Source organism: Adiantum capillus-veneris, chromosome 29 (assembly GCF_014529385.1).
Source record: "Adiantum capillus-veneris isolate H3 chromosome 29, ASM1452938v2, whole genome shotgun sequence".
Lineage (NCBI taxonomy): Eukaryota > Viridiplantae > Streptophyta > Polypodiopsida > Polypodiales > Pteridaceae > Adiantum > Adiantum capillus-veneris.
The window spans coordinates 70,410,466-70,554,644 of NC_140959.1; the positions used below are offsets into that span (position 1 = coordinate 70,410,466).

The 144,179-nt window shown below is 41.2% G+C and overlaps 3 protein-coding genes and 1 pseudogene across 3 annotated transcripts; 1 reads left to right on the forward strand and 3 right to left on the reverse strand.

Moving 5' to 3' along the window:
- Positions 1-12,947: 12,947 nt before the first annotated feature.
- Positions 12,948-16,309, reverse strand: LOC147419369 (uncharacterized). The gene is made up of 5 exons (XM_086505712.1): positions 15,423-16,309; positions 15,126-15,276; positions 13,716-15,014; positions 13,480-13,533; positions 12,948-13,344 (listed from the first exon to the last, which is right to left on the reverse strand). The coding sequence occupies exons 1-5, from the start codon at positions 16,307-16,309 to the stop codon at positions 13,186-13,188; spliced, it is 2,550 nt and encodes an 849-aa protein (XP_086361838.1). The 3' UTR covers positions 12,948-13,185.
- Positions 16,310-16,645: 336 nt separating this feature from the next.
- Positions 16,646-89,588, reverse strand: LOC147419370 (pentatricopeptide repeat-containing protein DOT4, chloroplastic-like; annotated as a pseudogene).
- Positions 89,589-99,687: 10,099 nt separating this feature from the next.
- On the forward strand, positions 99,688-101,097 carry LOC147419371 (uncharacterized). Its single transcript, XM_086505804.1, has one exon. The coding sequence runs from the start codon at positions 99,688-99,690 to the stop codon at positions 100,969-100,971; it is 1,284 nt and encodes a 427-aa protein (XP_086361930.1). The 3' UTR covers positions 100,972-101,097.
- A 2,702-nt stretch (positions 101,098-103,799) lies between these two features.
- Positions 103,800-105,369, reverse strand: LOC147419372 (uncharacterized). The gene is made up of 3 exons (XM_086505669.1): positions 105,001-105,369; positions 104,603-104,701; positions 103,800-104,051 (listed from the first exon to the last, which is right to left on the reverse strand). Exons 1-3 carry the CDS (start codon positions 105,367-105,369, stop codon positions 103,800-103,802), a joined length of 720 nt encoding a protein of 239 aa, XP_086361795.1.
- Between the last annotated feature and the right edge of the window lie 38,810 nt (positions 105,370-144,179).

Genomic DNA, 144,179 nt, shown 5'->3' on the forward strand with positions numbered 1-144,179 from the left:
ATGTGATGCCAGATTCCAGAGAGGATGCAAGAAAGATCTTGTGAAACTTGGGGATGGATTACAATTCGATTCACGCTTGTCCTAATGACTGCATTCTTTTCAGAGGGGAATATATAGACATGGAGAACTGTCTAAAATGTGATTCCGAGAGATATCGAGTAGATCTCCATGGACCAAAAATTCCACAAAAGGTTTTGCGACATTTTCCTTTGCTTCCTCGCATCAAACATTTCTTTGAATGTAAGTCCATGGCCGTCCTAGCATCATGGCATGAGAAGAGGCACCTGTGGCTATGCTTGATTGTGGCAGGGCGGTATAAAGTGAAGAATATGGATGTGTATCTTCATCCACTATTGGAAGAGCTACAACAATTGTGGATTGGCATAGAAGTGGTGGATATGAGCTGACACACAGGTCGACGCAATGCTTTGATCAGAGGCATTCTAACGTGGACCATGCATGACTATCCTAGACTAACAGAATGCTCAGGTGATTTACAATCAAAATCAAACACTGTAAATCTTGGTTTTTCTCAAGCTTATCTATTGTCATGTGTATACATGCAGGACTTCAAACAAGTGGATACAAAGCATGTGTCACATGTGGACCTAGACTGAATGCATGTCGGGCGCCCTCATTGAAGAAGCAAATCTATGAAGGTCATCAAGCGTTATCTTCCAAAGAATCATGTGTTACGCGATGGCTTTTTGGGAAGACATCCACCACCGAGGATGTCTGCACAAGCATGGTTAGAGCAGAAGGAGATGTGTGATGACGGTTTTCCCCCAGCGATGAAGAGACTCCCTCTATGGTACGAGTTACCATATTGGCCCCGACTCATGATCAATCACTTGCTCGATCCAATGCACATATTCAAGAATGTAGGTAATCTGCTATGGGACCATCTGACCGGCAAGAAAGATAATTTGGGAGCCAGGGTTGGCCTTGGAAATGTGGATCATATGGAGCAATATTGGCCGCAGACAGCATCCGATGGATCGATAAAACTCCCTAAAGCGCCATGGATTTTTACAGGAGCCCAAGAACGCAAACTAAAAGATACCATTCAATCTGTGCGGACCCCCACTGGCGTAATGCACTCGCTCCGAACGTGTTTTACTAAAGAAGGAAAGTTTACCGGTTTGAAGTCACACGACTGGCATAAAATGTGTCAAGTATGTTTGAAGTGGAATATATCATAGTGGGAATTGTGTAACAAATTTGTGTGTGGACTTTAAAATCATTGCTAGACGTGTTTTGCAGTTTATTTTATTGGTGGCCATTGAGGGATGTTTGTCTCTTGACGTCCGTAACACAATCTACAAACTTGCAAAGTTGGTGCAATGGATCTTACAAAAGGAGATCAATGTAGACTCCATACCATTTACCAAACTAAATGCCGCAGAGGTTGTGTGCATGTTTGAGAAACACTTTCCTACTACCATGCTAACCATTCAGGTGCATCTTCTTGTTCGCATAGTTGATGAGGTGGAAATAGCTGGCACAGTACATTCCAGATGGATGTTCTTTTTAGAACTTTTCATGAAAACACTTAAGGGATATGTGTGTTAGAAGGTACGTCCAGAGGGTAGCATGGAAGAAGGTTTGCTGATATCAGAGTCCCTAATTTACATTGGAGAGTGGCTAGACGGATTTGATAAAGCATGCTATGGCGAACCATAGATGATGAGCGCATATCTGGGATTGTCATCTGCAATCTCGGTGTCGAAAAGAAGATGATGGAAGATCTAGAGGCTAAAATCAATTGATTTTTCATGCTTTGCAATCCAGTGATGCAAAAGTGGATTTCGCAATACGAGGATGCAAAGCAAGAGTGACAAAGGGCACGGATCAAGTGGAGACAGGGAAGACAACCACCGATGTATTATCTGGCGGGTCTAGAGAGCATACCAACATTCATGAGCTTAATATGGTTGCACAACCAATTGAAAAGCGCACAACAGTGCGGTGAAGAAGTGACCGAGGAGGAGTGGGAGTACTCTCAGGGTTGCGCGACCAAGGTAAGTTTGTAATGTACGACTAGTGACTTTCTAGATGTTTGAACGGCCACTCAAATTTTTTGATGGTTGTAGTATAAGTCATACACAGCAGCATGGTGTAAAGGTCGATACTTTAGGGCGGAAAGGATCGACAAAAGCATTTTAATCAAGATTATGGAATCATGGAAAAATTTGAACAGTCTAGTCGACGACGGTCGTCTAATGCAGATCCTATGGTGGTGAAACTCACTTACTTCGGCACGCTATTTTTTGTCGACTTGTCGACGTGCAATGGTTCAAGATAATCATGGAGGGTCGCAACACTACTGTGCATAGAGGAGAGTCTGGTTTCCTTGAGGTGGATTCAACTAAGAAATGAACTGATCTAAGAGACAATTTTGTACAACCCGAGCATTGTGAACAAGTAAGTATGTAAATAGTTAACATCCAATTTTAGAAGTTATGTGCTTGGAAGCTCTCATGTAAGCTATGTGGCTCTGGCAGGTGATATTTCATCCTACAAACTTGCCGGGACACCCAGGTTCACGCATCACAGGCGAGAGGGCTTGCCGTACTCCGTCGACTTCAGCGACGGCATCATCTTGGATGATGATGGCAAGAAGGTGATCTCGCGCATGCACGGTCTTTGCTCTCAGGTGTTTAGACACTACATACTAAACACCTAGAGTGAAGTACCAAGTGAATTAAAAGACAAAGTCATCAGCATGCTGCATGGCGAGTTTCCTGTGTCAACACGGGATGAGCGCTTCAATGAAGACCTGATGAAGGTTCAAATGCGCGAATATTGCAAGCACAAGTGTTCTGAAGTGCAAAAAGCAATAAATCATGGGTGGAGCAGACCAGATTGGTTGGCCAAAGAATATTGGAATAAATGCAAAGCGAGCAGCGTACGAGAATCCTAGCAAGTGGAAGCAACAAAAGGAGGCAGCCAAAGCGCGAGTAGAGGCAGGGAGCTCACACCACTTAGGGAGCGACGGGGGGGAATCATTTGAGGTCGATTTTGTAAATGTTTTTGCATTGGTCTTTAGGTTTGGTAGTTACGTCTATTTGTACTTTTAAATTCTAACATAATGGATTCTTTGTATGTTTTGAACAGTGGTCGATGACAAGACGTTGTGAGCGGGATGAAAACACACACATCGCCTCTATAACGACTCGACACACACTCTTCGAATGATACACACACACACACACTATGGGGCACCACTCGGCTTACACAACACACCTGGCCGAGACAGGGAACACACCTCTAGAGTGAAAGGAGAGAGACTATCCACTTGCCCACTCCACACAGACACACAGACACACACACACCCCCCCCCAAAAAACTCAGCTCAAAAGAGGAGGATTTCTGATGTTTAGATACAATTGAGCTTGGGCCAACACCAATGGGGCAAATAGCTCACACAATATGGGTAAAAGATACCAGATACAATCACAAATTGGAGCAGAAGCTTCGCTCACAGGAGAAACTTACACAGCCAAAACAACAGAAAAAGAGTGAGGGATTTGGCAAAATGGAGAGTGCCATCGCGTTCGGAACGGCCCAAAACCCCAGTCTACAATGTCAAAGTGCTCAAATCCGACATCGGATGAGCAGTTTACGACCAAAACAGGCTCCAAAAACCCCAAAAACACACATGCGGCTGTTCCTCCTCTCTTCTCCACATTTTTTCTGGTCTTCTCTCAGTTTTTTCAGCTTCCACACTTAGCTTTATTACTTGGGCACCCTTGGCCTTTTAGATGACCTCAAACGGACCCCGAACAGGCCAAAAACTGACCTCGCAGTGCATAGTTGTCACCCTGTTGCATCCATACGCACACCTGGCACTCGATTTTTTTCAATAATGCCTCCCACCACCATGTGAAGTGGCCCCAACATATGGTCCTCATGATGACCTTTCTGCATAATTATCATAAGAAAACACCCACGTTGTGTCCGTCCTCATCCGCGTGCAAATATTGACCCTGTTCGCCCTCCTGACGCCACTAGATGCCATCTGACGCACCTGCTTACCTCATGTCGTCGGCCCGCGGATAGCTTCCTCGAGAAGTTTTACGTGCTACCAACTCCTCATTATTGTAGAAAAAACACATTGGTACTGGTAATAGTGAAAATCGATGCACTATGTACACCTTGTCCTACCTGTACACTTGTGGGCCCCACGTAACCACCTGGCTCTGGAAAATGGGCAATCCTTTATTCGATGCACCATGCATGTGTATGTACATATGGGCAATTCCTTGCTCCAAAAAACTCCTGACAACGTGACCCCACACCATACGAGCGCGAGTACGTAGGCAGAAAGGGCTTAAATGCCCTGATGGACATTTTGAGTTCTCACAGAGGCATGGTTAGTATCAGGGTTTACTCTTTTCTATTTGTTGTACTGTTTTGTAAATTATATGTTTATACTTACAGAAAGCTGTCTTATTGTTTTTTTCTACAAAATCTGACAGATACGTCACTTGGACGCGATGAGACGTCTGATTAAACGATGTCAGTCTACTAGTCGTAGCTAGATAGCATTAGTTTCCTTTTGTCATAGCATGTATAATGAGATGACGTGTATACATCTTTTTATAACTATTGGAAAACCATGTATATTTTCTCAATGGTGTTGTAACTATTACATTTGCAAAGCTTAACAATCAAGTAATTTTGCCTATGATGTGAACAATTGTCATTGATTTACTTTCATCAATTTACTTTTGTCAGTTTTGTATCTTTATTCTGCAAACAATACTATGGATGATGGAGTTAATGGTTATATTGTCTTGTGGGTGACTACTTTGGGTCTATACCTTGCACTTTCTTTCAAAGGTGAATCTGGGCTTATCTAAGATTCATTTAGGTTTACTCTATTATTGAAACATTCAATATGGTTGATGGGTGGCAGTTGAATGCCCTGCCACCCAAAATTTTTACTATTGGGTGTCGCTATAAGTGTCGCTATATAAGGCTCTGCAACATCGCTATAGGTATCCTGTAACCATCGTTATAAGCATCGCTATATAGAGACGAATATAGCGACGCTTATAGCGACGTTTCCATAGCGATGCTGTTAGCGACGGTCTTAGCGATGTCGGGGAGTATAAAAACCCAATGTATTTCCGTCGCTAAAAACGTCACAAGTGCACACAACCTCTTGTAGTGCTAGTGTGTGAACACCTTGTAAATGGATTTTTAAGGCTCATGAAAAACTAATGCTGTCATGCCAAGGGTAGGACCGGGCAGGACCAAGGGCCACGACAGACATGAAGTCAAGGGGGTCCCTATGTTTAGTAGGCCAAGGGCTTATATAGAGAATGGCTGGGTGGTGATAAGCATGCTCCAGTCCCCTCTGTCTTACATTGGTATTAGAGCTCAGGGGAGGGGAGAGCTATGGAAGAGGGGGGAAAGCCTTGCAATCTTGCATGAGCCTTGCACGAATATCTCTCTCTCTCTCTCTCTCTCTCTCTCTCTCTCTCTCTCTCTCTCTCTCTCTCTCTCTCTCTCTCTCTCTCTCTCTCTCTCTCGTTCATGGAGGGCTTGAAGCCATGAGCAAGAGGTACTAGTAGGCCCGTCGGGTGATCACCCTTCCATAGGGAAGAAGGTGAAGGGGCTATACCTAACGGCATGGCGGAAACCGCCACTTGGAAGGGAGAAGAGCCGGTAGTTGAGCTACACCAAATTAGGTGGGGATGGGCTTGGATTGATTGCAGGGCTGGAATCATCAAAATTCGTTGTTGATGCATCATGAGATGATGCCCATAGAGCACATGACAATCTCTTTTTTCCTCTTGCGCTGGCGTTCGTCGTCTACATCCATGGCTCCTTCTCAATTTTTTTTAAAGGCGGGCGCCCTAATTTTGGACACCCCCCAATTAAGGGCTTTGGCTTGCGGCTCCAGCCTTCAGATTTTAGCAATTTGGACATAGTTGCAACCCTCGAGTTGTTCAAGGAACATGGCCGCGCATAAGACCACGATCGAAGCGTTTTCACACATAGGTTGGAGTTGGAACTCAACAAGCAATAACATTTTTCATGCATGGCATGCACCTTCAAGCCATACAGCCATTCTCGTCGCTTCAAAAATGTGCATCTTACGAGGGTCCTTCGCCAACAAATCTCCATCTTTGTGATGCCGAGTCCATGTGTGAGGCACTTGCATGCTTCAATCCATGTTGAGGTGACCATGCCTTGAAATCCTGTGCATGCTGCAATTGTCAGATACAAGGTTGGAAATATTAATGGTTGCAATCCAGGTACACTTTGTTTATATGATTGCAGTAGATCTGGATTGTTGAAATTTTATACTTTCAATATGGCATCCTCATTGATAAGGTGGTGGATTGATGCGATCAAGTTTCTTTAAATTTTGTCTCGACCTTGAGCATGAACACAAGGTAGTATCTGGGTATATCGGCAATGCATTGATTTTTAGAGTGAAGCAGGCTCCGTATGACCAAGGTACATTGGTTATGTAAGCAAGTACAAGCAAGGCATGTGGCTTGTAGAGAAAAGGAATTTGGCAAGGCCAACAAGTGATGACCTATCATTGGTACTATGAGGGAGCAAGGCTCCATACATGGTGCTCATGTGGAAAGCTTGTGTAGCCAATGTCATCTGATTGGGCTACACAATCAAGGTTTATTCAACCCTTTGGCATGTAAAAGCAAGGAAGGCGTGGCTTGTGATTTGTGAGGTCAAGGTACTCGGCAAGGCTGATCGCTATTTATTATTTCAAGATGTTGGCAAGCAATGCTAGGAGAGGGCTCCTAGGCACATTCTTTGCCATCGATGCAGTCAACCAAGATTATGATCCTCATACAGAGAAGCAAGGCTCCGTAACTTACATTGGCCATATATTTTCTTTGCAACAACATGGCTTATAGGGGAATGGCTAAAGTAAAGCATGTTCACTTTAAGTTTCCATTTTGAACTTATTCATTTTGGTAGGAATTTCTACAATGCCACCTTGACAACCAAATGTTTCTTTGCTCAAGCGGTATTTGGCATTTAGATGATATTTGATAGCTAAGTTTTGCAGCTATCTTTCTCACTATTGAGAAATCGCATGATTCTCAATAAGATGCATTTCAGCCATTCCATTTTTCTATGCAAGCTCAACAAGGTCGACTCTCTTTGACATTTGTGTGTCAATTAAAGCATTTCTTTGCTATAAGCACTCAAGATAGTTATGTCTCATCTTTCTGATGGACTTCTAGGAAGCAATGCTTCATGTTAAGACATATTGCATAGTAGTTTTCAATGTTTGAAATATGCCATCAACATACAAACTTGGGGAAACTTTGCACCATGTTTGCATGTTTTTCAATAGAGATCAGAATGAACCACGCCAAGAGGGCATGCAAGAGACATCCGATAGCTTTAAATGTATCAGCATACATGGCTATGAGCCACATTCACACGATGACCACTCGTCTCAGAGAGGAGACAAGGTTAGTAAATTTCAAGTTATGATTGTTTTGTCTACAACTTACCTTCCATTCAAAAAGATTTCTTCATGGTGAACACAAAGTACTTTTCCAGACTTCATGTGCAGCCAGGCTTCTCTTATGTGACAAGGTATTATCAATTGATTTCAGATCAATGATAATGACACACATCTTTGAAACCACGTGGATATAAGCTCACAGTTTATGCAATGACTCATTGTGATGTATCCATGTCAGTGTGATTGTGTAAGGTATGCATACTAGAAACTCACATGGTTGAGACTTTCATTGAAGCATATGGCTTTTATTCTACTTTTTGCTATGTATGCATGGCATACTAGTACGATGGACATACGACACCCATCATTGCATACGCTTCCACTATAGCACTAGCTACGTTGTCAAGGACGAGCTCAATCATTCATGTTTTCAAACATTTTGTGTTTATGCTTACTCACAGCCAAAGTGCCATACATATGCACCCTGATACAGTCATGATCACATACAAACTAAGTGGGTCAAGATGTGACTTACCTCTCTCTATGAGAGTGTGGTACAAGTACACTTTTGTATGCTTATAGGATAAGCTACCACACAGCCATTGTTTGCACAAAGGCATACGTAGGGGGCATTCAATACAATAGTATACGGGATTTTCCTCATCCTAGGATTCTCTCTCTCTCTCCCCTTCCTAATTATTTGTGGGAAAGGTGAAATTAGGCATGATTTTACTAAAACATTTCTATGTTGAAGTGGTAACACGAAGGCCCGGGCTAAGAGTCATCCATTTTTGAAGGGCTAAGAGTCCCCTATTTTGGAATGGCTAAGAGCCATCTTTTGTAATCCATAAGTGATAGATTTCAAGATCAAACAATTCTATGCAGTTGAGTACCCATTGATTTTAATGGACAAGCAAGAGTCTTTCCATTACTAATTTGTTGGGTGGTATTTTAGCATATCATAGCATTTTGCATACATTTCCATAACGATCCCTTACAGACTCTTGTATCACATGTTCCCCATTTCGCATTCTAAAACATGTCTTTCGCTTGACCTTGCCCTTATGTGTATATTTTGGTATCGATACTTTTTATGTATGGAATTTGTTTTTGAGGTATTGGGCCATTTCGGATGCAACCATGTGACCAAAATTGTCAGATTCCATCTAAAAAGAGCGAGACCATTTTGGGAGTTTTCAAGATGATTTTTTAAGGTCCAAAATCCAATCTTAGATTGTCAAAATGAGACATATGGAGAGTTGTTTTTAGGGTCTTTGAGTAGGTGATATACTTTTGAAAATGAAAAGAAGAGGAGAATAACACAGATTCTCCTCATGCACGTAAAAAGTTCTCAGCTCTGGAACTCCAATTGGATGCTCACCCTAAGCGATGGATGGTTGTGCATGCAGATGCACATGCAAAATCCCATGACGAGCTGCAGCCCGGGCCTCTCTCTCTCTCTCTCTCTCTCTCTCTCTCTCTCTCTCTCTCTCTCTCTCTCTCTCTCTCTCTCTCTCTCTCTCAACTCTCGCAGGTGGGACTTAACGCAGTAGGGTAGGTAGAAGAGGCGGGTTAGAGCCTTGAGATGTGAGTGAAGAGGAGGGGGAGCCCCTGCTCTCTCTCTCTCTCTCTCTCTCTCTCTCTCTCTCTCTCTCTCTCTCTCTCTCTCTCTCTCTCTCTCTCTCTCTCAGGTCGCACACGCCAGGCTTGCTTGTGTTCTGCGCCTACAGGCAATCAGCCAAAGGAGACGTTTGCGTTGAAAGATTAGAAGGCATCTTCCAATTAATGAATTTATTTTAAGGAGAGCCAGCAGTATGCATTTGAGCATTGTGGATGCAACATCATGGTAAAAAATAATCAATTTTTTACAATTTTATAACTTTTGATTGGTCCAAAAACTTTTTGAAGTTTTTCTCATGACATATGAATATTTACTTTCAACATGTTTGTGGCATCTCAACACAATGGTCGTTTGTAAGAATTATGGGCATTTCAAAGGCAATCACTAAACCGTTTTAGGTCACATGCACATCTCTCTTGTTAAGTCTCAGAAGAAAGTGTATTTATATAATATAATAGTGAGATAAAAGTCATAATTTCTATTTTTAGTTTATATTTAACTAAAAATAGAGGTAAAACATCTTTATAAAAAACTTTATTGGAAATTGGATTTTATATCAAATGTATTTATTGCAGTGTACACTGTTTTGAGAGAGATGGATTCCTAGATCATTATGCAAGGGAATCTCTTCAATGTTAGCATGCACATTAGTTAGTACTAGTAATCTTTACTCTCCACAAAGTAAGCTAGATGATTGGGTTTCATGTCATGAATCCACAATATCTCTTCAAAGACAGTATGAGCATAAATTAAAGTTTTCATACTTCTTGAAAAACAAAAATCTATTAGAATTTTTGGACTTTCTCCTAGATTTATGGACTCAAAAAGTGCATATTATGGAACTATGGTTGGTTATGTCCTTGCCTCTTGTGGTGACATAGCTAAGCAATTACATGGTTACAAGAAGCAGGAGTACTTGAAGTGCAGGGAAAAAAATAAATAAAGACAACTCATCCGATTGTTTTATTCCCCATTTACTTCCCTGCCTCTCTCTAGTGGAAGCTATTGTAAAAGCCTTTCACTTGCTAATGACCTACTATATGTATCTTTCCTTTTTTGTATACTTCTCTGTAGTTGTAGCAATATCAAACTTGTCTAATGATTTTTTCTTCTTCTTGTGATCGTGTTATGTGTCACACTTGTTTATAATATCACTGGAATACTTCAAGCAAGATATTGGCTATTTGAGCTCCTCCACCATGTTCTATGTGTTTAAAAATCTTGGCTTTTGCTTGATAGTGGGACTTCTCCATATCTTGAGTAGACTAGATTGACAATCTTGCATATTTATTTATAAACCAAAAAGTGTGATCCTTGATAATAAGCTACACAAAAAGGAGAATTTCTTTAGCCACTCATACAAGTGTTGAAGCAAATTAATCTAATCATAATTCATAATTATTAACATATAGTGTGTGAAGTACTCCGAGCTCCATCAGATGACCTCAAGGTGTCAGTCAATCACCACATTCCTCTTATCAAGTTTAATATCAGACAATACCCTTTCAATACTTTTTTTGGAAGTTTCTCTGGCTGATAAAGATTATAGTTTCTATGCAAACCCTACATAAAGGTGTATAATCTTCTCAATGATTCTACACAATACATGCAATGTGCATGTGAATATTCGAGAGAAAAATATTTAAAACAACTTGAAAGTTTGAATCTTTAGAGTGTCTATCTAGGGCTTTGTTCCAATTAGCATGAATCGTCTCCTTTGTTGTACCCATGCGATAGATAGAAGGGCTTTTGGAATTGGCACTTTTAACACATTATACATACACTTTAGTCTCTTTAGATCTCTCTTCATGTGCCATTCCACCTTATACCTACCAAAACCCTTAACGTCTAACTCCTTCCTAGCCTGTTGAACCTTGATTATTTCAAGGATACTAACGTGGTGGAGCACCCAATTTAATACATTAAAATCCTCACTATCAACCTAAAAAATATCCAAGCACTAAATGTTCTTCTCCTTCCTAGCTCCTTCCTAGCCTGCTAAACCTTGATTATTTCAAAGATACTAATATGGTGGAGCACCCAATTTAATATATTAAAATCCTCACTATCAACCTCAAAGATATCCAAGCACTAAATGTTCTTCTCTGACTGCACATTAAATTTTTCTCTCTCTATGATATCAAGAGCTCTATTCATATTGACACACTCTCAAGTATTTTATCCTTCATAATTTCACTTTCACCTAATTTAATCACAAAAAAGGCATGCCCATTCACTCGAGTATAATGAAAATCATAGAATTCCATCATTGTCCTTTGCAAAGTTCTAAAGTCAAAGAACAAATTGTTGACACAGTTAAGTTGAGGTCTTTTCCTTACCAGGATATATGTCATTGATGTAGAAAAACTCTTCAGGATGAAAATAAAAATAAAACTTAGTGCAATCTTAACAAAATTTTCATAAATTGAGTGTTACTTCTCATCAAAATGACTTTTCTAAAGTAGATTTCAAGGTTTATAAAAACTTATATAACAAGAACTCGAGCTTCATAAATTAACTGTCAACATACCAATGTTTTATTATAATATGAAAAACCAAATTTTGAAACGCTGATGATAAAGAGAAAAATTTTGGTCTTTTAAAACCTCCTTCATTAATATATTGAGGTTATGGAAAAAAAAAAGGTCTATAATGTATCTATAAACCAACACCCAACAATTAAGCATTTTTCAAAATTTCAAAGTCACAAGAATCTTGTAATTTAAGCTCATTTAAAAGAATTCATAGTGCATAATTTCTTGAAAAATAACCATTGCTAAGAAAAACCAATGAAAATGTGCATAAAGATTTTTCAATTGTGACCATAAAATGTACTTATATAGAAATAAATGAAATGAACGAACGAAACCCAAAATAGACTTTATTTTAAGGCTAATGATAGATTAAAAAACAAGAATTTTAACATACACAAATTTTTAGGTATGACATAAATCACCAAATGTGGCTTGCATAACCATAAAAAAGTATCACCTTAAATAATGGAGTGGTAGAGCTAATATATATGCCGCACAATATAATGCAAATTCACATGAACTAAATGTTTTATGTGGTTGTTAATAGAATTCGCAAATGTTGCATATTTGACCCACCTGACTTTCTATATTTATTTCTAGTCATGAAGTTTGTTTTCCACATGAGAGTTGCAAAAATATCAAGTGTGTATACAATACCCTACTCATTGTTTTCTTAGACTAGGCTATGAGTTTTAGCAAAAAATCAAATGTTGTTTTGCCTAGGTGCTTTTCATGAGTGTAGTTACTATTGAGATTGTGTACAAAAGTAAGATATTATAATTTTGATGAGTACTCTAGTTAACATTTTACACGTTTGCAAAAGCATTTCTTGAGATATTTTATAGATTTCATGTACCATTTTATTTAAATTTGTGAGAAAAAGACAAGTAATTTCTTTTGTACCAAACTAGTGTTAATGTGCTGGAACGATCCATTGAAGCGATCCCAAAACTCTTGAGGCCCTGGCACATACTTTTCATATTGGCTTGTTCTTGATACGATTTCAAAGAATCTCCACAAAATCCCCCCTGCTTAGGCTTTGTGTCGCAAGATATGCATTTCAATTTGACAATCCCAAAAGATTGTGGGATTCGAACCCATGCACTACAACAACTACATTGTAAATATATGAGCTAATTGCTTAAAAAGCCACTCATGTTGCTTCAGAGGGCACCCATGCTAGCTAAAAATATAAACCTCAAACCGTTCTTTCCTAGATGCCCACACCCCCCACCCCGTTGCAATTCTGCAACACTGCAATTGGCATTAGCATACTCACAATGTACATTCCTTGTGTTGCAGCAAGTGCTTGCTTCGCATGAGGCACCTATGTGCATTGTGCACTCTTGATTCCTCAAACAAAATGTAGTTCCCCACTCCCAAGCAGGGATCTTTTGAGGATTCCCATTATTTCATTATAAATTTAAACAAAATCGTGTACCCCTAATAAAAAATCAAAGCATATTGAGCCTTGACTACCGGGTTAACACAGATAAGTTATGTTCATTTGTACAAGCACATAACAAAAACACAAGGACTTGGAAAGGCAAATCTAATCTATTTTGTCACTATGGAATTGGGTCATGGAGTAATCTCGTAAGCTGAGCATGGAAGTCACGAAGATCTCTGTCTAGCTCATCAGTTCCGAGTGCGCGATCAAACCTATTTGCAGAAACTCCTTTATCTGAATCGCTCATCATGCGATCTCCAACGAAAGACCTCCCAAACTGTATAGAACCCAATCATAGCATGTACAACATTTGAAGGGAGTGAAATTCGAGAGCTGTGCACAGATCTTGTAGAAAACAAATAAACATTAAAGCATTAGACTATATAGAGGGATTGCGCTTGCCAAAGCATACCTTGGTGAGGTTAGAGTTTTCACAGAGCATGATGGCCAAGGTTGCATCTGGAATCTGCAGAGAATAAGAAGAGAGAAGTAGCACAGCGATATATCAAAAATTACATAGAAGGCATAAACAACACCAAAGGTGCATGCATTAAACATGCACTTAAATTCTTTAATTTTGCATGGAAGTGTAAATGTAGCTAGATCAACGGAGCTTAAAGTTTATGGTCACATAAATCACACAGCTACCTCTTGAATTTCTGAGCGCAAGCATAGCTTTGCACAAGCTTCAGCAACCCTCAGCAAGCTTTCCAGAGTCGAGATTGATGCATCATCCATACACTCAGGTCTGCCATCACTGAACTCCTTGTTTCTTCTCAAAGCAAGGTAATAGGAGCAAAGAAGGTCATGAGCCTTTACACTGATGCTAACGGATGGTATGCTTGAAGCAGCCAAAAGATGCTGCTGCAAATCATTCGAGAAACTGCTGATGTTTGTACTTTTGTTAAAACCCATAACCAGAGTTTGCACCGAGTTAATGTTTGAGAGCACATCTGAAGGCTCTTCAAAAGCAATGTCAAATCCCCGCACCAAAGCTGGCGGAAGAGATCGAGTTCTTGAATCTGCAGTGCCCCGATTACTGCACTCCTGGGGACTCTCATGTGTGAAACCCCAAACTGTAGTGCTCTTAGAAATTTGCTCCAGCTTGTAATGCTGGGAATTTTCATACCGTCTGTCCATTGCGTCAGAAAGATGCTTTGTGTTTTTCACTGCAAGAAGTGAGAGGTCAAGAACAAGCACACCCCCTTTACTTAGAGCGATGCACCCAGCATGTAGCATCTGCTTGTCTTTGGAGGCATCATCCTGCTTGACCTTTCCTGCAAAAGTGCGGTTGCCCCCCGCATCATGCACGCTTCGTGATGCATACATAGATGCAGCTTGCAAAGATTGTAAGATACTTGCTGAAGAGAAACTTTTGGCAGTAACCAGAATATGGATTTGTTTTCTTGAGGTGATACCAAATTCCCCTTTGCAGGTTGTTGTATTAGGTGCCTCTAAAAGAGGATAATCTGAAGGAACTGGTATCTGCTGATGATCTTCAATTGTAGGGCTATTCATTGCTACTATGCTAAGCAGAAGTGCAATGGGTAACAGCTTTGGCCACAGCTGAGTACCAGGGCCATGGCGGCATAATGTGTTGCACAACCTTTCTAGTGAAACTTCCCCGTTGCTCTTACAGAAGGCTTGGCTTGTTTCTGGATTGACAAAAACCTTCAAAGTATTTAGATTAAATGGGGCAAAGATGTTATTAGCCTTGATTCGCACCTCTGCGAAGCGGTATTCGCTGGGAGGTAGGGCGCTGTTGACTGACATTGGTACACAGTACATGGAAGCGTGACCAATAAGGGCGACTGAATCGCCAATTTCAAGCCTTCCTGTTAGATCATCAAAGAGCGAAACTGAAACTAGAGTCGATGAGAATGCATTTGGAGCAGTAGCATGAATCCCTGCTGTCGCCATATTTGGCACTGGACCCAGCAAGATTTCCTGCCATGCAAAGGACCTTCCCCATGATTTCAAATTTTCATTAGGCTCTTTTCAACTTCATTCCAAAGAAACTGTGCATTGTGTTTTGGGAGGAAACAGCACATAGTGAACCTGGTGAGGAAGATAGTCGTGAGATTCGACATCTTCACAGATCCATGCCTGACAGCAGCCAGTGGGAAGCAACAGGTCACAACCATAGTATGCATCATATACATTTTTGCAGACTTTGCACCTAAATCTCTGCCGGAAAATTGTGATCTTTCTGTCAAGAAATGCATATCAACAAAATTACCATTTGACAGGCCTAAATACAAGGAAAATATTAAATGCTAGTATGAACAGGGGGCCTCTTTGAGACAAAACATAAACAAGCAAAGCAAGAGAATCTTCAAAGCAGAAGAGGTGTACTGTAGAAAACCAGAAAAGACTGGAGGATATGTTCTGGTGATGTTGGAGATGGCATACACAACACCATAGACATAGACCAGCTGCTTGGAGCTGGTCGGCACACAGCTGAAGGTAAGCTCAGAGGAGCGGCATTGCAAGGAACAAATCGGGAGAAGGGGCAAAGGCACAGATTTAAAGCGGATCCAGAGGCGAGAGCCACGTTCAGCGTAGGCATCGACAAGAGCAGGACGTCCGAGCAGGCAGCCCTTTCTGCTCCACAGCTCGCTAGAGGAAAGCAAGCAAAGAATGTGATCCATTAGCTCCGTAGCAAAAGCATCAGGATCTTGGAAAAGAGCTACAGCAAGCTCTTGGTCATGATCGAGAAGCTCCATTCCATCAAGCTCTAGAATGTCAAGTTGTGCTTCTGTGCTAGAAAGCTTCTCGGACACTACATCTACCCAGTGGTTGCCGTCTCCTCCGCAGGAAACCACCTGTTGCTCTATCCAAAGCTCCGCTAAGCTCTGCAAAATCACTCGCCAATTCTTGCTTGACGAGCTTTGCAGATGTCGCTTTGCGTTGGAGGAGGTGATGCTCTGCACTGATTGCCGATTCTTGCTAAGAAGATACAGGTCTTCGCTAGATGTGGTGCTGCATCCACTTGCGTTGCTATCGAAAGAAAGCCTTCTTCTGGAGCTTCTTTTTCCTCGCGAAGTTTCAAGATCGTCTTCGACATCGTCGATCACCTGGCTGTGGAAGCTTAGACTACTGAAGCTCCCGCTGCTAACGCGGCCTCTGCCTTCTTCGCTCAGAGACTGTTGGCTAGCGCATGGCACTCGTCTCGTCTTTGCTGCAGGTGGCGCCATTACCGTAAGGCAGCAAAGTTTGAACCGAAATGGCAGTCTTGCCATTTCGGTTCAAACTTTTTAAGAGCGAAGTATACTCTCTCTTTGTGTGTGTGTGTGTGTGTGTGTGTGTGTGTGTGAGTGAGAGAGAGAGAGAGAGAGAGAGAGAGAGAGTGTGATTTTAAAGGCAAAGTACTGTGTGTGTGTGTGTGTGTGTGTGTGTGTGAGAGAGAGAGAGAGAGAGAGAGAGAGAGAGAGAGATTTTAAAGGCAAAGTAATTTCCCAACATATCCCTACGTAACAGGCTAAGAGGGCTTACATTTACCATACATGTTCACAAGAGCAATGCTGATGAATACATAAGACTCCAAATTACTATGTGCAACAAGGTTATGTATGTGCTCACTTGCAACTTGCACATGCATCAAGAACACGAACAAATGTGATGCTATTTGGTTCAAATCTTGAGCGTTGCATTAAGGAAGTCCATGGGATAACATCATGCATATGTGAGTAGGAACACATGAGAGGCATCTTCTAAACTGCCACAATTTACATGGATGTGTGGAAGAGCATTGAAAATTTCAGCATCAGTCTCCAACCCATCGTGAACAATGCAGAAATGAATCATTCTACCTTCTACAAACATGGAGCTGCCTATACAAGCATCTAAAACACACATCTAGGTAACGTTGCTTTTGTCTACTTCTTGGAGCATTTTGCAAAACAATTGAACTGCTTCCTTATCATGATTGTGTTGTGCAGAAATCCCAATCATGGTAGTCCATGAAACCTCATCTTGCTACGACGTGTTCTGTAATGGAAATGGCCTATGAACTTTGAGGATAGCGGAATTAGGGGAATTAAAGAGAGCATTTTTGTGAGACTACTTTGAGAGCATAGAGGGTTGGCATGAACAATACTTTTGCAAGAGAGAGAGTTTAGAGAACTTGACAGTTGAGGAACTTTGAGGAAGCGGAATTAGGAGAATTAAAGAGAGCATTTTTGTGAGACTATGAGAACATAGAGGGTGGGTGAACTTAATTGATGGTAGCAACATAATCATAGTACTTAATTAACTTGGCATGAACAATACTTTTGCAAGAGAGAGAGTTTAGAGAACTTGACAGTTGAGGACCGTATGTATGTGGAGTTGCCCCTCTCAAATAGGCATTTGGAAATGCCCAGGAGGTCCTAGTGTGTTCACACACATCACTACCACATGTATATGGTAACAACTCCCCCCTGGGAGTGATGCGGTGAACGAGGGCTGGCACGAAGAGTAAAGGGAAGTGCCACCCTGAGGACAGGATCAGTCCACAAAGAGGAGCAAGCCCAAAGCTTTATGGAAAGCTTCAAACTTCTCAAGAGAGAATTCCTTTGTGAAAAGATCTGCAAGGTTGTCCTGTGTTGGCACATAAGCCAAGATGATCTCTCCTGCTCAGAGCCTCTCCCTGGCATAGTGGTAATGCACCTCAATGTGCTTTGTGCGAGCATGAAAAATTGGGTTCCTCGCAACTGCCAATGCGCTCTGACTGTCAATGTAGATGATGTTGGCAATGTCTTGTCCAACACCCAAATCAGCCATAAGGTGTCTGAGCCATACACACTCAACCATAGCTGTGAAGATTGCCCTTTACTTAGCCTCACAACTGGAAATGGCCATAGTAGGTTGCTTCTTGCTCAACCATGACTCTACATGAACTGCCAAGCATGAAACAAAAACCACTTATGGACACTCGTGTGTCATAACAACCAACCCAATATGAGTCCAAAAAAGCATGTAAAACTGGCGGCAATGATCTCCCCTTGGGATAAAACAAGCCAAGATGCAAAGTGCCACTAAAGTAGCAAAAAGTCCTCTTGACTGCCTGCCAATGCTTAGACCCTGAGCTAGGCATAAATCTGATGACTTGTGAGACTCCAAACTGAATATCCGGCCTCGTGTTGCATACATAAATGAGGTAGCCAATAGAAGTTTGGTAAAGAGTGACATCAGCAGGATCACCAACATCATGTAGACTCAACTTCAAACTTGTTTCCATGGGAGTGGCAATAGGTTTGCAGTCCTCACGGTCAAACTTACATAGCAATGTCTCTATGTAACTTTTCTAACACAAGGCAATACCACCATCACACTGCTTAAACTGTATGCCCAAGTAATGATGCAACAATCCCAAATCTTTCATTTGGAAAGTAGCATTCAAATAAGCCTTAAATTGAACAATATGTGCCTCATTGGGACCAGTGATCAACAAATCATCCACATAAAGAACAACAATGAGAAGTACATCGCTCTCACACTTGACATACAATGTGCTTTCTATTGGACTAGTACGAAAGCCTCGTTTGACCAAATGAGTGTCAGCTTTCTCATACCAAGCACGAGGAGATTGCTTCAACCCATACAAAGCCTTCTTACATCTAAACACTTTGTCCTCTTGTTCTTTCTTGACAAAACCGCGAGGCTGTGTTACATAGACTTTCTCAAATATTTCACCAATTCAAGAAAGCAGTAAAAATTTCGGATTGATGTACATCCCAACCAAAATGAGCTACCAAAGCACATAGAAAACAAAAAGTAGACAAGTGGGAGCAAAAGTTTCTTCATAATCTATGCCTTTCTACTGCGCATAGCCTTTTGCAACAAGTCGAGCCTTATGGCGATCAACCTCACCATCCGGCTTGTGTTTCAACTTGTAAACCCACTTTGTACCAATGGCCTTTGCCAGGAGGCAAATCACGTAAAGTCCATGTGTCATTTTCTATAAGTGCATCATATTTTGATTGCATGGCAACCATCCAATTTTTTGAATTCTGTGCTTCATAAAAAGATAGAGGTTCCTCTATATCACATAAGCTAGACACAGCCAAAGCATAACAATCTGACGCATAAGAGGCATGGTGAGAACCTGAACGAGTACGACTAGACAAAGGTGCATCCAGTCATGTGAGCTTACATTATTATCTCTAGTACATGACAACAAAGCATGAACATAATCTTCCACAAACACAACATCATGTGAGACCAAAATACACTTTATTTGTGGATGGTACAACCTGTAACCTTTGCTTTCAACACTATAACCAACAAAAATATATTTGACAACCTTATCATCCAATTTTCTGCGCTGCGGTTGTGGCACTAAACCATAAGCCAAACAGCCAAAAACACGCATGTGCTCAATAGATGGCTTTCTATCATGCCATGCTTCATATGGAGTCATCGACTGCAACACTTTCGTTGGACACCTGTTGAGTACATAAGTGGCACACATGATAGACTTGAGCCAAAACAAATGTGGTAAAGCTTGACTCTTGAGCATATATTGTGCCATTTCCGTAAGAGACCTATTTTTCCTCTCAACAACACCATTTTACTGAGGCGTGTACGCACTGTACATTTCATTATGGGCACCCTCCGTTTCGATCAAGGGGGGGAGTATATGTCTCATGAATTTAATGCATTTCTGGCTAGTGGTGGGATAAATTTGACCCATCTCAATGTTTTGCATAAGGCTAATACACCTTAAAGTGCATGAATCTGGAGAAAGTATTTCCCAAGGACGGAGTTTGCATAGGTCCACAAACATCACTATGCACAAGTTCCAATATGCATGGAGCATGAACTGACCCATCCTTTGGAAACTTAGCATGCTGCATTTTACCCAAAATACAGCCTTCATAAACATGTTTGACACGTGCTTCAAGAGGCGGCAAAGAAGCAACCATATCAGATTTTTGCAAACGTGCCCAAAATGTGCATGCCACAGTTTTTCATCTGAAACAACCCTTGAATCTGCAACAGCATTTGCAAAATTTTGTCCACACTTGTCATACAAAGTGAGATTATACAACCCACGACACAAAAGACCAGATGCAACAATTTCATCATCAAAACTGAGATCATGAATTGTACATCTGTCATCCATAAATTTGACTACAAGACCAAGTCTAGCAAGTGCAGATACAAACAAAAGGTACATTTTTGATCCTAGGTATATACAGTGCATCAACAATTGTGAAAGAACTACCATTTGCAGCAGTAAGAACAATCTTTCCAACTCCTTGAACATGATAAGAGGTATTGTTGGAACAAGGCACCGTATTTCCATGAGGGACAGACTCAATAGAGGTAAACAAATCACGATGTGAGGTATGTGCTTTGTAGCACCACTGTCAAAATAACACACATGTGATCTACAGCAATTGACATACATGCATCATGGACAATAGGATCATAAGTGTACTCTGCACTAAATGCCCATTCTGCATCAACATCAGCATCACAATCTCCTTTGACAGAAGACTCTACAATTGCTGCACTTCTATTGGACCCTGTAGTGGATCCAGCCTCTTTCTTCTTAGCCTCTTTTGCCTTCAATTTCGGACACTGCTTGATCAAGTGATCATTAGCTTCACAATAATGGCAACGCATCTTATTTTTGCCCTTATCACCAGAATTTCCAGACAAAGTGCTGCCAGCAGAAGCATTAGGAACAGAAGTTTTGCCACTCACAGAAGAACCATAAGAAGTGGCTACATTGTTGTTTCCACTTTTTCTTTGAGCTGCGATAAAAGCCTGTTCAATTGCACGCTACCTAGTGCCGTTTTTTTTGAAAATTGACTCTTGCAAAATAGCATTGTGCACAATGCATCAAACTTGACAGCTTCAAGATTTCCTTGGGTCATCAGTCTCCAAGTACTAGCAAAAGTCTGGTAAGAATTTGGCAAAGCATCAAGAACAGTCTGCACAAGTGAATTATCAAAAATGACTTCTTCTGTAGAAATTAGTTGCTCATTAACATCCTTGACACCAGCAAGGAAAGTGTCCATTTCATCTTCCTCATGCATAATCATCAATTCCAGCTCTTTACGTAGCAAAGCAATTTTAGCCTCATTACGGCTTGCATAAAGACCAGCCAGAATATCCCAAGCCTGTTCGACAGATTTTGTTGAACGAATGTGGGTAGTAATAGTGCGCTTCACAAAAAACGGAAACAATGCATGAGCTTGTGCATCTTTTACATCCCAACGAGCCTACTCAGCCGTAGGCAAAACAACTATGACAGTAGTAACCTTGGAAACAAAACCTAGAGCATCCTCAACATCGCCTGCATCCACAATACCAAAACGTACATCAATGCCTCGGACAATGTTCCAAACTCCCATCATGTAAGCCCACATAGGGTAATTGTCCCCATCCAATTTGTCCTTAATAGCAACAAACATCTTGAACATATTTGTGTTGTTGTCAGCCATGGAAAACGACTGCACCTGATGTGAAAATTGCCTGAAATGAGGAGAAACTGCGTGAGACTAGCATGTGCTATAAAGAACAAATGGCAGTAGACTGTATGGGACGTGTTATGCAGTAATTGGCATTGACAAAAACTGCATAAAATGACAAAATTGCATGCGTAGACCTGACAATAGTGGAAACAGAGGTCGAAATGAGCCCGAATCAAAAATCGAAGAAAGTGAGCAGGCATGTGTTGGAGTTGCTGGCGACTAAGCTTGAGAGGACGTAACCTGCTCTGGTACCAATTTTTGGAATTAGGGTTTTAGGGAAACACATATAGCTTGGAGAAGACGAAGGAAGCTCAAGGCACACAACAAAGAGTGTATTACTTAGTATGCAACAGAAAGATAGATAGCCCTAGAGTGATGGGTGTATATATAATGCACGGGGGGAAAAACCTCCTAAAGAGGGAAAAAATGCCCCGACGGTCCTAGTGTGTTCACACACATCACTACCACATGTATATGGTAACAATAGATGGTAAACTTAATTGATGGTAGCAACATAATCATAGTACTTAATTAACTTTTCATGAACAATACTTTTGCAAGAGAGAGAGTTTAGAGAACTTGACAGTTGAGGACCGTATTTATGTGGAGCCGGTCCCCCCTTCAATAGGAATTTTTATTATAGATTCTCCCATCAAGAGAGACTTGGTACAATACAATATTTGTGTTTCTTGTGAACTAGGTGATGTAATGAAGATGGAAAGCTTCATGCATCACAAGCATAACATAGAATTTGTAAAAAGCATTAACTATCCCAAGCCTCAGTCCCCAGGCCTCAATCACCTTCAAAGGTGGAGAGAGCTACTGGGGAATGAGGGTAGGGAAGAGGAAGAAGAAACATTCATAGGAGAAAGAATTAGTTATCACTTATCATCAATCTTCTTGCTAGCATACATAACAGCATGGTAATGAAGATGGAGAAGATGTCAAGCTTAAGCATTGAAGCATGGCTCTTGGTTGGATTTGCATTCCATAGCCAAGAGTGTTGATGTAGGCTCTCAACTTCTCTACTAGCTTGGAGAAGGAGATGGAGCTCTTGCACTTTTCACTTCCCACAATGAGAGAGTGTGTGGGAGAGTATACCCCCCGAGCAACCCCCCCGTCTTGCTTTGGTCAACCCCCTCTTCTAGCTCAACTTGGAAGCTCATTGGACCCCTGCAAGCCTGGCCAATCACATTCAAAACGCATATCAAGCACTAAGGGTATCTTGGGACAAGTGTCCCCCTTTCCCCTTTGAGAGAGAGGACTTGATAAATGCAAAAACAATTAGTTAAATCAATTAAATTTTCATTGGATCGATTGGGAGGCTAACCAATAGGCTTTAGGCACACCATGAGGGCAACATGGGTAGGGGCTTGACATGTGTTCTTGCTACCTCTTGAGGCTTGGGCTTACCTTGTGTGTGTGTGTGGGTGTTCTCTCTCATCCCCCTAGCTTTGGGGCTCGCCCCCTCCTTTGTAGGGATGCCTTTGACTTATGAGACAAAAGCACCTTAGTCAGCAAGCACGACAAAGCACATTAAGCTTGGGTAGTGTTCCCACAAGCACTTCAATCTCCTTAGTCGGCAAGCACGACAAGCACCTCAAGCATCTTAGTCAGCAAGCACGACAAGCACCTCAAGCATCTTAGTCAACAAGCATGACAAGCACCTCAAGCACCTTACTCATCAAGCACGACCAGCACCTCAAGCACCTTAGTCAACAAGGACGACAAGCACCTCAAGCTTGGGCCGGTGTCGTGCTGTGGCACGTACATAGTGTGAAATAAAAACATTCACCTCACTCTTGACACTTCTTGATGTATGCAAATAAAAGCAATCATGTACATATTGTGATATATGTTCAAGCGTCTACTGCGGTCATTATCATGTACATACCTATCCGGGGAGTCGTGCCCCTGGATGTGGCGCATTTGCGTGCTTTTCTACTTGTTAAGATGCTTAATTTGGTTTTACAATATATATATTCCAAGTGTTTCATGGTGGCACACTCATCTCGGCCTATAAAGACTGATGCGGGTAAAAACTACCAAAAATAGCAGCTAACAGGCGCCGTTGCAGAATTGCATGGAAAGTGACCCAAAATGGTATATTGATGGAAAATGATGCTTATATGATTTTTATGCTTATGCGGGTGATCCCACAAATTTAGGGATTTTTCTGACTTTGTTTGGGATTTTTCGCATAAAAAATGGCATTTTTTGGGTAAAAAATGAGCTAAAAATGACCTAGTTTTGGTCCAAAGTGGCAAAATGGCCCAAAAATTGACACTTCAGCTGAAAAATTCCGTGGGTAAGAGAGAGAAGGCTGATTTTTATAGAAAAAACCTGCAATTTATCACTACTTTGTAATGGCTTCCATGGTTGCTCAATCTATGTGTAGGGCAGTCCCGCCTCTTCGAAATCTTGTATCTGAGCTAGTGAGGGAGTGAATTAGGGTTTCCCCTTATCAAAATGGTATGTGGGCTTCACTTTAGAAGCTCTTAAATCTCTGTAAAATCAAAAAATTGTCGTCGCGAAGGTGGAAGCTCGAGCATTCCTTTCATTTGTTTGATGTTACGACTATGTAATTGGGGGCGAGGCTACATGAGACCATGAAAGAGGTCGGGTTTTGATTGAGAATTGTGCTTGTATGAGCATTGAGGTTTCATGGCTGAAACATTAGTGTTTTTCAATGGTCTTTCTAAGTGAAGTTGAATGTGATTTGGTGATCCTCTCATCATAATCCCGACTATGAGACAAGCAGACTCCAAGCACGATAGGAAAGAGGGTTTGTGACTTTGCTGTCACGAACGCTCTTAGATTTTCTATCACCCTTAGAAAGAGGGTTGGCGATTCTCCACAAATGCTTTCTCACAAAGTGTTTGTGACTCTCATCACGAACTCTCACAGCCAGAGGTTCTGCACCTTCCCAGCTAGACCGCACACATTCCAACATTTCTGGTGAACCCGACGCGAAGCAGCTGGGGTGGGGGTTCCAAAACTTGTTTTGAAAGGTTTAATTACAAATAATTAAAGCTATGGATCAACAAGAGCAACAAGGCATGCATTTTGATCAAGGCACAATGCAAATGTTTCAAGCATTCGCCATGTTTATGCAACAACAACAGGCTGCAGAAAGAAGGGAGGTGTCAACAACCAAAGTTCTTCAAGCTATTGTGAACAAAATGGACCAATTTGAAGGGAAAGATGTCACAAAGTTTCTTCGTGGTTATGTAAAGGAGATGGAGCTACAACGGGTTCCAGAGGTGGACATAATTCATAGTTTTGAGCTTGTTGTGGTCCCCGAGATTAGAGACCATGTAAGGGGAATTACGGAGGAGCATGGAGAAGGTTGGGAGCAAGTCAAATTAGCCCTAAAGGAGGAATAATTCATGGAGGACTCTGAAAGGGTTACAAAAAGAATCTTGTTGGAATGGGTTGCAAAGCCAAAAGAAAGACTTTCCATCACCGAACTGTTGAGAGAGTTTGAGCGGCGCTATGCTCAGCTATCAGGAACAGAGCAAGCCACTTTGGATAGTGAAAAGACTGAATTGTTCCTTCAAGCTGCAGGTTCTGAGCTCCAAGAAAAGCTAGAGCTACTCCTTGAAGACAAGAATATAGAACAGCGTCTTAACACTAGAATGGTAACAGGACACTTTTGTGTCCTGTTAAGTGACCATTTTGCTTGAATTATTTGAAGAGTATGAAAATGAATTTCTAGGTGCTATATATCCACAAAGTTGCCTTATGAGCTGAAAAAAACTTAGCATTTTTTTTTGAGTATCGATCTCACCATTAACCTTACTCTTGCACAACATTTTTGAACCTAAACTGTGTGAAAAAACTGGTCCTGTTTTTGGCTTTTTTTTTCAATTTTTGGCAACTACACCACTCTAAACTTCATGTTTGTGAGGTTTAGATGGCCAGAGTTTAGGCCTTCATAGTTCTCAACATGTTTTGATGCTTGTAGGGAGAGCTAAGTGTTAAAATTGAAAGTTATGACCGATTTATAAGAGTTGCATAATCCTGTTTTTTGGCAAAAATTAGCACTTTTATGATTTTTTTGGTGGCTTTCTTGATATCCAAATTCAATTTTGATTGTGTAAGTGTAATGTATAACATAAAGCTAATCTTCCTTGAGTTTTGGGGGACCTAATATGCTATATAGCATAGTATATGATGATGGTTGAGTTTTTTGATTGCTGAAGAATACGATACATTTTAGAGTAGCAAGTATAACTTTCTCAATATTGCTAGTTTTTTAGTCCAATTGTGTGTATTTTGTAGGTAGTGACCATATCTAATCATAGACTACAAACTTGGCTAGATATTGAGTAGTTTTTATGGGTTTCTAGAGGTCATAATGCTAAACCCAGTTTTTTCATGTTTGCTGTATTTAGCACTTTATCATTGCCCCCAAGGTTCCAATTGTAAGAGATCCATTATCTTTTTGACATGCTCCATGGATCCTTTTGAATCCAGAGGCCCAAATGGAACTAAGAAAACATGTATATAGTATTTGTATTGAGCGTGACTATAGAAACTTTGATGATAGGAGGCAGAATGGCAAAAATGCAACTTTTTGGTACCTATTTTTTTTGCCCAAAAAAACTTTAGTGAGGTAAAAGCAACCATATGTTTTGGTCACCGACCCATTGAAGTTAATGGGGCATTTTATCTCATGTCCTACAAAAATCTCCACTCTTATTTATATGCAATCAATCGTAAGAAATTGCTGTTTTGGGCAAAATGCACTGGTCCATCAACTTTGGAGGCTTGTAGTGACCAAGGGATGAGAAAAATTACAAGTTTCTCATTTTTTCCATATGTAGTAGTTATTGAACTATAAGCTCATGAAAGGATTTTTCAAAATGAGTGGATCTACTATGGTTTTGGAATTTTTTCCCAAAACCCTGAAAGGACACTTTTATGTCCTGTTAGGTTACCATTCTTGTGTTAAGGCTGACTGGAAAGAGGTTGAAGACGCAGTCCCATTGCTTGCTAAGAGGCAACGTCATAGGGACAAGATGGTGGTGAATGGTACTACCTCTCCTCCTAGCACGTCAGAGATTCCACAAAAGCCTATTGTTGTGAGTCCAAAAGGTGATAATTCAATGCTTGATGATCTTGTTAAGGGCATGCGAGAAATGAAGTTAAAGCTAACAAGGCTTGAAGAGAAAGGACAACCTACTGGCATGACAAAAATCCCAAAGCAAAGAAGGATTTGTGCACAGATGCATATGGTGTGATGGCACAGACCATGGCAGAAAGGATTGTGATAGCTTTAGTGAAGAGAAGCACATACGTGAGAATGGAGATGCAGGTCCTTCTACTTCAAAGAGGGTTACAAGAGCTGGTGGAAGAAAGGATCCAGGACCTTCTTATGAGGCTCCACCACATGTGCCTCCTCCTCGTGAGATTCCTATGGAGGAGGCATCTACAGGGAAGAAGAAAGAGCAAGGAAAAGCTAAAGCAAAAGGTCCTACATACAAGCTACAATCTGATATTGAAGCTGCCACAAACTTAAAGAAGGTAGTGGAGGAAAGGATTTTGAATAGCAAAGTTGAGTTTACCTTGGGTGAGTTCTTGGCATTGCTGAACGCGAGTTTCATGAAGAAATTATAGATATCATAAAAAGAAAGAGGCAAACTCTCACTGAGTATATTCCTCCACAGTTTGAGGGTGAAGGGGAGCCACTTAAGGCACATGGAATACATGTCCAAGAGAGTGATCGTGATGAAAGTGTGGTAGGATGCTACCAGTCTTCTTGATGAGATACACATGCTAGATTTGCAGATGATGATGATGATGATGAAGCCTCCTATAAAAGCCACTACTCCAAAAGTCATTGGGCAAGAGCTACAATAGAAACCTTAGTCAAGGTGGGTGATGTTGAGGAGCCATATGTTGCATTGATAGATCATGGCTCTGACATCAATCTTATGTCCAAGAGTCTTTACATGAAGGGTAAGTGGCCAATAGACACAGACCATGGGTGGATGATTAGAGCTACAAATAACTCATCAGGAGAGCTGTATGGGACTTGTCCAAATGTGAAAGTGACGATTGGTAATGTGAAGGATGAGCAAAATTTCTTTGTGTAGGAGATGTCTACCTATCCTCTTATCCTTGGGCAGCCATACATCACAACCGTTCGCATGGAAACAAAGGTCTTAGATGACGGTTCTGCTTATGCTAGGATAAAGAGCAGAGATGGGAAGCGAGCTGTGCAATTTTTGACTATGTGTGTGAATCACGAGAGGAACCGCAATAGTCTTCGTGAGTATCCTCTACCAAAAGCGAACAACGAGTTCAAAGAGTACAGGGAGACAAGGGGTTTTGGCCATGTACCATTGTGAAGCGGGATTGCAATGGTACAAGAAGAAAAAGATTCTTGCCTGACCCAAAGCGAGAAGAATCTTTTTCTACAGGTTTCCAGGGATTAACATAGCATGGGTCAATATGTTTTATGAAGCTTGAGGATATGAAAAGAAGTGCGCGACATTATGTATATAGTGTACAGAAATACATGAAAGAAAATGGTTTCATGGAGGATAGTGAAAACATTTCAGGTCTCTTTGAACAAGTTTCTCATGTAGATACTATGCTTGAGCTTGAAGCTATAATGGATTCTAACATGCAAGATGGAATCCACATTGTGGAAGTAGTGCTCTATGGAAATGTATGATGTGATCGAGGCTTTTGAAGATAAAAAAGATTTCAATGCTAATGAAGGACAAGAAGTGCGTGTGGAGACCAAGTACAAAACGATGGCAAAGAAAGTGAGACCAATGGCCTTATCTTTATCATCAGATTGTAAGAAAAAGCTAGAGCAAGCTTCTTTGCAGCCGAGTCTTAGGGATCCAAAAAGAACTGGACACAAGTTCACAATGGAATCCCTAAAAGAGATAAAAGTTGGCTGTGAGGAGTTTTTAACAGAAGAAGCGTTTTAAAGAAATGCTTTCAAGACATTGTAGGGCTTTTTCTTTCCAGCCACATGAGATAGGGTGTGTTGATCCTAATGTTGTTGCACCTATGGTGATCTTCACTATCCCTCATGTACCTTGGAATCTACACCCAATTTCGGTTCCGAAAGCACATTTGCCAAAGTTAATAGAACTACTCAATGAAAAGATTAGCATGGGTGTCTTGGAGCCTTCTTGTGCGCCATATTCAAACAGGCGGTTCACTGTGCCTAAGAAGAATGGATCTTTGTGGTTCATACAAGATATGCAACTTGTAAACAAGGTTACCATAAGGAATGTGGGTACAGGACCTATAGTGGATGAATTTACAGAGGCGTTTGCAGGAAGGTCAATTTACTAAATGGGAGATCTCTATTTAGGGTACGATCAATTTCAGCTAGATGTTGATAGTAGAGATCTGACAACTATGAAAACACCTTTGGGACTGGTAAGTATGTGTACCTTACCTCAAGGAGCAACAAATTCATTTGCACATATGATGAATGGGATGAACAAGGTTCTACGTGACTTCATACCTCAAATCACAATGCCATTTCTTGATGATGTGCCCATCAAAGGATGTGAAGAGAAAGATAAAGATGAAGCTATGGTTTCAAGGGGGTGCCGTAAGTTTATTGTAGACCATATCGAAGATTGTGAGAAGATTTTGTCAAAGCTGGAAGAAGTTAATTTTACCTTGTCAGGGAAAAAATCTGTATTTGGTATCAATGAAGTGTTGATTGTGGGGCATATGTGTGGTCCTTATGGTAGAAGGCCTTGTCCAAAAAAGATGGATGCAATTAAAAACATGAAAGAAACATATACAACTATAACTGAAGTTCAAAGATTTCTTGGTGCTTGCGTCTTCTATCTTATTTGGATACCACATTATGCACATGTAGCAGATCCCCTTTATAGGTTATTGAGAAAGAATCAAAAGTTTTGATGGGAAGAAGAGCACACAAAAGCCATGAGAAAGCTAAAGAAGCTACTTCTTTCATCGCCAACCTTGAGAAAGGTAGACTATGCATGTGAGAGACCTGTCATTGTGATAGTGGACACGAGTCCTACAGGGATAGGATGGGAAGTAGGGCAAGATGATGATGAAGGAAAAAGGTATGTAATGAGATTTGGAGCCAAGATTCTAAGTTCTCGCCAATGAGATTATGCACAAGTAAAAAGGGAACTATGGGGGGTGGTTACATCATTGAGGTGTGACAAGGAGTACTTGATAGGGGCACCAGTGGTTGTGGAAATTGATTGTTTGCCTCTTCTTGGAATGATCACAAACTGTCTGACACATCAGCTGAAAATGCCGTGGGCAAGAGAGAGAAGGCTGATTTTTACAGAAAAAACCTGCAATTTATCACTACTGTGTAATGGCTTCCATGGTTGCTCAATCTATGTGTAGGGCAGTCCAGCCTCTTCGAAATCTTGTATCTGAGTTAGTGAGGGAGTGAATTAGGATTTCTCCTTATCAAAATGGTGTGTGGGATTCACTTTAGAAGCTCTTAAATCTCTGCAAAATCAGAAAATTGTCGTCGCGAAGGTGGAAGCTCGAGCATTCCTTTCATTTGTTTGATGTTACGACTATGTAATTGGGGGCGAGGCTACATGAGACCATGAAAGAGGTCGGGTTTTGATTGAGAATTGTGCTTGTATGAGCATTGAGGTTTCATGGCTGAAACATTAGTGTTTTTCAATGTTTTTTTAAAGTGAAATTGAATGTGATTTGGTGATCCTCTCATCATAATCCCGACTACGAGAACAAGCAGACTCCAAGCACGATAGGAAAGAGGGTTTGTGACTTTGCTGTCACGAACGCTCTTAGATTTTCTGTCACCCTTAGCAAGAGGGTTGGTGATTCTCCACAAATGATTTCTCACAAGTGTTTGTGACTCTCATCACGAACTCTCATAGCCAGAGATTCTGCACCTTTCCAGCTAGACCGCACACATTCCGACACCGGGTTCCCACCTCAAGCACATCCCTAGCTTACCTAAGGTCAAAGGACTTTTAACACCAACCTTTGGAGGTCTTCAATGAAGATAACCCTAAGGCGTTTAAGCTCCATTGGCTAGCCTTGCTCTTTGAAAAATCATCTCTCATTTGGACTCCTTTACCATTGGCCCCGTGTTGAGATAGATCTGTAAGCACATGTCTATATTCTAACCATTGTTCCCGTTTATTCTCCCACATTAAATGATTAGTGTAATATGAGAAAATCAATTTGGTTGGTTAGATATTATATTTTATGACATGTTCTCAAAGACCTTACAAGCATCCTTTACATTACCATACCTGCCATGGCTACTTTTGAGAGAATTGCTAATGACAATGTTTGATTCACGCCCTAAATTTAGAATGTGAACATGCCTATACTTTACTTTTATTAGTGTTGACAAAGTAGCGCATGCATCTAGCATACATAAACAAGCAACCTCTCTAGCCTTATTCCTTTGTGTCGCACTTGACTAAAAAGGGAAAGCACTTTTGCAGATTTTCTTTGTTGAGCCAGTCTTGATTGCATGGTAGAGCATGAAGCTGAATTGTGATCTTTGATTATCTAAAAAACTCTTTGTGCATTCTGAAGTCTTCCACACTTAGCATACATATTCAAAAACTTTTTTCCCAGCAGCATGTCCTGAACCCCTGTTCACAATGAAACCATGAATTTCTCTTCTTTAAGGTTCCTCAACCCCACAAGCATCAGTTACGCCCTAAAAATGTCACCTTGTCAAGGCAAATTCCTGCTTGAAGAATCTGGTTCAAAACTTGGTATGCTTCTCTTGCTTGGGCTTGTCAAATCAAAGGGTTTGATGAAACCACATCTCTGGGCTACATACAATCATAAACATGATGTGCATCATCCAACATTTCATGTGCATTATAAAGCTTGATTCTCATGTTCCCTAGAAATTCCTTTTTATCTCATATTATTCCTAGGGTAAAAATACTTGGATACTAGGCTACCTGCCTTGCTTTTGATTTGGTTATTTGTAACCTATTTTGCACATAATATTGTATGGTAATGGTTCCTTCCTAAAACTCAAATGTATGAGCATATTTTTGGCTTGATACTAACCTCATATGGATGCTCTTAATACTGACATGTAGTTGAAGTAAACATAAGGCTGGAAGTTTTTCATAGCATATGGTTTTTGATTTAAAGCGAGATAACTTCAAAATCTAGGAACAATAACATCCAGTAGGCAGTTGAAGGAGATTACATTTAATTTATTGACCGTATATGCATGTATAATAGTCATATGCAGTAGTCTAAGAACTTGGACTTGGTTTTTAACTATCTGTCTTTGTATTACTTTAAGATATCACCTTCCAGTTGTCACCAATATCTCATAAATAGGTATGTATTTCAGTAAGAAGCTAAAAGCATGAAGTTCACTTACAATGTACTGCTAGAATGTGTGTTTGTACTGACCCAGCCACGATGGCAGTTATCAATGAGAAAATGATTTTAGAACGTACCAAGCAGGAACGAAACCCCTTTGTAGCTAGTCACAATACAAGTGAAATAACCATGTCTAGGATTAGACCATTTCTTGCCTGAAAAGCCAAGAATGTTGTACAATATCTTGAATAAATATCATTGTACTAACAATATAGTGTGCGGTGGGTTTTTTATGGGATTGACAACGATGACAAGCGGTTAATGTTGCCTTGTACCTGTCTTCCCACAATGTCAGGGTGTGTTTTAAACATATGTCTTGTTGGATGGTGGCATGTATAAACTTCAGTCTTGTTCCTTAGAGGATTCGTCTCCATAACCTTTGTATCAAAATAATGTATTTCGATCATTATTATAAATGAAAGTGATTTTGCATATATCAAAAGTGTTTTATTTTCTTGGTGTTTAGTATAATTTAATTATACTTATATATCAAAGGGGATTTTCATAATAAACACACACCATAGTGTCTCCTCGATTACTCTTGGTCGAGTAATCCTGTATAATTAAATTGTATAATATCCAAAAAATGACCTATTACTAATAAATATTTCTTCATAGCAGGTAGGATGGATTTCCTCCCTAACCAAACTAGGCTATGCAAACAAACAGAGGATACCAATTCCACCTACGACCACACAGTGTATTCTCTTGTTTTAAAGCGCCCGAGTTCCATAAACGGCTTCTAGATTTTGAATCTGAAGCTTTATCTAGTGGTTTCTTATCTGTTCTAAACATTGCTTCAGTTAATGATTGGATTTCTCTCCTTGAATCTTCTAGAAAATAGCCTTCTAGTCTTCTTTCTTTGTCTGTGAATTTCCTACTTAATGTTCCTTTTATTCATACTCAAGATAGTGCTGATTTGGACTTTTACTTTTCGTCTCTTCCTACTATTGTAAATAAACTCCTTTGATCTCCTTGATCCACAAGAGCAAGAATCCTTCTCACCCCTTGCAAGCACTCCGTCATTATCTAAGCCTGAAAAATCTATTTCACATATCTTCTATGGTGTAGTCCCTCTCATTCCCCCTAGACAAGTAAAGTTAGATTCTATTTGACTCGACAACAACTTTGGAATTTTGAGCTTATCAACCATTGTGCACCTTTTTCTATCAACTCTTTGGCCTTACTGTGCAGTATACCAATTGAACTTGTGGAACAGTCTTGGGGGGTGTACCTCTTTTAAAATTTCAACAAGATTATATTAACAGAAGGGGTTTTTAAATTTATTTTAGAGAAAAACCCGTAATTTTTAATTTGAAGAAAAAGGGGTCATTTTTTTATTTTAAGCATGTAAATAAAGGTGGTTTTTTAATACCCTTTGAATGCACGTATATGAATAGTGTCTCAAAGGTGCACCCCCTGAGGAAACAGTGTAGAACCACAACTTTACAAGCTAAACATCTTTTGTTTGTTGATATTTCTTTTGAGCTTCAACATATTTCTTTAGCGCACGTAGACTCTAACAAATGCTCTAACACATCTCTGGGGGCAAGAACAAAAGGTTTATCACTTGCAGATTGGGTTAAAAACACAAAGAAGTTTCTCAAAAATTGTTGGAATACATATAGACCTCTTGTCAAATGAGCATGCAGAAAACTTAACCCTAGTTCAACCTCTAATGCGTCTACACTATGGGTAGACCATCTATTATGGTATGTGTTTCAAAATCTACCTAAGTTTTCCTTCAAATCGGGACCAGCACAAGTGTATGCATTCATAGCATGGGAAGCTACTTTACCGCTGGAAATACGTCATGCTAGTTTAGTTTATTATCACTTTCATGAGCATATGCTTGAAGCTGCTCGTAAGCTAGTTCTATATTCCCCCAAAAAATCCTCTACTACCCAGATTTGCCAATTCATCCATAGCTAATACCATCAAAAATATCCTTAGACCTCTGAAAGGCAAAGAACCCATGAAGAAGATCATGCATACACCTAGCAGTGCATCATCTACTGTACATAAGAAATCTTGACAATTTTAACAATGCCACATAATACATAAAGAAATACACCGAATATGGTCCCACGTAAATTTGGCAACATATGGTTTTTTAGCAAACAAAAGATAACTGCACCAAATGCTCGACCAAATGACTTGTACACGGTTAAGTATCACTTTGGCAGTATATGGACTTTGGCAAACCAAAATTAAAGCACCAAATAGTGGTACATGTGATACAGAGTATAAAACGATTGCAATTTTCCTCTCTTCTCGTCTGCAAAAACTCGATATCTCTCTACGAAGGTTTTTGTATGCACTGATATCGCTACTAGTTTCATACACACAAACCTTTTTTTTTTCTCTCTCTCTCTCTCTCTCTGTCTCTCTCTCTCTCTCTCTCTCTCTCTCTCTCTCTCTCTCTCTCTCTCTCTCTCTCTCTCTCTCTCTCTCTCACACACACACACACACACACACACACACACACACAAAGCCAGCCGCATACACTCCACAAATTTGATTTCAGTTACAAAGTGGACGACCTTCCCTGACGTACTCCATTATATCTTTGAGTAGCTGCTTAACGCCTTCCCAACTGACGTATTCCCTACAACAATTTCGGGTATAGATTCTTGATCATCCCTGATTTCATTTACCACATGATTTTTTGGGTTTTTTCCTACGGGTTTTATATGTATGCTTGATCATGCTCAAGTAATTAAATGACTGGTTGGTCTCTCCCTCCTTGTTAGTCTATTTGTGTGTGTGAGCATTCCCAGATTATCTTAAGCTAGCACATAAGATTGGTTTTTAATAGCAGCATGTACATCTGACAATTAACGATCGAAATACGCAGTACACATGATCACAAACTCTACAAGCATCAACACTCATGGCAACCTCTTCCAACAGCCAGGTAAATTCACAAAATTTAATGAAATGTGTCTATATAGATTCTTCACAATATACAAAAAAGAGAAAAAAAAAGTTAATATATGGCTGAAAATGAGTTATGAATCCTACTTGAGTGAAAAAATCACACACACACAAACACACACAGTATAAATTTTCTTGGTTTCCCTAGTATAAATTTCCTGGGATTGTTGGCATGGGGTACTGATACTGGTACTTACTAAGACCACTGGACTGTACTAGTACTGGTATTGGTACACACATAATTGGTTATTGCATGTTGCCATTTCCTTGGTATAATTTGTTGGAACGGTTGGCCTAAAATACCTTTGGTACTGAATAAGCACTACTGGATTGTACTAGTACTGGTACTACTACACACACATAACTGGTTATTGCCTATTTCCATTTCCCTGGTATAATTTCTTGGAACGGTTGGCCTAAAATACCTTTGGTACTAAATAAGCACTACTGGTAATGGCACTATACACTACTGATGCTGATACTGCTATACTCGTACTGGTACTGACTGGTACTGGTATTGTATATACTGGTACTGGTACACACACATGGCTGAGTATTGCGTGTCTCCTTTTACTTAGTATAATTCATGAAATTTACTGAGAGGTGTATATATAGATTCTTCACAATGCACAAAAGGATCAAAATAGTTAATACATGAACGAAAATGAGTCATGGATGCGACTTGAGTAGAAATCACACACACGCACACACATGCACGTGCACACGTGCGCACACACACACACACACACACTCACACACCTTATAGACTAGACAATCACTCTACTTGCCCTTAGCCAACTATAGCTAAGCATTTTCCGCCTTCCTTTCAAAGGAAATCTATGATCCTTGTCCCACTCAAGGACACATTAATCTATGCAGTTTGCCTCCCTTTCCCAAGAATTCTTTGACATGTTTTTTGATCAGGTACTCTAATTTACCAACAACTCTGCAACCTCTGATCCTTGTCCCACCAAGGGATACATCATATTATGTCTCGTATCTGGAGTTGAGCAGGGTTCATAGCTCATATCTTGATACAGTCCCTCATCTTATAGGTCTCAATGACAATTAGTGGGCATTATCGGTCTTTGAATTTCTTTCGAGCCCCTTCTCTCTCCCCACACACATTCATGATCAATATAGAAAATAATAACAATGGTTATCATGATGAGCAATGGATATGTATCTACCTACTCAACACATGGATGTTGCTCAATAAATAGGAGCCTTCACATACCTACGGTAAACATCATAGAGCATATATATCTTTTAGTCGGGATTTTTTTTGAAAAGATTGATCCACATAGGGTTTCTTAACAAAGACATGTATGCAAGGGTTGCTTGTATCAACTTTTAGCCAATTATTGACATCGAGTTTAGTGGACAACAACTCCTGCCAGTTGGAAGTGGAGATATGTACACATGGCACACGAGTTAGGTTGGGGATTATGAGCAAGTACATAATCTGGTATGATCAACTTTATTTTTATACACCTTCTCCTGGGGTAGGTCCATCTTGTATTCTCACTATACATACATGCATGCTGGTGGATATTATTACTCTCTCCTCACCCTCAATATACAGATATTTCGATGCCTGTCTAATTCATTTTCTATCGCTTACGAGCTATGCCCTATTCCTCTACCCAATTGAAATGCAGATAAGAGGTAGGCCATCCTCATGCAAGGGTGGTTGCTCATGCATTATCCTTTACCTCGTTGTGCACATTGGAGAAGAATAAAACCACTCACACTGTACGTAGCTACCTCAAACCCTCAGGCTCGCATCCTGGCTTGCCCATAACCTATGAATGTCTCATGCAAATAGGGGTTGGAAAATTCCCTGTTCCTTACGCCTCCTCCAGTACCCGGAGCATCCTCTACACTCTACTATTGAGCATAACATCTCACTTCTTTGACTTGTCCCTTTCCAACATTCGGATGATATGCGTTAGCATTTTGTCACCAGGTCAATGGTCCCTGGTTACAAAAAGAACATCATACAATCCCCATTCGATAGTCTATGATGGAAGCATATCTTGAAAACAACATGAAGCTGCAACCAATGGCCATATTTCGACCGCATCATGCTTGGTTATGTTCAAACCAATAGGAGAAGTGGACACACATGTACGTGCATTTGCACCTACTTAGTAAATTTTGGTCTTTTTATAAATGGTTATTACTGAAATGGTATCTCCCCGAGCTAATCAGGCTTGTTATAAATGTGTGCAGTAAACCTTTAAGCTTGATATGTCAATAATTTATTATTATGAAAACATGATAAACATCATGCCTCGAAACCTAGATAAGGGTCTGTATGGAAATAACAAATGATAGAATTATGGAAAATCGGTTCAAAATATAGGCTGAATGCTGGTTTTTTATTATAATGATTGCACATATTGATACTTAGGACCCTGGTTGCTGTCAGACTTTGCAATGCAGACGGCTATACAAATAATGATGTTTTTTTAATTATTTGCTCTTATATGTTAAATATTGAGCAAGATGGCTGATACATGTCAGGAGCTTGGTGCTGGTCGATTTTGCAAACAACAATAGACTGAGAAGCTATAAACGAAATACTGTTGAAATTTGAGCAATATGGATGATACGTGTCAGGAGCTTGGTGCTGGTCAATAATCTAATTGCTGGCACCTATCTTTACTCTTTGACTTGCTAGCCTTCTAGCTGTTGGTGTTTTGACCTCTTAACTTACTAGCATTTCATGATGAAATAATCTGGATTGTAGGTATTCCTTGTGGATTTTTACTTTATGCTGTTGAGAATAAACATCGTTTGGTTTTTGGGTTGAGCATAAACATGTTTTTAGCTTTGGTATTCTCTTAAACTTTTACATGTTGACTGTAAAATGAGACTCAAACATCTACCTATTAGCATGGCTCTGGTAGACTAGGTTTGGGATCTCTTAAGCACACACATAAGAGACATATAACTTCCATTAGGTGATCCCCATGGATTGCAGCTCGACATCCAAACCTGGATTACATAGAGTGGGTTAATTTTGGTTTTTCACTTACTAGCTGGAGGTATTATTGATCTTTCGAGCTCAATGAATTGTATAGATATACTTATGCCTCTGGTAAGGATCTCGGAAGAAGTGGTAATGACTGGATCTTTTAAAAATACAATCTGTATATAAATAGCATGCTGGCCAACTTAAACATCCGCCTAGAAAAATAGTCCTATAGACATATACTTCTATCTTTGTATGCAAAAACTCACTTTCGATGAAGGTAAGTATATAGGGGTGAATTCACAATTAAAATTAATTTTTGATGCTATCTTTTCTTGGTCGATAAATGCATAATTTTTTGAAACAAATGTTTACTTTGAAATTAGTTCAATTAATGTTAAAAGAGCCTTAATCCTCAAGTGGGGGTCTTGAATGAGATGGCTGTAGACTGAAATTTTGAGAATTGATCCAATTTACAAAGGAGATGTTGTCCAGAGTTTTTTAGAATTTAATGATACATACATTTTCATAAATAAAATTGCTCATTCTTTAAACTTAATATATGATCTATGTTATGATGTTAGTTTTTGTTGTATTTTTTGACACCAATAACAAAGGGAGGGAGTCGTTTGACACCTGTCTTCCCAAGTAATGCCAGTTATGATGTGCTTGTGTTTCTTGAATGATGACAGGTAAGAGATTCTTTCCTTGGGATTACAACAACAACTGTAGCAATAATAGAAGATTGTCCACTGTTCGAGCATTTTTATTAGTGATAGACAACCCTTGTATATGATTCTTTGATAATAAGATGTAATATAGTATTTGTCCGTATTAGATCTACATGTCAATATAATCTTAACTTTATGTACTTGGTATCTAATGTATACATAATATGTGGTTATTTACACATTTACTAGTCTCTAGTCCCATTGTATGGTTCAATAGTTTGTGAAATCAAACTATTGTTAGTTTATTCATTTAAAAAAAAAAAAACACACACACACACACACACACTCTAGTATAGCTAGGAGAAGTACTATTTATCATGAACACATAACTTACACACACACAGCTACACGGGCCTTACTTTAATCTTGTAAAATATAAACCAAGCTTCTTCTTATCCATATATTGACAGTCAGATATACCCATATTACACACACACACACACACACACACACACACACACACACACACACACAATTTAGCAGTAGAACACATACACACACATACACGCACACATACATAATTTGGTATACTTATATCACTCCTTGCCAATCACACACACATGCACACATACATAAGTACATATAAAATATAGAGTACTAGTAACATATGCAGATAACAAATAAAGCTGGCCATGGTTTGAAGACACGTTACTAATCTGTTAATTTGACAACAGGCAATTACTGCATTGGTAGACGAATGACAAAGCAAGGATTGGAGGCTGAAGAGGACTCCAAATTGTTCATCAAGTTTTGTTTTAAAAAAGCCATATGGTTTTTTTTATAAAAAATAATGGATGGATGGGTGACATGAAAACAATGTTTTTTTTTTTAATAAAGCAAAATCCTTGAATCAAAGATATTGTTTTATTTGACTTGGATTTAATGTAATGGGAGTACCCTGATTGGCTAAAATGTTACTTTTAGCAAGCCGGTGAGTGGCTACACTTGCATTGAGGGAAGTAGGTGCACATGGCCAGTTAAGGCACCCTATTCAGAAGACTTATAAAAGATTGGAAGCGTTAACTGAGAGAGCACGCTGATGGTCGGTTTTTGAAACCGTGACCGTGAGAACCACGCCCTAACGAAGAGAAGGCTTATTACCAAAAGAGAAAAATAAAATAAAATCTCTTTACCATTCACCATACCCCCCCTAAGGTAACCTCCACCGGGACGCCGCTAGTTTGGCCACACACCCTCCATTATCGCTAGAAGACGGACTCACTCTCTCTCCTACTACTCGGCTCCGCCAATATTCTCTCTCTCTCCTACTCTTCCGCTGCATCACCCGGCCCGGTGGGCGCATGAGACACCTATGCCCCTGTCACACCCTCCGGCGGGCCGCCATAGATATTGTATATTCTCCCTCTCTCTATTTCAAATATTCTCCCTCTCTCTCTCTCTCTCTCTCTCTCTCTCTCTCTCTCTCTCTCTCTCTGCTCGTCCACACCCTAGCCCCGGCGGGCCGCCTATCCCCAATTCCCCCCCCCCCCCCCTCTCATCCACATTCCACTGGCCTTACTATACCCCCCCCTTGTTTCTTCCTAACCGTGGCGGACCACCTCATATTCCACCCCTTCCCTACCTTCACCTAGCTCAAAGTTTCTCTCTCTCTCTCTCTCTCTCTCTCTCTCTCTCTCTCTCTCTCTCTCTCTCTCTCTGGAGCGGCCCCGCGAGCCTTAGGGAAGCCACACTCTCTCTCCCTCTATCCACTCACTCTCTCTCTCTCTCTCTCTCTCTCTCTCTCTCTCTCTCTCTCTCTCTCTCTCTCTCTCTCTCTCTCTATTCTCTACCCTCCCTCCCTTATCCCCTCACCACCTCACCCCTTGCTCTCCCTCTATCTTACTCTTGTGGTGGGAACCCGCCCTAGGGGGGACCTCACACCCTCCCTCTTAATATATTCCACCCCCCCTCTCTCTCTCATTGACTATTCCCCCCCCCGTTCCCGGTGGCTCCGCTCTCTGTCACGCGCTCTCTTCCCGTCCCTCGCGGGCGTTGTGAACACCATCCCCCCCCCCCCCCCCCCCACATCCTCTCATACCCCCTCCCCCCCTCTCCAACACTCACCCCCTCTCTCCCTCGCGCTCTTTGCGTGCATGCCACAGGTAGGCCCCCCCCGCTCTCTGTCGCGCTCTCCCCTTCGCAGCCCAGAACGCGCACACACAACACACTCACACACAACACACACATACACACATACACCCACACACACAAACCCGAGCGCACACACCCCTCTCTCATCCCATTCACCCCCCCTCCGCCTCTGCGTCACCCACAGCACCGCCGAAAAAAAAAAGAAAAATAAATTTAAAAAAAATTAAAAAATATATATATATATACATACAATAACCATCACACACCCCCCCGTTCCCACGCACGCATACGCACACACACATATACATATAATTACACATATGTACACACATATACTCGCACACCTATACATACACACACATGCATAATGCACACACACAGAAAAAATACAAAAAAAACGAAGAATTATACGACTACGACGACAACAACAAAGGAGGACGAGCCGGATCACACGACATCGACAAAAAAAAGAACAAAGGCGCCGAAGGCATGCCCCGGCCGACCCCGAAGAGACGTACACGCTACACTGACGCACCGGCAAGTTGCCATTCATCGGCATCATGCAACCACGACACCATTTTTAGTAAACTGTAGGTCATTATCATCATTTTTTTCAGTTTCCACCCAAGCCTTGTAAATTCCCAATTTGTAATTTCCCTCTTTCTAGGTGATGGTCACAAAGGCCCACCTATAGGTTTTCATTTTTAATAACTCCCAAGACAAAGCAAGGGTCAACCACACCGGGCCCACCGCCTTGCTTTGTCTCCCCGATTAGCTTACCCTAATCAAGCCAGATTACCCTAATCCAAGCAGCCAACACCTATAAAAGGGCACTGAGAGGTCACTATCAGGGGGGGGGGGGGGGGGGGGGGGGGGGGGGGGGGGGGCAGTTCATCCGAGGTCAGCACTTGGTAGAGTTTTAGTGGGAGGAATCGACACTATTGGTATCACGGGGAGGGGACTTGTGTGATGGTCTGTTTTGGAAATTGCACCATGTGGAGGGAGCTACGTCCACCTCTCGACTCCAATGGTCGATGCACACACACATATACATTCTTGGTAGAAAGTTTCATATCATCGAGTCGTCTTTAGAGAACGCACTAAGTAGATGCACTATCTCTTCTCCCTATCTCTCTATCACCACGGTGTGTCACCTCGCCGAAAGGAAGGTCATTTGTAAATACTGCAAGAAATAATTCTCCCTCACATCCGTGAGGGTTTTCATTATTTGTCAATGCTCTCTCTCTATCTGTGTGTGTGTGTGTGTGTGTATGTGTGTGTGTGTGTGTGTGTGTAAGTTTACGGTGTTCACATCACCATTGTTTGCGTCCTAGCCGCTCAACGCTAAGTGGTGCCCCCTGTTCGCTTTACCGTGACCGGCTCGAGGCGTGCCATCGACTCCCAACGTTTTAGAGGCCGCCGGGGTCCGTGTCTCGCTTTGCTCTCATCATTTGGTGCCCCCACAGAGGAGGGCTTCTAAGAAACCTTTAGTTTACAATGCTGAAAGCAACGCACCTCATCAATCATGGACGAATGGCTGAAGGAATTTTCTAACTGGAGGACGGAAGAGGAGGAGACTAAGGAGGCACTAGCCGCCTTCATTGAAGTACTACTACCAAGCTGTAGTGTTGTCAGTATTCAAGAGATAAGCTCCCCATCTCATGTTGCTCGTTCTAACCACAAATTGAGAACACCAGGTGGGAGGTCTATGAAGTGCTATCACTGTTGTCAACCAAAACACACTGTTAAAGAGTGCCAGCAACGAAGGCAGCGAAGGGGATGAAATCGTCTACATCGACATTCACCGCGAAGAAGTCATCCACATCAAAGGAGGAAAGAAAACGGTGAGGCCTCTCTTCCCTAAGGAAGTTGCAGTCAAAGTTATAACCTCTACTCCAAAATGGCCTAAAGGGGCTGCCCTAGACAAAGGTAAGGAAAGGTTAAGCCAGTTTGGAAACACATGACCCCAAAGGGAGAAGCATCTGGCCAAGCAAGTGCTTCAAGCTCAAAGAGCCGGGTCGTACCCAGCTTGCCAAAGAGAAAGTCATCCGAAGCTAAGCGGCAGAAGGTTGCCTACCGATTCGAAAGGCACATGCGAGTACTACCAGTCCACTTCGACAATCCTGAAGAAGAAGTGGTAAGAAGGTTCCCATGTCCTAAGGAAGAGTGGTTCGGCTACTGCTCTCGCTATTTCGAAAGACGGTTAGAGGGTCTTCCTCCTCTCCCTATACAACTTATCCTGAAGAATCTCTCCACCACAGGTGAAACCCAGTGGGTTGGACACGAGTTGCAGCTGAATGGAGTGGAATTCAGGCAACATGCCGACTATGGTAATTATCTGCAGTTGCTGCTAGCCAAAAGGCTGGGAGTGGTCAGACGCGTCGCCATCACCCCGTATATGCTGAGCGATGAAGGAAAGGTAGAGACCATGGAAGGCAACGACCTCCTATGGATGTACCGACTCATCAACACTGGCACGGTAAGAGTATAAGTAAGTACTCCACCCTCTGTGCATGATGGAAAACGGGCCGACATCATTCCCGTTTAGATTCCTGCAGCATATGCATGTGAATATCTATGTAGATAGGAAAATCTTCTACCAACACAAGATTGTGTACTTATTCGGTGTGGCGGTGCTAGGAGAAATCCTTAATTCCCCAAACCCTATCGTTCTCCCCATATTGGATTACCACCATTCCTTTAATGTTTCTATCTTTATCTTGTTTTAATCTATCCATCCAACTCTGTAAAAAGCCGCTATGAGCCGCTACTGTTGTTAGTATAATATAAACGAAAAGAAAAAAAGTTTGTAATTTCTTGAGTCACTACTATGGCAAGTGTTTCTTTCCCCATGTTCAGTGGAAAGAAGGGAGAAGATCTCACCACCGACTTTCTGGATGATTTCGACATCGCTTGTGTGGTTTCCAACAAGGATGACGACGCTTCATGACTTCAAATTTTTCCTCTACTGATGAAAGTAGAGGCCAATTCATGGCACAATGCATTGCCCCAGGCTACCGAGAATTCATGGGATGTGTAACGGGCTGCCTTTGTAAAGAGGTTTGGTGGAGGCACAACCTCGGAGAAGCTATGGCAGCTACTGATGGAATTGAAGGAGGGAGGTCTGCTAGAGTATGCCACCTACGAGTCCAAGTTTGTGGACTTATGGGAGACATGGGTTGCCTCACTGGAGGAAGACGAAGGAGTGCCTAATTTCCTGAAGAAGGACCGTTTCATTGCTGGCCTGTGGTCGTCACTTAGAGAGAAGGTGAAGGGAAGGTTTCCTGCAACATATGAGTTGGCGGTAGAAGTAGCCTGCCTTAAAGACAAGAAGATGCACATGCAAGCAAGAGTAAACGAGTCAGAGGAAACAAGCTCGGTTCGACCAACCCCAGTGATTGCAACAGCCAGTCATAGAGCCCAGCCACAAGAGGCATCAGAGGAGCAGCAAGACCTGCTGAGTCGCATAACTACCCAACTAGAGAGTTTATCGTGCATCTGGTGCAGCAAGGGCATGCACCTGTCAGAAATTCAGAACAAGGAAGAGGACGAAGAAGGCAGAACCAAGAGTACCACTGCTATAATTGCGGGGAAGAGGGCCATGGTATGTACTAGTGCCCACATCCAAGGAGGCAGAATTTCAATAGAGGGGGGGGACAAAATCAGATCTCTCCGCCAAGGGCAAGACCACCACCACCCAGGCAACCAGGGCTGATCCCACTGGTCCAGATCCTTTGATCACCTGTACAACAACAACCACCACCACAACCTCTCATTCCGCCACTACCCCCACCACCTGTTGTAAACCAAGCAATGAGTGTTATTAGCTTGGAGGCTAAAGGGAAGGCAAAGGTAGAAGAGTCAGTTCGAGAGAAGCACAAAGGGAAAGCAAAATTAGAAGAAGTGGATGCTATGGGAGTGAAGCGTGCTAGGCACGAGGAAGCCTCTCAAAGAGAAGAGAAAATGAAAGGGAAGGCCGAGTCTAGAAAGCAAGCAGCTAAACCGCGACGGAAGATAGACATCGTGGATTTCCCACTAGGTGAGTATACAAAACCCTATGACTTAGTTCAGGATGTGTTGATGCAAGGCCTGAAGATAACTTGGCCCCAATTACTCCACCTTGCACCAAGAATGAGGAGGCAATGGACAAAAATGGTGAGTACCAAGAAATCAAGACCAAGGATAGCTGGGGCTATCTCTGGAAGGGATCCCGATGGGCCTACTAACTATGGATGCCCACATCAAGGGGCAAGGAATCTCAAACATCTACATAGATGGTGGCACGTAAATATGCGTCATGAGTGAAAAAATGATGGACCATCTAGGTGTAGAGGTGAGTAGGCTGGCACCCTGTCGAGCCAAAATGGAAAACAATGTAAGAGTGAAATGCGCACGGGCATTGTGAATGCGTTTAAAGTAAAAGCATTCAATACAAAAGTGGAGGTAGACATCTTTGTCATGCCACACAAAGGGGAGGGCTACCCTATCATTCTTGGGAGACCCTGGCTCATGGCTATGGAAGCTAAGCAAGACTGGAGCACCAGGATGATTAAGATGAGGGACGCTAAAGGGAAGTCCATATTCTATGATATGAGGACTGGGAAGCAACGCAACATGATCTTGGAGGCTTCAGAAGATGAGTCCACTAGCGACTATTCGTCTACCTCAGGAGAAGAGACAACCACCACTGACGGGAGTGACAATAGCATTGAAGTGATGGGGGTCATTCTTAAAGACCCAAAAAGATTGACACAGTCTTAATCAAATAGGTTGCATGAAACACGAAAACTTGTATGACCCATTTGTTCTCATTGCAAGGCAAAAGGCACATATTATTGTTAGACATAAATTACAATTTCAATGAGTAATTTGTAGAATTTTGGGCCCTCTCAGGTTGGCCAAAATAAACTCTTCAATCAATTCTTTATTTTGCCTCTCATTGTGTACGAACTTAGTTTGCACATATATACTTTTGTTTAATTTTAATAATTAGGCCATGCATAGACCATGGATAATGGTCCAAGAATAGAGATTTTTTCTTTTCACTTTACACCATGTATTATGATAAACATTGCAACTAGTAGAAAGATCCATTTTCAACAATGTATGGCATTCATGTTTGGTGCTCAAATAGTAGGAGAAATTCTTGCATCACCAAATCTTGTCTTCCTATCTCTTGTTGACTATCACATATCCTTTGACGTGCATGTCTTCGTTTTGTTCTAGAATAAATTACAACCTAGCAAAACATTGTGTGTGTAAATCTTTCTAAGAAAGAAAAAAAAGAATAAGAGAAGATGTGTTTTAGAATTGTTTCAATGGAGGCCCAATTCCAAATATCAGCATATCCTCTCTTTTCTGGAGAGCTTGGCGAGGATACCAAGTTATTTTTAGCAAATTTCAAAATGGTTTGCCGCATGAAAAGGGTGATAGGAGATGAGGAATGCTATAAAATGTTTGACATAGTTTTGAAAAAATATGCTAGTACTCGGTTTTCCTCTCTGCCTGAGGAAGTTAGAGAAAGATATAGGGAGGTTTTGGATCACTTCAAATGATACTTTTTCAAGCCCCAAAACACTCAAAAACTATGGCAATACATTATTGCCCACAAGCAAAAAGACCTAGATGACTACTACACCTACAAGCAGAAGTTTTTACGTCTTTGGGCGATATGGGTAAGGAGACTGTTGATTTCTTTGTTATGTCTACAAAAGGAAATAGCTACCCATTTATCCTAGAAAGACCATGGATAATGAAAATGCAAGATTTGCAAGTTTGGCAAAGTGGAAAGTTAATTTTTAAAAATGATAATCATAGGAAGGTTGTCTTTGATATGAAGGAGCAATGTCAAGAGGAGCTCCATGAAGGATCATCTCAAAGGACTGGACTGATAGCACCTCAAAAGAAGAAATGAGTGGCAACATTATTGAAGAGGATTCTTCCATCAAAGTCATGGGGGTAAGGTTTAAGAAAAACAACCGAGACTTCTTGTCAAGGTTTGGAGGAGGTAGGTCCCCAAGAGAACCAAGGTGTGCAAGATGAAGGGATGTTAGAAGGTATGTTGTTAACAACACTTACAAAGGAAGAAAGAGAGGAGTATAAATGTGTGCTAAGGAATTTTCCTAGGCTTTCTGCTAAAGACTACACAAACGTGCGTGGAGTAGATGTTGTTCAACACAAGATCAATTTAAGGCCTAAGGCCACACCCAAGGTTCAAGCAATTGAGGTACCAGGGAATGGAGTCATTGGATCCCATTATTGGCCACATTTTGGAAGGCAAGTTTCCAAAGGCTTCACAAAGGCTCATAAAAGGAGGCTTATAAATAGCTTCAATGCAATTGTGTATCTCTTCCTAGAAGGCTCCCTCTACCTAATAGGAACAAATCAAGTATGCAGAAGAGTACCAATGATCAAGGAAATTCCAACCATTCTAGAAGGATTGCATGAGAAAGCATGTGCTGGTCATTTTTCCCAAGAGTTAACTGTGAAGAAGATTTTTCTTGTGGGGTATGTTTGGCCAAGCTTGCATATGGATGTTCAACATTGGTGCAAAAGCTATCACAATTGTCATGTTAATGGAAACAAAAGGTTGGTGCATGGTCGAAGGCAAATAGTGCTTGCAAATAGACCTTTTGAAAAGTGGGGCATTGTTGCTATGGGTCCACTACCACAAGAACAAAAAATGGTAAAATTTACATTCTAGTGGTTGTAGATTACATGACTAGGTGTGTGGAAGCACAAAGTGTGGCAAAGGTAAATGAGAGGATGGTGAATAAGTTTGTATACACTCACAATTGTTATAGATTTGGTACACCTTTGGAGATTGTTTTTGATAATAGTCTAGGATTTAGGAAATGTTTGCTCAAAGAAGTTTGTGAAGAGCTTCACATTTTACATTGTCACAACACACCCTATCACCCCTAGTCAAGTGGTTTGATGGAAAAGGATAATGGTGTCATTGCACATGCATCATTAGAAAAATGGTGAAAAATAAGATAAAGTTGTGGGACGACTTCTTGGATGGGGCATTGTGCGCATATGGAGCCACATACAAGGAGGCCATAGAGTTCAAAACATTTCACTTGGTCTATAGTCAAGAGTCTTTGTAGCCTATTGAGCTCAGCATCCCAACAACACGGCTCCATGGCAAGGGGACACAAGATGATCAAGAAGCATGGATGGATTGACTTCTTACATTAGTGGAACTTAAGTGGAAGAGAGAAGAATCCTATGAGTGCTACAAGAGGAAAGCCACACAAAAAAAGGAGAAGCTTGACTAGAAGCTCAAGGACAAGGATATCAAAGAAGGTGGGATGGCACTAAGGAACGACAATTGACTTGACAATAGGTTTGATGCCAAATTCAACACTAGATGGCAAGGTCCATATGTAGTCATAATTTCTTTTAATTCAAGGCACTATCATCTCAGGATTTAGGAGGCAAGGAGGATTCTAAGAAGGTGAATGGGTACATACTAAAGACCTATTTGAGTTGCATTCTACCAAGGGACTTGCAAGAACGTCGTCAAAAAGCTACACCATCATGTAAGTCTTGTAGTTTGGTTCATGTCGATAGTTCAAGCCAAGGTGATGAAGAACTACAAACTAAAAATCTGGTTGAGACACAAAACATTGTAGAAGGCTTGAAATCACTCTCATATTGAAAAAGATTCCTTTTAATGGTACATAAATGTCTCAGGGAGGTCACCTAAGAAAAATGTAACATATTACGTGAGTTCAACAGAAGGGTATTTAAAGCTCTTGAAACTTACATAGATATATATATATATATATATATATATATATATATATATATATATATATATATATATATATATATATATATATATATATATATATATATATATAGATAAATACTATTTTTTCAAATTTGAAAAAAACTTACACTTTGTTTTCAAAAAATGGTACATTATATTCCTAAAAAAGTTCATAGATAAGGGGTTTTACAAACATGTTTTAAATACACATGATATGGTAGTTTTACACATGGTGAACCCCTGAGATAAATGTACTATCATCTTGGGGGAGGGCTAATGATAGCTGTTTCTTGGCTATTTAGATTTGTCATAGTGAGATACCTCACCTAATCAAAATCACCTAAACACTATGGATATCCTCACATTTTCATTGTACATAGACATGTGTGACATATGGAAACTTTCCCCATATCTCCTTGAAAATCCTCAGCTAGCTAGTCACTGAGCTAGTTGAGCCAAAACAAATAAAAAATACAAGAGAAATATATTATGGCCCATTTGTGTATATATATCTAATTGTATGGAGGGAAGATACATATTACTTTTTATTTATTTTGGTATGTATTTAAATATATATAGAGCTAGCTGTGTGTAATTCACCTAAGTATGCTATGTACACTAACTCACCGTTACCATAATTCTTCTTACCGATGTGAATATTCTTTATTCTATACATAAAACTTTTTGTCTAAGCCTTTTTAAATTTTGGTTTAAATCCACTCTAAGAAAAATCCACAAAATACCTTTCACCCAGTCATTCGTTTTCACTAATTAGTATTTTCTACATACATTTTCTCTTACCCCAAGTAAATAAATTACATCAATAAAAACAAACGAGGCCGCCCTCATTTTAATTTTCTATATTTTCATAAATTTTATTTTTATATTTATATACAAGTGAAATTATTTTAGATTCCATGAATTGTGGACTAAGTTGTTATTTTCCATCATATCCATGTATTATATTTGTGAATAATCATATTCCATACATGTTTTCAAACCCTTAAGAATATATTAAATCATTCTCTCATGCAATGAGGGGCTAATCTTGAAGCCTTATGTAAATTCAACAAAAGGGGGGCCATTGTAAGACTTTTGCAGTGTGGAAAAAACAGTGCTTTGGTGGAAATTTTGGTTTTGAAGAAGTGGTCAAAAATAAAACGTAGACCATAGGATGAATAATATTCTTAAATTTTTTCATATGTTTTGGAGGTACCACCGGTGAGATATCATTTTTTTGGTGGACCCGAGTCTGCTGCCCATACTCTCACACAGGAGTCATCTTAGACTTTTCTCACCTCTTCACACTTCTACACACACACACACACACACACACACACACACACACACACACACACACTCTCATTCCTCACTCAAACGTGCACCTTTCATGGCCTCAATCACCCTCTTCACCATTAACCTCCCCTCTCACCTCCAAAGCTCTCATATGAACTCTACATACATACATCATCTCTATGTCTCTTTCTACCACTTTCAAGTTACAATTATATCATATCTCTTCTATGTATACATAAAATTTAGCATGTAATCCATGCTTAACCTCTGCAAATTGGGAGATCTCATCAACCAAATCATCATTTTCATTGTTGGCAATCAACCTTGGCAGGCAACAACATAAGAAGAGAAGAAGAAGAAGAGGAGCGGTGGTCATTTTTGACAATCTGCAAAGGATAAGTCCAAAATTCTTCAAAGCTTCACGATTACAAGGATTCCCTCACTTCATTCACCCACCTTCCTTCAATTATTTAACTCATTTCTACCCATTGTAAAAATATCATTAACCTTAAAGTGATTACTAACACTAACTACTAACCTACTAACACAAATATCCATTGACATAACCCTAAAAGCACCTCACCTCAAGAAACATACATATAGTTAAAACTCTCTCTCTCTCTCTCTCTCTCTCTCTCTCTAACAATCTGATTTCCCCTTATCTACCGTCAACAATTATGTTTTCTTTTGAGGCCACATCCATGAATCAAGCATATAAAGAAGGTCCATAATATTTTGACATTCATAAAATCATAATCTTGATTCATTAGCTTGTAAAATGTGATTACCAATAACCTTAACGAGGAGTCTCCTACTGCGAATGGTTGCATGATGGACCTTCAAAACCCCAATAGGATAATAGACTACAAAAAATCCAACCAATAAACGACATACCTGATAAACCATGGTTGCACACGATCTCAACTAATCTCTCTCTCTCTCTCTCTCTCTCTCTCTCTCTCACACACACACACACACACACACACACACACACATATATATATATATATATATATATATATATATATATATATATATATATATATATATATATAGAGAGAGAGAGAGAGAGAGAGAGAACACAAGAAATGTGTGCAATCTCCCCCCATGCAAGAGTGAGCATGTCCCTCTTGCACGTATTTAATTTATAGAAGAGTTCATGCTAAAAAATGAGTTACAAGTGATCGCACTTGGGCATAAAATAGTCATGGCTTGTTAAGAGCTCCACCTAGCAAATAAAATGATTGTCTACATATAAAATTGTAAATAACCATAAAAATGCTACTGTGTTGCCACATAGTCTAATGGTGGGAGCTTTATTTTGATCCATGCTTTTGCTTACTGTCCTGCACGTACCCATTCACTGATCTGCTAACACAACACCAATAAGTGATCATATTTTCCCAAATCCGTACACATCACAATGCTCATATATAAAAATAATCAAATAATCCATAATATTTTATAAAAAATACCAATTTATTATAGACAATTGTCCTCAATTTTTACCAAGACTAAACTAGCAACAATGGTGGCCAACCACTAGTAGAGTGGTCCAGTAATTGGTGTTGCGCCTAAACTGGCAGATCTACACCAATGGGCGTGCTGTCTAAATTAGGGAATTTGCACCAATGCTACCTAAATCAACAATTTTGCATTTTAAGTTTGTGTTCCACCTTCCTTCAACTATTTAACTCATTTCTACCCATTGTAAATATATCATTAACCTTGAAGTCATTACTAACACTAACACCTAACCTACTAACACAAATATCCATTGACATAACCCTAAAAGCACCTCACCTCAAGAAACATACATATAGTTAAAACTCTCTCTCTCTCTCTCTCTCTCTCTCTCTCTCTCTCTCTCTATATATATATATATATATATATATATATATATATATATATAATATATATATATATATATATATATATATATATATATATATAGCAATCTAATTTCCCCTTATCTACCATCAATTATGCTTTCTCTTGAGCCCAAATCCATGAATCAAGTAGATAAAGAAGGTTCGTAATATTTTGACATTAAAAAAAAATCATAATCTTGATTCGTTAGCTTGTAAATATGATTGCCAACCTTAACGAGGAGCTGTGAACGGTTGCATGATGTGCCTACAAAACCCCAATAGGATAATAGACTACAAACAATCCAACCAATAAATGACATATCAGATAAACCATGGTTGCACATGATCTCAACTAATCACAATCACACACACATGCACACGCACACGCACACGCACACACACACACACACACACACACACACACACACACACACACACACACACACACACAGAGAGAGAGAGAGAGAGAGAGAGAGAGAGAGAGAGAGAGAGAGAGAGAGAGAGAGAGAACACAAGCAATGGGTGCAATCTCCCCCCGTGCAAAAGTGACCATGTACCTCTTGCACGTATTTAATTTATAGAAGAGTTCATGCTAAAAAATGAGTTACATCAGTTCGCACTTGGGCATAAAATAGTCATGGCTTGTTAAGAGCTCCACCTAGCAAATAAAGTGTTTGTCTACATATAAACTTAGCTTGTAAATAACCATAAAAATGCTACTGTGTTGCCACGTAGTCTAATGGTGGGAGCTTTATTTTGATCCATGCTTTTGCTTATTGTCCTGTACGTACCCATTCACTGATCTTCTAACACAACACCAATAAGTAATCATATTTTCTCAAATCAGTACACGTTGCAATGCTCATAAAATAAATCAAATATTCGATATTATTTTATCAAAAATACCAATTTCATTACATACCCCGGGTCGAAAGACAATTTTCCTCAATTGTTACCAAAACTAAACTAGCAACAATGGTGGCCAACCACTAGTAGTGTGGTCCAGTAATTGGGGTTGCGTAAACTGACAAATCTACACCAATGAGCGTGCTGTATAAATTGGTGAATCTGCACTAATGCTACCTAAATCAACAAATATGCATTTTAAGTTCGTGTTGCCTAAATTGCAAAATCTACACTGGTGGGTGTGCTACCTGAATCGATGAATCTGGACTAATGATGCCTAAATCGACAAATCTGCATTTTAAGTTTGTGTTGCCTAAATCTGCGAATCTACACTAGTGCTACCTAAACCGATGGATCTACACTTAAAAAAGAGGCATTGCCTAAATCGGTAAATTTATGTCTCTGAGGTGTTTGGTATGCAAGTATCAAGTGATGGTAGTGCGGACATAGCGATGCTTCAGAAATCCATTGACATTCTTTCAAGGAATGATTTTTATATTTTACAAAATATCTTTTGTAGTGGTTTCCTGTGTGGGTAGTGGTGAGGTCATGGTCTAAAATTATTTTGGGAGTCATAATTTTTTCATCGTCCTCGATTAAGGGGGGATCAACTATGGAAGGGGTATCAAGAATAGGTCCCTTATGTGGTCTCAACAAAGTAACATGGAAGGGGTTGTGTATTTTCCAGTGTGAGGGAATGCCCAAGGGGAATGCATTGTCATTGATCTTTCGAACGACTTTGAATGGGCCATAAAATATAGGGGCCAATTTTACTTTGGGATGTTTTTCTACGCTTTTCTAGCGTCATTTTTCTATTCTAAGCCAAACAAGGTCGTTCTCTTTAAAAAATGCCAGTCTTCATTTCTTGTCGACTTTTTTAATGTACCTTTGTTGTGCTCGTTTAGATATTGGGGATACATCAAAAGTTTTGGAATTCATCTCAAATAAGGAACGTGTTTGGACTATTCTTACTAAGACTAATTCACTTAAACAAATGATTAGAAACTATAAGTCCAAAGGAAGATTTGTACATTTAGTTTTTTGTAATAAATTTTTGGACTTTATAGAACCTTCTGTCTTTTACCAAGCAATCTTGAATTTGATTGGCATCTCATTGACATACCTAGAACCTTAGCATATTTCAACATCAAATTTGGTTGGAAGTACACTAGAAATTTAAACATCATTTTATATAAACTTTTTAATATTTTCTCTATCCCATTTGACTTATCACAATTGTAGTTGTATGACCCTTAATAGATTTGATAGGTTTCAAAAAAATGTTGAACCTTTTGGTATACATGTTCTTACAACCGACACTAACATTGGCACACATATCATGTTAAAAGATTTTTTTTGTAAAGGGCTTAACCATATTCCTATGGTCCCCTTAGACCCTATCAGAGTTGCAAAAGAGATAATAGTTGGTTGATCCAAAATATATAATATTTTAGGTATAGAAGATTGTGATATGCACCATAATATTATTTCTCAAAAAATTGATGAAACATTTAGAATCAAATTCCCATCACATAGGGTTGCTCAGTTACCTTCATTTAAGGACCCTTACTTGATAAATGAAATTGAATTTTTGCTTGAGCACCTATTTATTTGTGGCTTGGATAAGTCCTCCCAAACCCCCATATTCATTTGTAAAAAATTAGCGCATCTAGCGACTTATTCCATCTAGTGAATTTTAAATATCTCACATATCTGAGGATGAAATCATTGCGGATGTCCTACAATTCTCCTCCATGAATGAGTTGTTACTACCCTCTAAACATACTCTTCCCTAACTCATGGGTAATTACAAAAATTCACAAAGAGGAATTTGAATGGATAACTAATGCACGCGATTGTATATTTTCCCCACTGACTAACCTCATGGCAGTAAACTTTGACCTTAGTGAATACACTGAAGGATTTTATACTAAAAACATTCTCAAAGATTATTACTAATAGGTAGTGTATTATCACTAATCAATATGATTTTTTGATAAACATTCCAAATATAGTTTTGTTGACATATACAGTTGATATAAAATCCTGCTATGAGGCAATAACACATTATGGTAATAATGAGTAGGTCAACACATTGGAACATATAATAAAATTACTTAGCGGAATGGGTTATAAAGGGTTTAAAAAATCTCACAAAAATATTAATTTCACTAAAAAACTTAAAGAGATTTTATGGTATTTGAATTCTTTATCACTTTGAACCATTTCTTGTTAGATAACTATGTGTCCAAACTAGGAAATTACATTTTTAATTAGAAACAAGGGACCCCAATGGGGTATGCTTGTTCCCCATTATCGTGTAATCTCTATTTAGCATGGTTTGAGTTAGACTATATCCGCAAATTGTCAAGACTACAGAAAACGGACATGTTGCAGACAATTTTATACTCATGGAGATACATGGATGATCTCATTTTCATTAACAATAGGTATGTACTCGATTTCCTAAACAACAATAGACCTCTTTCAACTGAGGACCACTTTTCTATCTACCCACTTGATATTATCAACGTCATCAAGCCCACTTTTGACACCCATATTACTTCGTACTTGAGTACTACAATCAAACTCATTCGTCCATTTATTGGGGACTTTGATACTTTCACTTGTTGGAAAAAAAGACATATTACCAAGAGACCATGTAAATTTTATTCATGCACACTGTAACATACTTAAACAAATGGTTGAAAAATTATGCATATCTCAGGTGCTTCCTATCATTTACAATGCATCAAATACATCATTAGCATTTATTGATTTTTCATGACTCATCAGCCTATTTGATATAGATTTTTTTGTCCAAATAGGATCACTCGACATATAATTACACACTTTCTCAAGAGTAATTAATTCCCCAACATTAGAATTGATGTATCAGTACTTGTTAAGCTTTTGGTGGGGGATAGGTCTACTTGGTGGCTTGTCTCCCACCAAGTGAACCTCTCCTTTGGGATGGGGGAGGGCCACACACACACACACACACACACACACAGTATTAAGGTAACAGAAATTGACCGGATTATTGTATAAACTAGTGGGACCCTGTAAATATAGGGTGCCATGAAGTCCCCCTCAGAGTCTGCTAATAGATACACACACTCGTAACTTGAACACACAACACACATCTCCTTTGTATATTGGTCCAAAACATGCATGAACACTCACATAATTAATACTATCAGTTTGATGGTCTTTGCAAAACTTAAGTATCATAATCTCATCCAACACTATCTTGGTTTTCTTGGTTTTAACACTCGTATTTACTTAACATGATTTGATTTCTCTTTAATGATGGTAGTTGAGTCCCCACTGGTTGGTGCGCCTTCAACCAATTGCTACGCAGTCCTATATAGGTTCTCGAGCATCGAAATTATCATTATCCCAATAGACACATTGGCCAGCCTGTGAAATGATGGCGTCAGCAACCAACAAGGTAGTTCACACTCACTCACACACATACACACACACAAACACACACACACACACACACACACACACAAACTAGTATAATAACTAGCCCATGTGATCAGATGAACATACATAATAATAGTAGGTGCAATTACACCTAAAACTAGTGCACGCTGGGAGAAGTCTTAAAGTCTTTACCAAATTTCTCTCTGGCACCCTCTTTATACACGATTTTGCACCAATTTATAATGGCGTTCTTTGTAGCTCTGTATCCATTGATACCCGATCTTGTTTTGCTCGCTATACACTCACCAAGAAGGTGTTCTGTGCTACTACTCATGGATGGTATTCAACATGCATACACATACACGCTCGTACACCTGGTTGGTCACTTTGATCCTTCTTGACCCTGATGATTGTCCGCAAGAAACTCGACCATGAGCGTTTGCACCGAGTTGACCCTATCTTCTTGTGACATGGTATGCTCTCTCTCTCTCTCTCTCTCTCTCTCTCTCTCTCTCTCTCTCTCTCTCTCTCTCTCACACACACACACACACACACACACACACACACACACACACACACACACAGAGTGCGCATCAGGCTGAGACTACATGTTGGCCCTTTCTGTATGAGAATAGTTCTCTCTCTAATCTCCACACTTGTAAATCCTCTCGCTATCTCTATCTCTTTTACACACCCACATACCCACTGGCAGATTCTCGTAAGCTATCATCAATTTCATTGGGATATTTTCATGGTCATCTACATAACACTCACATGATACCATGACAATTCTCTCATAGGTACACACTAGATATGGGTCACTCTTGCACGGGGGGAGATTACACCCATTGCTCTTGTCATGCCAAGGGTAGGACTATAGGAGAGCACGGCCATGGCCAAGGGCCGATGGATACACATGCGGTACAGGGGCTATATATAGCTAAGAGACAGAGGGACAAGGGCCCATATATAGGTATGGTTGGGTAGTTATTGGCATGTCTATCTCCCTATGGCTTTACACTGGTATCAGAGCTCAAGGGAGGAGAGCTATGGATGGGGGAAGGAGAAGGGTATGAGTTTTTGCATGGATGCTCTCTCTCTCTCTCTCTCTCTCTCTCTCTCTCTCTCTCTCTCTCTCTCTCTCTCTCTCTCTCTCTCTCTCTCTCTCATGCAAGGGAATGGTAGGTCTATGGAGATGAAGAGGATGAAGTTGAGATCCAAAAAAAGTCAAATGTGTCGAGCATGGGAGTGGCTACTTGCAAGAACAAACAAGCCAATGAGCCGAGATGCATGCAGGCGGGCTTATCTGGGTAGGGTGCAAATCGACCAGCACTGAATCAGGAGGTCTTGAGCTCAATGAGCTCGCACTGGGCAGGGGTATGTTTTCCCTTTCTTCATCTCTCTCCCTTGCAGCCTATAGCGACCTGTGTTGTCTTCCACATTGTCGCCATCACCATTTGCTGCTGTTGAGCATCTCGTTTCTCATTGGAACACCCAAGGCCAAGGGCCTTAGGGAAATTAAAGGTGCTAAGGGGAGGTGCCCAAGGGAGAAAATCCCTTCTCCTATTCTTCTTCCACTTGCCTTGGGACATCGAAGCCAGGCATATAGGAGGGTAACATCGATCAACAGTTATGGCATCATATTTCTCCGATATTTCCAAAATTACTGAAATTTTGATTCAATTTGATTCTCTTTGGCAGTTTGAGTTGCATGTGAGTATCGACTGATTCAAACAAGCAATGAGCCGCATACACGGACCGTCTTGTCACCAGCAGTTGTCATCGAGACGGCTACCAATGGGGATTTTTTGCAACGTTTCCACAATTATTATGCATTCACCATCGAGGAGTATGCATTCACCGCCGCGGAGTAATCCAAGTATATGGATATTGTGAGAAATCATGCAAGATGCACGCGGATTAAATGTGAATCAAGGCTTCATAATCGAAACTACAACAATATGCAATCCCCGTTACTGCATATTTCAATAACAGGCCTTGAGGTAGGGCAAGGCCTGGTGCATGCAAATACAGGCAAGGCCTGTGACATGTAGAGCAAAGATTCTCGGCATGGCTGACTAGTTGTTTTCATTCAGCTCCATATCGGCATGCTGCATTCAAGCATTTCCAAGGAGAATTGTAGCAAGTACAGGTATGCTTTATTCCTAAACTTACACTAGTTTGTCAAAAATTGTCCTTCTCAAAACGGTTGGGGAACGATACACACACTTTTCTGTCAATCCCGTCTCGACTTTGAGTTTGGACACAAGGTACATAAAGCATGTTTTGCCTATGGAGTAGGACTCTATATGCGGCTACCCACAAGCATGGCTTATGTTAATCTATAGCAAGGCTTGTTACCTTTATTACAAGCATGATAAGTTTGTTTTTGCAAACACGATGTGCAACAACCATTCACAGTCAAGCAAGGCTTGCGTGAGAAATGGGCTCGTTTACACGCAAAGATTCTTCCCTGCATGGATAGAAGTCAGGGCATCGTAGTGCTTGCGAATCTCATGGAGATTGGCACGACCTGTTGCTCGCCTTGATGATGGAGGCACAGGTACCTCGGCAAGGCCGGCCATTACTTACAATTTGACGAGGTCGATTACATGTGAATTCTTGACAAGGCCGACTTCCTTTTGTTCTACCATTGTAAATTGGCAAGAGTATGTGATAGCTAAGAGCACCAGAATTGCATGAGGACTTATGTGAAGCACGGCTTCCCTTTCCACATTTGGCATAGCAATTTCCAACGTTCAAAATCTACTAATAGCATACAAACTTGGGAGTGTTTGCAACCTATATATCTGCATGTTTTCTCCCTAGAGGTCAGATTACCAAGCCAAGATGGCAGGTGTGAGACATGCTCCTGCTCTCAAGTTATTTGCATATATGTCTATGAGTCAGATTCAAGCGCACTACCAAAAACCTGCCCCCAAGTGGGCGACAGGGTTAGTCAATTTCACGTTATGTTTGTTTCTGTCTATGTTTTACTTTTCATTTTGGAAAGGATCTCTCTGCTCCGCAAAGCAAAGTGCTTGGACAAACTCCATAAGATGCCATTGTACAATGCCAAGTGCTTTGCCTATCTTCATGTGAAGCACGGTTTCTCTTAAGTGCCAAGGTACTATCGATTGAATTCAGATTAATGATAATGGCACACATCTTTGGCAATATATGGATATAAGCTCACAGTTTAAGCAACAGCACACTGATGTATATTTGCCAGTGTAATCGTGCACGGCATACTAGTCTGCCAGACGTATGACACTCCATCATTATATACGCCTTCATTATAACACTAAATACTCTGTTAAGGACAAGGTAAGTAACTAATGTCTTAAAACATTTTTTATGTTATTCACAGGCAACGTGCCATATTTAAAGTTGCCCTTATACAGTCACAATCACATCCAAGGTAAGTGGGTCACAATGTGACTTCTGGTACCTCTCTCTATGAGGGCGTGGTACAATTACACAGTTGTACGCTTATAGGATAAGCTAAGCCTCTCTCTACGAGGGCGTGTAGTTGTACGCTTATAGGATCAGCTAAGACACAGACATGGTCTGTACGGGATCATATGCAAGGGGAATACAACATATTTGAATAAGGGGTTTTCCTCATCCCAGCATGCTCTCTCTCTCTCTCTCTCCCTCTTTCCAACTTCTACGTGGGAAAGGTGAAACTAGGCATGCTTTTATTGATATCTTTCTATGTCAATACGGTAATAGGAAAGGCTAAAAGCCAACATGAAGGGCTAAGAGCCATCTATTTCCGCCTATTTTGGAAGGGCTGAGAGACATCTTTTTGTAATCCATCAGTGATAGCTTTCAAGATCACCAACTCTATTCAGTTGAGTACCCATTGATTTTAATGGACAAGCACGAGTCTTGCCATTACTGATTTTTTGGGTATTATTTTTGCACTCAATACCTTCAGTGTGAAGATCAAGTTGAGTTTTTGAGTGACTTAAACTCGTAAAGGCTTTTTTCTACTAAGGTGTATTGATGGAGCAAGAATTTTGAACAGCATGATTGTTCACAAAAACCCAAGATTCTAGATTTTTGGGTCTAGAGCAAGTCCAATGGTGAATACAATTCTCACTTGAGTGGATCTTCTATTTTATCTATAGCACTAAGAGTGTCTATACGAATATAGTTTTGGGGTAGTAAAGTGTTGATGGTTCCAAGGAACGAAATCCATAAGCTCCCAAGGGGTGGTGAATAATTTCAACTTCCAAAGTTGAATTCAGATACTGTTGGCTGCTAGTTGAGTAGTTTCCATACAAAAGTCTAACCAAGGGGTTTGACAATGTTGATGTTAACCAAGGGGTCTGGATTGCAAAGGCAACACCAAGATTTCATGTGTAATACTACTTTTCAATTAGTGTTCCTAGGCCTTTGGAAGTGGGAAATTCGGGCAGGTGCCTTTTCATTACAGATTAGTGAGTACTAAGTTCAATCTTCAAGTATGCATCTGGTTTGGTTTCTTTTTTCTTTTTCCATGTAGGATGCACAACCTCTGTTATCCTCCATTTTTGCTCTTACGAGAAATGACAAGGTCATGTAAGAGCCAAGGAATTCGGGCTATTGTGTCCAATATAAGTTTTTGCATTATGCAGTTATAGACCCACTTGTAGGGTTTTTTTGGCACATGTTGTCACATGGGATGCAACATGGTCTAGGAACTCAAGGAGTTCGGTTTAGCCAATGTGGAGCATGGATAATGAGGGTCTCTCTCATGCACATCGCATGCCTGTTTACAATTACCTCCACACCCAACACATCTCGTACTTGAAGAACGTTTTTTCACACATCCTTACATGAGACATATTCCACATGTGGAGAATATGAGTTTCTGGGACAGACACTAGCGCTGCTACTTCAATTATGTGTCGCAACGATGTCCCTAGGTGCTGGTCATATATGTTTTCTAGACCATTTTTAGCACGATGTATCAAGAGAAATTTTAGTGGCCAAAAACTGTTGGGTATATAGAATGACTTGTTAAGGTACAAATGATGCTAAACAACATTACAGATGGTTGTTTCCACATATAGTAAGGCTATGAATTGTTAATGAAAAAGTTCCAGTGTTTGTACCTAGAAGTGAATTGTGTTTCACCTTCTATTATGGTTCAACCGTTCAAGGCTTGCAAATGATGGAGATAAAAAGTATTTAGTTTCTTTTTGCAATTATTTACACTCCTTCAATGTGTGCTAGGAGCATCACATTCGCCATAAGTATTGGCAAGGACAATTATGGATATACAGGTTCAAATCTGTTTCTTGCTAAATGCATGCACACTAGGTGTTATGGGCCCTAGTAAGTTAGCAAAAGCTAATTTGGAACGGCATGCGTATTCATCAAGTTGTTGCTTATGAAGAATTTTGCACTCTATGTGTAGTATCTCTATGAGATTACTTTTTGGTCTACCAATCACCAATAGAGGTCATGGCTCCGTTTGGGTGCTTGTGGATCTTTCAAGTTAACCACGATGGTTCTTCACGATATTGTTGATTCCTCATCAATGTTGTACGATATTGTGATCCCCGTTTACCAGTCATCTGGGAAGAATGTATGTAAACGGTGGGGGAAACACACCTCAGTACTGTCAGTTATCCAAGGGGATAGGCAGATTACAAAGTGTAATCTTGTGCTAAAGGATATGAAAAGTGCGTACATTAGCACCAAGCAATCCAATTAATAAGCATTTATTGCTCTACTTGGAGTTTGCTTACCATCAGTTAAAGCATGTTTGCGACTAGGTTTAGTCTCTTCATGTATAAGTTAGGTTCTCAACCCCTTGAACACTAGTTATGGTGGGGTTGTTTATTACCGATGAAATTTGAGAACAAGTCAAGGACTTACACTCGGCTGATGAGTTATGTCAGCAAGTGAAAAGCGGTACTCTTTCAGGTACATCTTTGTTGTGATAACTCGTTTAGCATGCTCATGTGCGTTCTAAATGGAGTCTACGAACTATGATTGGATTGGAACTGGTAACACAAGATGGCTGCAAATGGACAACAACAAGAGTGCACACACACACACACACACACACACACACACACACACACACACACTACGATGATGATGGTAATCTTGTACTCAAAACCCTCTCTCGGCCATCAATGATGACAACTACCATGCTTGGTTTGAAATACATCAAAATAATGGTCTTCTCTTTGAACACTATATCCTAGAAAATGGTTATCTTTATTTAAAAAAAAACTACATATCACAATACCCTTTAAGGAAATAACCATGAATAAAATGCATGCACCACCATGTATGGGTCACCGAGAAATTCAATCCACACTCACTGCATGTCAAGATTTTTTTTTTTTGGCGTGAAATGAAGCACGATATCACAAAATTTATTTCAGAATGCTTAATCTGTCAAAGAGTTAAAAATCATTATGAAAAGTCTTATGGTCTTTTAATGTCTCTCCATTGCTGGCCCTTGTGAACAAATCTACATGGATTTTATCACAAGACTTCCCACCATGTCCTAACACAATGATATGATATGGACCATAGTTGACTGGCTTAGTAAATAAGTGTACTTTGTACCCTACAAAAAGACATTGTCCACACCACAGGCTGCAAAAATTTTCCTCAAAACCATCTTCCCCTATCATGGCTTCCCCAAGATCATTATCTCTGACCAAGATGGCCGATTTTGCAATCACTTTTGGGTCACCCTAGCCAAAAAATTAGTCTCTACAATGGATTCACGTCTGCATTTCACCTTGAAAGTAATGGTCAAACAAAAGCCACGAACAACACCATTATGGACCTTTTTAGGTCATACACTACTAAACACACTGCAAACTAGGACCAACATCTCCCTATGCTTCAATTTGCTTACAATAACACACCTCACTTGCCTCAAACCGTGCACCCGTTGAAATATTCTACGAGAAGAATCTCCTTGTCCCGGTCTCCACTATTAGCAGCACTGATGTTTTTGCAGCTGACACTTTAGCAAGATACCGCACATACATTTTACAATAAGCCACAACTTGCATTAGTAGAGAGAGAGAGAGAGAGAGAGAGAGAGAGAGAGAGAGAGAGAGAGAGAGAGAGAGAGAGAGAGAGAGAGAGAGAGAGACCCATAGAGACCCATATACAAATATTTTGTGAGAAATTTATGACATCGTCAAGACCATTATATTGAGGTATGGAGATAGAGAGAGAGAGAGAGAGAGAGAGAGAGAGAGTTTTTACTATATGTACGTTTCTTGAGGTGACGTGCTTTTAGGGTTATGTCAATGTATATTTTTGTTAGTAGGTTAGTAGTTAGTGTTAGTAGTCACTACAAGGTTAATGATATGTTTACAATGGGTAGAAATGAGTTGAATGGTTGAAGGAAGATGGGTGAAGGAAGTGAGGGAATCCTTGTGATGGTGAAGCTTTGACGAAGTTTGGACTTACCTTGTGTAGATTGTCAAAAATGATCGTCAATTCTCTTCTTCTTCTTCTCTTCTTACATCAACGCCACCAAGGTCGTTTACCAACAATGAAAATGATGATTTGGTTGATGAGATCCCCCAATTTGCAGAGGTTAAGCATGGATTACATGCTAAATTTTATGTATACAAAGAAGAGGTAAGATGGAAATGTAACTTGGAATTGATAGAAAGAGACATAGAGATCGTGTATGTATGTAGAGTTCATATGTGAGCTATGGAGGTGAGAGGAGAGGTTAATGGTGAAGAGGGTGAGAGAAGCCATGGAAGGTACTCGGGGGCGGGGGTGGGGGTCACTATATATAAAACGTATATATCACATGCGTTCAAGGACTATTTCTAAAACTCCTTATCTATAAATTTTTGACAAATAAAATACACCCTTTTCCTATGCAATCTGTATTTTTTTTTTCCAATTCCATTAATTTATGGTACCCTTTTGTATGTAAAAAAGTGAGAAAAAAGAAAATTTAATAACCCCTTCTATTGCACGCACGTGATAGTCACATAATTATTAAGTGACCCCAAGGGAAGGTACAGGTTTGACTAAGAGATGGAGAGGAATGAGTGTGTGTGTGTGTGTGTGTGTGTGTGTGTGTGTGTGTGTGTGTGTGTGTGTGTAGAAGTGTGAAGAGGTGAGAAAAGACTAAGGGAGGACTAAGGTGACTCTTGTGTGAGAGTATGGGTAGATTGGGGTCCACCAAAAAAATCATCTTGTGGTCTCCAAAAAATATGAAAAAAAAGAGAAGATTATTCAACTTGTGGTCTACATTTTTAATTTTGGGTGCTTTTTCAAATTGAAGTGGAAGTGGACGTCAAAAATTCCACCAAAACACCTTTTGTTCACTCTGCAAAAGTCTTTTAGTGCCACCGCCATGTTACAAGCTAAGTAGGGAGCAGCCCAAAAAGGTTTGCAATTAAAAAAAAAAACCATTCCATTATTGAACTGGAGGTTAGTCAATATTTTTAATTTTTTTTGGGTAAGTTTAAGCTTGCAAAATCAACACAGTGATTATTGTATCAACCGAGCCAAGATAAATTCCCGGTCAAACACTATCCAAGGGATTTCTGGTGGACATAGTACTTCTTGAAGCCGTTTTTTCTCTGCATAAAAGGAAATATGTAAATAATTAATCATGTTTTTAGAACAATACTCCTCTTGGAATCAATGTTAGCCTTAGTAGTTCAACATAATGTATTACAAATGCTTATTCGACATATATGATTTCAGGGTCACTCATGTGTCTGGGTATATATGGTAAGTGTGTAATTGAGTGTTATTCCTATAAGCAATCAGAATCAACCACTGTTGTGTGTGTGTGTGTGTGTGTGTGTGTGTGTGTGTGTTCTAGTAACCAATATAACATAAACACCAAAGAATTCTTTCAAATTAAAAAAGACACTGGATACTATGTCAATGAAAATGTGGTATAACTCCATTCATAGTACAGAACAGACTTTATATACAAGTCTAAGAGATTTAAGAGCCAGAAGAACGTTAAGTCCGCCATCTTCAAGCCAGGGAACTTTGAAAACCATAGTTGAGAAGGTAACCCTCACCTGCACCCATGGAAACCACACAACTTTTAGTTAGCATTGGCCCCGTATGCAGGTGATGATTGGGCATGCCACATGTTATAGATGTCACCCAAGTAAAATGCTTTCAAAGAAAATAATACAAATGTAAAGCTACTCAATTATTCAAAGATGGTATCATTGACAAGGCTAAACCCAATTGTAGCTCCTTTTACTTTGCAAGCTCTCATAAGATAAGGATGGAGATGAGTTTTATGAGGCAATTTAGCCCCGAAGTGTGCCACATATCCCTGTTTTTTTATTTTACAGAGTTTGGCATTAATTACTACTATTTTTTCAGGGTCAGTGACACTACTCATACGTGCAGTCAATCTATATTTTGGACTCACCTGTTACAAAACAAGATGTTAGTAAGTTCTACACATTCCAAGATAGTGTTGTAGCAAATATTCAGTAGTAGATATAAGAGATACAATCCTGAAGCAAGCAACATATAATAGAACATACGGTGGTACCAAATATCATCCCCAACTAGGAGACTAGTCACCAAGGCCCATACCCTTGATGTGGTGACCAAATACTTATAGTACCATGGGCAGCTAATTGCCATTATTATCCATAATCCATACCTTTACACAACTATACCCTCCACCATATTCAGCCAGGTTAATAAAACCCAGCCCCCCAACCAAATATTTAACCATGTACGCCCAAGTAGAGTAGTAATACACGAGATTACAAACCTAATCCAGTTTACGACCTTATTTGAGCAAGAAGGGACAACTCAGGGCTAGTAGTTCAAAATATATACGGCAAAAGGAGCACAGTCCTCAGGCATCAAGGTCCTAATAGAGCAAGACTATTATGCTCATAATCAACCACAAAGACAACCAAGAGTGGCCAAATTGAGAAATTTTTTCGAGTGACCACCATACTCACGAGAAATCGACTATATTAGAGCAAGCATAGTGAGCACAACATCCAATCCAGAACATATCAATAGTGGAATACCAGCTGCATCATTTATTTAGAACACGAAAACTAATAGGTAACAATATCCAACTCTCCAGAGGGTCAACCAAATCAAGTATTTTCCTTCTATATGTGTTAATGACATCACTCATCATATCTTAACTTAAACAAAGGCCCAAGGTAACAACTTCCAGTATTGCAAGAGGAAACCTTATTAAAAAATCAAGCCCATGGCTGGTGCCAAACTATGCCAGGACGAAGTTACACACCATACAAGTAGATCCACATTACCATATGGTTTCCATCACCAAGTGTTAAGAAGAACATCACCCCTATTATTAAGCTTTATAAGGCGCCAAACACCCAGCATAATAGGTTGCAATCCTCCCATTTATGTTAAAACTACCCAAGCCAAGGATAGGACCAAATATGTGTATCAATAGAAAACCCTGCACTTATGAAAGGGACACACAACCAAGGCCACAGATATAGCTTTGAACCTCAATTTTTTAACAAAAAACTGAAAGCCTTCTTACAAGAGCATAAACCGACCAAGCCATTTACATAAAAGGCTTAGCATAAGTGACATTACAAACTAAGTATGAGGAATAGAACCATAACTTTAAGTTAATCAAACCTTACCATCAGACAACAGTGAATACTTAAAAGAATTAGCATGAGTTGCCATACAAGTCCTCAATGTGCATGAGAAACAAATCAGATAAGAACACCATCATACTTCCCGACAGGAATCCATTTTAATGCCAACATTCACCTGAGATTGAGTCAAAGCGGCCAGCTCCACAATGGCATGCTTCTCCTTGCCCTTTGCCATAGATCCAATACTTAACATTACCACCTAGTAGACCAGGTCATAAATAGTGCAAATATGTAGATAAATACACCAAGAACACACACATACGCTATCAATGCTAAGTGAGCTAAAAAAGCTCACCTATTTAGGGTTTAGGAGCAGTTAACATCCTCTTCATGGTTGTAAAGTGGACCCGTCCTTAGTAGGTTACTGGAGCAGCAGTGTGTAAACGGGGGGAGAGTGAGAGAAAAAGAGGGGGGCTTTGGAGCAAGTGGCAACCAACCACCAGCACAGTACCCCTTCACTACAAGTGGAGTTAAACCATGCCAAGTGTACACAGAAGGGAGAGAGCACGAAAGAGAAAGGGGAATGAGATATTAGCACAGACCTTCTAGGAGGGAGCCACCGTGGTTCAAGCAAAAAAAGCCAGGTAATGCAGAGTCATGAAACCCGCCACACCCACATGAACTCAATTAACTACAAGGTTAGGTACCGGTATAGTCCCACCTTAGTAAATACAAGCCCTTATTTCAAAGCTTATCCTAGCAGGGCAAAAGGTCCACCCAATTTTACAAGGTATAGATACCATAAGGTCCTCAAAAAAAATTTATCTGAGCTGACAGTACATCCAAGGCACCCCCGGCTAATAGTCCCAGCAAAATAAAAATTAAGGAGATTTCAATCATGTCAAAACTAGCCATAAGAGTGTGTGTGTGTGTGTGTGTGTGTTTAAGTATGAAAATCCCTTCATAAATGAACCATACTTAGACAATTGTATTAAATAACAATATTTTAAAGAAACATGTCATAAAACTCAATTAACATTTTGTATATGCCAATACAACATTCTGTATCTAATGGATAACACAGTCATTTAGATAAAAAAATTAAACTTTGATCATTACAAATTTAATCTTTGATCATTAAAAATTGATATCTTAATGTTGTATCTCTGTGTGTCCACCCTTTGGGATGAGCTTCCACTACATCTACATGGAGAGGGATCCAGCTGTTACCTGCATCCATACAAAAACATTCAATTAGAACTAGCTACGTTTGTGTGTATTGCAGGTGTCGACATTGGATCCAGTTGTCATCCATGTCACACCTGTAGACCTAGTTTACATCCTACCGTTAGGATTGATCATTAAGTTGGGCTTTTAAGTAAGATAACCTTTAGTATCATAAACACCATGTAAGACTATGAATAAAATTTCTATACCGTAAATATAATTACTATCCCTTACCTCGGAAAAAATTACAATATTCTCAAGGCTATCTTTGATGCGCATTAAAATTAGTATTTCAAAAAATCTTAGTTAAAAGTTCATATTATACTTGGATTTGCAAAATTTTGGCAGCATCTCCTTTGTAATTGGATAAAATAAAAATAAAAAAACCAAAAAAATTGCCATCTCACGGAGAGACCCTCACAAGAGGATTAAGGTCAAAAAAACCTTGCAAGACATGAGCAATTACTTACAGCCCAGCATATCCTCATACTTAGAGGTCAACTTATATCCTTTGTTCCAATGCTCATGTTATATACTCAGTTTTATTTAACAAAGTGGTTAACACAACCTTCATGAATCCCAAAAACATACTTAACTTAGTCTAACTTGATTGTTTTAGGTCCAAAAGCATCATTTAGGTTTATACAAAGAACAAGGTATTGAGATTTGCAATAGTATCAGCATGTCAAGTTTATCAAAATGAGAAGTCTCCTATAAAATATTTTTCACGTAAGAAACTGACAGTGTGTGTGTGTGTGTCTGTGTGGCCCTCCCCCATCCTAGAGGAGAGATCCACCTGGTGGAGGATAGGCCACCAAGTGGACCTATCCCCCACCAATTGCATTAAATGCTTCTTGTAAAGATTCAATGTTTATCCATCACTCATATGTGTTGTGCTGAAAGGGGTTTGATATGTGAATATCAATTTTTTGTCCGAAAAAGGGATCATCCTAGGAGGAAGATATGGTAATATGAAATATACATACCTAGACTTCCATGTTTCTTGCCGATATATCATCTTGATGTGTTCACCATATGTCATCATATTGTAATATATTCTGATCTTGCAAGACAAAGATCAATTTCATGGACACCCCCATCCATATGGTTGGAATATCTGATGATTATCACTCTAGTCAAACAACCTGCAAGACAAAGATCAACTGCACAACCACTCCCATCCGTATGGTTAGAATAACTTATGATTATCATTCCTTTTTCTCGTGAAAAAAGGGGGATAACTCACTATTTTAGGTCTCTTATTAGTCAAGGGATAAGTAATCTAATTATATTCCTATTTTAGGGTTCTAAAACCCATATCCTTATAGAAATACTCTGATTAAAGTTTGAATAAATCATAATATCTAATTAGGAATATTTATACCAGAGAGAAAGCAATCCAATTCTTAGGGCATGAATATCCATATCCTGACAAAAACCGTGTGATTGAAGTCATGATAAATTGGAGTGGCTACATTATTATTTATTATATTATCTAATTCCAATTGTAAAGTATGGTTCAATTATGAAGGGATTTTCACACTCTCTTTCCCTCCTAGTCTTTGGTCGGACTAGTACCATACTTAGAAAATTGTATTAAATAATATATTAAATAACAATATTTTAAAGCAAGATGTCATAAAACTCAATTAACATTTCATATACACCAATATAACATTCTGTATCTAATGGATAACATAGTCATTTAGATCAAAATTTGATCTTTGATCATTACAAATTGATATCTTAATGTTGTATCTCTGTGTAGACGTAGATATAGCTTCCACTACATCTACATGGAGAGGGATCCAACTATTACCTGCATCCATACAAAAACATTTACCTAGAACTAGCTATGTTTGTGCGTATTGCAGGTGTCGACACTGGATCCAGCTCTCATCCATGTCACACCTATAGACCTAGTTTATAGACTACCCTTAGGATTGATCATTAAGTTGGGCTTTTAAGTAAGATAACCTTTGATTTTCAAATCATGTGTGTCCCAATATTCATTGAGTTTCCCCAAAGAATTGATGCTAATGAATACTATTATATATGATGCAGATACCTATGTATTTTGGTATTTTTGGTTCAAAGATCATTGTAGACTTCCTGACCAAAATCGGGCAGCATCTCCCTTGTAATTCGATTAGTATTTCAAATAATCAGTTTATGCCATCCCTCAACGAGACCCTCATCACAGAAGGTTTACGGCTTCATTAATGAAAAAAACAATGTACCTCATGTGTCAAAACCTAGTAATATATCCCATGTTACTAGCACATATAACCATCTTTATAAAAATGGTAGCATCTTGTTTGTATCTAAAAAAGGATTCCAAAAAAAAAACCTATCCTCAATTCCTTATCTGTCTATATGTTATGCAATAAAAACCAATCCGAAGAAAAACACAAACTTGTAGTATCATAAACACTCTGTAAGACTATGAATAAAATGTCTATACCGTAAAGATAATTACTCTCCCTTACCTTGGAAAAAAATACACTATTCTCAAGGCTATCTTTGACGAGCATTAAAATTAGTATTTCAAAAAATCTTAGTTAAAAGTTCATATTATACTTGGATTTGTAAAATTTCGGTAGCATCTCCTTTGTAATTGGATAGAATCTCAAAAACATTATGCCATCTTACGGAGAGACCCTCACAAGAGGAGTAAGGTCAAGAAAACCTTGCAAGACATAAGCAATTACTTTGCAGCCCAGCATATCCTCATACTCAGAGGTCAACTTATATCCTTTGTTCGGATGCTCCTGTTATATACTCAGTTTCATTTAACAGTGCGGGGATAACACAACCTTCATGAATCCCAAAAACATACTTAACTCAATCTAACTTGATTGTTTTAGGAGCATAGTATTAATTAGGTTTATACAAAGAACAAGGTATTGAGCGTGTCTCTCTTGCACGTATTTAATTTATAGAAGAGTTCATGCTAAAAAACGAGTTACATCAGTTCACACTTGGGCATAAAATAGTCACGGCTTGTTAAGAGCTCCACCTAGAAAATAAAATGATTGTCTACGTATATACTTGTGAATAACCATAAAAATGCTAGTGTGTTGCCACATAGTCTAATGGTGGCAGCTTTATTCTGATCCATGCTTTTGCTTATTGTCCTGCACATACCCATTCACTAATCTTCTGACACAATACCAACAAGTGATCATGTTTTCCCAAATCAATACACATTGCAATGCTCATAAAATAAATCAAATAATCGATAATACTTTATAAAAGATACCAATTTCATTAAATCTCCAACCTATAAATAGGTCCCTCTCCTTCTTGTAAATCATCTCCAATCTCTCACATAGCACCCCAATGCTCTATGTATGAGGATATACTTAGGTGTAGTCACCATTTTGTGAGATTCACGCTCGGTGTAAGAGAAGCTTTCATGCTACACATTGCAAGTGAGTGAGTTCACAATCTCAAAACCATTATTGTACATGCTATTCCATAGTAGTTGCTATGAACTAAAGGCTTGTCATACCAATTGCGATAGTTGATTAACACAATTTGTTGGTCAATTTGCCTATTAATTACTGGTTGAGCTTTGATTTGCAAATACAATGTTAATGATTCAAAGCTCCTCCTCATAATTTGAAATTGATTGTCGATTACATCGAATCAAAAGCTTTGATGCCAATTTTGAGAATCCGGGAGAATGGATGCTTAATCTATTCAATTTTCCTCACACAGACACTCCAGCCAACCTCTCACTAGCTCTCCCAAATTCCAAATACACACAAATAGACAAGTACACACACACACACACACACACACACACACACACACACACACACACACACACACACACACAATATAATTGATTGTGAAAGCATGTAAGAGAAGGAGATGTAGACACATTTTTTGCACACATAGCTTAACATAAGAGTTGAAAAAGAAGAATCTTGCAATGACTTAAAATTGTATCCCCCAAATTCCACAACACCTCTTGTGGAGTTGAGTATTTAATTTTAATTATTAAGTGCCAAGTATTTGAAGCCCCTCTTTACACTTTAGTACATGAGTAGTGGCTATCACTTACTGCATAACCCTTTAAGGGTGAGTTCTCACTAGATATATACAATGAAACCATATTTACTTATTGGAAAAACAAAACCGCATTATACACCATTAAAAGCATTTCTTTCTTTCCATAGCACATTACATATGTAGGAAAATGCTACAAGGGAGAGTTCACATGCTACATGCACATGCTACAATATGACTAGAGGACTCTCCCACGAGCAAATCAACACTTACCAGAGATAAAGACTAGATGGATAAAAGCAGTGATTGAGCAAATGCCAGCAATCTTACATGCTTTAATTGATGGCATTGCGACTGCTCACTCACCTGGTATAGTGCACAATGATCTTCATCCTTTCAACATATGTTGAAATTTATTCATGCAAATAAACCCCGCACTGGCATCATTGATTGGGGCATGATGCTTAGAATGCCAGCCAAGCGCGTATCAAATAATTTTTTGCATCCCAAAGTTCAATCAAACTTTGCAATTTTGGAGGCAAAGGAAGCAGGGGAAGGATAGATTACAAAGCGGCCGTGGATTGCTCCAAAATATATGATTCATAGTGCACAGATGCATACACAAAACTAAGCGAGATTTATATGCATTAGGTTTTCTATTCGACATGTTGGTAGACTTTTGAAGTGTAGCTAGGAAACTCTATTTCCCAAAATAAGTATTCTACCACCCAGGTCAAGATGTCATGAGGGCTACTCAGATAAAACACTACAAGAGGTACTTCACATTAGCGACGCTCGCAGTACGATGCTCAAAAGTGAAAATTCACTGCGTCACTATGGGCGTCGTTATATTCTTTATTACATAGCGACACTCATAGCGACGCAGACAGGGGTAAAAAATAAACCGAGAGTGCGAGAAACTTAGATCTCAAATCTGAGTTTCGGTGCTCAAGTGAAAGAGGTAACCCGCACTCTCCCCCCCCCCCCCCCGCCCCCCTCTCTCTCTCTTTCTCTCTTTCTTCTCCACACACACGCGCGCGTGCACGCACACACACACACACACACACACACACACACGAGGAGAGGAAGTATGATCCTTCCCTCTCCTCTCTCATGTTCCCTTCCCCTCTTTCTCTCTCTCTCTCTCTCTCCCTCTCTCTCCTTCTCTCTCTCTCTCTCTCACACACACACACAATTGTGTTTGAGAGAGAGAGAGAGAGAGAGAGAGAGAGAGAGAGAGAGAGAGAGAGAGTACACACATGCATAAACAGAAAACACATACACACACACACACATGCATAAGCATACACATACACATTGAGAGAGAGAGAGAGAAAGAGAGAGAGAGAGAGAGACCAAAGAGAAAGAGAGGGGCAGAAGACGGAAAGAGAGAGGTAAGGGGAAAAAACAAAGAGAGAGAGAGAGAGATAGATAAAAAAAGTAGAGAAAATATGAAATGAAATGTTATATTAAGATTTAGGGTTAGGTTAGATTTAAAATTACATTTAATTAAAATTAGGTTACATTAAGATCTAAGATTAAGTTAGATTATACATTTAACTTATATTTCTAAATTTAAATTTAGGTTAGACTTAAAATTAGGTTAAGATTTAAATTAGATTTAAGATTAGGCTAGATTATATTTAGGTTTAAGCTAGATTTATGTTTATGTTGAGTTTAAGATTAAGTTAGATTTAGATATACGTTGGATTTGAAATTAGGATAAGATTTAAGATTAGCTATGTTAGATTTAAGTTGGATTACATTTAGGTTTAGGTTTTAGATTTAGGTTTATGTTGAGTTTAAGATTAGATTAGATTTAGATTTAAGATTAGATTAGATTTAGATTTAAGTTAGACTACATTTAGGTTTATGTTAGATTTAAGATTATATTAGATTTAGGTTTATGTTGAGTTTAAGATCGATTAAATTAGATTTAGATTTATGTTGAGTTTAAGATCGATTAAATTAGATCTAGATTTATGTTAGATTTAAGATTAGATTAGATTAGATTAGATTTAGGTTAGATTTTAGGGCATGTCAATGAAGGCTTTGCCCAAAGAGAAAACACTAGTTACACAACAATATGTATATTCCCATCAAAATCTGACACGTATTAACTCACCCACTAACCATGTTCAATTAGCTCAGACTCTCACCATATGTTCAATTAGGTTAGATTTAAGATTAGATTTTGGATTTATTTTTTATATTAAAGTCTAACTTCGGGATTACAAAAAAAATTAGAGTTAGGCGAATAGTGATCCCTCTCTTCCTCTCTACTACGGATGCGACCTTAAGTTGGAAAGCTTTCAACGACATGATACTCAGATTGGAGGCCAACACGTAATGTGTGAAGTAACCCCTCGAACAAGGATCTGCTGTGAAGAGATGTTAAGATGTTGTAAATTGCTACAACTAGAGAAGAGGCAAAGGGGTTTTGTCCACTACATGCACTATCATGTAGACATGGGTGTTAGATTTCTCATACCCACAAATATAGGCATTGACCAATAAAGACGAGATTATAACCCGGTGGTTCTGATCTTCGTGCACCTCTAGACCATGGTGTGTAGGGATTAGACATGATAACTAGAGAATATGAAGTAGTGTACAGTGTGAACAAAGAGAGAGAGAGAGAGAGAGAGAGAGAGAGAGAGAGAGAATGCCAATAGAAAATTAAATTTATGTCCAGGTTATTTTACATTCATTATGAGTAGTGACAAGGATGTGGGGCCGTCCAACCAAAACACCTATCTCTCAACAAGGATCTTATATCCTTGTAATCAATGCAAGCATGATGTGCGACGGACAAGACGCGTTTCTTTGTAGCACGTTCGTAAAACTGGCGAGTTTGATCCATCTATTATAGATCGAGTTGTTGCCAATTATAACTCGTCGGACTCTGACGCTGGCCAATAGGCAGCAATCTTGTAACACAATGGACGTTTTCGTAGGCGCTTTGGTGAAGCAGCATACGTGAGGCCACAAGATGTAGCCTCTGACAGCTCGGAGGATGATCATGCAGACCACATTCCCAAAGAGGCAATGTTTGAGCCCGAGATTGATGAAATGATCGAGACGATCATGGATGTAGAAAGGCTTATCTATGATGATATGAAAAGTGAAGCCGATATGCCATTGCATGATGGAGCACATGTGTCTAGATTGAAGGCGCTCCTGGTTCTTCTCAACATGCAGGTAAAGTTTGGATGGAGTGACACTAGCGTCACAACGCTTTTCAGGTGATCTATTAAAATGTGTTTACTTCAATAAAAAACTCTAGATGTATAACGATATGATATATTACTTACACAAGTGTACCGCAATTTTTTTGATGTGTAGATTGCTCAAAGAGCATATACTGCCAGCTGATAATGTGATGCCAGATTCCAGAGAGAAAGCAAGAAAGATCTTGCGAAACTTGGGGATGGATTACAATTCAATTCATGCTTGTCGTAATTACGACTGCATTCTTTTCAGAGGGGAATACATAGACATGGAGAAGTGTGCAAAATGTGATTCCAAGAAATATAGAGTAGGTCTCCATGGAACAAAAATTCCACAAAAGGTTTTGCGACATTTTCCTCTACTTCCTCGCATTAAGAATTTCTTCGAATGTAAGTCCATGGCCGCCCTAGCATCATGGCACGAAGAGAATAGATCTTCGGATGGTGTGTTACGGGTTCCCATAGATTGCGCATCTTGGAAACATATAGACGATACATGGCTGGATTTTGCACCCAAGGGAGCTTGAAATTTGTGCATAGGCCTCTGGCTATGGATGGCCTAAATTCATTTGGTCAGAGATCAACATCTTACAATGTATGACCCGTTGTCATTGTAAACTACAACGTTCCCCCGTGGTTGACTACCAAGAAGGGGCACCTGTGGCTAAGCTTGATTGTGCCGAGGTGGTATAAAGTGGAGAATATGGATGTGTATCTTTGTCCACTATTGGAAGAGATACAATAATTGTGAATTGGCATAGAAGTGGTGGATATGAGCCGACACATAGGTCGACGGAATGCTTTGATGAGAGGCATTCTAATGTGGACCATGCATGACTATCCCGAACCAGCATAATGCTCAGGTGATTTACACTCAAACTCAAACACTATAAATCTTGGTTTTTCTTAAGCTTATCTATTGTCATGTGTATACGCGCACGGCTTCAAACAAGCGGATACAAAGCATGTGTCACATGTGGACCTAGAATTAATGCACGTTGGGTGCCCTCATTGAAGAAAATATGTGAATGTCATCAAGCATATCTTCCAAAGAATCATGAGTTACGTGATGTCTTTTTGGGAAGAGAGCCACTGAGGATGTCTGCACAAGCATGGTTAGAGCAGAAGGGGATGTGTGATGACGGTTTGCCCCAGGGATGAAGAGACTCTCTCTATGGTACGAGTTACCATATTGGCCCAGACTCATGATCAATCACTTCCTTGATCCAATGAACATATTCAAGAATGTGGGTAATCTGTTGTGGGACCATTTGACTAGCAAGAAAGATAATTTGGGAGCTAGGGTTGACCTTAGAAATGTGGATTGTCTGGAGCAATATTGGTCGCAAACAAAATTCGATGGATCAATAAACTCCGTAAATGGAGGATATCACAGAAGATGCTCAGTCAGAAGCTGCTGAGGTGGTGCCAGACGAGCATCAAGCTGCTACACTCTATGGGGTGCATGTAGAGGATCTACAAAATGAAAAGGCGGACATTTGCCTAAACAGAGAGCTCTATATAGACATAGGGAGTTATGCTGAGCTATGCGAGGATGAGAGAGAGACCTCTTAAAGCCATAAACACTATATTTGAACAACTTTGCTCCGTTTTATAATATATATTGTATTCACGTTGTCGTGCAGCTCCGCTCCCATGCTAAGAAAGATGCCACAAAAATGCACATAGGGTTTTTTTGAAGCTTACATGATTAATCAACAGTGATTAGGGCATGGTAATAGGCCGAGTTTAATGCTGAATGTATGTCAAATGCGGCTGTAAGGACCTGATACTAAAAAGTGCTATTCTTGAAGTGGGCACGGATGGGATATTATGACTTAGAACTGTAGTGCTTGAAGTGCTCTACTGGCCTGTCTTTACGGCTCGTCGATTGGAGCTACGGTGAAGAAGTTATGGCAGTTTGAAGTTCAAGTCGATTGCAGATCTGTACCGGATTGGGCAACTGTAGCTGAGGAGACAAAACTAAAGTGAATGCATCGGGCTGAAGTGCTCAATTTCTAGAGAGTGTCAGTCTTTTCAAATCAGTGATTGGATTTACGGTTGCCAAGTTATTGGTTGTTAAAGATTTATCGGGGGCCAGTTTCGCACCAATCCGGTCCACTCGGTTGGAGTGCCATCTCGGAGTTTTTGGCTCTCGACCGGATCTTGGAATGCAATGGTTGCGGGATATACTCAACAAGGTAGGACCAAGAAATTGGCTATTTGGAGCAGATGCAAAGAGAGGAAAACTCTCCGAATGCAATCACTTATACTTACATATTAAAGGCATATGGCACTGTCAAAATAGTAATCCGGGCATTAAAATTCTCAATAATATTGTGGTGCTTGGCGATGCTTTGGCCGAGATGTATGACATGAGTGGTGCCCAAAGCCCATAACTCAAATAAATTGGCCGTCCAAAGGCAACTAAAGGGAGCCAGCCGCCCAAAGTCAATTAATCTAATGGCCGCTCGGGAGCAAGGTGGCCGCCCAATAAACAAAGTTGTCATGCTTGGTGTTGCTTGGTCGATAATGTATGCCCAAATGTGATGCCTTACAAAGGCCGCCTGCCCAAAAGCCATTGGCCGCCCAAAATTTACCCTAAAAGGGGGCCACCCTATGTGTTGATGAGGTGTGAACAAAAGGAAAATAACAGAAGCATGGCATAGAGAAAGCAGGCAGCGACGAGATTCACAGGTAGGAGGAGATGGACTCGTAGTGTGCGCGGTAGCGCTCTGTTGAGGGTGGTAAAGAAACGTGAAGCGCACAGCTCGACGAGGCACTCGTGTTTGGTCCAAGAGTGGTGCCGTTTGGTGATGTCGGATGCCCGAACTGCCACGTCACAAAGGAGGTTTTTATGCCTCCCTAGCAATGACCGCGCCGTCGTTGCTAAGGGAGGGATAACCTATCAATAGGGAGAACGCCTTTTGCATGAGTCTATTGCAAGCAAATGAGAGAAAAAGGGGAGGGAAACCAAGGCATTGCAGGAAAACGAGGGAAGGAAGAGAAACGAAGGAGAGCTAAGGGGTTGTTGAATATGGAAACAAGAGGAAGGAGGAAACATGGGAGTTGAAGGGAGTCGAAAGGCGAGGAAGAGGTCGGAGCAAGGAGCAAAGCTCCCTCTCTCTCGCTCTCATGCTCGGCAAGGTAAAGGAGGCAAAGATCTCTCTTGGCAAAGGGATTCGAAGGAAAGCATGCAAGGAGATTCTCTCTCTCTCTCTCTCTCTCTCTCTCTCTCTCTCTCTCTCTCTCTCTCTCTCTCTCTCTCTCTCTCTCTCTCTCTCTCTCTCTCTCTCTCTCTCTCTCTCTCTCTCTCTCTCTCTCTCTCTCTTGAGAAGCAAAACCGGTCTCTCTCTCTCTCTCTCTCTCTCTCTCTCTCTCTCTCTCTCTCTCTCTCTCTCTCTCTCTCTCTCTCTCTCTCTCTCTCTCTCTCTCTCTCTCTCTCTCTCTCTCTCTCTCTCTCTCTCTCTCTCTCTCTCTCTCTCTCTCTCTCTCTCAAGGGAGGCAAAGCAAAGGGCTCGGAGAGTCGGCACAAGAGGCAAGCATTGAAGAAAGATCTCTCTCTCGCTCTCCAACCGAGGCATAAAGAAGTGGTAAGGGAGTTCCTTCTCTCGTTCTCAAATAAGCTTGAGAAGGGGCAAGAAGAAGGAGTCAAAGCCGAGCTAGATAAAGAGGCCGGCAAAGCAAGGGTAATCTCTCTCTCGGCCCTTGAGAAGAAAAGGGAGATGGAGAAGTGCATCGACTAAGGAGGGAAATTTAAGGTAAGCAAAAGCAAGCTTGAGAAGGAGAACTCGGTCAAAGTAGAAGAGGCACAGGACAAGCCTGGTCGAGGCAACCAAACAAGGGAATAAGTTTCAGCTAGCAATTGAAGAGCAGAAAGAAGTTAAAAGCTATGAGCGGCAGTCAAGCCAGCGCAAAGCATAAGGAGCAGGAAGCTGCAAAATAACTGACAAAGTTGAAGCTTGTTGAATCTAAGGGCAACCGAAGCAGATGAAGCAACATGAGGGAATTTTCATCACCGTCGTCCGTTAGAGATTGAATTAGCATTTTGTTAAGTCTGGTGTCGTTAACGGCCCGGTTAATCCTATAAATGGGAGCTTAAACTCTTAGTTAGCAGCAGTTGATCCAAGTGACGGTGCTGTTAACAGCCCGCCTTGGCTAAGCACTAAGTTGTACTCAAAGTGATATTCAATTAATTGATGATTGTGGTGTTTGCCAGAGCTATCATTTGTTCTTGTTCTCTCTGTTTTACACCTCCCACAGCCAGAGGCCGGGGCCGTCGTTGCTAGGGAGGGGTAACCTATTAATAGGGAGAACGCCTTTTGCATGAGTCTATTGCGAGCAAACAAGAGCAAAAGGGGAGGGAAACTAAGGCATTGTAGGAAAACGAGGGAAGGAAGAGAAACCAAGGAGAGCTAAGTGGTTGTTGAAGACGGAAACAAGAGGAAGGAGGAAACCTGGGAGTTGAAGGGAGTCGAAGGGCAAGGAAGAGGTCGGAGCAACGAGCAAAGCTCCCTCTCTCTCGCTCTCATGCTCGGCAAGGTAAAGGAGGCAAAGATCTCTCTTGGAAAAGGGATTCAAAGGAAAGCATGCGAGGAGCTTGGACAAGGCAAAGATTCTCTCTCTCTCTCTCTCTGAGCTTGAGGAGCAAAACGGGTCTCTCTCTCTCTCTCTCTCTCTCTCTCTCTCTCTCTCTCTCTCTCTCTCTCTCTCTCTCTCTCTCTCTCTCTCTCTCTCTCTCTCTCTCTCTCTCTCTCTCTCTCTCTCTCTCTCAGGGGAGGCAAAGCAAAGGGCTCGGAGAGTCGGCACAAGAGGCAAGCATTGAAGAAAGATCCAAGTGACGGTGCTGTTAACAGCCCGCCTTGGCTACGGACTAAGTTGTACCTAAAGTGATATTCAATTAATTGATGATTGCGGTGATTGCGAGAGCTATCGGTTGTTCTTGTTCTCTCTCTTTTACACCTCCCACAGCCAGAGGCCCGCCGCCTGCCCGGCTCACGTAGCAAACACATATCCCTCGACATCTTTGGTGAACCTGAAGCGAAACGAGCCGGGGTGGGAGGTAAAGATGGATAATTTAAAGCAGACGATGAAGATGATTGCAGAGTTAAGCGCAAAAGGTTTTGATGTTAAGTCAACAGTTCCAGATTTTTTGAAAATGCTTCATTTGGTTCAAGGATATCTGCTTGAAATAGAGACCGTAAAGAAGAAAAATCAAATGGATGAAGCTTTGGATGCAACTTTAGATGCAGTATACGACGAGAGACGACTCTTTGATGGATACGATCCAGAGTGCTATGAGCTGGAGACCAAGGTAAGAGGGATGCCAGAAGAGTTGATGATCAAATATTTTGAGCGGTTAGTGAGTTTGGATGTGAAGGAGCAGATTCAAGAGGTTACCAGAGCCTGCAACAACAACTGGGAATATTTCAAAGACGCTATTGTGCAAGTAAGATATGAGCAGTATGAAAGCTATCAAGAACAGAGTGCAAATCTACCTGACTACGCAGATATGCGAGGACAAGTACGATCAATGTTAGACGCTGTGATTGATGAGTTTATTGTGCAGGATGCTACTTTCTTACAGGCTAATGATGAAGACATAGTGAAAGCTGTGTATAAAAAGTTGGGGTTTGCAAATGCCTTGCATGAAGTAGAAGTCCTCGAGGGTGAGTCTCTACAGCCTCAAACTACACAGGGTGAATTTTTCAAAGAACATATATCTGTAGTACAGGAAGAAAAAGAAATCATGGGATCAAGACAATGAATTGGCTAAAGCTCAGGAAGATGTGCAGGTGAATGAGTGCAGTCATATTCAGGTAGACATGCGGGAAGATTCAGTTACAGCTAATACTTTTGCTATTGAACCAGAATTAGAGCAAAATTTTTCTGGTACAAATTTTACCATAGAGGTGATCGGTGATACTGGTACAGGTTTTTCCAAAGAGATGATTAATGATACAGATGTCATAGGTCAAAGCAAGGCTGTTGTTGAGAGCAGCAGGACCATGCATTTTGATATACCAGATTTACCAAATTTGGATGTACCAGATTTTGAGGACTTGGCTAAGCAAGAGTATGTGCTTGATTCAGAGGGGGTGCAGACTCCTTCATTGAAAAGTTTTTGTGAAGAACAACTACTAAATTGGAAAAGTGATCTTGAACGTGATTATGATGATTCAGAGGGGGTGCAGACTCCTTTGACACGCTTCTGTGACCTAGAGCTACCGATCTGGCAGACTGATCCTGAATTTGATGATGGTGATTTAGAGAGGGAGCAAACTTATTCTCCATCGACAATTTGTGACACAGGGCTCACACTATGGCAAGATTATCATGAACTTGATGATGCTGATTCAGAGGGGGTGCATAGTGAAGTGCAATCTCTTGATGTTGAATATGATTGGTTTCATTTTTCCTATGATACGGACAGGACAATAGATGAAATTTTCAATGTGCATGCTGAACTTTGTGCTACAGAAGTGCAAAGATATCTGGATAAGGGTGCTAGACTTAAAGAGCAGTTTACTGCAGATACGGTTAGTATGCATGTCATATGTGGAAATCTTGGTTTATTGCAAAAAACTGAGATGTACAAGATGGAGGAACCTTCTGAAGCAGTGGACCTAGACCTTATGTGCTTACTGGACGAAGCTTTGGAAGGGTTCTCAAACATAGATATTAAGGATATCAATCAATCCTGATTTATGCATGAGCCACTTTGTTCAGATTCAGCAGATGGTGAACTTATGCAGTTGTTAGATGATGCACTACTTGATTTTGAGCCTCTACGAGATAGAGAAATTGTTTTCAGATGCATCTTTTGAGCCTAATGAAGAGGATTTAACCAGAGACTTGATGTATTCAGATATGCATGATTGGGATTCCAATACTAGTGAGAGTGAAGGTGCACTACCAATGCTTTTACCTGTGATTGATGATCGACAATTGGATGAGCCAGTTGCACAGGGGATATGGCAGTATCTGGTGTTACCTGATGCTATATGGAATCTGATATTACCCTATGATGTAGGGGATATTGAGCTAGCTTTTGACCCAGGAGGTGACAGATATATGCATGGTCTGGGGCAATTGACTTATATTCCATATGATCCAGGCTATTTTTATGAAGATTTGTGGGTTAACGTATGTTTATGCTGTAATGATTGGAAATTCTTGTATATTCCCTATGATCCTGGAGGATGGTGCAAATTGTTTAAAGGAATGCTCACACTGGGACAGATGATTAGGTTCCCGTTTGATCCCGGGGGCTACTAAAGTGCCAGTTGCAGATTTGAAGAGTATCAGCTATCTGATGTAGCAGGTTGCATGGTACAAGGTTTTGTTTTCTAGATTATGCTAAGTCAGAAGAGTTTTTTGGTTATGCATTCAATAAGATTACATGGCTGGCTTCTAGCTGACTTCTTTGGACTATTGCTGAAGTATCTTTATATCTTTTGAGTTGGTTCTGCTACCACAACTTGAAGTAAAGGACTTGACGGCCATTCCGTGTGTAGACAGAGTAAGGCATACTTGAGCTTAACAGGGTTCCCTTAAGAGAGCTTAATGGTCAATCCGTGTGCATCATTAACTGGAGCACTTGAGTCTGGCAGGGTTCACTAAACAGGATATCCATAATTGAATGCTTTCAAGATATGACAGATACGGTTCAGAGATTTTTGATGGACAGCTACCTAATGATTAAGCTAGAAAATTGATGATAGGGTATAATCCTTATTTCATTTTGATATATTTACCAGTTATGTGAGTCTGATGATGGGAAAGAGCTTAAGGTACCTAAAGCAAATGAAGATTGAAGTGCAGTTGGCACAGACCGGAGGCTGTGCAGGTTCAGAGGGGGTGGATGTCGTGCAGCTCCGCTCCCATGCTAAGAAAGATGCTAGAAAAATGCACATCAAGCTTTTTTGAAGCTTACATGATTAATCAACAGTGATTAGGGCCTGGTAACAGGCCAAGTTTAATGCTGAATGTATGTCAAATGCCGTTGAAAGGGCCAAAATATGCCTTAATGATGCTAAAAAGTGCTATGCTTGAAGTGGGTATGGATGGGATATTATGACCTAGAACTGCAGTGCTTGAAGTGCTCTACCGGCTTGTCTTTATGGCTCGTCGATTGGAGCTACGGTGAAGAAGTTATGGCACTTTGAAGTTCAAGTCGATTGCAAATTTGTACCGAATTGGGCAACTGCAGCTGAGGAGACAAAACTAAAGTGAATGCATCGGGCTGAAGTGCTCAATTTCTCGAGCACGTCGGTCTTTTCAGATTAGTGATTGGATTTACGGCTGCCAAGTTATTGGCTGTTAAAGATTTACCGGGGGCCAATTCCGCACCAATCCGGTCCACTCGGTTGGAGTGCCATCTCAGAGTTTTTGGCTCTCGGCCGGATCTTGGAATGCAATGGTCGCATGATATACTCAACAAGGTTGGACTAGGAAACTGGCTATGACATGAGTGGTGCCCAAGTGTGGTGCCCAAAGCCCATAACTCAAATAAATTGGTCGTCCAAAGGCAACTAAAGGGAGTCGGCCACCCAAATTCAATTAATCTAGTGGCCGCTCGGGAGCAAGGTGGCCGCCCAATAAACAAATTTGTCCTACTTAGTGTTGCTTGGTCGATAATGTATGACCAAATGTGATGCCTTACAAAGGCCGCCTACCCAAAAGCCATTGGCCGCCCAAAATTTACCCTAAAAGGGGGCCACCCTATGTGTTAATGAGGTGTGAACGAAAGGAAAATAAGAGAAGCATGGCGTAGAGAAAGCAGGCAGCAACGAGATTTGCAGGCAGGAGGAGATGGACTCGTAGTGTGCGCGGTAGCGCTCTCTTGAGGGCGGTGAAGAAACATGAAGCGCACAGCTCGGCGAGGCAAAGGGATTCAAAGGAAAGCATGCGAGGAGCTTGGACAAGGCAAAGATTCTCTCTCTCTGAGCTTGAGGAGCAAAACGGGTCTCTCTCTCTCTCTCTCTCTCTCTCTCTCTCTCTCTCTCTCTCTCTCTCTCTCTCTCTCTCTCTCTCTCTCTCTCTCTCTCTCTCTCTCTCTCTCTCTCTCTCTCTCTCTCTCTCTCTCTCTCTCTCTCTCTCTCTCTCTCTCTCTCTCTCTCTCTCTCTCTCTCTCTCTCTCTCTCTCTCTGGGGAGGCAAAGCAAAGGGCTCGGAGAGTCGGCACAAGAGGCAAGCATTGAAGAAATATCTCTCTCTCGCTCTCCAAACGAGGCATAAAGAAGTGGTAAGGGGAGTTCTTTCTCTCGTTCTCAGATAAGCTTGAGAAGGGGCAAGAAAAAGGAGTCAAAGCCGAGCTAGATAAAGAGGCTGGCAAAGCAAGGGTAATCTCTCTCTGAGCCCTTGAGAAGAAAAGGGAGATGGAGAAGTGCATCGACTAAGGAGGGAAATTTAAGGTAAGCAAAAGCAAGCTTGAGAAGGAGAACTCGGTCAAAGTAGAAGAGGCACAGGACGAGCCTGGTCGAGGCAACCAAACAAGGGAATAAGTTTCGGCTAGAAATTGAAGAGCAGAAAGAAGTTAAAAGCTGTGAGCGGCAGTCAGGCCAGCGCAAAGCATAAGGAGCAGGAAGATGCAAAATAACTCTGACAGAGTTGAAGCTTGTTGAATCTAAGGGCAACCGAAGCAGATGAAGCAACATGAGGGAATTTCCATCACCGTCATCCGTTAGAGATTGAATTAGCATTTTGTTAAGTCTGGTGTCATTAACGGTCTGATTAATCTTGTAACAGGGAGCTTAAACTCCTAGTTAGCAGCTGATCCAAGTGACGGTGTTGTTAACAGCCCACCTTGGCTAAGGACTAAGTTGTACTCAAAGTGATATTCAATTAATTGATGATTGCGGTGATTTCCAGAGCTATCAGTTGTTCTTGTTCTCTCTCTTTTACACGTCCCACAACCAGAGGCCGGGGCCATCGTTGCTAGGGAGGGGTAACCTATTAATAGGGAGAACGCCTTTTGCATGAGGCTATTGCAAGAAAACGAGAGCAAAAGGGGAGGGAAACCAAGGCATTGCAGGAAAACGAGGGAAGGAAGAGAAACCAAGGAGAGCTAAGGGGTTGTTGAAGATCGAAACAAGAGGAAGGAGGAAACGTGGGAGTTGAAGGGAGTCGAAGGGCGAGGAAGAGGTCGGAGCAAGGAGCAAAGCTCCCTCTCTCTCGCTCTCATGCTCGGCAAGGTAAAGGAGGCAAAGATCTCTCTTGGCAAAGGGATTCGAAGGAAAGCATGCGAGGAGCTTGGACAAGGAAAAGCTTCTCTCTCTCTCTCTCTCTCTCTCTCTCTCTCTCTCTCTCTCTCTCTCTCTCTCTCTCTCTCTCTCTCTCTCTCTCTCTCTCTCTCTCTCTCTCTCTCTCTCTCTCTCTCTCTCTCTCTCTCTCTCTCTCTCTCTCTCTCTCTCTCTCTCAGGGGAGGCAAAGCAAAGGCCTCGGAGAGTCGGCACAAGAGGCAAACATTGAAGAAAGATCTCTCTCTTGCTCTCCATCCGAGTCATAAAGAAGTGGTAAGGGGAGTTCTTTCTCTCGTTCTCAGATAAGCTTGAGAAGGGGCAAGAAGAAGGAGTTGAAGCCGAGCTAGATAAAGAGGCCGGCAAAGCAAGGGTAATCTCTCTCTGAGCCCTTGATAAGAAAAGGGAGATGGAGAAGTGCATTGACTAAGGAGGGAAATTTAAGTTAAGAAAAAGCAAGCTTGAGAAGGAGAACTCGGTCAAAGTAGAAGAGGCACAGGACGAGCCTGGTCGAGGCAACCAAACAAGGGAATAAGTTTCGGCTAGCAATTGAAGAGCAGAAAGAAGTTGAAAGCTGTGAGCGGCAGTCAAGCCAGCGCAAAGCATAAGGAGCAGGAAGCTGCAAAATAACCCTGACAGAGTTGAAGCTTGTTGAATCTAAGGGCAACCGAAGCAGATGAATCAACATGAGGGAATTTTCATCACCGTCATCCGTTAGAGATTGAATTAGCATTTTGTTAAGTCTGGTGTCATTAACGACCCGATTAATCTTGTAATTGGGAGCTTAAACTCCTAGTTAGCAGCTGATCCAAGTGACGGTGCTGTTAACAGCCCACCTTGGCTAAGGACTAAGTTGTACTCAAAGTGATATTCAATTAATTGATGATTGCGGTGATTTCCAGAGCTATCAGTTGTTCTTGTTCTCTCTCTTTTACACCTCCCACAACCAGAGGCCGGGGCCGTCGTTGCTAGGGAGGGGTAACCTATTAATAGGGAGAACGCCTTTTGGATGAGGCTATTGCAAGCAAACGAGAGCAAAAGGGGAGGGAAACCAAGGCATTGCAGGAAAACGAGGGAAGGAAGAGAAACCAAGGAGAGCTAAGGGGTTGTTGAAGATCGAAACAAGAGGAAGGAGGAAACGTGGGAGTTGAAGGGAGTCGAAGGGCGAGGAAGAGGTCGGAGCAAGGAGCAAAGCTCCCTCTCTCTCGCTCTCATGCTCGGCAAGGTAAAGGAGGCAAAGATCTCTCTTGGCAAAGGGATTCGAAGGAAAGCATGTGAGGAGCTTGGACAAGGCAAAGCTTCTCTCTCTCTCTCTCTCTCTCTCTCTCTCTCTCTCTCTCTCTCTCTCTCTCTCTCTCTCTCTCTCTCTCTCTCTCTCTCTCTCTCTCTCTCTCAGGGGAGGCAAAGCAAAGGGCTCGGAGAGTCGGCACAAGAGGCAAGCATTGAAGAAAGATCTCTCTCTCGCTCTCCAACCGAGGCATAAAGAAGTGGTAAGGGGAGTTTTTTCTCACGTTCTCATCTTAGCTTGAGAAGTCAAAGGAGGAGAAGGCAGTCTCTCTCTCGTACATAAGCAAGTGACTCAAGCTAAAGAAGCAAGAGGTCAAGAGTAGGAGAACGACAATTAAGTGAGTGTAAAGCAAATAGAGTAAGAAGCTGCACAATATTTGGCAATAATCAAAGCTTGATGATCGAGGCAATGAGTGAATCGAAGCTTGCAGAATCCGCGAGGTATTTGAAGTAGATAAAGCAGCAGAGGAAAATTTCCATCACCGTCATCCTTAGAGATTGAATTAGCATTTTGTTAAGTCCGGTGCCCGGTTAATCCTGTAAACGGGAGCTTAAACTCCTAGTTAGCAGATGATCCAAGTGACGGCGCTGTTAACAGCCCGCCTTGGATAAAGATTAAGTTGTACTCAGATGTATTAATCGATTAATTGATCATTGCGGTGATTTCTAGAGTCAGTTGCATCAGTGTCTCTTGTTCTCTCTCTTTCACACCTCCCACAACCAGAGGCTCGGTGCCTGCCCGGCTCACGTAGAGAACACATATCCCCCAACAACGTGGCTTTTTGTCCATTCCTATCTATATGCTATACTTGAGAAATTTAAATTGTGTTTAATTGTCATTGCTACCACTCCAGGTATGCTCCACATATGTTCTCACAAGCAAGGACACTCCTCGGTATGTCATGAAAGTCTGATACGTCAATGTAGCACTGCGCTCCGAGTATGATGGAGACTGAGGCTGCAATCAGGAAGGAGGTGATCCATTTCTGATCATAGATGCTGCTCGTCCCTCCACGAGGGACGAGCAACATCTATGAGCAGGGATGAAGAACCTCTTTCGCGATTGCGGCCTTAGTCTCCATCGCAGTACGAGTTTCATCCTTTTACAAGATACATAGAATGCACTTGGAAGACAAATTCACTAGAACTTCACAGGAATCCCTCCCCCTTTATGAGTCCTCTCTCTCTCTCTCTCTCTCTCTCTCTCTCTCTCTCTCTCTCTCTCTCTCTCTCTCTCTCTCTCTCTCTCTCTCTCTCTCTCTACACAGGAATCCCTCTCCCTATTATCTATAGTGTTTTCTTCTCCATTCAATATTAAGATTAAATATTCATGTGTTTAATGCAGGTATGGATGATGATGAGTTTCTTTCTTCTTTGTCACCCCAGTAGAGGAGGTGGTACCCCAGCATAGGAGGTGGTACGAGGACCGTCATCGCTCTGGAGCACCATCACATCATTCCACTCCTTCAGCGTCTCCCTCTGTTTTGGAGCATTCACCACGCTCTGAAGATTTGGTGTTGATGAGACGATCTTCACACTCGTCTAGGCACCGACGCTCTAGTGGTGGCGGTGCCGGTTGCTGTGGGGATGCCGCCGCCAATGCCTCGACACCGCCTTATGTTCGACGAGGCTCCTTACCTTCCCCTTCTTTGCCCGCCCCCACATAAGCCACGGCATTGCCATCTACACCAGGTTTTGCACAGCTATCGGTCATTCCACGCTACATACCACTAGCTACTCCTCCGGGAGTCACCCTAGTCGACACTCCTTGCTTCGGGGCGTAGACTCCAGTGGAGATACCTGACATCCATACCCCCATCAAGACGCTGCTAGAGACCCCTGCCAAGACACCCAGGTTTATGCGTCACAGGCGAGAGGCTTGTCGTACTCGGTTGACATCAGCGGCGGCATCATCTTGGATGACGAAGGTTAGAAGATTATCTCATGCATGTGGGGTCTTTGCTCTGAGGTGTATAGACACTACATACTAAACACTTGGAGTGAAGTGCCAAGTTAACTAAAAGACAGAGTCACCAGCATGCTACATGACGAGTTTCTCGTGTCAAGTCGGGATGAGCGCTTCAATGAAGACCTGATGAAGGTTCGAATGCACGAATACTGCAAGCACAAGCATTGTGAAGTACAAAAAGCAATAAAGCATGGGTGGAACAGACCAGATTGGCTGGTCAAAGAAGATTGAAAGAATGCGAAGCGAGCAACCTGCGAGAATCTTGACAAGTGGAAGTAACAAAAGGAGGCAACCAAAGCGCGAGTAGAGGCAGGGAGCTTGCACCACTTCGGGAGCGGCACGTGGGCATCATTTGAGGCTGATTTTTATAAGTGTTTTTGCATTGCTCTTTAGGTTTGATAGTTATGTCTATTTGTACTTTTAAATTCTAACATAATGGATTCTTTGTATGTTTTGAACAGTGGTCGATGACAGGACCTGACCCACACCGTACGAGTGCGAGTATGCAGGCAGAGAGGGCTTAAACGCCCTGATGGACATTCTGAGTTCTCTCAGTGGCATGGTTAGTATTTCACTTTCCTCTTTTACATTTGTTGTATTTTAATGATAAGCTAAGAAAATAAATTATTTTGTAATTATATATTTATACTTACAAAAAGTAGGTCTTATTGTTTTTTTCCTGTAGAATCCGACAGATATGCTGCTTGGACGCGATGAGACGTCTGTTTAAACGACGTCAGTCTAGCCGTAGCCAGATAGCATTAGTTTCCTTTTGTCATAGATTAACTATTGGAAAACCATGTATTTTCTCAATAATGACAATTGTGTTAACACTACAAGAGGTCACTTGAATTCCGGCGCCACATTACCGGTGTCACTGGCGGGCGTTGGTATATGTGTGTATTTATGGAGGAAGCTAAGGTTTTTTTAAAATTTTGATTTTCAAATTTTTGACGTTTCTTCTAGCGTCTATTTCGACGACAGCGCGAATTGACATACCGACGGCTATTCCGACGACTGTATCAACAGCTGTACCGATGGCACTTGTAAAAATCAAAACCACGGGCTTTCTTTGCATATTTCTCTTGTTCTTGCGCATTTTCTCAAGCTCTCCTCTTCCCCATCTCTCATAGATCTGGTGCGAAACAAGCCGTCGGAAGTGCTGATCTTGCTTGTGGGTTAGCGCATAACACTAAGGTGACTTTGTTTTCATGTTTACTTGTAGATTTAGGGTTTAGGGTTTAACTTTGTGTCTGTGTGTGCGTTTTTGTAGGTTCCAGGACTTTTACAATAACTTCATTGCTCAAATAGGACGAATGTCAGTGCTCAAACCTTTAAATGTATATTAAATTTATTTAAATTACTTTGTATATTAAGAAAAGAAAATTCCATGCTTTAAACTTTGAATGCTTTAAAAGAAATTATGGTTTGTTATGTGAAATTTCATTTTAAATTATAAATTTTTTTTGTTTAAGTTTATAAAAAAATCTTGTTTTAAGAAATTTTGTATTGAATTATGTTGTTTTTCAAATTATGCAGTTGATGGGGTTTATGTTTTAGGTTAATTTTAAGTTATAGGTTAAGTTAGATTAGGTTAGGTTAGGTTATCTTATACGTTAGGTTACGTTAAGTTAAGCTACGTTGTTAGGTTAGGTTATACGTTAGGTTAGGTTAGGTTATCTTATACATTAGGTTAAATTAAGTTAAGCTATGTTAGGTTAAGTTATATTAGGTTAGGTTAGGTTAATCTACATAAAGTTAGGTTAGGTTATCTTATATGTCAGGTTAGGTTAAGTTAATCTACATTAGGTTAGCTATGTTAGGTTAGGTTAAGCTACATTAGGTTAAGTTAGGTTAAGCTACATTCGACAATACGGCAAGCCATAGAGTTTACCCACAGCGCATATTAAAAAAAACACAAAGCGGCCCTGAAAATAACACCATGGCGAGCTGTTTGGCAATACGGCAAGCCATAGATCTTGCTTACAATGCATATGCATTGTGGGAAAGATTTATGGCTTGCCGTATTGCCAAATGGCTTGCCATGGTGTTGTCTATATGTTTGCGAGCGATTTTCAAGCGCTAAAATTGCCTCATGTCCCTAAAAACAACACAATGGCGATCCATTTGGCAATACGGCAAGCCATAAAGTTTTCCCACAAGGCATATGAATTGTGGGCAAGCTCTATGGCTTGCCATATTGCCAGCGACTCGCCATTGTGTTGTCTATATGTCTGCGAACGACTTTCAGGCCATTAAATCGCTTCACAACTCTAAAAACAACACAATGGTGAGCCGTTTGCCAAATTGGCAAGCCATGGAGCTTGCCCACATCATATATGCATTGTGGGCAAGCTGTATGGCTTGTTTTTTTGCTAAACGGCTCACCATTGTGTTGTTTTTATGTTAGGTTAGGTTAGGTTAGGTTTAGGTTAAAGGTTAGGTTAAAGCTATCGACGGCATAATAGTCGAAAAAATACAAATGGACTTCAAAGATGACTCGTGTACTTCTAAAAACATAAACGGACTTCGATTAGGTTAGGTTATAGGTTAGGTTTAGGTTATAAGTTAGGTTACATTAAGTTAAGTTAGGTATAGGTTTTAGGTTACGTTAGATTATAGGTTAGGCATAACGATTATAGGTTAGGTTAGAGCTAGTGTCAAATTAATAGTACAATCGGACTTCAAAGATGACTCGTGTACTTCTAAAAACGCAAACGGACTTCGGTTAGGTTAGGTTTAGGTTATAAGTTAGGTTAGGTTTATGTTATAAGTTAGGTTAGATTATAGGTTAGGTTAGAGCTAGCGTCAAATTCATAGTACAAAAAACACAATCAGACTTCAAAAGTGCACACAAACTTCAAGAACCTTAATATATAGTCATTCACCAATAAAGACGAGATTATTACCCTGTGGTCCTAATCTCCGTGCACCTCTAGACCGAGGTGTGCGGGGATCGGACCTGGCTAGAGAATGTGAGGTTGTTAGAGCTAGCAAAAAATAGTTGAAAAAATGCAACCGAACTTCAAAAGTGCACACAAACTTCAAGAACTTTAATATATAGTCATTGAATAATAAAGACAAGATTATTACCCTGTGGTCCTAATCTCTGTGCACCTCTAGACCGAGGTGTGCGGGGATCAGGCCTGGCTAGAGAATGTGAGGTTGTTAAAGCTTGTCATGTACTTAGTAGTGTGTAGTTATAACAACTAGAGTGTTTTAATTATTTGTTGCATCATAGGTAGATAAAGTATGGACGATAGGATGACGTGTCCTTGTGCGCATTGCAAGCATCAGATCTTTCAAAAAAAAAAAAGTGACCAACACATACGCAATCATGGTCTCTTTCTGATAGAGTAAGTACAAGACCTGCGTTATCGATCTCATGGTCTAGAGATTGAAGGTCAAAGTCTGCAAGTAGATATTGCTCCAACTTCATCCTAGAGAAGATAATTTTTAAACGAGCAGCCATCGACTGAGTCCTCCCAACTAATACTTGAAGCGGCATTTCAAGCAATTGAGATGGAGCAGATGTTGGACGCGTTCTTTGACATGGATTCCAACATAGAAGGCGACAACATTGAACGCAGTACTGTGGACCAACGTCAGCCATCCCATTCATATTGACGGCATGATATCAATGATAAAGAGGTCAAAATGATGCAAAGTCTTGCACGCATGCCTCTTTACACTAGTGAAAAAATCTCAGTTCTCCGTACCGCATTGGTAATGCTTAATTTATAGTCTGTCTACGGTTGGTCTAACACCTCAGTTACAGAGCTTTTTAGGTAAACATATTTTATCCTAAGCATGGTAAAGTGCAAATTACAGTTCATATAAAGTGATCAAAGGTCTGACTTGTTCATGTAACGTCAGGTTGTTGAATGAGAAAATCTTGCCAGAAGGGAATCACATACCCTTTACCCATCCAGCCCCGCTAAAAAGCTTCTTACTAATTTGGGCTTAGATTACCAAAAAATACATGCATGTTCTTATGCTTGTATAATTTTTTGCAATGAGTATGCAAACCTGGAACAATGTCCCAATTGTGGATCAAACAGGTACAGGGAGGACACACAAGGAAAATTTATCCCTGCAAAAGTCCTTCGACACTTTCCTATCATTCCAAGAATAAAGAGCATGTTCAAGTGCAAGTCCACAGCCGCTTTGATGACATGGCACTCAAATACTAGATCGACAGATGATGTTATGTGGATACCTGCAGACTCTTGTGCATGGAAGCACATAGAGAAAAGTTGGCCTACATTTAAGAACGAGCCTCGATGTATCCGCTTTGGTCTGGCAATGGACAAAGTAAACCCATTCGAATTACGAAGTTTGTCATGGAGCACGTGGCCTATTTGTCTGGTTAATTATAATCTTCCACCATGGCTTGTTATCAAGAAGGGCTATCTGTTGTTGTCATTGATCGTCCCGGGAAAGTACAAAGAAAAGAACATGGACGTCTATATGGCACCACTTATAGAAGAGCTCCAAATCTTGTGGACAGGAATCGATATGGTTGGTATGTCCCAACCAATCGGACGGCGGAATGTACATGTACAAGGCATTCTCATGTGGACCATGCACTTCGGTGAGTGCTCAGGTAAGTGCCTTTAAAACCGTCACACACATTTGATTCATGGCTATGTCAACGCTTTTATATTTTAATTTTGTGATGTTTTAGGCTTGAGTTACTCGGGCAATCATGCATGTCCGAAATGTGGTCCTCGAATTGGCTTCCGCCGCTCTGAGCATTTGAGCAAGACAGTTTACGAGGAGCATGGTAGATTTTTGCCTGAAGGACATGAGCTACGTGGACCAAACATATGCAAACATGACATGCATCCACTGAAAGCGAGCGATTGGAAAAACATGTGGCTGGAGAGGGGAAATTGGATGCCACCTGGAATGAAAAGACTTTCTATTTTTCATGATCTCCCGTACTGGAGTGACTTGCTGATTAATCATTTGCTCGACCCAATGCACATCTTCAAGAATGTGGGGGAGATCATCTAAAATACCATCACTCGAAGAAGGGAGAGCAAGGCCAGAAGAGATGACCTGCAGGCTGTGGGTCGAATTCCAGAGATGTGGCCTCGACTTAAACACAATGGAAAGTGGTCTATACCAAAAGGTCCATGGGTTCTAAGTCGCGCAGAAGAGCAACAAGTGAAGAAGACTATATATTCATTCAAGACTCCCACAGGTTGATGCGATGTTTGAAAACCGCTTTTATGAAAGATGACAATCTCAGTGGTCTTAAGTCCCACAATTGGCACAAATTTTTACAGTTCATATTACCAATTTCTATAAAGGGTTGTTTGACAGATGAAATTAGAAGAACAATCTACAAAATCAGTGAGTTGGTACGCTGGATCAGTTCAAAAGAGATAAGAGAAGACAACATCGGTACAACATGCTTAAATGCTATTGAAGCAGTGTGTATGGTGGAGAAGTACTTCCCAACAAACATTCTTACCATCCAAATGCATGTACTTGTGCATGTGGTCGATAAAGTTGCAGTTTCTAGGATGGTCCATAGCAGGTGGATGCTCTTCTTGGAGAGATTTATGAAGACTTTAAAGGGATTTGTTTATCAAAGGTCTCGCCCCTAGGGTAGCATGGCCGAAGGATGGCTTGTACAAGAGTCTCTTGTCCTCATCAGTGAATTTTTTATCTCAATTGATCTAGAGATGCCCCGAATGTGGACTATTGAGGTCAACGTCAAAGTGACAGCGGACGAGCCGTAGGGACAAGGCATCCTTAGGAAGATGGACATCACAATGCGAGAAAAGGTTATGAGATTTTGCCTTCTCAACTCAGACATCATGCAAAAGTGGCTAGAGAGGTACGAAGGGGAAAAGCAACAATGTTTGATAGATTGCCTTCAATTCAAGTGCAACCGTGCAACTAGAAACCTTCCTTTTCCAGATCATCTTCAAAAATTGCCTGACTTTCCAACTGGGCGGTGGTTAGATGTGACACTCTCAGAGGCAAAGAGGAGTGGAGTGTTGATTACTGAAGAGGAAGAGGAGATGTCAAGGGGTTGCGATTGGCATGTATATTTCATAAGTTCCTTTTTGAGCTCCACATAAATATTAGTTTGATTTAATAACTATTAGTCTGTTTCAATTTTGTGGCTGTAGTATTATAAATATGGAGCTTTGTGGTCGCATGGGAAGCACTTCAGAGTGCAACAAATCGATGAACAAAGGGTCACTTTTGACAGTGGTTTTAGGGCAAGCTTCGTCCAAGAAAGTAGGAGTAGTGCCAGGGATGAGAATACAGAGACTAGCCAGCGTGAATACTTTGGCTACATCCAAGACATCTTGAAGATCACCTTTAGAAAGTTTGATATGTTAATCTTTGATGTCAAGTGGTTCAAAGTTATTACCAGCGGCCCTAATGCAATTGTGCGTAAAGACAAGAGTGGATTGATTCAAGTGAACTCTAGGCAGGTGTGGACAGATGTGCGGGATACATTCGTACTTCCACAACATTGTGAACAATTTGTGCTCATACACGATCCACTATGGACAGAAAATGATGAGAATAATCTGTCTAAACCCTGCTAGCTCTATGTCGTTCAAGTTGCTCCACGTAGCAAGCAAGTGTGTGAAGGATTGGATGTTGAGCTCGAATAGGTGCTTCATGAACAAAGCGTGGGACCGACTCCAACTTTAATTTTAGATTTGGAGGTGGATGTGAGCATTGAGCAATTGTCTGAACCTAGAGATGAGGTGTCAAATAGTGAAGCTGATGCGGAGAGCGGCGAAGAAGTAGAGTTCGATGACGAAGATGCAGAAGTACAGATTGAGATAGACATCTTTGGTGCATCAGATCTCGTAGAGGATGAGAGATTAACTAATGACTTTTGCTAGGAAACCTTTTGTAAAGCTCTTTTTATTAGTCTACAATACACTTTAGATGTTGTCGTTTGTGTAGCAGTTTCATTGATTTGTTATTTGTATTGATTAAGCATTTTTTACGTAAACTAACTTATTTTGTGGGTGTTGTTTGTGTATGATTAGCCATGGCCAATGACGATGAGCCATACTCTCCTAGTTTTAGTTCTCCTGTCACTTCGGCCGGCATGTCACCCGAGCATATGGGCTCGTTTTTGTCTTAGTTCACACCAGAGCAGATCGCGATGGCACAACACCTTTGGGGTGCAAGTCTCTCTAGACCTACTACAGCCGACCCTACGCCCGAGACTAGTGTGGTCTCTCAAACCAATGGACTGCCAGACCCGGTCCATCCGCCCATCCTCCCTTTTATAGGCTTCCAGCCTGCCTGAACCCGTTCCCACTGGTAACCGGCCCCTGGCCGAGTCCGTGACCCCATTGGTTTGGTCCTTGGCTCAGCACCTTTGGGGTGCAAGTCTCTCTAGACCTACTACGACCGACCCTACGCCCAGGACTAGTGTGGTCTCTCAAACCAATGGACTGCCAGACCCGGTCCATCCGCCCAACCTCCCTTTTATAGGCTTCCAGCCTGCCTAAAACCGTTCCCACTGGCAACCGGCCCCTGGCCGAGTCCGTGACCACGTTGGGTTGGCCCTTGGCTTGACATGGTCCCTGGCCGAGTCCGTGACCCCGTTGGTTTGGCCCTTGGCCTGACATACCATGTCAAGCCAAGGGCCAAACCAACGTGGTCACGGACTCGGCCAGGGGCCGGCTGCCAGTGGGAACGGTTTCAGACAGGCTGGAAGCCTATAAAAGGGAGGTTGGGCGGATGGACCGGGTCTGGCAGTCCATTGGTTTGGCCCTTGGCCTGACATGGTCCGTACACCGAGAGGCCCCACACCTCAGTCTAGTGTGCCCCCTACGCCTAGGACTCATGTGTCCCCAATTCCGACAGGTGGTTCATCCTCGAGATGATGTAGGCATTGTTCTGGAGGTGGTGGTTGCTGTGGTAGCGGTTCTACCGATGCGTCCACACCACTGAGAGAGCGTCCACCACTCTCTTCAGTAGATAGTTCACCGATGGACACACCAGATACACCTTGGGGATCACACGAGCATGATCCTAGCAAGGTGTACAAGAGCAGGGATAGGGCTGTTGTGGAAGATAGGGTCGAAAAGGCCATGCGATAGAGGATTCGATAGCTCTGTACGATTCAGTTTGGTCACTCTGTGATGGATATTTGGGATAACCTTGATACTGAGAGAAAGAATTACATCGCTAACGCCATTCAGAGAGAGTACAGACCGGTAGAGGGGTACGATCAAGTCTTGAACAACAGGACTTTGAGTGTGGCGAAGTCCACAATGTCACACCGTCGATCAGAGGCGAGAGATAGGTACAATGACGGTAGTCCTAAGATGGCATGGTTGGACGCAGAGGAGTGGATGGGGTTTGCATGAGAGACACAAGACAATCCTGATAGATTTCAGTAGCAGAGAGATGCCTCCAGAGAACGTTTGGAGTCTGCTGGAGCGTCACATCTTGGGAGTGGAGGCTATGATACGCTTCGCGATGAGTTTGTAAGTATTATACGTATGCTTTAAATTATTGATAATATATATGTTATTCGAAGATTTATCTAATGATTAAACCATAATTTTGCAAGAAGTTGCCGTGAAGCGCCTTTCGACACGCCAAGAAGAGAAGTATGGGTACAAGCATGGACTTGTGGCCCTTTCGACCCAGCTGCAGGAGGAGGGAGAGGACGTCGATTGAGAGGCATTACTATGAAGGTCTTCTCACTCAGTGATTGTTTGCATATGTACAGTTTTGTAATGCTTATGTTTATGGTTTATGGTTAAGGTTTGACAGTCAACTTAAGATTATGGTTTTGCTATGATGGTATGACAATCATCTGATGGTTATGGTTATGGTTGTGCAATGATGGTATGGCAATCAGGTGATGACTATGGTTTTGCTATGATGGTATATCAATCATGTGATGGTTATGGTTATGGTTGTGCAATGATGGTATGGCTGTTATGGTTATGGTATGACAAGCAAGTTATGGTAATGGTTATGGTATAGCAAATAGGTTATGTTTATGGTTTTATAGTTTTCGACTCACGTTTTAATTATGTTAATAGGTTGTGTTATTCTTACAATTTTGCTAATTGCCATACACTCGCTCTTTAGCGTCAGCTTGTAGGTGGAGTGCGATTGCTTGTGCACTCTTCCTTTGGGCAGAGAGGGATGTTTCTTTTGCTGCAGTACATGCAACATTAGTTCCCAACCCTCTCTGCCCAAAAAAAAAAATCAGGTTTGGTCGTCGGTACAGGTAACGATATGAGCGTCGGTAGGGGTAACGATATGAGCGTCGGAATACACTATACAAATACTAGTGTCTATTACGTTGTCTATTCCGACGATTATTTGAAGGTTTATTTTGACGTAAGATATACCGATGGTCATACCGACGCTACGATACCGGCGTCTCTTTCGAGGCCTATTTCAACGCTTTTTAGTTTAAAAAGTAACTTCATTTTTTCGGTACTTGCACCGATTTTTGCGCGACGTCTTGAGTGGTTGTAAATATTACATTTGCAAAGCTTAACAATCAAGTGATTTTGCCTATGATGTGTATAATTGTCATCAATTTACTTTCGTCCAATTACTTTTGTCAGTGTTGTATCTTTATTCTGCAAACAATACTATGCTTGTGGATGACTACTTTGGGTCTATACCTTGCACTTTCTTTCAAAGGTGAATCTGGGCTTATCTTGGATTCATTTAGGTTTACTCTATTATTGAAACATTCAATATGGTTGATGGTTGAATGCACTGCCGCCCAAAAATTTTACTCTCGGGCGTCGCTATAAGCGTCGCTATATAAGGCTCTACAACGTCGCTATGAGCGTCACTATAGGAAGCCTGCAACCATCGCTATTTACGTCGCTATATAGCGACGCATATAGCGACGTTTCCATAGAAATGCTGCTAGGGCGACGGTCTTAGCGACGTCGGAAACTATAAAAACCCAATGTATTTCCGTCGTTAAAAGCGTCACAAGTGCACATAACCTCTTGTAGTGCCTCTCTCATGCTTGGTCCACCCCCCGCTCTCTCTTTCTCTCTCTTGTATTATTTAATTATATCATTTGGACATGTAACCTCTTTTTCCTCTTTGAGAGAAAGAACTTAATTATTTATTTTTATACATCTAAGTTCTCATTAACCCCTTTAAAGCTTATCCAATAGGATTCAAGCACATCATGAGGACCAAATGGGAAGGATTTTGACATGTGTCTTTTATGCTTCTTAAGATATCATGTTTGATTTGAACACTTCAAGCACCTTAGTCATTTAAGCATGAAAATCGTTTATGCCTCTTGAGAGATCATGTTTGAATTGAACACTTCGATCAAGAACCTTATTCATTTAAGCATGAGAAGCACCTCAAGTTTGGGCAAGGTTCCCACAAACACCTTAGTTAACAAGCACGACAAGTATATCATGCTTGGGTAGGATTCCCATCTCAAGGTCAGCTTTAGTTTGCCTAAGGTCAAAGGACTTTTCAACACTAACTTTTGAAGGTCTTTAATGAAGCTAACCCTAAGGTCTTTAAACTCCATTAGATAGCATTGCTCTTTAAGAGACCATCTCTCATTTGGACCTCTTTAACCTTGGTTCCGTGTTGAGAGAGATCCATAAGAACATGTTTATATTCTAACCCTTATTCCCATTTATTCGCCCACATTAAATGATCAGTTTAATATGAAAAAATCCTTTGGGTTGGTTAGATATTAGATTTTTTGATAGCAGGGGTGGTAGACAGAGGAGCAGGGGAGATGAAGGAAGGGCGAGAGGAGATTTTGGCAATGGAGAGGTCCTATTGCTCCTCCGTGATGTCCCAATCCACTTTTTGGCATGCGGAGACAATGCTGCCTCCCTAGTCAAAGAAGACTTAAATACTACCATATCAACACTTGTAAATCTCAGCTCTGAACAACGTAGACAATGAAAAGAGTGAGAAATTACAATTCTTGAAAATTTACTTTAGCACAAGCTTCTACACAATCCCTTTCTCCCTCTCGCAACCTCGCTATCACCTACAGCACAAGAAAGCACACGAAAAAAGTGTGCCCTCCATTTGAAAAACACACCCTTGCTCCTCAACTCCCCATTGGCCTAAGTCCCTTACGGAAGTGCCAATAAAGCACTACAAATTGAAGGACTAACCCTTAGAAGTTGAAGGGTGAAGGATTGGGAAAGCGAAACTGAAAAGTCAAAATGATTATAAAACGATCAGAAACATTGGGAGAACTAGTACAGCGCAATATTATGGCCGCGCTATCATCGGCTCGAGATCAAAATCCTGCGGAACGTCATGCGGATACACCTGCTGATGAGCGACATGCAGAGATGACCGAGAATCAATGCGTGGTGGCCTGCACCGTGTTCCGCGACCTCAGCTTAGCCATATCCATCTTCACTACTACTACATCGGGCTCTGCAAGTGGCAGCACGCCACACGATCAGCTCCTGCTCGGCAGCTCACTCTTGAGGTCGGACGATCAAACCTGGATGCGAATGCGCAATACCCTTCGCCTGGTGCAGGGCAGCGGAGCGCTTACCAGCAATATAGCGGTGCTTGAGCAACGGCAAGATGGATCGGCAAGCTACCTGCACGTTTTCGACTTGCAGCAACAGAGGCAATGGCAATCGGCGAGGACTACAGTCTCCGGCAGGACGGGCAACCACTACATCAGCCATGAAACGCCGCTGGTTTTCGACGGCAGCAGCCAGTGCCTATATGCCGTTGGAGGAGTTGACAGAGCAATGACCAATGCGGGGGGGAGGCCGAGACCAGCAAAGAAGGCATGGCGCCTGCAAATTCGTTATTCTCGCAGCGGCGGCCGTTTTTCAGCTGATCAACCGCTCGCTTGGGAAGCGCTGCCAGCTGATATGCACAAGCCGCGAAGCGGGGCAGCGCTACTGGTTATACAGGGCTCCTTGTATGCGATCGGGGGCCATGCCTGCTCTGACCGGTTTGAAAACTCCGGGGAAGTGTGGAACCCTGACACTGGTCAATGGCGGATGGCGCCCCATCTCTTTCCCCAGGAAACCTTCGGAGAGAATGGCTCCATGCCTAAAATGGCAAGTGTGGACGGCTCCGTGCTTTTCGCCCTGCGCTCTACCGACCTCGCTCTCCTGCGGTTCGAAGCGGACTACCGGCAATGGCACGTCGTGGGACACGTCCCTAAAAATGCTCGTCACCGGAGAACCCCTTTAAGCTACTGCCGCGAATGCGGGCCCTTCTCCTGCCATGGCTTTCTTGAGGCGGGGCCCGACAAGCTGCTGGTGCGTCTCTTGGCACCCTGCCTTAACATACGCAACAATATGCACTATCTCGCTTACATGTGCCACAACATAGCATCTCCCCAAGTGCGTTGGCAGCTCCTACCCACTCCCATCTTCCCTAGCTCCATTGACTCTGATCAACAATCCGCAAGCAATCAGCCCAGCTACCTCGCCACCACTACATGCACCATGCGCCGGCTGGCTCATTTTTGACGTCTTCTTAAAACTAGTTTGCCTTGATTGCTTTACTGTGCACATGGTAAGAACTCAAAAAGTGATAATGGTGTGGCTCTTACCTCATGGCATAGCTTGTGCCGATGGCTCGTTAGCATATCTCTTCGAAGCTTTCACCAGAAGCTCTACGACCTCGCATCACAAATGAGATTTTGCATTAAAAGATGAATGAAGTTGAAAATTAACACAATATAATAAAGATGGAGAGGTGATTTTCGTGGATTGCGATGCTTGTGCCCATTAAAAAAAGAAAAAACCATATGTATGTATGGTGTGGAGTTGGCACCGTTCTCCACATTTATAATAAAACCGTAGGGAATGTGCCCTTCCCCCACCACTTTTATCCCCTCCAATGATGAAGGGGGGCCTATGCTTTTCCTCTAGTGTTGGAGGGACTTCTTTATTTATAAAAATACTCAATTGTACAAGGAAGAACTTGTTACCGATGTTTTATGAAGACATGTGTACTTCCACATTGCCATGTTGTAGTGTATCCCTCTGTTGGCAAAACAAAATTCTTCAAACCTTGTCATCTTCATGTACAAATGCAATCAACACATCCAAGTGACGACATTTCAAAGAAGAAGCCCATGAAGAACTTCCCGTCCTTTCATGACCACACCACATTTGGCGTACATATCAACCAAAGCACTAGCAAGCACATCTTTCTCCAATAGCCTCTGACGAACAATGCTATCATGAATTTTCTCAACCATGTCAACATCTTGCGTAAGGTCACAAGCCTTCAAGATGCAACCTGTCCTTCGACTTCGCGTGTTTAAGCCTTGTTCATGCTGCGTGGAGTCTTGTCCTCACCCTCACTGCTCAGCCGATTTCCTAATGGCTGTTGACATTCCTACTTCCCTTTGTAGCAACCACAACCAACACATTATAAGAGACCACTTTCTATGTACGAAGCTGATCCAAAACATTTTGAGCTTTTGTGAGAGTGCTAGATTCGGTATACATACCAACCAAAGCACCTCTGAGCACACATGTTTCATTAAAATCCCATGATTAGCGACCTCATCATGAATAAACTTTCCCAAGTTGATGTCTTGCACTGCATAGGAGATTATATATGGAGAGACGTCGTGTTCGATTCTCATATGATACAAATAGATAAAGGCCCACAAGGTGCATACATAGGTGATTCCATTTGCAGAGGGACCCTTTTCGCTTCGCATCTGGTGAAAACAGTCGAGAGCTTCCTTGCCACAGCCATGTTGGGCATATCCTACAATCAACACACTCCAAGAGACAACATCCCGGGCAGGGAGCTCATCTAGAACTTTCGATCATCCTGCGTAGAGCCACATGCCTTCAATATACATGCGTAGGTGATTGCATCTTGAGAGAGGCCCTTGCTTTGCAGCTTCCGCAAAAGACTAGAGCTTTCTAGTCCTATCCATGTGGGGAAAATCCTAGAATCAGGAGAGAGGCTCTTGTTTTGCATCTACTAAAAGCAGACTGGAGGTTTTTGGCCCTACCCTGTGGGAAAAATCCTACAATCAGTGCATTCCAAGAGTCCACACTCCCGATAGGAAGCTCCTCAAGAAGTTTTGGGGAGAGGCCCTCGCCTCGCATCTGCTGAAAACAGCCCAGAGCTTTTTGGTCCTGCCCAATGGAGCATACAATCGGGAGAGAGGCCATCGCTTAGCATCTGCTGAAAACAAACTAGAGCTTCTTGGCCCTGCCCTTGTGGGGCAAATGTTGCAATCAGTGCATTCCAAGAATCCACACTACGGCATTGCCAAGCACATCATCTTTTTGAACAACACCTGATCGGCAATATCAGCATGAATTTTTCTACCTTTCAGAGCCTCTCTAGCATTTCGAAGTCGGGGGCCCAAAAGACTAGGGCAACGACCCTAACCACCTCTTGCCGCAATTTGTGTCTTCTACAGGATTTTCCCAGCTCTTCACTGTGATTGCTAAGATTGTCGCACTGCACCGGCAATATCAACGTGAATTTTTCTGCCTTTCGGGAGCCTCTCCAGCATTTCGAAGTCGGGGGCCCAAAAAGACCAGGGTAACGACCCTAACCACCTCTTGCCGCAATTTGTGTCTTCTACAGGATTTGTCCAGCTCTTCACTGTGATTGCTAAGATTGTCTTGATTTTCTGACCAGCTCCTCCTTTCGACCATCGCACAACAAAGCCACCAATGCACTGCTTGCATAGATGTTGATTGCCGTCCCTATAGCACCTGCCTCACATCCTGCTACAATAGACTGCAACTTGCAGCATAGCTTCTGCAACCTGCTAAATCCTTGGTCTATCTCCAATGGCCCACCTCCACCCTCCATCCATGAAAGGATAACTTCCTCTCTGTACAACTGGTGACTGACCTCCGGGTGGTAGCAAAAGCCCTCATCTGGAGGAGCATCGGCGGCCGAATGGGGTCTGAGAGCAGGTCTACCAACGTATCCACCACACTGTTGCCCGTACCAGGATCTTTGACAAGAAAGGGATATGGCCATCTTAGGTGATTTGTCGAAGCTTTTCTTGCAGGTGCTCCGACTTCTCATACGAAACAAAGCCGCAACTGGCAGTCAGTCACCCTGCATGTTCTAGTATTACGAATTAACTCACAAAATTTCCATTGTACCATGTACATTAGTGTCTCTCTTGGAACAAAATTTCCAATGCGGTGTGTACACCACCATCGTCCCATCTTCCTGAGACTTCACATGCCTCCACCTTTTCGATAAAATAGCCGCAACCCTGACGTATAACAAAAATTTTGCTTTATTGCTTTGCTTGAATCCATGAGATTGCAGTAATAGCACAGCAATGGCGATGAAACTAAGGAGCCATTACTGCATTTATGGTATACGCGAGAGATTCTGCAGCTTTTGAAGAGTGCATCTTATTGAAATTAGGATCAAGCTTGCACTGCCAGCCTTCTAGAACCATCATGGTGACCATCACTGTGCAAACATCACCATCAATGTTAACTCTGTGTATTCTCACTTGCTCTAAAACATCTTGCATGCACTCTCCTAGACGAATAACCTTTGCCTCTTTAGAACCCCAAAACTTGAAAGATGTCTCCAGCTGCTTAATAAAAGCAGCCGGATTTGGACATGACTGTTTACTGGATTTGGTTATATTTCGGCCTGCTAGGCCGCGTGGCAAAGCAAGGGTCGCCGGTTGCCGGTCGAATGTAGCCGTTAGGTGACCGTTGACCAAAAAGTCAACACGTGCAGCTCACACGGAGTCTTGAACCCCCGACCTCACATCCCAGGAGCACTACTCTAACCACTACACTACGTGCGTGCATATGCACATGATGGGGCACATGCGCTACATATGTTGAAGATGTCTCCTGCCCCCCCAAAAAGCGACGTGACCGGTTGGGCCAGTCACGCCCACCTACACGCGGCCTAGCAGGCCGATATTTAACCAGAGCCCTGTTTACTAGAGAATCCAAGCGCACATTGAGCTGCTTTTCGGCCATCTCTCAACACCACCGCTTTGAAAAACTCTAAAAGGTTGCCACGATCCTTTTGAGAGAGCTCAGCTGTCAAACCCACATCTAACAAGACCAACTGAGGTCTAGACTTTTTTGGCCTTATCTTTTTCTCTGTTTCCTTTTTTGTACGCACCAGAATGTTGCCAGGGTGCACGTCTGCATGAATGAAGTTATCCACCAAAAGCATCTTCAGAATGGTATTTGTGCCAATGTATGCGAGCTTACGACTCACCTGATTGTTGTCAGAAAGCTCAATGTAATTTGAAACACTCTCTCCTTGCTCAAAGGACTCAACAAGAACTACCAGATGCACTAACGGATAAACTGGTCTTGGGAAAGATACATCTCTCCAACTCCTAAAATTATATGAAAACCTACTCAACTGTGGTGCTTCTCTGGCTAAATCAACTTGCATCAACATGAAAACCGCAAACTGGCGCACACTCTCGTCTAACCTTAGCCACCTCAGCCTGGTACTAAGGTTGACAAATTAGCAATCCAATTCATGATAATGAAGTCTCGCCGAATTACATCAGTAACACCCAGGTGTTGCACTTTGACAGCCACAGTCATAGGCCCCTTTTGCCTACCAAACGCGACCCCATCTTGGAGAGTTGCCTTGTAAACTTGTGCTATGCTTCGAGATGCAACTGGCTTCTCCTCAAAGTCCATGAAGATCTCATGAAGTGTCTTGCCAAACGCCCGTTCTATTGACTTCAGTGTATAGGAAAACTTGTGGGCTGGTGCATTTGAGTGCAGCTTTTCCAGCTCTGCGCAAAGATCCTTCGGAAACAAATCTGGCCAGGTGGCAGCCCATTGTCCCCACTTGATAAAAGCGGCGCCTGCCTTCTTTGGTGCGTCGAAAGCACACAGCGTTGTTTTTTTTTGCATGAAGCTCATGCCAAATTTAGCCTCTGCCTGCTCCAATCAACCAATGCCAAGTGGCATGCTTCTCCTTTCTCCATCTTGCAAATCGTTCTTAGATAATCAAGGTAAAGAAAAAGCAACGATGTCATCTTATAAGCGAGTTATATCAAAATACTTTTAGGAGAAACTAGAGAAGACAAATGGAAGCATTAAGGAGTTCTTGATGTAATTCCAGTTTTGATGAGGGGATGATTTTGAATATAGTAATAGTAATTAATCAGTATCAGCTAAAACTCATTAAATTGACCACTTTTTTGGCCCACTCAAGGACTATGTTGTGGGACTATGTTGTGGGGTGAGTTTTTCTTTGCTAAGTACAAAGTGATGTTTTCTCTTTAACATTATTATTACTTGATCATTGAAAAACTGAGCTCACATGTACTTAATTATAGTTTTCTTGCACAATATGATAGTCAATCCTTCACATATTCTACTTTGGTGATATACCACAAACTATATAAGGAGCTTCATGTAATGAAGGAACACTATCTCTGTTGCAAAGCCTTAAACTTGAACACACTCAATCTTCTTCTGGGTGCAAATAAAATAAACCTCCTATATCTTGCAATATATAGGAATATTTAAGCTTGATTCTCTATATAATCAACTCCAATCGCCTTAAATTACTTGGACCAGGTAGTCTAAGCGATAATAAAGTAGGCACCCTAAATATACATTCATTAAATTATTTTATGGCATGACATAAAGTATATCACGAGCCCACTATTGACCTTAGATATTTATTGGAAGCACTCAACAAGTCGATGGAATCACAAAAAATACTTTTGAATAGTGTCGACTAGAACTTTGGTCTTTATAGTTGATTTTGTGCTTATATATGGACCTATACGAATCTCCTAAAGCCTTGACACGTGCAAAGCGTCTAACCATAGGTTCTACAAAACTTAAGAGGCATTACAAGGATGCTCACTCCATGTCCATTGTGGTGGTCGTGGATAGCTTCATGTTCTTTGTGGTCCACTCTAGTGACAAAAGATGTTGCATTATGACAACCCCATCTAACTATGGCACATAATCAAGCACATTGTGAGGAGTCATTTGAGGAAAATGTGGGGCCATCCCCATTGCGAGATGGATAATTGATATTTTGAGTTTTCAACATATAAATAAAGCATGCTAGTGCAAAGTATACATATGCGATGAGAGATGCATTGATCATACCTATGTTGGCTACTTGCAATTGCTAATTTTATGTGACCTTTGTGTACATGTCCACATCTTCAGATATCTAGGAATTAATGGGCTTTCATGGCATGAGTGTTGTGTACTTCTAGACAAGAGAGAAAATGAGCCCTATACAGTGAAGAATCTCCCCTTAATGGTAAAATTTTTGTCAAATATGAGCTCTTTCTCTCATTTTTAAATGGTGAAATGTTTGTCAAATATGTTAAAACTTTGCAAAGGCTAGCTTTTTAAATTTTATTGATCAAGATCTTTCAATTGGTATATAGCATGATAGGGTACGCCATGTGATAAACTCTAAAATAGAAAATAGTAAGAAAATAATCTAGTTGTGTCTTGGACAAGATTTTTGTACCACTTATCATGATTTCACCCTCCTGACATTACTCCCTCCTTAAAGGAGAGTTTTCATCCTCACAAAAATCAATGTTAAAACTCTCCTAAGAGCACCAACATTTTCTTAATCTAAGTTGGGTCAAGCCGATCTTTTGGTCCAATTGAGAAATACCAAATTTTGTTCTCATATATGTAACTATTTGCTTATTATAACAAAGACTGAACATTGTAAAAATGGATGATTGCAATCAAAATAACCTCTAAAGATAATTTCCCTTTCACCACTCTACTTGATCCATGGGGTGCCTTTTCCCATTCTCTAACAATTGATTCGATAGGTGATTTTCCTCCTCTTGGCCAAGCAAACACATTTCTCACATTAAAATTTGCCCTTTTTCTCTTTATTTAGAGTTTCTCAGTATTTTTGTTTTGTAACAAGTTCCTATGAGTGTAGAGTGCAACACTAAATTGTTCACATATGTAGTCTTTTGCTTTGGCATCGATTGTAATTCTTGATAGGAAGCGATGCTCTAAAACACTAAACTTGATAGCCCTTTTATAAGTGGGATATCAATTCTCATCATTATTGGTTGCATTATCCAGTCAAAAGTGTTGTCATTGAAGTTGGTATAACAAACATTTGACTTACTCGCTCTCCCTAAGCTACACTTCAACATCAATCCATATAGCTACTTGGAAATTATGTCTTTGTGGACCCTAGAGAAGAGTATAAGTGCTTGGTAATTTATCTACCTATAGATGCATGTGTGTGACTTAGATTCCTTAGACACTATTGTGCTATACAAATGTCATCATCAGCCATAATGGTTGGCTTATAGAGGTGTCATTATATTTATAACATGACATGTTTGTTGAATAGACAAGCTAATGCCTGTGAATTGAAACTAGTCATATGTTTGGCTAGAAGTGTTGTTAGTATGCATCAGTTTTGCCTTCTATTAAATATTGTTTTGTGTTTCTTTAGCTATAGAGGCAAGAAATATTCCATCACCCAAAGAGACAAGAACATGCAAGAATTTTCTAATCCATGTCCCAACATTCATGCATGTAGTTGTTTAGACATTGCAAGGTGCTCACAATGAAGAGATCATCCTTTATGACATCAATCCTTGGAATATTGTGATAGATTTCACAAAGGAGGGTATACCTCAGAGGGGGCTTCACCAGTATGCAGATGTCACTTGTGTTGTCAGGGGATATGGGTTCAAAACATGAGCCGGGGGCTGCTAGTTGTGGAAAAAGTGAGAGCCAAAAATTGCAGCACTGCACAATAGGGTAGTTATAATTTACGTGGTAATGTTACCGACGCACAAAAACCGCTTGCACAATTAATGAGACAGTGTCGTTAACGACACCCATTACTTAATTCAAATGATGGTTTAGGAGTTTAAACTCCCCTTACAACTTCTCTCGGGCCGTTAACGGCTCCGTGATTCTGCAAAATAGGTTAATTAAATTTAAGTTGGTGTTGGTGATCAAGATTTCTCTTATGTTAGGCTTCCAGATGCAGCCCGCTTAACTTCGTCCAATCTTCAACATCCCTGGATTACTGAGCTCCCTTCAATTTTCTTCTTCAAATCTCCTTGCTTCGATCCAAACACGAGAGATCCGTGTGTTCAATTTGCTTCTTCAACTCTCCTTCCCTAGCTCAAGCACGAGAGAGATAGAGCCTTTCTTTCCTCCCTTGCTCGTCCGAGAACGAGAGAGAAAGAGAGTGTTTCTCTTTCCTTTCCTCCCTTGCTCGTTCGAGAACGAGAGAGAGAGAGAGCATATGTTCCTTTCTTTCTTCAAGCACGAGAAAGTGGGATATTGTGTCTTCCCCTTGCTTAAGCAACGTGAGAGAGAGAGAGAGAGAGAGAGAGAGAGAGAGAGAGAGAGAGAGAGAGAGAGAGAGAGAGAGAGTTCCTCCATCTTGCTCATGCCACATTCATGCAACGGCTCCGAGATCCCCACCTTCTCAATACCCTTCCTCTTCCCCATGTTTTTCTATATATATCACTTCCCCTATTTTTAACTTTGCCCCCTCCCTTAGCAACGATGACTCCGTCATTGCTAGGGAGCATAAAAATGCACCCTTGCTGACGTGGCAATGGGTAACGGGAGTAGTGTGAAACTAGTCGGGACCTGTGCCAAAAAGAGGCGCAATGGCGTGCTTGTCAAATCTCAATTCTTGCACGTCGTCGTCGAAACAACACAGCCCCCGGCACGAGCTCCTCATTCCATCCCTGATGCCTGCGCTGCCCTGTTCGCCATGCTCTCCTTCTTACCCCTTTGGCTCACACCCTTTAATTAATTAGGGTGGTCATTGAGCCTTAAATTGGGTGGCCATTGCCCCAAACCCCTTGGGCGGATATATTTCCTATTGGGCTCATGGGCGGATGTTCTACCCCTTTAACTCTCTTGGGCGGCCATGTCCCACTTTGCCTTTGGCAATTATGGGTGGTCACCCCCTTAGTGCACCACATTTGGCATACATAGTAACCAAGGCAAGGCACCAAATTTGGCGTACATAATATCCAAGGCACCATATTTGGCGTACATATCGGCTAAGGTTTTTCCCATTACGGCATTTAGCATTCACATTGGCCAAAGAATTTCTTAGTGCGGCTTTCAATTTTTAGTAGCTCTTGACTGACAATATCATCTGTGAATTTCACTGCCCATATCAGCGTCTCCTCCCCTCGAGATGCAAGTACATATAATTGGATTTGGAGAAAGGAATTTCCTTAAAATTTGGTTAAATTCCCTAAAGCTTCCTTGCTGCAGCTAGGTTGGATATATCTTGCAATCATTGTTCTGCATAAGATGACATTCTGAACAAACCTCACCGTTAGTGGCATTGTCGCCAAATTCAAGCATTGATTTCTTACAGCTTCGGACTCCGATTGGCAATCTGTAAATTCCTTTAACCTTCACTTATCACATAGTCTCCATTCAAACCCTTTCTAAGATGTAAAACTCCCAGATGGCACACCGACCAAGGCAACCAACCTGGCATGGAACTGGCCCCCAGAGAAATTTAATATGGCGATATCTTGGTAACCGTAACTTCAATCACTGATCTAAAAAAACCGACGCACTCCACAAAGTGAGCACTTGAGGCTCATGCATTCACTTCATTTTTTTTCCCTCACATGCACTTGCCCAATTCGGTACGGGACTGCATCAACTTAAACTTCAAACTACCATAACTTCTTTATCGTAGCTCCAATTGACGAGCCGTATAAAGACAGGCTGGTAGAGCACTTCAAGCACTACAATTTTAGATCATAAACTCCCATCTGTGCTCACTTCAAGCATACTCTTTTTTAGCATCATTGAGGCATCGGTTGGCCCTTTAAAGTCGCATCTAGCATACATTAACAGTAAAACTAGATTGTTAGCATGCCTTGAACACTGATCAAGGATCAGGTAAGCTTCAAGTAATCTCCTTGTGCATCTTCTTGGTATCTTTCTTGGCATGAGAGTGGAGCTGCACGACATCCACCCCCTCTGAACTTGCACAGCCTCTGGAACTACACTTCAATCTGCATTTTCTTTAAGTATCTTAAGCTCTTTTCCATCATCAAACTCACTTAACTGGTAAGCATATGAAAATAATATAAGGCTTATACCCTATCATCAATGTTCTAGCTTAATCATTAGGTAGCTGTCCATCGCAAATCTCTGAACCGTATTTATCGTATCTCCAAAGCACTCAATTATGTAAAACCTATTTAGTTAACTCCGCGAGACTCCAGTGCTCCAGTTAATGATGCACACGGCTTGACCATCAAGCTCTCTTTAGGGAACCCTGTCAAGCTCAAGTATGCCTTACTTTGTCTGCATGCAAAATGGCCGTCAAGTCCTTTACTTCAAGTTATGGTAGCAAAACCAACTCAAAAGATGTAAAGATACTTTTTCAATTGTCCAAAGATGTCAACTGGAAGCTAGCCATGTAATCTTAATGAACGCATAACCAAAAACTCTTCTGACTTAGCATAATCTAAAAACCAAAACCTTGTGCTATGCAACGTACTACAACAGATAACTGGTACTCTTCAAATTTGCAACTTGCACTTTAGTAGCCCCTCGGGATCAAAAAGGAAACCAATCATTTGCCCCTGTTGGGGGTTCCATCGTTGCATAGCTCCAGTGACCAACAAAATTATCAATCCGGAGGGATGAGCTACCCAACTAGGGCATGGAAACACTCACACGATATTAGTGAGCTAATCATGGAAACAAAAATGGTTAACTCTATGAGGTGAGCTTCTCGGCCTATGGAGGAGCTAAGCCACAATGAAGGGCAATATCCACATCCACTTCTCTTCACCTCTAATCAAGCCAATCACACACACACTAACGATTGCAAGATGCACACAACACTAATCCTATCATGCAACACACTAATCGCAAGCACACACACATAGATCTATCGAGCACCACACTCCAATCAAACCTACATGCACACACAAGAAAAAGAGGGCAATCATACAAGATTAGAGAGGGATTAATCACTCTAACAGCATTTGGGTAACCTTTGACCTTAAAAGATCCATTGTACTTTATGGCATAATCTATCTCTTCGGAGAAGATTTTTGTGGTGACCTTTGTGTAGCTTTTTGGACTTTAGCTTCCATTGACTTTGACTGTTCTGGTAGTTGAGGCTTTGCATCATTTTCAGATAGTCTTTAACTTCAATCGTACCATCCATAGGGGTTTGTACAAGGTTGTGATCTTGCTGATATTCATTACCATGTGCATCTTGATATGCATATGTGAGCTTGGTCATATGTAAATGTTTGAACACTATTGGATTTTGTCGATTTTTGACTTTGACTTGTGGAGATCAGCTAAAACTTTTGTCCCTGACGATCTTCATATAAGCATTTGTCTACTAATTTTGATGGAATATTGGTCCAATTGGAAACTTCCAACAACCATATGATCTTTCAATGGTTCCTGCTTTGAAGGAGTTTGTTGGCTAGAAGCCCTAGGGGTTCTAACTAGTGTAGCATTCCTTGTACATAAGCTGAGCTTGATGGATTTACAGCTCCCTCCTTCCTAGGGTGATCACTATAGCCAGCTTCATTGTAAGAGTTAAAAATTATTTGGCTCTAGTTTAGTCTCACCTTTTGAGACTGTGAAGGTACACTTTGGGTAGTATCATTGATGTTTGGCATCTGTAAACCTTTTGCATAATTTCCTATGTATCTTCATGAAACATGACAAATTATTCCCCAAATCAAGCTGTAGATAGCGTTATCTTTGCCCTGATATTTTCTATCCCATTAGGAGAAAGTTTGACTTACTTTTGGGCCTTTCAGTTCTAGAGAGAGAGTGGCGCTCGACCAATGAGGAAGAGGCTAAAGTTACGTTGAAAATCGACATTTTGGAGTCAAGCTCTGTTTTAAAAAGGGGAGGAAATATTATTTTTGTTCATTAAATTGCACAATTTCACGCTTTCAAGTGACTTACGGCATAAATGCCGTAAGTCGTACTAACTCTGTACCGAGGAATTTCAGAACTTTCATTGAAGAATCTATCTAGTATCTTTGTTTCCACCCAAATATGACTTTGAGTAGCTCTACTTTCCTCTCAAAACTTCTTCCCTTTTTCATATTTGCGCTAACCTTTCTATGTATTCTACTGCACACCATGACTACTTCTTGAAGGCCTAGCACTACCATTGACTCTGTTAGCATTTTTAACAGTTATACTACAGACAACCAAGCATGGATACCATCTCGAATGACTATCGAAAGTTGGGTTCTACTGAATAACTATCGGAAGTTGGGTTCTACTGAAAACTAGGAGGAGGAAGAGGAGGCAACGCAATGATTTTGTGAAGGCTTTCAAGGGACAGGTTAAAGAGTTTAAAGCGTGTGCACCAGGGATTTCATTAACGTAATCACGATCGGGTGATTACGTAAATAACTCTAGTATTTACACAAAAAAATCACGTGATCACGTTAATTGTTAACGTGACTTTGATGATGACCTGCAAAAACCTATAAAGCTGGTTAGCCCTCCGGGCTTTCATAATTTCCCTGCGGGAACCGCCGGGATTTTTCGTTTTCTCGGCGGGCCCACCGGGAATACGAAAAAGCCCGGAGGGCGTAATTATATATAGTAAATATTGTGCTAACCCCGGTCTTTTAGCTAGACAAATCCTTGGGGAGTGTATTCGAGTGCCGGGTATTGTCATCTCCTTGTGATTTGACCTAAGGTTACAGAGTCATAGGTCCTTTTTTGGGCCGGACATGATTCTTAATTCGGTAACCACTTCTAAAAAATTTTAATTTGTTTACCGACATAAAGGTACGAAACCAAAACAATTGAAAACTTGGGGAATCATGCTCATTGCGAAGAAGCCATTGGTCCAAATGAGGGCTGTAATTGGTTTTGGAAGATGAGCATATGTAAATGTCTAGTCGATAGTCAAGGGTCGGATGTCCTCTACTAGTGTACCAGGCATATAAAGATCCTTGAAGTCTTATATTTGAGTTGATTTACAATATAAGAGCTATAATCCTTGATTGGGTTAAAATAGCTTTTATATATTGAATTGGTTGCATGGGTGGGCTACAATCCTTCACTGGGTACGAGTAGTCCCCAATTGGGTGATTATATTGAATATTTATTTGCGTTAGTTCATGCATTGGTTTATATAGAGATTGCATAATTTATTATGATAGATTATTAGTGCATGAAATGACCAATTATATATTTTATTTCTTTTGTTTGTTTTTGTAGCAAATGAAATTAGATGTGTCTTATTGTTTGCAAATCAAAGTGGACATATAAATAATCATTATAATAATAATTGCATAGAGAGATTCATAGCATTGTTATGGTTATTACGCCATGTATAGATTACATTGCAATGTGTATGGTTGCTCACAATATAGGTGATCGATATGTGGATTGACTAGCGTGCATTGAAAATCTCATATTGTGCATCATGGTTACTTTCATATTGAATGGTTTTTTAATTATAATATATATTGAAAATAAAAATTTTGTTTTCAGTTTGTAACATCTTGTTCTTTTCTCTTCAGTTTTAATTTAAAGGCAATGGAGCAAAATGTGGGCACAAGTAGTACAAAGAAGCCAAAGAATAAAAAAGCTCCTAGCAAAGAGTAGGATTATGCTTACAACATATGCGGCCGATATATGGAGTGGCAATGTAAATTTTGTCACACAACAAAATCTGGCGGTGCACCGCGTATTAGGGATCATTTTCTGGGTAGCGCTAAAAACAATTGTAGAAAATGTGAACATTTTCAGGCACCTGTAGTTGCAAAGCGTTTGAGAGAAGAGCTCGCCAAAAAGGGTGGCAAGAAACGACAAATATATAGCTCTATGCCTTCGAATCAAGAGTTCCCAGAGCTAAATATTAACTCCGCAGATCCTGTAGTGACGCCAACTAACCTTGGAGAGCAACTTGCGCAAGGAGAGGAAATTCCAGGCAGTATTCCTTTTAAACGTCACAATGAAGGTGGACTTTGTCAACTCGGGCCCGGTTCACCATTCAGTACTCCCCTATATAACGTGCGTTCGCGGGGTATTAAAAAAAACCCTCTTTAACCATGTCTGAATGAATAAAATAACCCCTTATTTTAGGATGTTTTTCCAAAAATGAATATAAAAACCCCTTATTTTAATGTATCTCTGTTAAATTGCCTAAATTTTTTTCATTTTAAAATCCCTCCTTTCAAACTCACGTTATACATTAACATGATAACATAGTGCACCCCCCGAGTTTGTCAAATGCGTCAAAAATCATTACATCAAAGCTTTTGAGTGCAGTCTCTAGAAGAAGCACAAACAACACTCGCCAAAGCAATATTCTTTAATGGAAGTGCTTTGGTCATGGTAGACAGCAATCATTGGAAGACTGCTTGGAAGAAAATCGGTGAGTTTGGTCCAGGATTTTCAGCTCCTTCTTATCACACGATAAGAAATGTTTTCTTGGACAAATGTTACATCGAAGTCAAAGAGTGTGTTGGCAAAATAATACTTGGGAATATTTCCCTTTCAGGGTGTACGATTGTGAGTGATGGCTGGTCAAATATTCAGAGAAGACCATTGATCAATGTAATGCTGGTTTGTCCAAGGGGAGAAATGTTTATAAAGGCGATTGATAGTTCTGATGCAATTAAAAGTGGCAAATACATTTCTAAGGTCTTGATTGATGTAATTAAAGAAATTGGTGTTGAGCATGTCGTTCAAGTTGTGATGGACAACACAAAGAATTGTAAAAACACCAGTAAATTAATAAAGAAGTGCTTTCCACACATTTTTGCCAATGGTTGTAATACGTACAGCTTGAACTTGGTGCTGAAAGATTAGTACACTACCGAAGAAACCACATGGTTCGCCAAAATAATTGATACAGCATGTCAGGTTGTGAAATTTATCTTGAAACGTCAGACAGTGCTCGATTTGTATACGATGCGCATGTCAGTGATGCTGAAACTTCCTGCTAAACTCGGTTCTACACACACTTTTATACCTTGGAATCACTTCTCCGTAATAAATGTGCTTTGATTGACACATTCAGTTGCGCGTCCTTTGATGAAAGGCAGCTTGAGCAGAAAGAAACAGTGAAAGATAAAATTACATGTCTACGTGGCAATGTAACAAGGTTGCTTGTGGAGGAGTGTAATGGATGCATACCATGTAATGATGCCCGTTATGTTCGCGATCTGCAATCTTGATCAAAGGGCGCCAAACTTGGGCAAAGTGTGGATGACATGGTGGTCAGTCCAACAGAGTCTTGAAAATCCTAAAGAGCTGAAAGAGTCTGTAGTAGATAAGGAGTGGCGATTTACATTCTTGGGCAAACAGCGGAAAATTTTGGCTAAGTATTTTCATGCAAGGTGGAAGAGCGCTCATAGTCCACTCCATAGCGTGGCTTACATGCTCGATCCGGAGTATTGGAATTTAGATCTGATGTCCAATACAGAGGTGGTAGGCGATTTCTATCACGTGGTCAACACATTCTACTCCAACGTTCAGGAACAAATTGATTACATCAAAGAAATGAGTGCATTTAGATTAAAAGAAGGTCCTTTTGCGAATGATTTTGTACAGGTAATTAATGGCAAAAGAGCAACCTGCATGGAAGTGGTGGATGATGAATGGTGGAGAGCATTACTCTACCTTACGTCCTCTTGCAATGAAAGTACTCGCACAATGTGCAACAAATTCAAGTTCAGAGAGAAACTGGAGTATGTACAAGTATGTTCACAACACTATTCGCAATAGACTATTATCAGACAAAGCAGAGAAATTAGTGTATATGTATTGCAACAAAAAGATACTGAATCACTTCGAAAGTGCTGTCTACGAGGAGGAAATGCCAACATGGTTGTATGATTGTCAAAACAAAAAAGAAGAAGATTTCAATGTTGGTGTATCTCAATGCACTGTAGACGAAATAGAAGAGAATTTGATAATAGATGTGGAGGTTGAATTACAAGGAGAACCACAACACTCAGACTTAGAACCAGATAACAACTCAACTGATTCAATATAGCTTGAGAGTAGAATGAGCAAATGTCAAAAACCATTGTAAAAGACCTTGTATTCAAATGTGTTTTGAGTAATTACAATGCTTCATATTCTTGATAGTACATAGTTTGTCAATCTCAATTGTGTTGCCCTGAAGCAGCATCTTACTCATCAAACAGATTTCTAATTGTGCTACGGGTATCTGGGCATGCTTGCTTAAATTTATATTCGTTTGCCATGCCAAACATAATATACATTCCTTGTGGAATATCTTGTGAACACATTGCGCATCGACTATTGTTTTGCATCAAACGAATAAGACAAACTAAATGATAATAGTGACCACATGTCAATGTATAGTACCCACTCCATCCATCAAAATTCTTGTAGCAAACTGGACATTGGGAAGATGAGGATGTATCTGAAGTAGACGAGGGGACCAACTCCGGATGCAAGACAAGGTGGCTAATGTGAATCCCTTGTACAGGTGTTGGATTCACTCACTATGTTAGGGTTTGAACGTCCTGACTTAAGCGGTGAATGCTTTTCTCCATCCGAACTTTTGAGGGTTGCGGTGTATGGGTGGCTATAGAAAGACGTGTTATTTTTGCATCTTTCTCTGCCAACCGTGTCATGTAAATATCCTTCTCTTTATTTAACTGTAGGTCGGCGCCTTCCACTATCAATGCCAGCTTATCTCGGGTGAAAGTGACACAACTCTCCCTTAAATCATGAGTGGCATCAATTGTCTCCTTTGACGAGAAGTCTATTGGTCACTGTTGCACAAAGTGAACATATAACATTTTGGCAAAATATAGCGCACAATCTGCATTGTGCAGGGGATGGCCATAAACCTCCAAATAAATCCTCTCAGCGTTATCTTTGATACCATCATGCGTGCACTTCGAAACCTTCCACCTTCCTTTCTTGATCTCTGCATCCTCACATGGCCATATTGTCTTGATCATGTCCTTTGTCACTTCTTTATTGATCTCTTTCCACTGCATATGGTTTGGATTTGCCCACTTTGAGAGTCGGCGAGCAATATGCGTCGCTTGTTGTGCTGACATGCAGTGTGCCAGAGACTTCATGCGCTGAAATGCATTAACAGCCGCTTGTTGTTGATCATCAGGCAGTGATTGGGTGCCAATATCTTGTTCTTGATCGGCCATTTTCTCTTAGAGTTGTAGTCAACAGAGTGGAAAATATTCAATATCATTGGCAAATATACATTCTCACTCATTGGGACAATGCACGGAATCCACTAAAAACCACCACTTCAAATGTGACTAATTGAACCACAAGGCAAATTTGAAATATTGACAATTAAATGAAAAATTTGAAATGATTAAAGATAATTGACTCAATTAGGTGAACCACTTCAAACCAAATAATACACTTCAATAAAAATTTGAATACACTTGACAAGACATGTATATCATAAAAATGTTTAAATTGGATAAAATGATGGTGCAAGTTCAACAAGTGGACATTGCACAAGATTAGGGTTTGTCTTTAAATGTTCTTTGAAAAACATCAACATGTCAGAAGCATTCCTTCTTTGGTCCCGCTCTTTTAACTTCATCCAACAATCTACTTTAATTCGAATAGCCCTCATAACATCTTTGTCCGGGTGGTGAAAAACATCGTCTGGAAAATAAAAATTTCTGGCTGCACTCCAAAAATCTGCCAGCATGTCGAACAAGTAGCCCAATGCATAAATGTCACTGGCTTTTGAGTATGCATCTGCGCACCGTGGATCGTATAGTTCGGGAGCAATCCACGGTCGCTTAGCCATCTCGACGTTCCCTGCCTCTATGCATTCAAAACTGCTTCGTCCGACTGTGCGGTTGGAGACAAATAATTATTTGCTACGCGCTTAGCAGATGTTCTCATCATCATACCCCAATCAATGATACCGACGCGGGGTTTATTGGCGCGAGTAAAGTCCAACATTACGTTGAACGGGTGCAGGTCACTGTGCACTATACCGGCTTGGTGGGCAGCCGCAACGCCGTCGATTAAGGCATAACAAATTTCCGGCATCTGCTCGACCACTGCTTTGATCTGCACCGTGTCTATCTCGCTTACAGGGTTGTTTTCTACAGGCAATGACCTCCAGCCGTGTTGTAGCATGTGCATGTGTCGTCTGAACAATCCGTGAGAGAACGGTAAGCGGCACATCATGTCGCCCACGGTACCCCCATTTTAGTATGGGAATATCGTGATCCAAGGAGACTCTGTAGTAAACCCAATGCACCTTACAATGGAGGGGTGAAGCGTTTGCATTCCATGCTCTGTCTGAAAGCTGTCAAATTTTGCCTCACTCCGTCCCTTGTAACATTTTCCCACATATGTAATGTGGTCTGGAAAAAATGAGATGCCTTTGATAGTGTACAATGTGCACACACCGAAGGAGCCAGCTCCAATCCTCATACCTTCTACCAAGGCTTCATGAGGATTGCCGACAAGATGAGCGCACTTTGTATTCAAAGCAGTGCGCATGATTGTGCCGGTGTCGCTGGCATCGGATCGACCTCCCAAAGCTGCTTGTGCATCTTGTGCCATCTTCAATCTCTTTGATAAAGCTGCTTGGTCCTGCGCTTTCACACGCTTCATCTTTACCTTCTGTTCTTCCCACAATTTATCCCAGAGCTCTAATTTTGACATGTCGCAAGCAGGTGGGATATCTTCCTTTAAGTCTCTGCAACATACTTTCATATTGCCCAACACTGTCCTGACTTTATGGTGGGGGTCAAGTTCTCGTATCCTAGCTGGACTCAACAACTCTTATTGGCCTTCAAGTCGCAACCTGCGCTCTGTGTTCTCCCATATAGCGCTAGTGATGTCTTTGATGTAGACATCGCTTTCACTAATCTGCTGTATGCGATCAGCTGCACATGATGAGATTGCCAAAATACATTCTTTACGAATGGCATGCATAATACATTTCTTCTGTTCTGGCGTCATATTTGCACTGGATAATAAAAAAACAGCATATCAAATACAAATTCATGGTTGCGAATGACACTACCACTCTCACATTATCTCAGGTAAACTCTTAACCACCACTTGAATATTTTAACAAATGTTATGGAAATATTGATAAAAATTGAATATAATCTTCACTTAAAATTGCAATCTATTATACGTGTAAAAAGCAGTTCAAAAAAATGGTTTATAAGAACTTAATTCAAATCAAACAATACATGTTAACGGTCTTTAACATTTCAACATATATTGAATTTTGTAATATTTTTCTTCGTGCGCACATACTAATACAAACAAAGCACACACCGACTTAAAATCTTCAAAACATTTAAAACATTGGAAGTATACAAATTGGATTAGCAAATTGTGTTCACACAAATTTTTACATAGCATTTATGTAAATGTAGCAATCAGAAAGCGATGATAATTGATGCTCTTTAAAAATATATAAAAGAATATTTAAGATGCAAATTGTATGTATTTAGATTTTTGCAGAGAATTTATGTAAATGAAGCATTAAAACTAGCGATAATTCTTGAGAGTCCTTAAAAAAAATTAAAAACGAATATTAAACATGCAATTTGTTTGCAAATATTCTTTTACATGTAATTTATATAAATGGAACATTTAAAATAGCGAGGATTGATAAATAAAGTATTCTATATAAATGACACATTTAAAATAGCTATGATTGATGAATAAAGTATTCTATATAAATGGAACATTTAAAATAGTGATGATTGATGACTCTATATAAATAAAACATTTAAAATAGCGATGATTGATGAATAAAGTATTCTTTTGAATATGATTAGCTAGTATATAATTTCAAATGGACAGTTAAAAACAACAAAATCAAACAATTCATACATTTTGTATATGAAATACTCTTCACAGCCGCGTTACCGACCAAGTATTTCATATACTTAATACTTAAAAAATTAATTGCACATGCACATACAAATTATATGACGTTCGTACGGCCGGGTTAACGACCTGAACGCCACATTTATGCAAAAACATATGCTTCTAACAAATGAAACTCTATTAGCCGCGTTACCGACCGAGGGCCGCTTGAATCTAAGGAAAAACAATGGCCTACATACGAACATCTCTTAGCCGCGTTACCGACTGATGCCCATATGTTTTTTGGGAAAGGGGAAGGGAAGTTGATTTACCATAAGGATACTAGATTCGCCGCGTTACCGGCGTAGTACCCAGACAGTAAGCCAATACATACCACAAGGACACCATCTTTCCCGCGTCACCGAGGTGATGCCCCCGTGATAAGCACTGTTTCGGAGACCAACTTACACACACACTCCCATTGTGTGGTAAGGTATCTTATTACTGCCGTGCACTACGCCAAAAGGCACGCTACCACACAACGTATACACACACAAACAACACATATCTGAATCGTGTGGTCAGGTACTCTGCTGCTGCCGCGCACTGCGACGCAGAGCACGCTCCCACACGACCCCCTCTCTCCCTCTCTCCTCTCTCCTCTCGACGTACCTGCAAAGATGGCGCAAGCTCTCTCTCTCTCTCTCTCTCTCTCTCTCTCTCTCTCTCTCTCTCTCTCTCTCTCTCTCTCTCTCTCTCTCTCTCTCTCTCTCTCTCTCTCTCTCTCTCTCTCTCTCTCTCTCTCTCTCTCTCTCTCTCTCTCTCTCTCTCTCTCTCTCTGAAGGTGAAAGCGGTAATACACCCAGCCGGCCCGATCAGGCCCGCGTGTATATAACGCAAACAGCCCACCGGGCTTTTCTGCTTCCCCGGCGGGCCCGCAGGGAAAATAAAAAACCCGATGGGCCCGTCGGGGAAACAAGAAAGCCCGGCGGGAATTTTATGGGTTTGCAAGTCACCCTAAACCGGTTTCTGTGTGATCATGCTTACTGTGATCATGTAAATGTGTCAATAAGACCTTGTAATCACACAAAATTTGACGTAAATACGTAAATTTTAAATCCCTGGTGTGCACAAAGCAAGCGGGTGAAAGAGGTCCTCATACAACATGCTTTCTAGCATGCAGACTTAAGGTTGCAAACATCTCCTCCAAGTTTTCCAAGGCATCGACCCAACTGTAAGTTATTTTGAGCATCTCGCTGAGCGCATGATTATATTCGAAGGTTATGTGGTGGATATCATCTTTGGTATGTTTCAGATATTTATCCATCGAATAGGACAGATTGGCAACCAATTGAGAGCATAGTTGGGATTTTTTATGCTTTCCATGCATTTATTGGTGAGCAAATGTACCGAGGAAGACAACACAAGGAACTTGCAGATAATGGAATTTTCTTTTATGATATGTCATATGTGGAACCAAGAACTTCCATTGGTTGGGGTCGTGTAGCTCCTTTGTCACTTCCATCCTTTGACAACAAGGATTGGTCCTTGCAAGCTTCGCAAACTAGTGAAAGCTTTAGGAATAAGTTATTTCAGGATATACAAAAGTCCCTCAAGTATTCAATTGCCACAAAAATAGTTCGGCTCGCACTATTTATGCCTCTTGAAGTGTTTCTAGATTTTTTCTTCAATGAGCAAATAAGAACTACCGCAACAATGTTCATTTGCAAGTCTGAGAGCTGTTTGGACTTTTTAGATGATAATTGGGATAGGAAACAATCACAGAGCAAAATCTATATTTTGCAAAAGAAGTCCATAATTTGCAAGTTCATTATAAGCTCTCAAAATTTCTTAGTGTCGTTTTACTATATTAGATATCATCTTCTTAGTGGGCAGCTTATTCCACTTGACCAAGATACAAAGAATAGCCTCGAGAACAAACCTTTATCAATGGAGCTCTACTTTCGAGACAGCCTACTTACTGTGATGGAGACAATGTCAAGCACAACTCTTGCACAGCTCAGGGTAGATCTTACATGTGAAGAACTTCCACTTTTGCCAGAATTGTATGCATTCAGTCTCAACAATAGAAAGGTGCTTACTAAATCGATGAATTTTGATTGTCTTTAATACATTAAGACAAAATCTAACTTTTTCTTCTTTTCAGATTCCAAGATGCAAGGAGAGAACAACATTGTGCAAGGAGTCACTCACAAATACACTTCACTTAATTGCTTCCACCAGAAGCTAGGTCACATACCTTGTGCACGCAAAGTGCTTTGATGCCATGCAAACTATGATGTACTCTTCAAAATGACCAATGCAGAGACATTTTGTGGCTGTCAAACAATGTTTCAAAAATGTACATTTTCATTCTCTCAAAACTTTACATATTGTGTTGTTTCTGTCAAGATTTATACAAGTAAATTGCTCCCTTTCCCTGCTATTGTCCTCTCCCCCGGTTTGTGCCACTCGTCCCTTGTCCTCTCCCCCGGTTGTTGCCATTGGTCCCTTGCCCTCTGCTCCGGTTGCTTCCCTGTCCTCTGCTCCGGTTGCTGCTACTTCTGTCTCTGAGGATGCTGGTCTCAGGCATCCTTTCGCGTCACTCGAAATCATGGGCCTCTTCCCTGTGAATCTTCCCTCTATTCTTGCTCTTGCCGTCAACGTGTAGCCCATTCCTCTACTTCTGCGGCATCCACATAATATTGATTTATTGCTTCTTGCATATTTCGAACGTCTTCTTGAGTCTGATTGTAGCGCTACATCATTTCGTTAATGCGAGCCTGTTCGAACTCCTCAGCTCTCGCCCCTTCTTCTCTTGTGCGTCTGTTTACCGAGATTATAATATGCTGGATGGCCATTACAAAAAAATGTCGCACATCGTCGGGGGTGTAGTTATGTAATTGAAGTTTCTATAGAAGCGTGATACAAACGTTTGTTGCTTCATACAAACGTTGCAGCAAACAATGAAACAACACGATTACTTACGTTTGGTACATCCATAATTTGACTGAGGAGCAACATGGCATTCAAACAAGTTCGCCAGCCACAGTTATAGTCATCAATCGGCTTGGGCACGGTTACCCATTCGTGCCGGATGGTATTTCCTAGATCATGTTCTAACAAAACATGCTCTACACAGCATACAAGTTTTTTCACGGCACTACATACATAACCACTTCAGTCAACAACACATTACAAAGAGACACTACTTCCAAATGTACCCAGATGGGCCTTACATTTTTACACAACCGTGAAATGCCCTGCTTTGCCCAGAGTTTGTGTTGTAAACAATCTTAGCTTCCATGTCAAATAACATCAGACTCCAATGATCACTACAAAGACACCATCAAAGATGAGGAGAAGGATTCTAAATGCAACATGGTTTTTACAAGGCAAGAAAAAACTCATGATTGATTGTATGCAGTGACCAGAAAGCGTGCTAGATCAAAGTTGACTCTGCTAAACCAGTTCATCAGACTCAAAAAGGAAACTAAGTTATTCTGCAGCAAAGGCAACATCAGCGGATCTATTACGTATACTTTGTCTTGAACCTCAGGGGGCAGAAGAGAGACAGCATACCTAACATGAATCAATGGTAGAGATTAGACTTAAGGTATTTCAGCGGGCTGTCATTGCCAGAAACCCATGAGTCAATATCGAGTGAGTGGGACAGCTACTATCAAATTCCATAAGCCACTGACTCGCTTGGTATTGACCCATGTCTTAACGGTAGTGAGCCATTTAGTGAATCAAGCGTGACTTATAAAGAAAAACTTGATGACTGCCGCGAAGACATGGGTCAATACCGAGCGAGTAGTACCACTATCCAATGCCATAAGTCACTGTCTCGCTTGGTATTGACCCATGTCTCGGTAGAGACCCATTTAATGAACCAACCGTGACTTTTAAAGAGCATGAGAATTACCACAAAGCAATGTTGACGACCTCATTCATTGCATTGGAGTTGATGAAACTGCACATGCACAGGAAGTCTTGTTGATCGAGGTTAAAAATGCAGGCCTCCTCTGACCTTCTAGGCAGCAGTATCTGTGCATGCAGAGGCGCTGCGCTGAGCAGAACTTGCAACTCCTCTTCGTTCTCTTCGTTGATTTTCTCTAAAATAATTGACTCATCTAATACGTTGGATGGCCCTTGTGATGCAGAGCCTTGCCCTTGCCTTTCTTGAGATGGCTCCCTGGCTGCCTCAGGATCCTCCCTAATAGCTGTAGGGTCCTCCCTAGCAGGCACAGGCTGCGGATCATTTTCCTTCAATATTGGTTCCTCCATAAATGCCTCAGGGTCCACCCTGGCCTGCTCTTGCCCCTCATCAACCCTTACTTGCTATGGATCCTCCATGACATGCTCATTTTGGTGTCTAGCTGGCTCCTCGATAACTGTCTCTGTTTCTTCCATGACTGCCTCGGGGTGCACTTTGGCTTGCTCATGCCCCTTTGCGGCGGCTATCTCAGCCTGCCCATCTGTGTCGTTTCTCTCGACCCGTGATTGGGTCCTTCTGCTGTTTGTTTCAGCCCTAGACGGCTATGTCTGTCGTGCACAAGGATGGAGAGGGGGGATGTTGAGAATATCCATGGTTCTACTATCCCGGATAGGCAATGGCTGAAGCATCCCATCATAGCGGAAACGCAGCCTCCGAAGAGTATCAAAATCCCGCGGCATGATAGTAACGTGGTGTGCATGGGCTTCCAGGATATATCCATCGCTGAAGAATTCAACGAGGTAGTCTTCTGCAATTTCTTGAAGCCAGAGTAGTGCACTGCTGGCCCATCGCATGCTGACTCTCCACTGCTCGCAAATCTCTCGCACTACTCACTGGAAAGGGAGACGTGGAATAGTAGGTTGAACGTGTCGTTCTATCCTGCGCAGCTCTTGCAGTACACCTCTGTGCGCCTCATATCGACGTCTTCTTGCTTGAGCATTCAAAGATTCACGTGTTTCCCTCCTAGCCGTGGCCTTTACACGAGGCATCTCTACAAATAGCATAACATAAAAAGACAATTCATTTGTCAGCACAAGGGACTTAAGATTTCAGAAAAGGTCAGCACCAAGCGAACAGGTGCATGGAAAGAGTTTGCCTTCCCTTTTTCGCTCAGTAATGACCTCAAAAAAGTGTAATAGAAAACATCACTTAAATTTTTTGAGGTCAGTACCAAGCGAAGAGGTGCATCGGAAAGAGTTTGCCTTCCCTTATTCGCTTGGTAGTGACCTCACAAAATAGTAATAGCAGACATCACTTATATTTTCTAAGGTTAGTACCAAGCGAACAAGTGCATCGAAAAGAGTTTGCCTTCCCTTATTCGCTTGGTAGTGACCTCAGAAAATAGTAATAGCAGACATCACTTATATTTTCTGAGGTCAGTACCAAGCGAACAGGTGCATCGGAAAGAGTTTTCCTTCCCTTATTTGCTTGGTAGTGACCTCATAAAATAGTAATAGCACACATCACATTTTTTGAGGTCAGTACCAAGCGAACAGGTGCATCGGAAAGAGTTTGCCTTCCCTTATTCGCTCGGTACTGACCTCAAAAAATAGTAATAGCAGACATCACTTATATTTTCTTAGGTCAGTACCAAGCGAACAGGTGCATCAGAAAGAGTTTTCCTTGCCTTATTCGCTTGGTACTGACCTCAGAAAAGTGTAATAGCAGACATCACATATATTTGTTGAGGTGAGTACCAAGCGAACAGGTGCATCGGAAAGAGTTTGCCTTCCCTTATTCGCTTGGTAGTGACCTCAGAAAAGTGTAATAGCAACCGAACAGGTTTGCATCCCGTGCAACAAAATACCAATTTGAAGGAGACGTTTAAGTCCATGCGGTCCTAATTGTCATGCCGTTCCCTCCCATCACCTCCCCTAATCTAGGGGGGGTGGTACCATTGCTTCTCCCTCCCACGTTTACCTCTCATGAAACCGCATGGCGGTACCACCCCTCACAGACCACTCATCAGCCAGAATCCAGGCTCTGCTTTTCAGGCATGTCCATCTAGTTTATTTAAGCAGCAGTTTTTTCAGAACCTCCCTCAAGGTTTCGCAGAGCAACTACAGGAAGCTTAGGATAGTGGTGATGCCTTTCCAAGGTACACTCTCGCAGCTGTAAGAACTAGGGAAACTAGACTGAAGATCCTCCTCGCAACCTCCCTTTATATAGGCGGGCTCCTAGCCCCTTGCCCTAGACAGATCCCTTGTCCACACTGTCTAGACCAACCCTTGGCCGTCGTCCATGACGATCCTAGTTCTTAGGCTACAGGACCCTTGTCCTGAAATTACTCTCCCCCTTAAGAAGAGTTTTCGTCATCGAAAACAAAAGTGGTGATATCTTCTTAAGAAGACTGATGTTTTCTGTGTTGGTATCCTATACGCGAGCCCACTGATACGTGATGCAATGAGGAGGTTCAATGAAACCAAGAGAAACATCTTGATTTTCAACATTGTTGTCCGTTTGCAAGCACTTGGGTCTAAATGGTAACTCCATTTATAACTCACTTGAGTACTGTAAAGGAGGAACCATAACTAAGAGTTGTCCAAAGGCATAACCAGTGTTCAGATCTTCTGAAGGTACTGGAATAATGCAAGAAAACCTTGGCGCATTTGTCCATGAAGTTGAGAGCCAAATTTCCAACTCGCGTGAGTATCTGGAAAAGCTTCATAGCTACGAAGAAGTAGAGTAGGGTGTGTCCTTATGTCAGACTTTTGAACATATTGGAACACATATAACTACATGTTCATCCCTAATGAAGGTTACTTGCCAACATACTTTGTCAGCACACCTAGTAAGTCATTGACATATGAAACTATTGAAAGAATCTCCAACCCCACCACAACAGGTGTTCAAAGTTGAAAACCGTACTTAAGCAAATTCTAGAATAGGGAGAAAATCATCTATTCAAAAATGCGTTGTGCTAATGTATGCTCTTAGCAGATCCTTTAGCAAAAGAAATATGTGTAAGTTGCCCATCCAACATGAGATGAATAGCAGTAAGAGTGAGGTGTTGTTCCCCAACCACTTACAGACAGTCTTCCCTGACTGTCGATAAACTAGGACTCAATCATTGAGTAACCAACCATATATTTTATATGGAGTGAAGACAACCAACTAGGTTGAAAGCGGGTGGACTAGAGTAAGCTCCTAGAGTTTAGACCATCCAACCATAGACACCCATCCTGAGCCAGTGCCTTGTATGACAGGGTGTAAACTCCTAATAAATCTGCAGGAGAGATTGCACAGGCAGTGCAAGAAGATGCAGAGAGAATAAAGTCCATGAATTGGCATGCCGCTTCAAATACATCAGTGTTAAACACTAGGGCCCATAACACCTAGTGTGCATGCATTTAACACAAATTTATCCAAACCGCAATTCCATGACGAGACTTTCCACGGTACGTAAGTGAAAGCCTTTCAACAAGAGTTGGACCATAACGGAATGTGAAAGATCAGTCACACCTAGGTACCAACCATGAGACATTCTCAGTAACTTAGCATACTTGGCTATATGTAGAACGACCCTCCGTTAAGGTGGTTTCATAGCACTTGTCATCGCAAAAAATCTGTACTGAGTACCCGACAATTTCTGGCCACGGAAATTTTTCCTGATACGGTGTGCTCCAAATGGTCTAATAAACGGATGCGACCAGCATGTAGGGACTTTGTCGCGACACATCATTAAGAATTAGGCTCCAGTGTCAGTCCCAGAGACTCATATTCACCACATGTGGAATATGTCTCAAATAAGGATGCCCAAAAAAGCGACATCCATCAAGTACAAGATGTACTTGTGTGTGGAGGAACTGCAAAACACTCTGCGACAAGAGTGAGAGGGACCCTCATTATCTTGCTCCACACTGGCTAAACCAAACTCCTTGAGTTCCTAGACCATGTTGTATCGCATGTGACAACATGTGCCAAATTGAACCCTACAAGTGGTTCGTAACAGCATAAAACAGAAAGATAGATTGGACACTTGGCCCAAAATAGTTTGTGCCGACATGCCCTTGGCATGTCTCTGTAACATTCAAACGTACTTAGACCAAGCAAAGCGTACTAAAAATGGAATGACACCAAATCAGTAGATGCGTACCTGGAGATTTGAACGTAATGTACACTTACCTGTATTCAAATGGAGAGGAGCACGTCCCCTACCTGAAAAAACAAACAGCATTGCACTGGGAACCCTAAGTGTTGCCTTTGCAATCCAAGCCCTTGGATTAGAATCTACGTTGTCAAACCCCTTGATAAGACTCTTTGTAGAAACTGCTCAACTAACAGATAACGGTAACCAACATAGTTAACCGTGTACAGATTAAGTGGAATCAACTTGCAAAGTGTGTTCGTCTGCTACCGCGTGGTAGATTGCAAAATTCTTTCCTTGAAAGTATAACAGGGAGAGATCAAATGTGATGTTCAATGCAGATCAAACTATGATCCTTAATGCCTATGGGGTGATATAGCAATCACCCGCCGGGTCTTACCCCAAAACAGTATGTCCACAGACACTCCATAGTGCTATAGAGAGAGCAGGAGACCCACACAAGTGAACTACCGATCTCTTATGGACAACCATGCTATCACAACTAATTGTTGCATCTATACTCCGTGGTAGAGATCAGCCGGTGTGAGTTTAAGATGATCAAAAACTCACTTGAGCGTCGCACTAAAAACATGTAGTGCAAAAATGACACCCTAAACATCCGTAATGACATCTGTAATGACAAGACGCTTGCTTGTCAATTAACGTCAATGTGTACTCCACTGGGTAGAGCTGTTCGATCTTGAGAACAATCATCCAAGGAATACCAACAAGTGGATCTTACCCTAGATTTAGCGATGGATCTTAGCCAGCGTGCGTGGTTCATAGCCCTCATGGAAATTAGTGTTCAATCGTCGAACCGATGAAGACTAATGTGGCACCTTGCCCAATTTCTAGCTAAGAGTTTAGAGCATCTTGGCTCAGGAGAACTCACTAGTGAAACATGTAACAAAAACTTCATAGAATATTTTCATTTTGTTCCTTAGAGAAAGAGATGAAGAACGAAAAGAAGAGCATGCTAGGCTGAGGAACTTTCCTTAAGATTTTAGAGTGTGTGCCTAAGCTATGTGCTCTTATGCATCGTATTCCTGACTTGCAGCTTATCGTATAAGCATTCCCCAGTTTTTCGGTATGACTCTCTCGATGAGAGAGGTACAAAAAACTCATTCCAATCCACCCTCAATCCACCTAGCTTGCAGGGGTCGTGATTGTATGAGGACGACTTAGCATTGGCACTTTGCCCATGAAATAAGTCCTAGATTTAGGTTTCCTTTTAGTGAGGTTGTGTGTTAATAACAACCGACAATCATTTTAAACAATCCGTCACTGATTATGTCCTTGACAGATTTGCGAGTGTGATAGCAGAAGCGTAATCCATGAAGTGGTGGAGGTCATTCCGCCTGGCTAGCATGCCTTGCATACAAAAGTGGAAGCCCGTGGCTACTGTAAAAGTTAATACCAAAAATGCCTTGCATCAATTGGAGTGGTAGTGATTCGATGAAATAAATTTCTTGTACCGATGGGACTGGTAGTGAGTCGGTGAAATGAGGTCCTGATTGATGTAGATGCGTGAAACTTGGTTGCCATTGCTCTTGGCCCCAAGTCAATGGTAACACGATTTAGAAACTGTGTTGCACGTGAAATTGGTTGTACCAAAAATGATTATTTCAGAAAAGAAATTAGGACATAATCCTACCCAATTGGAAAAAAAAATGGGCAATACTCTGAAAAGGTCACATGCACGTATAAAGACATATAACTATTGTGCCTTGCACCAAAACTGGAGTTTATGTCGAATCACTAACTAATGCATCATGTTTACGTTTGTCGGACATGTGGACACTGCTTTTTTTGATGCGTTCCTAAGAAAATAAAGCATAATTTTTTACTTTTTGCACGTTGAAAGTCGGATGGTGATAGTCGCTTCCTGACCACGTTGGTCGTGCCCAGATTTGTCCTGACAACCGAATTATTTCGGACATGTTGGACCTCTTTGGTCATAACTGGTAGATTGACAACCCCTTGGGTTGCTGGCAAGTGGGGAGTTGATTCTGGTAGCATTCTGTAAATTAGTTGTGTGAGATTTTCTACTTGCGTAGCCAATATTTGGACCCTTACAGCTAGCTTGCGAAATTGGGCATCAAAAGTTTGCCAGTCCTGTCGAGTGACAAACTCCCTGGCATTCGGCAATTGACTGTCATCCTCTAGAATATCAAACACACTCTGAGGAGGAGGGGTTGATAAATGAGGAGAAAGAGATAGATCACCTGGGTTTGCACCATCCATCCCTGTTGCCACGATGGTACCCTCCGTGAGAGTATCCGGCCCCATGACATCCACAGGTGGAGCCAATTCCAGGTATTCAAAATCAAATATGTGTTGATCATCAACTTCCGCATTCTTGGCAAAAAGGTGTTGTGCGATCAAAAGAGAAAACAATACCTCGGATTGTAGAAAGGCTCGCAGCCGTAGTATGCACCACGCCAAGTAAACCCGTAATAAAAGATATAAAATTTCCGTCAAATCAAGTCGTGATTGAAGTGGGAAAGAATTGAACCCGAATCCCAAGACGTTCTTGGATCCGTGGTTGTTCAGTTCATCGGCCGTTACAACCGGCATGGACTCCGACAAGCTGTCCGTTGTAGAAGAAACAACTTGTACAATTGACGTAGAAAGCGAACTCCGAAAAACCGTCCGTGGTTCACAAAACGACTGAGATCTTGTAGTGGAGATGGTCGAATTGTCACCGTTGTTTCTTGTTTTGAAGAAGCTTGAGTATTGAAAGCTTTTGTAATTGGCGAACAATTATGTTGCAAGAACGCCAATTGAAACTGTCGCAGTTGTTAAAATATGTAGGTTTCTGGAATTTTCTGCAATAGCTTTGCGGAACTGTAAGTTGTGAGACTCGATGGAAAGCCGAGACGGCTTGTTTCTTGTGCCGCCTTGCTTGTGGGAAGGGCCACCAAAAATGGTCAAGGCTCAAAATAAGTTGGCAATTGGCCTTGCCATGTGAAAGTCACGAATTTTTTGATGAAAAAAACCGCAGAGAGTGTGCAGTAGACAGCGCGAGGAGGTCGAAGCTTGTGTGTGACTTGTAGTGTGGCAGAGGTTGGCCACGAGATCTTGGACACACAACCCCTTCCCCAGGGCGCCTCAGTCAAGCTCAAGAGCGCGGAATTTCGTGCACCAGAGCTCCTCATCGAAAACGGGAAAGCATGCCCGATTTAGACATTCCACTTACCAAATTTGGAAAAATCCTTACAAAGGCCACGGTTCTCACCCAAAGGCCTTATTTTTAGGAGCAAAAAGACTAGAGAGAGAGTGGAAGAGATACTTCCTAGCTAACCTAAGCTCTGATACCAGTGTAAGAACTAGGGAAAACTAGACTGAAGATCCTCCTCCCAACCTCCCTTTATATAGGCGGGCGCCTAGCCCCTTGCCCTAGAAGGATCCCCTGTCCACACTGTCTAGCCCGACCCTTGGCCGTAGTCCATGACCATCCTAGTTCTTAGGTTACAGGACCCTTGTCCTGACAGCAGCGCCATCCGGGCCCTCCTTAGCGTTCTTGACCGACACAGCCCGGGAGTGGCTGCTCTCAACACGGGAGTCAATCCTCGAGGTAAGCCGCTGGTAATTCTTTCCTTTTTGCTCCCAATTTCCAAGCTCCTAGTTTGAAGAGCTTATTTGCTAAATGCTCTATGCAGGATGCTAGCCTAAAACTGGAACAAATGCTGATCGTCAGGCACAAAGTCTCAATCCTCAAAGACTCTCTGGAAGCAAGAAGGCCTGAAGACCTGCAGCGATTGCTCGTCGAGAATGGATCTCTAGATGCTATCTATAATTGGCTACAGGAGATGAAGGATAGTGTGCTTGAGCTAGCCAGTCAATATGAGGAAGCCCTGAACTTTGCCAACGAGCTTCAAGAAGAGATAGTCTGGCTGTGAAGGAAAAGGACTAACTGGTTATTGCGAACCCTAAACCCCCAGAAATTAGTAGGCCACTTTTTGTAAAGTCTGAAACTTGGCCTTTGCGCCTGTCCCTAGTGTTTTCTAACTCAAAACCCCCTACATGCGTGTTAAGTTGTGATTTTGCCTATCCCTTATAAATTCAAAACGTGTATTTGGTAAAAAAAAACCTAAACCCGCAACAAACAGGGTTTACCTTCCCCTTATTTGCTTAGTACTAACCTCTGTACTAGCAGACATCACTTATATTTTTTGAGGTCAGTACCAAGCAAACAGGTGCATCGAACAAAGTGGCCTTCCCTTATCCACTTGGTACTGACCTCAGAAAAGTGTAAAAGCAAACGTCCTATGGTAAAGACGATGGTCAGTACCAAGCGAATAGGTGCAACAAACAGGGTTTACCTTCCCTTATTTGCTTGGTACTGACCTCAGAAAAGTGTAAAAGCAAACATCTTATGGGAAAGACGATGGTCAATACCAAGTGAACAAGTGCAGCAAACAGGATTTACCTTCCCTTATTCGCTTGGTACTGACTACACAAAATACAAGTGCACAAAAGGGTAGTAGTATACCTCTTCACTGTGTGTAGAGTTCTGCGTCACTAAAGCACTGCAGAACAGGAGTAAGAGAAGGATGCGTGAGAGTAAGAGGAGATGCGCAAAAAGAGTTGGGATGGTTTGCTTACCACGTAGCGTCGATGGGGGTAGAGTTAATTAAAATGATGGGCAGTAGCGCGAAAAGAGGCAGAATAGTGGAAATGTTTGGCGGGGGTACTGCCTCTAAACTTAGAATGCTTACCTTGGCGAGGGTGACAACTTCACTTATGCGCATGATTACACCCGAGATTGTGGTTGGTAAATCGTACTGCATGGGAATCTGAGACCATTTATTACTGGTTGTCCTTGTGAGCGCAACCCACGTTCCTTTTTCGGATGACCGTTTAGAGTAAGACAGACACCAATTTTCCTTGCAGTCGCCATCTCCATATCCAAGTGGAACAAACAGATCACCGTTGCCTTTGCCTTTTCTATGCTCTTTCCCTTGGCCAGCTCTCGTGATCCTGCGTTTAGAGTCAGACGCCGATCGCCCTTGCAGTCACCATCGCCATCTCCAAGTAGAACAAACAGATCGCCATTGCCTTTGCCTTTTCTGCTCTCTTCCCCTTGGCCACCTCTTGTGATCCTGCATTGAGCAACCTCCACTGGGTTGAGTCCTTTGCTGCCGCGTCCCCACCATCGCCATCGCCATCGCCACCTTCTGGACGCATGTCTAACCTCACCATCCTATCTTATTGCAATATTAGCGAGAACCACGATTAATTTGTCAAACCATGGGACGAAGCTGAGTCAACTAGTGCATAGAGGCTACAAGAGGTTGTCGATCTCTCGAAAAACAACTAACAACTCGCATCTAACTCAAACTACACTCAAGTGACTGAAATCACCAAAAGCCAATCTCTCATCGGCAAGCAAATCACATCCGTTACAGCATCAAACGACATCCAAATGTAACGAAACTTCTAGGACAAGTTTGTAAGACCTAAGCACACATGCCTATGGCCTCAAACCCCACTTTAGGTCAAATTCCAAAATGGCGATTATTAACAGTAGTGGATTTTTGACCTAGTCGTTTTCGACCCAGAATGCATCTAAATGCTTAGCAATGATGCCCCAATACCCCGCCTATGCTTAGTTTTTGTTTCAAAAGTGTAAATTCCTAGTTATGGTGAAATTAGTCCGCGGGTCGGCAACGCCAAAAGCTACGAAATATTGTGAATGGCTTACGTCAATGCGTAGAGCCCTTACCTGCGGTTGCAATGCAACAAACACATTTGCAATGTGACAACCGAAGAGGGAGTAGGAAGCGCCAGAAGGAGAGAAGTGAGCGCCGTTAGCTCACGCTGTGTATTTCGTATCCAAAAACTTGTAAAAAACTTACAAAAATTGGCTTTTATACCTTAGCCAAGGTTTTTGGGTGGTCAAAAGTATTAATCTGGAGTTCTACCAAAGCTAGAAATTGAATGGTTGATAAAATCTGGAAGCTTGTAGCCCCCGCTCATTAATTACAAAGTTTACCAAGAAAATAGGAGTTACAATATTTCCGATTTATCAAAATAATAATTATTTTTACAAGGAGAATTCCGAAAAATGGTGTCCGTGTTAGCTTGCTGCTAACATTCCCCCCTCCTCGCCTATGTCATCCCTTGACATAGCTTTATGGGCTGAAGTAATCTTCGGGTTGACGGCGGGCGAGGTGGTCCTTCAATGCTTCCAGTGCCTTTTCGTATCTGATTTTGCGTTCTGTCTGGCACTTGCAAAAATTGCATGGTGACTCTATTTTTTAGTTCCACTGCCGAGTATCCTACAAATCTTGCTGTGAGGTTTCTTATCACCGGTGCAAATATCTTCGTTCACCAGGTGAAGAAGCCAGTGTAAAATGCCTCCTCAAAAGCTAGCATATTGTGCGAGGGCAGAAACATGCATCGGGCATAAAATCCATATAGAACTTGCTCTGAGGGTTCATAGCAGAGGCCTTTGTTTCCTTCCAAAAATGAGAGCCATGGGGCTCCTGTCTGCTCAGGATCATTGAAGACCTGTATGCATGTGAGTAGCATCCGATAGATTTTATATAACATGGCACAGGAGAGATCTGGCAAACTTTTGAAGAATGTTATGGCGCCCATTAGGGTTTTCACTATGTATTCTTATGTTGCTTGGCCTCTCTCTGGAGCTGGTAGCCTGGGAAAATTTAGCCATGTTGGCCTCTTCTTCTGCAGTGCTTCGTGTGCTTGCCATGTCCTTACTCGCGGTACCAGACAAAATGTGGGATCTTTCTGTATGACCGTAGGTGCTCTTGTGAACAGAATCAAATATATGGGATTCTTGTTCAGCCAACTTAGCCTCCACTTCGGGTGGTCTTGATCTGCGCCATCTTCTTGCATATCCTTGTATAATCTTTCCTTTACCTGTGTTCTACCTTGATGAGAGGGTATGGCAGGGATTGTCGGTGCCATTGAGCATTGATTTGATTGGGAGTGATTTGTGTGACTTTGACAGAGTGTAAAACTCTCAACTCCCAATCCATAGCTGCCTTCAACTGCTCATCTACCTCTAAGGTGGTCTTCTCCTTCAGTACATCTTCTTCAGCCTTTGACAGTGGGACCATTGGCACCATGTCTTCCTCTGTGATTGGACCTGAAAATATTCTCCCCCACTCGGCTCTTCGGTAGACTGTGTCTCAGCAAATGAGACCGAGGGGATTTCCACTTGGGGCGGCTCTGAAGTGCCTGCCTCTTCCTGTATATTTGGCTTTCCCCCCGTGGGATTCATTCTATATACAAAACGGGACGCCACCTGCGAGCGGAAAACTTTGATAAAACCCCTATATACGACTCATATTAGGAAATATTGCCCCCTTTCTATGCTTATACAACAATACAAGAAGGAAACTATCATACCCCTATCTTACATATGAACTTTAGGTCTCACATGATCTAACTAAGTAAAACTAGTCAAACAATGTGTAGCATAGTGACTGGCAATGTACTAAGGAATCACACTTGTTGATAACTAGATGTACCCTCAATGTGTCTTAGTTTGACTTTCAAACTATGTGTCCGATCAGCCTGCACTCTGGCTACTCATCCAATTCTAACCCATCCAAAGCTGGTGTAAATCAACCCTTGACATGCTCCAAATCATGCATTATTTATGATCGGCTTGATGCAAAATTTGATGCGTGACCTGATAAAAAACTTTCCCAAAATTCATCCAGGTTATACAGCACACCGATGACCAATCATTACGAGTAATCAACCCAAGTCATCCCCCCTCCCCCATAAATATGATACCCCCTCCCTTATTTTTAAACTTGGGAGATAAATTATTGGGGGCCTGTCCCTAACTTATACGCTTATGTAACTTGTAAACAAACCCCCCTCCCTTGCACTTACGTGGTGCGATAATTTTTCCATGGTGAATCCCCTGGGGCTTTCCCTCTTTGAGGAGTTGATTCATTCTTTTCAATTCTGCAATTTCCTTAAGGAGCTCCTCCTCTCTTTGGACCCGCATGAGTGCCAGGTCTCTGCGTTGTGACTGCTCCAGCTTCAACTCCAGTTCTAAATCTCTATTTTTCTTCTCTAGAGCTTTATACACTTCATCTGTTCCCTTGATCAAGGCCACGGCTGGATTTTCTCTTAATTGCCGCAAGAAAGTGGCCTGATCATTAATTCTTTGTTCAGAATACTAGAGAGATGCGTTTGCTACATCTAATTGTACTTGAATCTTCTGAGCTGACAGAGAGGTGGTAAGAAGTTCATTTGTCACTTCTGTCACCTGCTCATCTTTCACTTTGCAGGCATCCGATAACTTAGTCAGGAGGTCACCGAACTCCTCCATTTCCTTTTGTTGGCTATCCCTGGCTATCTGATGTCATTCTACTTCAGTCTTTAGCTCTTGTACTTGCCTTTGGAGATCAATGATAGTAGCCATTCTGTTGTCGAGCTCGCCTTGAAGAGCATCGATGCCCATTTCTAATTCTTTGGCTTTAGTACTGCGGTTAAAGGCTGATGAGCAGAGTTTCAACGTCATGATTTGCGTCTGCCTTGCATACTCGTTTACTTGTAGAATGACTTCATCATTGGACTGCCACTCCTCTTGTCTTGCAAGTTGAGATGTGCCAGCAGCCTCGTGTGTTGCTTCTTGCTGTGTTGTTATTGTTGGTGTTTCTATAGAGATGGTTGTTTTTCCTTGGCCATCCGGAGGTTTTGAAACCCCGGCACTCCTCCTGTCTTGCAAGTTGAGATGTGCCGGCAGCCTCGTGTGTTGCTTCTTGCTGTGTTGTTATTGTTGGTGTTTCTATAGAAATGGTTGCTTTTCCTTGGCCATCCGGAGGTTTTGAAACCCCGGCAGTTGCTTGCTGAGTGGAAATTACTGTTGTGATCTCAACCCTTTCCGTTTCCACGATTGCAGGCCTTTCTGCCTTCTCAGTCTCAGTTTCTTCCTCATGTGTAGTGGTTTTCTTTTTTTCTGTATCTTGCTCTTTATCAATTCATCCGCCTCCTTGTGAGTGTCCTTGGCTGTCTGCTCTGGTGCTGATTCAGCCCTCTTTTCTTCATGTTGCTCGTCTTGGTCAGTTTATTGTGTAGCTTTCGTTTGGTGGGTGAATTCAGAATCTCTTTCCTTGCCGGTTTCGGCTTCTTCAATGGTCTCTTGGCCTGGTGGTGATGATGGTGGAGTGGGCATGGGCTGGTCTTGTTGTTCCGACGGCGGTGAGGTGGGTCGGGGGGATTCCTGGCCTTGCTCTTGAGTTGCTTCTTCCTCAGCTTTTTTGGCCATTTCTTCTGCCTTTTTCAGCTTCAAGGCCTCTGCCTCTTGGTACATTCTTTCTATATGATCCTTGGGATCCTCGGCCTCTTTCCTTGAATGATGTTTCGTTTGAAGTCCCTTCAAGCCGGTCGGTACCCACTTTTTTGGGTCTTTTCCCTGCCCTTGCCTAGTGTGCTGATACGCCTGTTTTTCTCTTTCAAATCTTGCTTGTTTCTACATTGGCTCCTCTTGGTGTGCAGCCATAGCTTTTCACTTCATTTCTTCCCTCCTAGCTCTTTTTTCTTCGTTGTCATCGGATTCATCACCTGATTTAAATGATCGCTTACCAGATCTTGTAGATCTTGGAGAGGGTTGAGCTTCCAAGATCCATGTGTTCTGATCTGGGGCAGGCGGTAGGTTTTCGGCCATGCCGACAGCATGATAGGCTATTCTGGTCAATACTTCTGATGCGCCCAAGTATGTTATCTTTCCCTCCTTCTTGGTGGCCTTCAATGTTGTCAACACATATTGCGCGTGGTCCACAGGTTGTCTGCTGGTTGACTTCAAAACTTGTGTAAAAGTGGTGGCCACGGCGTGATTTGGTGTCATGTACCTTGGTGGCCTTTTCGCCAGGAAATGAAAATGTTGATGGTACAGACAGGCTGGCTCTTCCACCTACTTGTGGATGAGATCGGCAAATGTAGCCGCAGCTATTTCCTTTGTAAAAGTGCGTGTTGTTTTCCTATCTCTTGCCCGCATGGTCATCCCTTCAGTGGGCAATCTGAGTGCCTCTTCCAATATTTCCTTTGTAATTACAACCTCTACCTTATTTCCTTGGTTTTCTGAGATTTGGGCAGTTCCGTCTTCCTTGATGGTGGATAGAAGCTCGTAAGCTTTCTAAAAGTCTATTCCGCAGGGCTCTTGTTCATAGAAGTGTCGGAGTCCCAACCTACGGTTAGCCTCCTTGGTTTCTGGCTTTGCAGCTACATCGTAGACCTCCTTAGGCAAGAGCTGTAACTCCACCGCATGCCCTTCTTCACTCTTAAACCTGCTCGTGAAGACCGTGGTGTGGTGTTCTTCTAGCTGCTCTTTAGAAAGGTAAGATGGCTTTGCTGCCTTTACTGACTCGGGGTCCAGTTGATACGGGGGCAGTTCTTGCAGTTTCTCCTTTTGGTTTAACTTCTTCTTGGCCTTCTCCGCGGCTTGCATTGCTCCTGTTCAGTGAATAGAGTGCAAAGTTAGCAGATTTGTCGGATTTTCTCTGGAATGTCCTTTTAGACTGAAATGTTGATAATCTTGTCCAAATTGCTTCAAATCAATTTTTGAACAAGCAAAGATGCATAAAATCATGCAAGGAACAAAACTGTATGGTCAAAACAAAAATTTTCAACCAAAGTAAATAATCGGGATTATTTACAGCTAGAAAATTTTCAACTTTTTTGCAAACTTGGCTTTATTGGCTTGAAGTATGTGCCAATTACATGCTCTGAGGGAAATATGGGCTCATTTGAATGTACAGGGTGAAAATGGTACTAGATTTTGGCTTTAGGTCTCTAAAAAAGTAGATATAAAGGAACTTTGAGATTTTGAAAAATTGACTCAAAATTAGCTAGTGGGCTTATCTCAACATGCTCTTTGGATATACGATGACAAATTTTTCAAATTGCCCCATTTTAGCCAAAAAGTAAATAATCGTGATTATTAACTTTTCTTCCAAAATTGACATTTGTTGGCATAGACTGGTTCTAGGCATGGTATAGACCTTGGGTATGAATTATGAGGTGATTTGGATCAAGAAAAGTTGTTCATAACCCAAATTTTGTCTTACACAGACTTCTTTGCGTTTTTTGACAGTTTTGTAAGTAAAGGGTGGTCAATTTAGCTCATACTTGATTTTTGGCATGGAATAGGTGTGTACACATGATAGGTGAGGTGAATTGACAATTTCCAAGCAAAAATGTTGCAAAAGTAAATAATCGCGATTATTTACAACAGTGACAAAAACTTTTCATTTCACATAAATTTTGACCTAAACATGTTTCATACACCTAATACAAGTCCTAAATTGAATTTGGTCAAGTTTGGTCATGCCGACATCACTTTGTGCTCTGTCGACTCTGAATTCATAGTTTTTTTGTGATTACTCTGTCTGTTAGGTTGGTCGGTCAACTTTGAGGCTTTGGATTTGTCCGTAACCTCGTCGTGAAGCTACCTCTCCAATTTTGGCTCATTTGGAGTCAGTTTGGCCTCGTATGTCGAATTTGACGCTTTGTAACCTTCGAGCTGTTTTCCGCTTTTCAAGGGCTTTGCTTGATGGATTTCTCCAAACCAATCATATACATTGTATATGAACCTCATTAGCAAGCCATCTGTGGGGTCAGGTCGGAATTCTGGCCTTTCCCAAAAAACCCTAAGTCTCTATTGGGGACCCCGTTGACCCCAGCCGAATGATCATCTGATGGTATGTAATGGTTCTATTATGTTACGGCATGCTATGGTTTGGTCAAATCCCATCCGATTTGGTCAAGCTGGCAGGCCGCTATGATCACTTTTAGGTCATAGGTCTTCGTGCATTGCTCGGCTTCTAGGGTTTTTTCTAGGGCTTTAGACTAGCTACCGGCCGTACAAAATGGATCATTGATTAGTAAGGAACTTACCCCTCATGTCTCGTGTGAGACGGCGCTGAAAAAGGTCAACTCTGGGCTCCGGAAATGACGCACGAAAGAAGCCGAAATGCTCTCTCTACAAAGCTCCAAGTGAAAATGAGGTGGTTTTAGCCTACCCTGGCTATCTATACCCGGACTTCCTGAACCAATTTTCCCCAGATTCCCCCGTTAGTGCTATTAGGCCATGAAATCTATGTTAGGCTCAAAATTTTCCAAAATCGGATTCCTGTAGCTCATTCTGCAAGAATTTTGCAAAATAGGCTTGGCCGCCTAATTTGGTCTTCTCGCTCCCATCTTCTGATTTCGTTGAAAATTTTTGTGCTTGTCCGCCTTGTCTTTTTGATCACCATCGTGTCTTCCATTTTTCCATCTGAGCTTCCCTGTTATTTATTATTAATTTTTGACCTTTTTATTTTTTTATTTTAAAAAAATCAAAGAAAATAGAAAAATGCTCTAAAAAAGCAAAGTGAAAATCCAATAATTAAGAAAATCCCTTGAAAAACACAGCTTTATTGTTTTTTGTTGGATTTCTCCATTTTTAAGCCTCCTTTTCAACAAAAAAGATGAAAAATACCCAAAAAATGACTAATAGTATATACACTATTTACACTCATCGGGAAGATATTATCAATGAATTTTTCCTTGTTGATTATTTATAAGGTCATTATTAGGTAATTTTGCAAAAATCACACGTTAACATGAAACTTTTTCCTCCCTCTTCAAACATTGCCCTTAATTACTTAGTATTTAGTAGTATCCTTCCACCCCTCCTATATGGCGTTCTCCGGGACGACTGCGTGCATGGGTCGAACAAAATTGTGTCTATGCATAGCCGTGATTGGCTCTACCATGATATGAAGATCAATGCAATTCAACTCAATATGATGTGCAAGAGCTGGGTCTTGAGTACATAACTCAAGGGTTTCAGATGTCGAGGTTTGCTGTTGATGTCTTCCAAAGAGAAAATCTTATAGCCTTTGTGCTCTCTCTTTGAGAGTACCATGAGGGTGTTTAAGCACGCTAATTGCTTGAGTTGTTGGGAGCACTTTAGACGGTTGTCGAGCTTTTTCTCGCCATTGGTAGCTCGATCTGCTTGGTGCATGGTTTTTGAGAGTTTGTTTCGAGTTGTGTGGAGAACATAAGTGCTCCTTTTTCTTCCAAACCTTTTTCATGTTAGGTTCCTTGTTCATAGATGCTCGATTCTGTGCTCGAATCCTTGGAACCGTCTTCTGTTTCTTTGGTGAAAGTTTAGGCACCCAGATCTGATTTGGTTTATCCACAAGTTGTGCCTTTGGTACCCAAATTTTTCTGACTCCTTGCATGCTCCTTGTAGCATTTGTTTGTCGAGGGGATGGAGAAGATTTACTTCGTGGATTGGTCCTCTGATTGCATCTTTTCCATTCCTCTTTGCTTGGTGCAATAGGAACAATGAGTTTCCCTCCTTTAAGTGATAGCTTTAGCTGATTTGTATCACAATCTGGTACTGCTTTGTATGTACGCATCCAAGGAATGCCAAGAATCATCGTCTCATTCATGTGTTCATCTGGCAAACATACAAACTAATGCGGACATGAGCATCCATGTACTACCACATTCAAGTTGACTACTCCCAATGTTGGAGTTGGGTTCTTGTTGCATCCTTTGATTGTCGTTATTCCTGCGGTCAATGCTTGACTTGTTGCCTTCTTCTATGTGGAATAACTGACTGCATTCACTCTAGCTCTTGTGTCTACCAAAGCATTGGTGCTATGATTTTTGAGTTGTACTTTGATGCGGAGATCCATTCTATCTAACCAGTCGTCATCTATTGAAACTGCGTCTTTAAGTAATTCCCATTGTCGATCATCCAGTTCCAAATGTTGATGGGAATCGGTAAATGTTGATTCTTGAGAGCAGCATTACGCTTGAGTACCCGAAGTTTAGGTTCCTCCTGGGCTTCATCAATAACCTGTTGTCGCTTCATCTTCCTTTGTTTGGCTGCATGCATTCTCTCTAGCAATTCATTGGTTAGTGGCATATTGTATTTCTTTAAACAACATCCACTAATCCAATTAGCCATTGGTTCACCATCTAGGGTTGACAATTTTACTGCTCCACTTAGATATACATCTTCAATGATAAATGGTCCATTTCTCTTTTTCTTAAACTTGGGAATGTGTTGCTTAAGGGAATAGACTAGAACTAAGTCCCCTTTCTTGAAAATTTTGGTGATTAAGTGGGAATCAAAATATTGTTTTTGTTTCCTCTTTTGTGCATAGATATGAGCTACAGCAGTTAGCCTTTGCTCATCTAGCTTTTCCAAATCTTCAAGTCTTTCTGACAATTCATGTCCAGTCCACTCAAGATTTTGTGCTACCCTTAAGGTCGGCAATAGAAATTATATTGACAGTATGGCATCAAGACCATAAACAAGGTTAAAGGGTGTAGCATTTAAAGCCGTTTTGAATGAAACTCGATAAGCCCATAGAGCAGCATGGAGATTCATTTCCCTGTCTGTCCTTCCTAAACTAACCACTTTGGTCAGTACCGAGCTAAGAATTTTATTCGTATGCTCAGCTTGTCTGTTTGCTTGTGGTTGATAGGGCGCTGATTTGTTATGGATAACCATAAACTCATTAAGCAAATACTCTATTACCTCGTTGAGGAAATGAGTTCCCTGATCACTGACAATCTCTATTGGCAGTCCATAACTTACGAATACATAATCATATAAGAATGCAGCAGTGGTTCTGGCATCATTATTTTGGGTTGCTTTAGCCTCGGCCCACTTGGTCAAATAGTCCGTAGCTACAATGATATATTGAGCTTGGGTTCTATAAGCAGGTGGCTGTATCGGTCCAACAAAATCTATACCCCATTTTGTGAAGGCTCTAGCCCCCATCAATGGTCTTAAGGGCATGCTGTCTACTCGTGTTGGCATTTTTTCTCGTTGACAAGCATCACACCTTCAAACATATTCTTTGGCATCTGCAAAAAGTGTTGGTCACCATATGCCTGCCATCAAGATTGCTCTTGGGGTAGTCTCACTAGAAAAGTGACCTCTAGCTAATCCAGCATGTGCTTTTTCTATAATCGGAATATACTCGTTTTCATTTGCACAAAGACGCAAATGTTGATCCTTACCTCTCCGATACAATTGGTTCCCAATGAGAGCATAGTCTATTGCTTACATTTCAATTTCTCTTTGACGGCGTTTACTCATATCCTTAGGAAATGTTTGACCTGATAAGTAAGTAACCGGATAGTTACTCTACTTAGGAACGGTGACATTTGAAACAATGTTACATGAGGAATGGGTGGTTGTTTTTGACATTGAGGGCAATCTTTTACAAAAGATTGAACATCTCTTCTCATAGTCGGCCAAAATACTCCAAGTCTTGCGATTCGTTGCATAGTTTGGTCTTTCGCAAAGTGAAGTCCTACTATGGTAACATGTGCTTGACTTAGGTATTGATACCATTCTTCAGGGTTAATGCATAAAAGCAATATCCCGTCTCGATTTCTTTTATATAGCCTCCCAGCTAGTAATTGATACATAGCCGATTGCTCGATTAAATCAACTGTGATCGGAAGTGGTGAATCCACTTGAGCTATTGTCATCAATGACACAATTTTTTCCGACCATCTAGGTATCATTTCCACGGAGAACAAATAGGCATCTGGTAGATCATCATCTACCCCTTTATGCGATTCCCCTGAAACAATCTTGGACAAATGATCTGCTCGTTGATGTGTAATGCCTTTTTTTACAAGCACAGTGAAATCAAATTCGAGAAGAATGATAAACCATCTCACTATTCTTTCTGTGCTGCACGGCTTGTTGACCAAATATAACAAAGCTTGGTGGTCCACAATGAACACAAACTTGTTGGCCAATAGGTAATGTCTATACTTTTTAACGGC

Coding starts and splice junctions, on each gene's coding strand:
- LOC147419371 (XM_086505804.1), top strand. CDS start 99,688: ATGATTATAAAACGATCAGAAACATTGGGAGAACTAGTACAGCGCAAT.
- LOC147419369 (XM_086505712.1), bottom strand. CDS start 16,309: ATGGCAAGACTGCCATTTCGGTTCAAACTTTGCTGCCTTACGGTAATG. Junction 15,015..15,125: donor ACGACTATCTTCCTCACCAG/GTTCACTATGTG, acceptor TTTGCATGGCAG/GAAATCTTGCTGGGTCCAGT. Junction 13,534..13,715: donor TGCGCTCAGAAATTCAAGAG/GTAGCTGTGTGA, acceptor TATTCTCTGCAG/ATTCCAGATGCAACCTTGGC.
- LOC147419372 (XM_086505669.1), bottom strand. CDS start 105,369: ATGAGCTTCATGCAAAAAAAAACAACGCTGTGTGCTTTCGACGCACCA. Junction 104,702..105,000: donor AACACCTGGGTGTTACTGAT/GTAATTCGGCGA, acceptor GACAACAATCAG/GTGAGTCGTAAGCTCGCATA. Junction 104,052..104,602: donor TGCACCCTGGCAACATTCTG/GTGCGTACAAAA, acceptor TTTATTAAGCAG/CTGGAGACATCTTTCAAGTT.